This window comes from Mercurialis annua, linkage group LG4, assembly GCF_937616625.2.
Source record: "Mercurialis annua linkage group LG4, ddMerAnnu1.2, whole genome shotgun sequence".
Classification (NCBI taxonomy): Eukaryota; Viridiplantae; Streptophyta; class Magnoliopsida; order Malpighiales; family Euphorbiaceae; genus Mercurialis; species Mercurialis annua.
In genome coordinates, this window is record NC_065573.1 from 27181132 (window position 1) to 27302975 (window position 121844).

A 121844-nucleotide genomic window follows, 5' to 3' on the forward strand; every position below is an offset into this window, starting at 1 on the left:
AGATATGAATTTTATATTTTTTTTTCATGGGGACCTTTGTGAGGTAACTTTTGATTTCGTTATGAAATTTTAAATTTTATAATATACTAATATTTTGCGCTTTTTGAAATATTTGATAGTTCTTTATTTTGAAACTGATAAGAATATGTGTATCGTTAAAGTTTGAATTTTGTGGCATCTTTATTTGAAAGGTTAGTTTACTGAGTAAAATTGTACAACTCGAAAATTGTTTTTTTTTTTAAATGAGAGAATTAGAGAAATACCTAAAATAGAAAAAAATTAGCAATTACCTACCATAATTTTTAGACTTGACTTACCTACCTAACCGTGTCAGCCAATTATTTTTATACCCTACTCTATTTGTTTTTATACCTAAAAACTACTCCACTTGTTTACGGTGTCTTTTTTTTCTTCTTTTTCCTCTTCTACTTTTCTTCATCTTTTTCAGTTAATTTTTTTTTTAAATAACAAATCAAATCTAATCTACAGCTCATAATATTTTAGAAAATTAATTTCTTTAATTTTATTACTATTTTTAAAAATTTTATTGCTAGTTTCAAATCTATTTTCCGATCCGCTCGAATTTTTAATTCGTAATTAAATCGCTTCAAATTTCACTTGGAATTCAAATCCAACGATCGTAACTTTCTCCAAAAACAAAGAAAACTTATAATTTTTTATTTATTTGTTCTATTAAAAATGGTTTCGAACTGTTTCAAACACAGTTTCAAATGCAGTTTCAAACAGTTTGCAATGTTTTCAAACAGTTTATAAAGGTTTCAAACAGTTTCATAAAACACAATTTGCAACCTTTATCTAAAAACAATTTCAAACAATTTAAAAATGTTTAAAACAGTTTGCAAAGGTTTCAAACAACAGTTTCTAAAAACACTTTAAAACAGTCTCAAAAATAACAGTTTCAAACCGTTTACAAAAGTTTCAAACAGTCTAAAACAGTTTTTAAAAAAAAAAACACTTTCAAACAGTTTAAAAAATAACAGTTTCAAACAGTTTCAAACAGTATAAAACAGTTTCGAAAAAAACAGTTTCCAACAATTTCTAAAATTAATTTAAAAACGTTTGAAAACCATGTCAAAACATCATTAATGAAGAAAAAACAATTTTTTCAAAAAAAAAATGAAAAAAACACCAAAAAACGATATTATAATTAAAACAACATAGAAAGAAGAAGAAGAAGAAGAAGATTCTAAAAAAAGATCAATGATGGCGATGGCAATGACGGAAAACTTCGTTATTTCTTGAGACGGATTAGGTCAATTTTTTTTTAATGAAGTCTTCTTTATCTTGAATTTTTGGATAGAATTTGTTAAGAAATTTTATTAAAATGAAAAAAAAACGTAGAAAAAAAGTTGCAGAGAAAGGAAAAAAGAAGAAGAAGAAAAAAGAGAGAGAAGAGAAGAAAGAGAAAAGAAGAGAGAAAAAGATAAAAAAATAAGAGTGCACATGTGTCTTACATGAGTGGAGTAATAATACTAATAAGTTAAAACACTAATTGGGGTAGAGATAGAAACATTATAAAAAAAGAGAGAAAATATAAATTTTCAAAATTGAGGTATTTAAAACAAATAAATCTAAAAAGAGAGTATTTTGTGTAAATTCCTCTTTTTAAATTTGTTAATAGATTTATGATTTTTCTCATTATAATGTTTAGACAGCCCAGTCCATCTTTAGACCCTAATATTTTTTGATTTTTGTTTATCTTGTCTTTTTCAGACTCGTGTCTTCATCTAGTCATTTTATTTAACCTGTTTTGAATTTTTCTTTTTCTGGATAAAAAAAAGAGAGCATTACACTCGTTGTGAAATGCGCATAAAATTGAAGAGGAGGGTTATATACTAGTATTTTTTTTAATTTTTTCCGAAGAGGAGGGTGGCCAACCCTAATTTTGACTCCATTAACCAACTGGATCATCCAAATAAACCAATTTGAATCTATCAAAAATGTAAAAAAAATTGAATGCAGATCGAATCAAATAATGAATGATCTAATGGATCATATATTTAACTTTAAATTTTTATATGTAAAATAGATTTAATCAAAATTAATAAAATAATATTTTCAATTCAAACTTGATTCAAAAATATAAATTTAATTAAAATTCTACAATAGGTTTAATTTCATAATTAAAAGGTTGATGTTTATTATATGCTATTATTTTTCACTATTACTTTTTTATAATGGTTGACTCAATCCAATCCAACCCATAAATAAATCAAATTTAAATGACCCGAACTCAAAAAAAAGCCAACCCAAATCAACCCAATCCGGCCTTATTGCCACCTCTAGCATGAGATAATAACCGGCCTCTCCCAGTTCAACAGATCAAAGCTCCTAAGAAGCTAAAAATGTCACCCATTTTGGTATAAACATTGGCACATTATGCTATGTTTAAAGCTGAAAGCTCCAATGGACGCTCCTTTTATTATATGATAACAATCATCTATAGCCCTTCTTTTGGCTCGTAAAACTTTCTAATTGTATGAAATAACTAATAAAGAAACTTACAGCTACTTTTGTATTCAGAATATCGACAATCACCTAACTTCATCGCGACTCATTGCGGAGTGCTATTAAGGCGTGTATTCCTTATGAGACAAAAGTGAGTTGAAAATTTCAAAATAAACTCAAATGATAGAGAACAAAAAAATGGTAGATATAGGAGGACTATAAATATATTCATCGCGGTTTCAATGGTCAATATTTTGGTTCAGCGAGGAAAGAAGGTTTAATTGACATGTCAATATACATTTCAAAATCAACAGGATGACGATACTATTTCGAAAGAGCCATCGAAATGACTTGATGAGCAGCGAGTCGAACTGAAGTAAAGAGACTGTAATGAGAGTGCAAAGTTTGCTGATCATATGCATAAATTACATCAGTCCCACCTATAGAGACACAAAAGCATTCTTCTGCTGGAAATTATAGACCCCTCACCCAAGCACAGACACAAGTTACAACATCTCTAACAGTCATCACTAATATCAACATATAAAAGCTCATGATGGTAGTAAGTAGCAAATCAATTTTCCGCATTACATGAAACCTTCCACAAATCAGTATGTCACTTTTCAACGCAATAAACTACGAGACTCCTAAATTAAAATTCTTCAATTAAAGAAAACATGTAAAGACCTTATGAGAGAAAAAAAACAAGCAACAGGCCTAAGGCACTAATTCATAACTCACTTCCAAAAATGATACTTGGTCACTTGGTAAGGAAGGATCTTATACTGAGATAGTTGCAATAATTTCCAACAAAAAAAAAACAATGCTTAAATGCCTTCAAAAGGAATGAAACCTAAGGTCGAACAGTAATTTTCATATCATCAGTATTCCCCTATCTACAATTGTCATGATTGCCTTCCAGCATACAAACCGTTGCATCTGCTATATTGCTGATTGCTCCAGACACGTCGGTATAACTATAGCATCCACTGTTTATTTGAGTCGGAAAGACAGTTATTACCATAGATAGATGGCATGACTAGCCAGGAGATAAGAACTCTATAATCACTTCTAATTCTAATTTTCATAAAATAGAAATTATCCATTAATAAATTGGCAATCGAACTTCACATAAAATCAATCAAGACACATTGGCTTAATTAATAGTTCTATTGACTCAATCATAATCAAACGTATTCAGACATACGCCACAAAATAGTACACAGATACAACATTAGGGAAACCTAACCCACAGTACACACATGGAACAAGTTACAATTAACAATGATTCAAAATCTAGATACCACCAAATCCATAAGTCAATCCACAAGCAGCTGCCTAGGTTACATTTCAAGAGAAATTGATCAGACAAGATCAAAAAGAACACAAAACTCAAGCTACCAAACATCCAAAAAAAAACAAAACACCGGATTTTTTTCATTGCGATTGGGACATCTGCTCAAAATTAATTCTTAAATCAAAACTACAATCAGCAAACACCAATATCTTAAAGGACGCCAGGACAGAAGAAAAAATTAATCTATGAGATTACGATCAAGCATCAAAGTAACGACCAAATTACGCAGACAAACAAACAAATAATCGAACTCGTAATCAATAAAAGCAAACATCTAACTAATCAAACTGATCAAAACCTATAATCAAACACTGAAAATAGATCATATGGAATTAAAAACAAAGGAAACACACCCTTGTCGAAACTCATAAATTCCAACTAGAAAATTTTATCAGCATGTTGAGCTCCATAACAAATGTCGAAAACATCTTATTATTTCACTACACAATATCAACAAACCAACCAAAAAGTAACAAAAACCCATTTCACAAATGGATCCAAAGAGTGATAAATCATACCAAAGACGATCACTCGGAATCAACGGCTCCCAATTTCTCCAATTCAAGGCGCTCGAGTGCTTTCTGATGGGCCCAGGTTTCGATGGTCAGATCAGGCTTAGCATTCAATCCCACACCAAGAATGACAATAGTTAAGAAACTGGTGATGTAACAAGGTAACTCCCAGTCTTCCCATTTCCGAGATTGACCTGGGGGTAGCGGTGTACGGTTAAATATGTACCCCTTTGGTTTCTCTTCGTGTCCTGCTGATGCCCAACGACTCGGTCCTGCTGCGGCGCCGCAACGTGTCCGGAGTGCGGTGGATATGCGTTGGCGGAGCATGGTGGAGGCCGCCGTTAAGGGTTGTAAAACCGGCATGATTTAAATTGAAGAGTAAAAGAACTGAGACTCTATCGAGGTAGAAAGCGAAAAAGGTTATGTATTTGGGGTAATGGAAAACTACGTCGTTTTGGTTTTTTTACCAGATTTTCAGCTCGGTTGGAAAATGAATAAAGGATCAATCCGATGGGTTTTTGATATTTGGGTGCCTCAAAGGCACCCAAATTTCCAGATCAGTGCCTCTTTCGGAATTAACTCTGAAAGAGTGTATGGTCCCACTTGATCCGCATTCTAGAAATGCGGACCAAAATGGGTTCCGCATTCCTAGAATGCGGAACCCTTTAATCATTGGTCCGCATTCCTAGAATGCGGAACCCTTTAATCAGCTGATTACTTTTGTAATCAGCTGATTAAGAGTGTTCCGCATTCTAAGAATGTGGAACACTCTGCCCCCAATGATTGGGCATTTAGTGCCCAATCATTGCAGAATTTTAATTTAAAAAAAATATTATTTTAATTTTTTTAATATACACTATAAACTAAAAACAATTTAAAATAATTTTATCAAACAATATATTAAGAATCGATTTAAATGCTTGTTTGATTTAACTACTGATTTTAACAAACGCTTATAAAAAAATAAAAAATTTAATAGACGATTTAAATATTTGTTTTATTTAACTAATGATTTTAACAGACGTTTATAAAAAAAATAACAATTTTAACAAACGATTATAATATACAAAATATAGTAAACATACAATATATACTAAAATACAAAAATCGATAAATGAACAAAAATATGAAATCTAATCCTGATATCTACGAGTCCTCGGTCTCTGTATCCTCAAACCGTGAGTCTCCCGTCGGTGCCGCGAGCTGTCTGTAATCGAGTGAAACTGTCTGGGTACCGAAGGGCTCTCGCTGTCGTCGTCCTCGTCTTGAGCTGAAAGCTCAACGTCTGTTGGTGATGGTGCAGTACCGGTCTCCTCCTGTGTGGGCAGGAGGAGTCTAAAAGATGGAGGTGTGATATCCGGTCGTGATAAAAGCTCCTCGTACGCCTCTGAACCGATCTCCGGACCGAATAACCAGGACTCTGACAGTGTAAAATGTAGCTGTGATGGATTCTGAGCCTGGTGAGAAGAAGATGGCCGCGAATGTGACGTCGACGGCTGATTATCCGGAGGCAGCGTGGGACGGTAACACTGACCCATAGAGGACCCCCTGGGCACTTGAAGATTCTTGGGTCCTTTGGAGGTGCAATATCGCCCAAAGAACGGTATAGATGCGCCAGAATAAACTCGCCTAAGTTACACCTTCGGCCATCGGCGAGTGCTGTGGCTAGGAGAAAACAGTCTTCCGTCACTCTAAAAGATGCGGTACATAGTACATATTTGGCGATGAAAAATGCCAGGAAGGGGATGTGCTCCTTGCGGTCAGGCTTGTAAGGTTCTTCGCCCATGAATAACTTCACAAAGAAGCTATAGCATTTTTGTGTCTTGGTTAGGTTGAACTTCGGGGCATCGGCACGAAGGTTGGGATTGACACGCTCGCCATTGAGGGGAACATTGAGCATGAGCGCCAAATCAAGAAGAGTGATTGTCATCGGCCCAGATTTGAAGCAGAAGCAATTGATGACGCTGGACCAGAATAATGAGACCCCTATGATGTAGTGTTTTGCTATCGGTCGGCTCGCCTTACATAATTCAATAAGGTCGTGGATGCCGGTGTCGATCCATGATTGACGAAAGTGCGGTGATAGCCTTATCGCCCATTTGGAGAACCCAGCATGTTCAATCAACCAGTTTCTGAATGTAGTGCCGACCCAGACAGACGATTGATGTGGTAAGGAAAATCTAGGGGGAGCGGCGTCATGAAAAGGAGAAGCTAAATCGCACAAGTGGCTCGGAGAAGTAACAATGGGGCCGACGCATATTTGGTTATCACCCGCATCAGTAATTACCTTGAATTCTGTGTTCGGCGCGTTGGTTCGGACTTCGTCTATTTTTGCAGTCACTTGTTCAGCGAGATTGTTGTTGGGAGCAGCCATGATTCCTGAAACAAATCGCCCAGGTCAGGCGAGTAAATGAAGAAAGAGGCCATATTAGAAGGGCGAATGCTTACCAAGAGAGTCTTTGTAGAGTGCTTAGAGTTGCTGAAGAGAGAGAAAGCTTAACAAATGCAGAGAGAGTAGGTGAATGAGATGGTATTTTTCTTAAAAGTGAAAAATCAAAGGAAGCCGAAGGGTCGTGGAGTTAAGGCGTGACGTCGTGGACGACAGCTGGTGATGATGTGGCACGAAAGGGGTACCGAACTGTCAATAGATGCGCACCCTTCTAAATCTGAATGTGGTGATTTGGGCCGGAATATTGGGTCGGGAGGCATCAGATAAAGGCTTAAGATAAAAACAAGCCGAAAATAAATGTTCCGAGCTTGTTGGGGGCATTGTTTACACCGGCCCAAGGAATTGCTGGATAGGAGCATCATGTGGGCTTACAAGGGGTTTAAGCCCAATAGGAAGCCTTTTTATTAGTTTTATTATTATTATTCTTCTCGTTAGGAATTTGTAACTTGTTAGGAGTGTTTTCCTTTCTAGAGTTTCAGTCCTAGTTAAATTAGGAATCTCGATTGTGAGGAGCTATAAATAGCTTAGAACTTCATTATTTTTGGTATCAACAAATCAATCAATTAAAAACTAAGCTCAGAGCTTTTTATCTCGCAATCTCCGGATTGTTTTAACTTAGGAGTAGTTTTCGGTATTAATCTCGCCTGAGTTTGTAGCTCCCAGATTATTACTTTTAGATCACGTGGTTAAGTGTCTTTAACCAAACAAACCCTGCGAATATCTACATAGGTTCGTTAAAGTATCAAATCTCAAACCGATTCCTACTATAAATTCAAATATTAGAGTTCGGATTATTTTCAGGCGAACACTTACTAATCAGAGAAGGTATCCATTTATCATTTATGAAGTTCTTTTTTTATGAATATCATTTATGAAGTTAATATCAGCCTGTTACCTACTCTCCAAATCAATCCCTACTCAAGAATCTGTCGTCCCTTTAATATACTCTGCTATACATAGCTAGGGTTTTGCTCAGTCGTTGCTTTCAAGAAATCGCTCCTCATATGATATTTAGCTTTAGAAACCCGAGCTACTAGACACAATGGTTCTTTGATGAGTCTCCACTCTTTCTTAGCCACTAGATCTATATTAAAACTAGGTCGATGCCCGCGCGTTGCGCGGATAAATTAATTAATTTTATAATTTTTTTAAACAATCTATTTCTATTACATAAGTAGATTTGTTTTAATATTTTAGTTTCTTGACGTGGTTGTGCTAACAATATTTTGAAACAATAAAAATGGTTATAAAATATAATTTATGGATATAAAATTGATAGTAATCACATTTACTACTAGAAAAAAGCATTTTAGCAACGGATTTTTCCGTCGCTAAAAGATGAAATCCGTTGGTAAATTAAGTTTTCCATTGGTAAAAGGTTGAAATCCGTCGCTAAATAAGAATTTTTCTGTCGGTAATTCGTTATTTTCTAGTAGAGCGATTTCCCGTTCTTAGAAAGTGTAGAATATATAATCTTTTTATAGAAAGTGTAAATCAAAAAATAATGAAGAGTTACAACAGAAAGTATTAATAAATTTACTATAAATAAATGTAAATAAAACCATGAACATATATATGTCTTTATCAACTAAACGCCCCCTTCAGACGTGTATGTATTAGAAAACTTCATAAGTTCATTCTTTGCTGTATCAAATGGATATAGTCTCATAAAAGTGTGCTGGTGTTTTCTTTTCTTCTATCCCACTTTTGTTAAGGTACATGCATCGACTTATTTGCATGAAATAAAAGGAACAATAATGTATGTCTCGCTTTGCAGCTAATTGAAAATCTGAATCAACGTGAGAAACACATTTTAAAATATCATTTAGATTCAGACTAAAAATAAAAAGACAACATATAAAAAATTTCTCTAATTAAACTGATAACAAAAATTATAGAAATGAAAAGACAAACCGAATATAAAATTTATCTTTCTTCTTTCTCTGTCATCTTGAAATCAAATTTCAAGAGTTAGAATGCAAAAATAACTAACCAAAGATAAAATATACTTTCTAAAATAAGCCAAGTTATATAATTAAGAGAAACATAAAGTGGTTCATATCAGTGTTTTAAAAACCGGACCGGACCGGCCGGTCGGACCGGTTGAACCGCAAACTGGCCAGTGGTCCGGTCTGAAACTGCGAAAAATCGGATCTTTTGGTTGGACCGGTTGAACCGGATTGTACCGGTAAAAAACCGGATATTGAACCGGATCGGACCGGATTGAACCGGTAAAAAACCGGTGAATCAGAATTTTTTTAAATTTATCAAACCGGTTGAACCGGTCATTAAACCGGTTCAACCGGTTGAACCGGAAACCGGTGACCTCACCGGTTCGGCCACCGGTTCGGTTTTAAAAACACTGGTTCATATTAATACTCCTTATCTTTTCTTATGAAATAGTTATAAACTCGAAACAACCAACTCAAATCCAGTCTAGTTAAAATGAAAAATCATTCAAATTCTATTTTTTTTAATTAATGCAACATATTTATATTTTTGAAATTCATAAACAATGCAAGATAATCAATTAAAATCATCCAAAAAAGTAAGAGACATTTAACTTAACTGCACAATTTTCTTTTTCCTTGAAATAGATAGTCACAAAAGTAATTCATTAAATCAATAAATTCTTTGCTTTTTCTTGTTTAAATATAATTATCTACAATCTTTGAAAAATATAGTAAGACTGAAGAATACGTATATAAAGATTTACAAGGATAACTAAATGACTTGGTTCCACCGTTGATGATTGAATACAATTCTAACTACAAAAAACTTGGTTCCACCGTTGATGATTGAAGAATGTAAGCAAACAAAGGTCAAATAAAATAGCTATAAGATGAATTAAGCAATGAAAAAACTAATCTTATTTTTAGCTAGCAAGTAAGGTACACAGACTATCCTTCATATTGATGGCATAAATGTCATATATCAATTAAAAATTGAAAGGTTACTTATTCAATTGAGGAAAATAAACAAACAGAGAAGATGAAAGAAGTGAGTAAAGTTAATAAATTGAGGAAAATGAAAAAACCAAGATGAGAAAAAGAGTAGCCAAGTGGGTGAAAAATGAGGATACCACAAGGTCTAAACAATTTACACAACAATTGTTTAACACTTGGGCAATGCTTGACAATCTGCAATTAGAAAATTCATTGAGCTAGAATCTAAGACAAAAATGCTTGAGCTATTCCGATTGGGGAAAGAAATTCAAAAAAAAAACAACCAAAACGCATAGTTGTTGGTATAAAAACGACACGAGGATACTATTAAATAAAATTAGGACACTTGAAGCATAGCACCACATTGGAAGAATGGGTACCATTTTGGGTGAGAGCAAGCATAAAGAAACCATCCGCTAAAACAATGATTCATCATGTGCCTTTGATACCTACAACAACAGAAGAATGGCAAAGAACACTAACTATAATCAGAAGAAGCCACATGATTAATAAAATCTCAGAAGCTTAAGAACATAAAAAACAAATCCATAAGTGGTAAAAGTAAGTCAGGATAATCAAGGATAAATAACGTTTTCTCAATGGAGTGCACTTCTTTGAGCATTGTATTACCAAATGTAGTTCTTCATCGAAAAAATGAATTCACCTTGATTTCTTATTATATAAATTTTAGCGCGAAGCAAATTTTAATATATATTAGCTACTGGAATTTATTGATCATGATGCATGTATCTTTTGGACACTTATTCTATTGAGTTCATCTTCTATTAACACCTTTCTGCGTGCTAACTCCAGAGGGCCATAAACAACAACATCTGGCTTTTGCAAACATGAGAAAGTCATGTATAGTCAAACCCAAAATTAAGGGAAAACATTGCTACCTAAAAACAACAATGACAAATATTAAGTCAAAATAAGTAACTTCAAGATTTCAATATCACAAGATTAACAACAGCCGAGCGGCACACAACTAAAAAAATTCATCCCCTGAACATAAACATAAATGGAACATACAAAACTAAATCTATACTGTATAGATTAACATTCCACATAATTAACAATTTATGATATGCGAATATCAAAATAAACTAACAAAGCCAATCAAGTTAGCATGTAATTTAATAGGGAATTAAAGTTGAGTTAGAAAGAGACCTGTAGTTGTCCATTGTAACTAAAAATCAGTTCTTATGAGGATTTGGCATCTAACATTGTTTTGAATCAAAACATTCTCACTTCTCAGGCGTTAAATGTCTATAAACTGTACCTGCAAAATAGAATGAGAGACATCAGTGAAACTAAAGTATGCTGCTTAAAACTTTGTTTAGTGATTAAAATTTCATTGGTACATGTTCTTAAACCCATTTATTCGAGCACCTTATGTGCATACGAGTCAGCGTATAGTAATTTGGGGATATTGGGACTGCGACACAACATAAATTTTAAAGAGTGAAAATTAAATAGTTTTACCAAAAAGTTGTATGTATTTCTGTCGTTGATTCTGAGTTGTATGGAAGATTGAAGATGAAGATGGGTTTTTTTTGTGGGTTTTGGGATGTTGAAGCTGAATCTTGATTGATTAAGATGGGTTAAATACTGAAGATGGGTTGAATAATGCAGCTTGAGCGGCGTGTAACGTTTATTTGATAAGAGAAGATCAATTTGCTGGAAAAGCTTTAACGTCATGTAAGTTTAATTGAGAAGATTGAACGACAGTTTAATGAAGAGTTGTGAATGCCTTGTAAGTTGTAAGTATCTTGGTCTTCTGAAATCTGAAGAGTCTTTTGGTTCAGTTAAAGGAGCAGACGTTTTTAAATATATTTAGAAGTTTTAGGAGTTTCAATAGTCCACATGTTAGAATTAAGGAGCGCCACTTGTTATAATCGTGTTGGAGATTATGTGATAGCTCATAATTATATTATTGTATAGATGGCTTCGAACTAATTGAAAATTAACACAGAAAAGTACATGCAAGAGGTTTGGCCTATGGTGAAATCTTCTTTAAAAGGGCATGGTATTGCGTGCGAGCTTAACCTGGCATTTAGTTTTTACTGTTAGTTTTTATTTTTGTCTTTTAATTCTCTAAATTAGTGAAAAATACAGTCAATGTATTGATTTTGAATCTTAATTTTCCAATTATTTATGTTTTATATAATTTTGAATTATGGGTTTTTTGATTCTACTTTTGCTACTGCGATTTCCGGTCTTTCCTTTCTGCCGCGAGGCATCTTCATACTCTTCTAGCAATTCCCCGTCTTCAGTCACTACCGCCGCCGTCGAACACCATCGCCACAAGCCCATTGCTGCCGTCATCGCACACCAACGTTTTAGTCAAGTATTTTTCAGATTTAAAATCGAGTCAATGTTTTGGGTGTTGGTTAATCTATTTCTTGTTTTTCTTTTGTGAACGACGGTGGTGATGTGGTTGTGATTCGAGTTTTTGGTGTTGCACAGCCTACACTCTAGGTGTTTGAAGAAATGCTTATGAGAATTGTAATGTTTTAGATGTTGGGTAACCAATGTTTAACATTGGATAAATCGTTGGTTAACTTGATATAAATTTTATTTTGAATCATTAATAAAATTGTTAGTAAATTGTTGCTGAATTTTATTTTTGTTGCTAGTTAACCAATGGTGTGCTAAATAAACTTGTTTTTAGTACACTGTTAGTAGACGTTGGGTTAACTGTTAGTAAATGTGTAATAATTTTTATTTTGAATATATAGTTGTAAGTTGTAGTATTTTATGTAAAAAAATCTATTGCCTTTTTTTATTTTTTATAATTTTATGTTTGAAATACCGTTAGTGAACCATGAGTAAACCGTTTATCTTTTTTTGAATTATATTTGTCTATAATGTCCGTTCTCAAACCAATTTGTGTGTGATAAATTTTAAAAATGAATCAATTTTTGGTCTAATTTAGCTTATTTTTACAGTTTTTTGACAAGAAAAAATTCAAATCAAAATAAACTGGTTTTTTTTTTGCAAACTGATAGTTGGTAAACTGTTAGTAAACTAACTTAATTTTTTTAGTAAACCATTAGTAAATTTATTTTTAAGTAAATCGATAGTAAACTGTTAATAAACTGATGTTTTTAAGTAAATCATTTGCTTAGTTATTATTTATAGCTATTAATTGATCAAACATGTAATGATTTCTTTAGTTTTGGATTTAGGATAAGGATGTCCTGCATTTGGTGGCGTTTGATTGGGAAATTCTTGTTCGAATGCTCACTTGAGAGCTCTTTGTCAAAATATTGATGCGGAAGAATGGAAATTTGAGAAAGAAAACGATATGTTTGGATGGCTTTAATTGTTTCATTATTTATATTATAATAACTAATTTTGTAATTTTTTTAATTCATAGTAATTTTTTTTGTAAACTCTATTTTATATTACAATAATTTTTTTAATAGTTTATTATGTCGAAGTAAATTTATGGTAAACACATGGTAAATTTATGGTAAATTAATTTTAAAATATCAAAATTTATAAGCTGAATTCTAATTTTGTACATTTAATAATATTGATGGTAAACTGATAATTAAGTTGTTCATTGTTCTTGTTGTTCTGTGATTGTTAATTTGTCTAGATCGACAGTAAATTAGTAGTAAACTGTTAGTAAAGTGAATTACCTTTAAATAAATTGATAGTAAACCATTAGTAAATAGTTAGTAAAGTGATTTCTCTTTTAATAAACTGATAGTAAATTGTTGTTGCTCAATATAGCCGGTAGTAAACCGATACTAACCTAATATAAAATTTATTTTTTAGTAAATGAAAATAAAATTCATGGTTAACACATAGTACACTTGTGGAAATTAAATTTGAATGATTAAAATTTTTAAGTTAAAATTTAATTTCATATATTTAATAATATTGTTTCTAAATTAATAGTAAACTAAGCAATATAGTGTACTTTTACTTTATAATTACGAAAGTAGACTAATAGTAATTGGAAGTAAACCGAGAGTAAACTGAAATTAAAGATTTTTTTTTTTAAAACTGATAGTAAACTAATAGTAAACCGGAAGTAAATTAATAATGACGTGTATTTTAATAAACTAAAAGTGTACTGATAGTAAATTAATAGTAAAATTGTTTTATAGTAGACTAAAAATAAACAAACTGAAACTAATTTTATATATGTTTATAATACTGGTAGTAAACTAAGTAAAATAGTTTATTATAGTTTTATATTTCAGAAAGTTGGCTTTTTTATTTAAACAAATAAATAGTAAACTTACATTAAAACTTGTTTAATAAATAGATAGTAATCGAAAGTAAAACTATTTTTTCTACATATTTATAAGATTAATAGTAAATCGAAAGTAAAACTATTATTTCTACATATTTAAAAGACTAATAGTAAACCGATAGTAAAATTATCTTTTTAAATAAACCTATAGTAGCCCATCAGTAAATTGTTAGCAAATTTATAGTAATACTTATGTTGAGTAAACCGATGGTAATACCGTGAGTAAATTGTTAGTAAATTTATCGTAATACTTATATTTAGTAAACCGATATCAACCTAATAGTAAACTTGTCTTTTAGTAAACTAAAATGAAACAAATTGAAACTAATTTTGTTCCTGTTCTACAATATTGATAATAAACTGATAGTAAAGTAAACAATAATTTACTTTAGCTTTATAATTTAAAAAATAGACTAATAATTAACTTGTTTTTTAAGTAAACCGATAGAAAAAAATTGAAACTAATAAATTGTACATACTGTTAGTAAACTCATAGCAAATTATGAAAAATTGTTTATTTTAACTTTATAATTTATAAAGTAAATTATTAGTATAATTATTTTTTAAGATGAAGTGGTATAATAAACTAATTATTTGGTGCTGAATTGAATGGCGGGTTCTACTAATGAAAGTAACAGTGGTAGTTCATCAAGCTTAAGTGAGCCAATGGCAGAGACCCCTCAGACTCAGGTGAACTCTTTTAGAATGCCTAACATGGACAAAATTCGTGCACAGGAGCTGATGACATCATTGTAATTGTAATTCACTCCCTTCAATTATAAGATCCTGAAAATTACATAAATTTCCATGAACAATGAATACACCCACACAAATTACAAACCAAAAAAGCAAAGATCACAACTTTACCACCCATTTTACCACCCAATATCATACTGCAATCAATGAATTCATGAAATCAATACCTAAATTGGATCCAAACTTTAATCAAAACCCCACAACTTAAACCATAAGGGTTTCTTCAACCCCATTATAACAAGACTCAAGTTTTCAAACCCCAAAAATTAGTTAATACAAATTTAAAATAGAAATACTTCTGCGCAAATTCTTCCTGCAATTCCACATCACCATCCAAATCCAAAATTTTGTTTGCAGACCTTACCACATCGCCATATTCATTACTGATTACAAAACCCAGGCTCCAATTTATTAAATTTGAAAGAATCGCTGTTAAAATCGGTTGAATGAATCTCTAATATCGGCTTTGCGATTTTGGAAGAGCTCTATTACCTTTTGGAGAAATCGTATTTCTCAAAATATAAAGTTTATTTTTACAACAAATATTAGTCAAACAGTAAATTTTAATTAACTTTAGTCAATAGGTGTTCTTGAAAATATTTGAGTGTTTGATGGGTATTTATCTAAAATCCCTAATTAAAATTTTCAAAGCCCCGTAGGCACAAATCCGTCAAAAATTCATTTTTCTTTGCATCATTAGGAGCATGAATCACTACAAATACCACAATTATAATATTTTTTAGAGTTAATGTCATAAAAATTCACCAACTTTACACGTTTTCTCATTTTAATCACGTAGTTTAAAATTTCTCATTTTCATGCACGAACTACCACTTTTTCTCAAATTCATGCACGGTGCTGAGGTGTCACGACTCCATTGGTGTAATTCACTGAGGTGGAGATCATTTTATACCAATAAATGAGTGCCACGTCAGCACCGTGCATGAATTTGGGAAAAAGTGGTAGTTCGTGCATTAAAATGAGAAAATTTAAACTACGTGATTAAAATGAGAAAACGTGTAACGTTCGTGATTTTTTTTGACATTAGCCCTATTTTTTATTGTGGAAATGATGTATTTCAAAATTTTGAATACTTCACTAGATATTAGTGTTTGTTTTTCCTGATGAAAATTTTGTAGTCTATTTTTATTTTTACCTTTCTATCCTTTATGGTCGTCCTAATCTACCGATCATTTTATTAAAAAAAAACAATTTAATTATAATTTTAATTGTGGGTTGAACACGTAAAGTTGCCATCTAGTAATTGCTATATTTTTTCTTAAAAAATTAATATCCCCTTCTAATTTAGCTAATATATGCTTCTTTTTATCATTAATACGAATCCAATTAGCTTTACTATTGGTACATATTCACATTCCTTATTGAAATTGAACTTTTAGTAGACGTGGACTTCTACTTAATTACTTCCTCAATCAAATTAAAATGTTTATACATTTAAGAGTTAATTACAAAAAACAAATCACGAAATTTCATTTTAATCACGATTTTTAAAAGTTAGTATTTATATACACGATCTTTCATTTTGTTTTAAATCTATCACCAAAGTAAAATTCGGTGTATTTTTTATGACTAAAAATTCATAATCCTACATACTCTAACCGAAAGATAATAAGATTTGGTGTCGATTTATAATTTGGGTCTTTAATTAATGGTTTAGTGAAGAATTTAGTTGAAATGATGAGTTTGAAAAAATAATAATGAAAGATTGTGCCTTTAAATGCCACCTTTTAAAAGTCATGATTAAAATGAAATTAAATGTTAAGATCGTGATTTTTTATATAATTAGCTCTATATTTAATTATTTTATTTAAGCTGAAATTATTTTTAAAATTTTAAAATTTTAAAATTTTCGAATTTACATTTTTATTTTTAGATATATTTTCATATATTAAAAATATTTTACTTATAGTAGTTCCACATTAATTTTAAAATAATATATATATATAATAAAAATTAATCAAATTATTAAAAAAAAAATTTATTTATATGACCCGTTAGATATAGTAATTATAATAGTTTAGTTTTGGCCAAATGTTGTAAAAAGACCAAACCTTTTATAAAAGTTTCACAAAAATTCTGACCTTTCAATTTCGTCGATTTTGGCCAAAAACGGATTATTTTGTCTCAATTTTGTCCAACCCTCAATTGGCAATCAATTTTGCTGATGTGGCGTCTACGTGGCGTGCCACACAATGTGACACCATGGCAATTATTAGATTAAATAGCAAATAAACTCTCAAATTTTTTTAAAATTATATTTACACCCTCAAATTTTAAATAATTTCAACGTAACTATTAAAATTTAATTAAAAAATAACTTAATCAAATTTAAGTAATTTTAATTCAATAGTTTCTTAATATTTTTATCGTACTCCTCCGACTTCCACTATCAACACCCTTTAACTACAAACTTAATTAATTTTATTTATAAAAAAAATTAAACCCAGTTCCGGGAACTGGGTTCATCATATTCTTCCCAAATGGGAAGAACAGATGTGTTCTTCCCATTTGGAAAGAACACAATGATGTGTCTTCCCAAATGGGAAGAACCGTGGTGGTTCTTCCTATTTGATGACAGGTGAACTGGGTTTAATTGTTTTTTTTTTATCTTTTTCTTAAATTAAATTTTTAAATAAATTTATTTTGTTTTATTATATTTAGATAGGTTTTATTAATTGACAAAATAAATTTAACGACTTTAATTTTTTAATGAATTTAATTAGTTCGATTGATTTAATTGGAATTCAAAATATTTAATTAGTTCAATTGAGTTTTGATTTATAAAATGTACTAAAAAAATTTATAAGTATAAAATAGATAAATGTTTTAAACATTAAAAATTTATTTGTATTTTAACCTAATAATTGCCATGATGGCACATTGTGTGGCACGCCACGTAGGTGCCACATCAGCAAAATTGATTACCAATTGAAGGTTGGACAAAATTGAGACAAAATAGTCAGTTTTTGGCCAAAATCGACGAAATTGAAAGGTCATGACTTTTATGGAATTTTTGTGAAAGATTTTGCCTTTTTACAACATTTGACCTTTAGTTTTTAATAAATTATTAAATTTATAAATTAATTTTTAGTTAAATTGTAATTATTTTTTAAAGAAAAGTGTCGAACATGGTTAAAAGAATACGATGGGTTAATATTTTATCGATCAAGTGCACAAAACTATGCATCGGTTTGGGAACCTCGTGTAAATTTATATGGTTTTCTAGCAGTGTAATTGGATTGTGTTATTTCCACGATAACTACCATATTTGTTCCACATTTGGTTTAGTACCATAATAATAAATTAATGAGTTCTATTGATATTAATTTTTTAAAAATTACTAGAATAATTAAATAATTAAGCCCTTTTAACATATTGTCTTTTATTTTTATTAAAGTTTAAATAATTTAAATAAATAATTGATTGAGCAGTTTTCATAAATTAGCTTTTATTTTAATTTTATGTCATTTATCTTGAAATTTTTGTTTACTACTCCTCCTATATAAACCTCAATTCTAGGGTTGCTTCTTTCTTAAGATAATGTAACTTGTGGACTTATTCAGTATCGCATGGAAGCCAGCAAGATATGGTTCTGAAGAATTTCAATGTCTCGAAGCCTTAAATCGCCTTCTGCATTTTCCAGTGAATTCTGATGTTCTTGCATCCATCTAAACTGATGTGGTTAAAAGTATTCAGAGAGACACCCAAACCTCAAAATTAAGCATCTTTCTCTTTTGTTACCGCCACTGGGAATAGTACAATTCTCAAAGAAACTCTTAGAGAAGATGTCATGCATGATCCACTTCAAATTATAAACCCACATAGCTAGGTACATTAACGTTAACGGCAAGCGAATTAAGTTGATTTTATATTAAAACAAATTTATAATGAATCTACCACTTTCTTTCTATTTCTTTGACGTGCGAAAATAAGAGAATTCTAAAACAAAAAATAAAAAAGAATTTTGATATTGGCCGGAATGATAGACTATCTTCAAAATTATTAGTTTTAGAATTCTGATCAGTATTAAGATCTTTCATCCCAACATTTGAGATATTTATATAAAACTCATGTTTTATTCAGTTACCACAATTAATTACATTTTCGTTTACTCCAATATCTTATAAGAATGAATGTATATGAAATTAGTATAATTGCTTTATATAAATGAGCATACTATGATTATGCATGTGATAATTAGAGATTACTTTTCATTATTATAATTGATGTAAATGAACATAGAATGAATCATAGGATAAAGTATAAACTAGTTACAATGCAATGTTTGTGACACCTATTTTAAGCAATTATTGCAAAACTATTTTCATGAGAATTTCATTGTAATCTGAGAAAACTGTGACAACAGGTAATTAATTGAAGGCATAGAGTCATAAACTTACCTCTAATTAAAGCCAAAATCATTTTAAGTCCATGTACTTTTACCGTTAAATCTATCTGATTTTTTTCAAACTTTTGTATTCATTGCCTTGTATTTTACGGATTTAATTTAATAGGTCGTTTTTGGATAGAGTTTGTACGCGTGTGTTCAGTTATCCTTACCATTACTACGTGTAAAGTGAAAAAGTAAACGCATTAATGGTTTAAGTTTTTTTTATTCACTAGGTCTCTGTATTTTTGAATTTTTATGTATCTAGTCCTTATATTTTTAAATTTTTATTAATCCGGTTTTTATATTTCCAAATTTTTATTTATCTGGTCTATTTTTAAGTTAAATTTCACGCGCATTTCACAGAGCATATAATGCATTCTCATTCTTCATCCAAAAAGACTTAAAATTTTAGAATAAATTAAATATAGAAATTAGATAAAGACAATATTAAAAAAAATTAGATAAACAAAATAGTAAAATTATAAATACCTCAATATCAATTGCGGACCATCGTTGAGACTAGAGGGGGGCTATAGCCCCCTAAAAATGTTTAGAGCTGAATTATATAATTCTTTAAGAAATCTTAAACGCACGTACCACTGTTGAGACGAGAGGGGGCTATAGCCCCCCTTAAAGACGAATGTTTAGAGTTCAATTATAATCTATTCTATATATATATAAAAGCACGGATGGGGGGGGAACATGCACATTTACGTTAATATCCTTTTCACTTATAAAATTTAATTATTAATTAAAAATTATTAAGATAATCATTAAAATTAGAGTACTAACTAAAATAAGCTACTATATAAAGATAAGTCACTACTAGAAATCAGCAAACTGGCGACCGAATTTAGCGACGAATGATGTTTCCGTCGCTAATTTGATGCATTACCGACGGAATTGGCGACGGATAGTGAATCCGTCGCCAATTCTACAAAACAGCGTGGCGGGAACCTACCCACCAATTTTTCCCACTGAAATTAGCAACGGATTTTAGAATCCGTCGCTAATTTACACAAAAACATTGGCGGGAGCTGGTGAACTTTTAAGGATTCGTCTGTGCCGACACATGGCGCCTGTTTACTTCCGGGCGGATCCTGAGGTAGGCTTCATTTGGCTGAACCCTCTTAGGACACGGCCCGTCCTTGGTTGACATAAAATGTGTTTCCACCATTATCCCCCGCAGGTAAAATAATATTTGGAGTATTCATGCTTATTGTCATCTTGACTTTATTCGGAGTATTTATGCTCATTGTCATCTTGACTTTCTTGTTTTCAAAAGGCGAGTCGTTTTAGATCTTGGGAAAATCGTTTCGGATACTCCATCTTTATGTTTGTTAGACATGTGTTGGCAAGAAGTCTTTTGATTACCGACATCTGTCACTATGGATGGCACATGTTGCTTTTCTTGTGGTAAAGTTTTATAAACGTAATCATTTCTTCTTTGTTGGGTTTTGTGCTCAAGTATATATTTTTGTCTCCCTTCTTTTCTTCTTCACTTCTAAAATTTCTGTCATTTTTAAAGCTTTCATCAATTTCTCTATTTCTTTGTTTCTTCAAGATTTCTCGCTTCCCTCGCTTTCGAGTCACTTCTTACCTTTCCTTTGACCCAATCTACTTAACTTCCAAATAATTTTGTTTTCCCACCTTTTTTAATTTCATTTTCTGGGTTTCTTCTTCGTTTGCTCTTGGTTTGTTCTTATGTTCTTTAGATTTTCTTCAGTTTTTGTGAATTAACTGTCTCTCTTTCTTGTTTTATTCTCTCCCCCCCCCCTTCCCCAAAAAAAAATTCAAAAATATCTAGTGAGGGGAAAGCAAAAAATTATAGGGGGAGTATCGAGCATACCGTCAGTGCTCTTTCACAGGAGGACATTGTGGATATCGCCGAAGTCTATGATATTCCAGAAGGCTTCTCCTAAAGGAAGCCTTCTTCTATTTTTAGGGCTCATCAGATTCCAAAAAGTTCTAATAAAATGATTTCTTTAAAAAGCATTTTATTCTTGGTCTTAGGCTACCTTTAGAGTCTTTTGTTAAACAAGTTTGTCTTGCTTTGGGGATCCCGCCTGGAAAGTTTCACCCGAATGTTATCCGAGTCCTCGTTTCCTTCACAGAATCTTGTAGGGCTCAGAGGCGACCCTAATAATATGATGCACTTGGTTAATAATATGACTCGTTAATGTAATTTATTTATAGTAATAAAAAGGCTTAAAATGTCCCAAAACTTCTCGACCTTTTAACCTCTTTTCTATTTCACCTTGTCACCTCGTCAGAAATTGATACCCGAGAGACAAGAGAAGATTCTAAACATTGAAACCTTCAAGCAATTGATACCCAAACCAGTGATTCCAAAACCACCGCCATAACGCAAGAGACAAAAGAATCTTGGCATTGCCCCTCACGTTAAAAAATTGATTACCAAACGACGGATTCAAAAACCTAGAAGACAAGGGATGGTCATGCATGATCACCTTCAATAGTATTTATTTGAGTTTTAAAAAACTCCTTCTTGCTCAAAGTTTTCGCTTTTACCCACAGACGGCGCCAATTGATGGAGTATGGACTCTTGATCAACGATTGAACCTGTAAAACAGAGTAGAAGGCTAATCGAACGATGGTTGTCTGATTAACGCTCCAATTAGGCTCAAGCAGCGTGTATTTTAAGAAATTTCTTATTGAATTAATTGGTGTTTGTAGGGATACCTCATGTCCTTCTACAGTGCATGATCAATACCCTATATGAATTTGATTAGGAATGTAATTCCTGTTTGGTAGGATTTTGAATAGAAAAGTGATTCCTTATTCCACTAGAATCTTATTTAGGAGTGTTTCCTAAATAGAACGATCTTTCTAGACATGAGTTTACTTCCGTTAAGGAAGGTAATCCTGAATATCCAGTCTTCTCGGTACTATTCCAATTCCCTGTGATCAATCTGGCAACGCACTTTGAACTTGATCTCGGATTTTACTGAATTCTGAGTGCTTCGGCATAGCTAGGGATTCAGGCGAATCCTCTCTTTAATCTTTCGGCCTAGCGAGACCTCTAGGACTCGGATGCCGTTATCGTTGGGCTTTCGCCTTGGGCGAGTCTTTGGATTCACTCGAGTGAGTGGATCCTGTACGACTTGATTCTATTATAGTTATGTTGGAATTCGGTTTCCATCACTTACCATTGTAAAGCCACTATGTCATTGCCAACAACAATAAAAAATGACTTAAATATCAATTGGCCCTCAACTTGTAAGTAATGGGAAATTACCACATTAATTAACTTTATAGGCAAATCAGTGCACGAATTTAGTGATTATAGGCAACTAGCCTCATTTTGGCAAATCAGCTTACAAGTTAAGGGGCAAATTATCAATTCATGGGACAATTAGCTTACAAGCTGAGGAAAAAATGAGATTAATTGCCTATAATTACCAAGTTTGTGTGCTGATTTGCCTATAAAATTAATTTATGTGTTAATTGTCTATTACTTATAAGTTGAAGGGGTATATTGCTACTTAAGTCATAAAATCCCCGTTTATGAAAACATGAAATTATGAAATATAAAAATTATAATACGTTGGCTCATGTGCGTAGCCTAATAAGGAATTTTTGTAAATATCACTTACAACCATTTTAATTTTAATTAAACAATATATAATATTATTACAAAATAAAAGTATTATATTTATTGATTTCATCAATGTAATATATAATATAATGGATCGTATAGATATAGATATATATATATATATATATATATATATATATATATATATATATATTCAAACATAATTTTCTAATTAATTTAACATATATATATATATATATATACTAGTTTCGCATTACGTGCTACGCACGTGGTGGCGGTAGCTTGACTCGTCAATTTATATATTAATTAATTTTATAATAATTATATCAAGTTATTTTATTTAAATTTCAATATTAAATTGGTCCAAGTTTTGTTATAAACAAATACTAATACTTTAATTTATCAATTTTAAAAATTAATTGGCGTAATAATATTAATTTATAATTTATTATAACTATGTTAGTTATGTATTATACTTAATATTATTAGTTAGAAATTTTGTTGGATTAGAAAATATATTTTATGAGTTGGATTAAAATTAATAAATTTAATATTGTTATTTATTGGCTAAAGTGCCAACCAATAAAAAAAGAGTAGAGTAAGTTCTCGTTGTATCATATTCAACACAAACTAAAATAGTTTAGGAGATAAATTATTAATGAATTAATATGAAAGTTTAGACAAACTAAAAGAAAATGGACTGATTTTGCCTCTATGAAATCAACTAATCAAAAACAATTATACGGAAGTTTAGTTTAGACAAAACAAAATTGTTTCTTTATTAAACTAACATATAGACGTTTGAACCCTCAAAAACAATTATACGGAAGTTTAGTTTTATAGTCAAAGAATTTTATCTTAATTAGTATTATTGGTCAATTATCTTAATATATAGTCCTAACTAGCAATTGGCTATTTTTTTGGCTAGGAAAATAGTCAAATTGTAATATAACTTTCTATTTCATCTTAGCAATATTATATATTACGGATTAGAGCATGATGAAGAACTAAATAGGTATTTACAAAAAAAAAAAACTAAATAGGTAAATTATATATGATACAATTCTATTCTAAGATGAAATAATTAAATTTTTAACATAATATATTCGGTTATTAAATTTTTTTTCATATTAAATTTATTTTTCTTTTAGTTTTATAATAACCATAATTAAATAATTAACTTAATTTTATTAATAATATCTTTAAAAATAATAAGATAGAAATTTAAATAATAATATTTTGACCAAATACAGTATTTTAATTTTGTAGTTCAATCAAACTAAAAGATAGGTATTCCTACTAATTTGGAGACAAATTTTGTTATTTTTTACATACTAAAAACTAAATTGGAGATAATTTAGCTACCTATTCTAATTAGGACTTTAATTACAATAGTGATTAATTAAATAATTAATTAGTTAATGACTATAAAACCTTTATTTAATAGTAAACTGAAAAGGATTATTCAGTAAATTTGTATGTCCCCCTCCATCCGTGCTTTTATATATAGTATAGATAAAAGACATGATTTTGTATCCCTTCTTGTATTAAAATGAGTTGAAAGTAGTGTTTTTACCGCGTCAATAAAAATTTAATGTAACTGCCAATCAACTTGAGTGAGTTGTAAGTTAATTAATTGTTCCCACAGGTGTTGGGTTTACTATTCGGATTGGTATTAGGATTGTTTCACGACAGATTATTAGGTAGACTCGGTCTAACACGTCATCCATGAACTAGCCTATCATATTATGACACGTCATTAAAATAGTGGTACTATCGTAATTTGTTTATTACTTATTTACACTTTTAAATAGTAATATTACGATAGTGCCATTATTTTAATGACGTGTCATAATATAATAGGTTTAGTTAGGAACAAAATGGACTAAATCTACGCAATAATTTCTCATTATGAATAGCTGAGGTTTATCTAGTAGTAGTAATCCTGACGCAATTACTAATAAAATATAAAATATTTTAGCTTTAATAAATTATTTTATATGATTTATTATTTAAATAAAAATTATTATTGTTTTATTTTTATTTTACATAAGTTTTCAAAATTTAGAAATATTTTATTTTTAATCATTATTAAAATATTTTTTTTATTATTATACATGATGTCAATAAAAATATACTCATAGTATTCTCAAATCAATTTAAAGGTAATGTGGTTTAATTGACTTCCTTATGTATAATTTTAAAGAAAAATATAGTTATTTACTGTTGCAGTAAATTTTACAGTAAGTGGCAATTAAGTTGAGTGAGCTCTAAGTTAGTAATTAACTAAAGAGGAAGGAGTAATTAATTGTTCCCAAAGGTATCGGGTTTACTATTCGGATTGGTATTAGGATTGTTTGAGAATCAGGACTCCTAACTCCTAATGACCTCATATATATCTGGAGATTTCCTGTTTAATGTCATCCTCCTAGCTAGTCCTATATATACACTTCACTTGTAAACCTAGAAAGAAACCTCAGTTCTTGCACTCTTACACTTCAAAACTACCCACTATGGAGCTTGCAGAATTGTTCAACGTCGCATGGAAATCAGCACAGCGCAGCTCCCAGGAATCTGAATGTCTGCAGGCGTTGAATGATCTTCTGCATTTTCCGGTCAGTTCCCATCTTCTTGCACTCGCTTCCACCCAAACCGACACCGATTTGCTTAGACGTCTTCAGAGTCTCACCGGACACCCCAGGCTCCAAATCAAGAATCTTTCTTCTTCTGTTGCTGCCGCTTGGAATGACAGAATTCTCAAAGAATTTGTCACAGAACAACCCATGCCTGATGATCCACCTCCAATTATAAACCCATTCAGATATATTGACGTTAACGGCAAGCGCGTTAAGTTGATCGTCAAGAAACGTCACTGTTCTGAAATTGCTATGCCCAACATTCTTGACGATGAAGCCTCCAACAAACCAGAGATTCCGACACCACCGCCAAAACTCAGGAGACAAGAGAATCTTGCCATGCCTCATCAGAAACCTGACGCGGTTGAAACCTCCAAGCAATTGATACCCAAACCAGAGATTCAGAAACCACCCATGAAGAGACAACAGAATCTTGGCATGCCTCACCAGAAACCCGACCAGGTTGAAACCTCCAACAAACGACAGATTCAGACACCACCCAAGAAGACACAAGAGAATCTTGGCGTTCAAAAATTGATGCCCAAACGACAGATTCAGAAGCCCAGGAGACGAGAGATTGCCATGCCTGATCACCTTCAAGACAATCAGCTGCACTTGAGGGACAACATAAAGGAACAGATTCTTCAAGGTTTATCCATGGTGTTTCAGGAAGTTCAGGAGGAGAATCTCAGGACTGAACTAAACAGGCGAGATCCAGCCCAGATTGCCTCTTCTATTGAATCCCTACTGTTTGCTAAGTGGGGATTCTCCAACACAGGCTGCCGCCCCAAGTACCGATCGCTTCTGTTCAACATTAAGGATCCTAAAAACCCTGACTTTAGAAGAAAGCTTCTTCTCGGAACAATCAAACCAGAGGATGTGGCAGATATGAGCCCACAAGAGATGGCCAGTGATGACAGGAAGCGTGAGAACCAAGTCATCCTTGCAAGGAAATCCACCAACTGCAATAAATCCTGAGGCAACTTTCTGTGATGAAAAATTCAATTAGGAGCAGATTAGTTTCTAATTTTCAATTAATGCAATGCATGGATTGTTATTAGTTGTAGTTTTATGTAATAACTATGGATGATGTTTTATTATATGTAGATTCTGATTTCTGAGAAATAGTATTATATATTGAGTATATTTCATTTGAGTAATTTCTTAAGTTTCCAAACCTGTTCAGAATTTCATGCTTCTGAAATAATTTTTCTATTTAAATCGTATACTTTAAAATGTTACGATCTCATCCGTATTTCAACGTTTCCGTGCAATTTTGCTACTATATAGACAAGTATGTTGGTATATTTATCTTATGAACATCAAATTTTGGTACTGATATTCTGTTTTCAAGAATAATGGACAGAGTAGGACTATATTTATCTTATGAGCACTATCAAATTTTGGTACTGATATTGATTATCTCTTTTAAGTGGCAACATTTATATCTTGGTAATTATGTTTTGATAAATTAGGTAGAAAACTATAAATCTTGAGAATTATACAATTCATTAATAACATTAGGATACCGAATGATTTACCAAAAAAAACACATTACAACTGTGTCATTTAACATTCATAATCCAATTAGTTTCCACTTCTCAAGCACTCATTGGGCTTATCAGTTCTAATAACAATAGAAACACATTGCTATTGCTCTTTATTACAGACACTGCTTTGTATATTTAGTCTTTACTGCATACAGGCTGCAGCTATAAACTTTTAAATTCAAATATCAATAACCCTTTCTTTCCCTTTGTTCTGATTGTTGCTGTCATAAGCCTCGAAACAACTCGAGCTTTCATGTCGGAATCCCAATCCCTGAGCTCTCAGGGAGGCTTCTGTGGCTGAGCTAGTCTGGTAGGGACCAAACCACCTGTATGGAACAACCCGTGTCGCATAAGAAGACCGATCATGCCTGCCGTCATTGTGTCCCTGCTCTTCTTTTGACTGTAACACTTGATGGTAGGGGCTGAATGGGCTCAAAACTCCGTGCTCGAAACGAGAGGTTGATGCTTTTGCAGCAAGCTCTCTTCTTGCAGCTGCAAGTGTCCAAACCATATACTGCTTTCTGTCCACTTTTGTCACCACGCTTTTCGGTACCACATTAAGGTGAAAAGCTGCAGGCTTTCCGGGAGATTGCTGCTGCTGCTGACAACGCCTTATTGTTTGCAAATCCAACTTCGCTTGTTGCTGCTGTAGGAAAGCTAGCTGGCTCTTGATGATAGATTCAACATCATAACACCTCAAGCTATAGTTGGTGATGGCTCGGTATCCCTTTTCTTTTATACATTGTACATCAAATGCAATTGCTGCTCCCTCTTCAGTATCTTTATTCATAGTTACAACATGCGAAAAAAATAAGAGAAAGATGAACTTATTTACAAAGAGCACGTAAATAATGTAATCTTGAAATGATGCTCGTAGATTGACCATACAATCCCAAGAAACAATCTTTCCTAGTTCCTTTCCTTGCTAGCCATTTCCCCGTGACTTCATTCCTGTTTCGGATAATTAATACATGAAACACAGAGAATTAAGGATCAGGGAAGTTAGACTAACAATTCAAAGTACCTTACAACTCCGCGAAACTTAGATTTAGATTTGCCTCTTGCTAAGCTATTGCTTGACCTACATAATAATAAACCACATAAGGAACTATGTACATTGTCTTTCCATATCAGTTTTACATTACTGCTGCATATTTTTTTAAGAATTTATTCAGCATTTACCTTCTAACATAGGCTGCTAGATCTTGGCCAGTCATTTGTGACATCTTTTCCAATGCCCTGAAATGATAATTAATCAGCTATAATTAAGACTAAAGTTTGATCCACCAGTAATCCAGAATGACTCAGACGTCGCACAAATAAATGATTTCATTAAACAATGTATCATAAAGCATTTTTGGACTTAAAGATCTATGAAAAACTTCATCAATACCTTTGTTTTTAGCATGGAGCTAGATGGTTTAAAATAGCATTCGCTACTTATCTCGCTATAGTTAGCAATCTCAGTGTCCTTAATTGGTAAAGACTAATCCGTTTGAACAAATAAAACTCGACATATTACGAAAAAGATAAAAAATCAAGAATGGAACAAATTTAAATATGATTTAAGAAAAGAAAAATAAATGTCCATTTTGGTATTAACGCATTTCATACTAACAATAATAACAACTCAACCAATTATAGATTATAGTTGAAAATATATTCATATTCCATCTTCTCGTTACTTCGCACCCTTCAATATATTTTTTAAAGAAGCATATCCCTTAATATCAATATAGATTCTAATGCCTATATAAAACACAATCCAGTAATAAACACAGGGTAGAATGTGCCTACACACAAAGTGTCGTCGTGCATGTTCTCAACATATAGCTTGCTAAATAGAAGAATCCTTTAACCTAAAGTTGAAAACCATAAATCATAAAGCACAATGAGAGTTAAAACAAAATACTAATTTCATCAATACGTTTATTTTCAGTATCCATTGTTATCACAGCACAGATAAGCATATCGATATTCACCTAGATCGGTGTATAATTATATGTTTCCATCACCTATGGTTTTTTGTCGAGAAATATATTATTACTTGTCCCATTAGATATCTCAACATCCTTAATCTTAGAAACAAATTCATTCATAAAAATGATATTCAACATATAACAAAAGTATCGGAAAAAGAATGAGATAAATATAAAAGTAATTCTCGGATGTAAAATAAAAGCTATTTCCATCCTGCTACTTGGTATTACTATTTAATATTTTCCATCAGTTAACAATCTTATAGCATAACCGACCATGTGCTGTGTTTTTTATTACTAGATCCTCCCAAATATTTAATATAAACATAATCCATTATGAACCATTTGATAGCTACTTAATCGGCCACGTGTGATAACTAATTATCTTTTTCTTAAATATTCACGTTGCATTGTCTCGTGTGTATGCCAAATTAGCATATCATATATGCATTCCAATCACCATAAAATCATTTTTGAAGATAACTAACGAAATTGTGTAATTAATGATATGGTTTTTGTAACAAATATAAATATCTAAAATTAATTGTCATAATATATTTACGAATGAAGTTGAAGAAAACATTTTCGCAATTTTATGACAAAAGATAGATCAAAAAGGTTAGAAAATGTACTCAAACATAATGGCACAATCTATTAAAAATTTAAGTAATGTTCAGTTAGTTTCAGGAAACACTAGACCAAGAAAATTCATGAGACTAAAATTTCAATCACGCGTGACTGAAAATGGTTAAGATAAATAGGCTTGATCATTCTTATCAATCAATAAGCAATTTTAATTTCTTCAAAAGAAAAAAGCTGATCACAACGACAAAATTATACCCTTTGTACAAAGTTAGCAATTATCTTTGTTATTTCCCTAAAAATCTCACATGCAAAACTGAAAACAAAATGTTTACACAAACATCTTAAACAAAAAACCTTCTTCCAGTAAATTGAAATTCATTTTAACATAGCCTTGATGTTTTGCCTTATGAACATTAGTTTGAAGCAGACATGACTCTTACCTATTATTGATGAGTAAGTTTCTTGCCAGATCCTTTTGATGTTGCACCTAATTCAACAAGTAATAGCCCTCAAATTCCAACTATTCCAAATCTCTAAAACGAAGTTTTAAATGATCGAGATATGAAATAAACGAAGAATAAATACCTATTCAATGAGAGAAATGAAAAAAAATGAAGTTGGTGATAATGAAAGAAATAATAATAGGCACAAAATAAAAAATAAAAAATAAAACCCAATTTGAAGAAGGAATTTAGTATATCAGTTTGTCATGTTTATCTACTAGACATGAAACTTGCTCAAAATTCTGTCTCATAGTAGTGCTTGTGCTACCTTGCTTTTTCTTCTGTAAAATTTAGTGAATTTGTTGACAAATAAAACTAACTAATAGTTGTAATTTTAAATTTGTGCCAGGCACCAGAGGCATCTTTGGACATTTTGCATTAGCAAAATCGTTACTTACCATATATCAATAAAAGTTACTGTTAATGGATTACGATTATAAAGGTAGTTGGACTGTACTGCCATATTTGTTCTATTAGCATTAAATTCTTCATGCTACTTTTTCCATGTGAAGGATTTCAGGGTAAGCCTAGCTTAGATTTTGTATTAAACTCACATTTTTCTTCAACCCTTACAGCCAACTCTCTCCAACACACATACTATATATAAACATCATTACATGCAAGCTCATGCAGCAGTTGATAAAGTTGCATAAAATGGTATCAACGGTTGCATGCATATGTTAGGTTGTTACGCAATATTAAGGGACTTCATTTAAAGTTTTAAATATTAATGTTTGTATGAATGCATAACATTGTCGCTTTAACGTGTAATTAACCTTTTGAGGGGATATTGGAAGCAATTTTAAATTATAAGAGGAATAAATATTTCTCAAATTCAAATCTTATATCCGTCAATAATATTGCAATGTAATTATCCTAAAGCTAATGTTACCCCATTTTAGACCTTGTCATCGATTCAGATCCTGCCTATAAAAAGATTTTTCAGGCTTAGTAACAGGAGAACGAGAAAAGTTGCAATACCTTGTTTTATTGCAAGGGCAAAGAGGAAACACAATTTCTGCAACTGAACCACTGGCATTTAATGGAAGTGTCAAAATGTGCCAATTACACATTAGATCACCTGCAAAGAAAATTAGTCAAAAAACAAAGAAAAAGATAAGCCGGGACATGGTAAGATGAGTGCATTTATATGGGATGGGTTTTATCAATTTTTTATGATAGTAAGTTTAAAAGAAACGACTAAAATACATTTAAGCTTACAGTAACAGACATCAGATTCTGTTCCAGAAAAAGACTTCGCTAACGTGATATATTAATGATAGAAGGCAATTTGGGTCGATAATTTATCTAGGACAAAAGCTTGTCCAAACCTTGAGATCAATATAATGCTTAACATTCAATATGAACAAAAAGATGCAATGCCTCATAAACGACCTTTGTTGAATCCTTTAAAATTCACAAGAATATAAGATGTTGTGTTTGAATAAATGTATTGATGTAGATACAAGGGAAGGTGGACATCGCTGCTTGACATTTACCTTGCTAAAGTTAGCTGGAAACATTTTTCTTCTTAATTTCTTCAATAAACTAAATTAAATGCGAGTTCACCGTTAATTTCTCCAACTAATTCATGTCATGAATGATCTTATCACCCTCATTTCAGATGCAACTTTGTTCTCCAACTTGTACTTAAATTGTCATAGCCCTCTCACATTCTTTACAAGCATATGAAAATATAATCTGAGTAAAAAGTTCAAAGAACTACCAGTAGTCACCACAAGAACAGATTCCCTCGACATAATGATGGAACCGGTTCTTAACCTTCAAAGACACTTCTCTTCCATAGACCTTTGATACAAATTTGGCAGAACTGTGATAATCAACACAGATTCAGAGGTTTTTTATCACCCTAATCAGGACTTTACCAGAAGCAGCAATGAATCTGAAAGGCAAGCTAGTTTTTCACTGTGGCCTAGAAGTATTTTCTCTTTTTGCTCCGCATCCACATCATATAAAACACAACTCAGGGCAGGGACATACAAAGATTCCTTGAACTTGATTGATTATTCCCTCACCCTCCCAAATACTTCTTCTCTTCTTGGACGGGAGTGATCTCTTTCACCTTATTTTCATCTCTCATCAGTTCAAAGAGTTCAGCAGCATGTCTTCCAATTCCGAGCTTACCACACCCCACAAGCATTACAATCCATGAAATAACAGTTAGCTCAGAGTGCTATAAAACTCCAAGTTGCACATATAAGCTATCCAGACTTTAAGTACATTTCAATCGTAGAATTTGAAGAGCTACATAAAAAGGTAGTTCACATCGAAGAATGGCTATGAACTTGTTTTCCATGATCTAATGCAGCAAGCCCACACACTAGCATAGTAGCATAAGTAACATAACTTGAACTCATTCCTTCTCTTTGCAACCTCCGGAATAGTTCTAATGCTTCTTCATCAAAACCTAATTGAGCATAGCCTGGAACTATTGCAGTAAAAGAAAGAACGTCCCTTTCTGGTAAGCCCTATAAAACAGGGCTAGCTTCAAGGATTCTGCCAGCTTTAGAATACATGTCAAGAAGTGAGTGAATGTAGAGGTTAGTAGAGTAGCAAAAGTGAACTCATTTGGTTCCACACCTGCACAGATTGCTCATCAGAATAAGTATTATATTGCATGAAACAGCAATTGTTGTCGAAATTACTCATTAAACTACCATTAATTAGTTTTAAAACTTATCAAATAAAAATGGATATTTTGTGGTTTACCATTTAAACACGAATACAAACACAATAACTAAATAAAATACCTGATCTCACCATCTGTTTAAAAAGATGCAATGCTTCAAAAGAAAAGGAAAGTCCTCTATAAGAATACCCAGAAATCATGGGAGTCCAAAGAAACCGCATTTCTTTGAGACATTTCATCAAACACGTGTCTTGCGTTCGTAAACAAGTCACACTTTGTACACAAAACGATAAACCTCAAGTCCTAAGATAAACAGGTGGTTGATAACAAGCTTTGGTGATGTGGGCATGGATCCTTTCGCCTTCTCAGGTAGCATTTGAAGAGCTTGACATGCCATTTCCATGAAGCTCTGTATACTGAGTTTGAAGGTTGTTGCTTTGGCGGGAAGGAGGATAGTTGGTGAGGTCATGGGTAATGACTAATAATGGATGAGAGGTATGGCAGTTTCCGAAGTTGCAGAAAATAACATTAGCAAATTCATGTCACGGTTTCAAGTTAGTGAATTTTAATCAAAAAAATTTATTAAAATAAAATTAAATAAATAGTTTGTATAAATTAATTTAATACTAAATACTTTCAAAATAATTATTCAATAATTAAAAAATAAAAAAAATTAAATTAAATAAAAGTTTATACAAACATCAGACTAAGTAATGTCTAGTCCAAGTAACCAAAATTCTCATGTGCGTCCATCAAATTTCGGCTCCGGACCACAATGGAGTCACTGGTTTAAGGTCGATTTAAAAGTCGAAAATTTAACTACTATTAACTCCTTTAATTCTAAAAAAAAACACTAACCACTAATGTAATTAGATTCTATTTCTGTCAAAAAAAAACTCATGATAATTTAAATAAATTATAAAAATTAAATATTTTAACGAGTTTTGAACCCTAAGTTATCCGTTTAAATATAATTTTAATCTAAATTTAGATTAATTTATAATAAATTGAGTTAATTGTAAATTAAATCAAAGAATGTTAGCGTGATTTGTAATTATAATATGAATTTTAAAACTTGACAATGTCAATCACCAACTTTTATATTTTTTGCAAATTAGAATACCGAGCTAAAAACCACTAGCGTGGACTATAATATACAGTCACATAAATATTTTGTTGTTGCATGATTGATCCGTGTTCAAATTTACCAAAAAAATAAAAGTTATCAAGTTTCAAAGTTATTGTTGTTATTGTATATCCCGCTAAACTTCGTGATTTAATTTACAATTAATTTTAATAATTTATTAAATGTTAATTTTAGTGATCAGCCTTTGACATGTTTTATTTTGAGTGAACATAAATTTTATTATAAATAATTTTTTTTTCCGGCCAATATACATAAATTACAACCAGATTTTGACACGTGACAATTTTTTAAAAAAAAAATTACCTTAAAAATGTATCATGTACGCATAATTTATATTTGAAGAGGGAGTTTTTAGATCAAATTATATATATATGAGACAAGTTTTTAAATAAATAAAATAAAATTTGATAACACGTATGTAAAAATCTTGTGCTAAAGTAAAATAAAAGTTTATTTATAAAAATAAAACCAAGTAAAATTTGTTCACCAGATTGCAAAAATTTAATAATTTGAATATAACTGCCAATCAATTTGATTGAGTAGTAAGTTAATTAATTATTCCCAAAGGTAAAAGGTTTAGGATTCGGATTGATATTAATTAGACAGGCTGGAATAATTACCATTGTTGAGTTACCAGGGTTTAGGATTCGGTTGATATTACAGGATTCTTAAATCATACTATCTTGAGATTTCATGTTTCAGTAGTAAACCTACAAAGAAATTCCGGATATTAAACTTTTTTCAAATTACAAAAGGTTATTAAATAAATTTTTCTTACAAAATATTCACTGAACTATACTTTTTATTATAAAAATATTTTTGTTGTTATAAAAAGTATACTAAATTTTTTGTGAATTATAAAAAAGTCATTGGATTATACCTTTTACTACAAAAATGTCATTAATCTATGTTTTTTTTTTGTAATTTTGACTTGCCACCTATACAAAAATGTTGTATTTTTGCGTGAAAACGGTACGTTTTATATGGATGAACTCCTTTGTAACAAAAGTCATAGTTCAGTGATCATTTTGTAAGAAAAATTTGTTTAATGATCTTTCTATAACTTGAGAAAAGTCCAATGATCTATAGAGTTTAATATTCAAAAATTCTACGATAAGATGAAGTAAAGCAGAATAGGAAAATATGTATTAGAAAGTTTTTTTTTGTTTTAAAAATAGGAAGTTTTTTCGATAAGATGTATTAGGAAGTTTTTTTTTTATGAAATATGTATTAGGAAGTTTGTTTTCAATAAAAGTGTATAAAACTAATTATGTGACTTGTAATTAAAATTGTATTAGAAATTTTTGTTTTCAAAAATTAGAAATATTTAAAAAAGATAAATTGACCTTCTTCGATGTTGGAAAAATGTCGGCTACTGTAGAGGTAAGAGGGGAATTAAGATCTTAGGTTAAGAGAGATGATGGAAATATAATAATTTTGTCATTAAAATTATTGTACATAACACTTTTTTATTTAAATTAGGATTATATATCACATAAATCCTTCGTCAAGTTTATTGACGGATGCAATAACGGAGTTAACGTGCAAGTGTTATTTGCACCATCTTTGACAATTTCAAAAGGGCTTAAAAATTCATTGGCTTCGACCACAGAGTCAATTAGTACTTTTTTTTTACATAAAAAAACTATCTTTGCTCTCAATTTTAACACTAAATAAGTTTTTCATGTTATCCTTGCAGTCTCAAAATAATTGTTCATTTTGTTATTTTTAAACAACTGGAAAAATATAATTAATATTTTAAATTTTTAAAAATATATTTTTATTTCTTGTAATATATCCTTATTAAATACTATAACTAATTTATTTTTGAAAAAATAAATAAATAGTTGAGTATATAAAAACAATTAGGGTTGTTCTAAAACCGAACCAGAAATAAAAATTGAACCGAACCAAAATTGCCACTATAGCTTGGTTTCTTTTATTAATACGGTGCGGTTTGATTTGTAATTAGATAAAATTTTGTTGTTCAATTTTTATTTGATTTGTGCATTTTGATAACTGGAAAGTTTAAAAACCAAAATATTTTTACGTTAAACATTAATCAGAAATATAATGAGTATCTAATAAAAGGAATAAATATTTAGGAATACTCAAAATAGAATAGGTAATATGATTTAGATGGATTAATAATTATTACTACGAGAGAAAATTACTTAACACGATAACATGATTGAAATCAACTTTCTTAGCTTAATATAATATTAAATTAAAATTTATTTTAGTCGATTCGATTTCATGCTTAAAATGAAGATCAAACTATATTATATTTGAAATAGCCAATCAGAATTATTTTAGTTTGGTCCAATCAGCCAATTTGATTTTAACCAAATGTTGTACTTCAATTAGTATTTTTATGTGCTAAATATGTGACTTGTAATTTAAATTGTCACTATGTCTATTAATATTTAAAAAATAGACATAAGTTACTCTATATTTATTCTTTATCATTCTAGGCGCTTGGTTAATATTATAACTCGACCAATGTAATTTATTTAAATTGATAAAAGGAAAAAGGAAAATAAATAATTTATTTTTCATATTTGCTGTAAATGAATTGAAAGAAGTGTTTTCTAAATTATTTACCGCTACAGTGAATTTTAGTGTGAGTGTGAGTTAATTAGTAATTAAAGAGGAAGTTTCCGAAAGGTATTGGATTTCCTAATCGGAATGGAAGTAGGAGTGTTTTAAAACTTCCTAAATAATTAATTTCAATTTACTATATAAACCCACTTGCTTTCTTGCCACTAGTAGTAGGGTTTATCATTCTTTCGATATAAACCTCAGTTAATCTCACTTCTTAACTCTCTTTGCTTTCTTCTTCACATAATTAATATGGAGCTTGCCGATTTGTTCAACGTCGCATGGAAGTCGGCACACTACGGCTCTCAAGAATCTGAATGTCTGGAGGCGCTGAATGATCTTCTTCATTTTCCGGTGAGCTCCCAGGTTCTTGCACTTGCTTCCGCCCAAACTGATGTGCTTAAACGTCTTCACAGTCTCACCGGACACCCACGCCTCACCATTAAGAATCTCTCTTCTTCTGTTTATGCCGCTTGGAACCAAAGAATGCTCAATGAATTTGTCAGAGAAGAAGAACCCATGCCTGATGATCCACCTCCCATTATAAACCCCTTCAGATATATCAACGTCAACGGAAAGCGCGTTAAGTTGATCATCAAGAAACGACATTATTCTGAAATTGCCATGACCAACATTCTTGACAGTCAACCCTCCATCAAACCAGAGACTCCGCCGCCACCGCCAGAACTCAAGAGACAAAAGAATCTTGCCATGCCTCATCACAAACCTGACACCATTGAAACCTCCAAGCAATTAGAGATTCAGAAACCACCCATGAAGAGACAGGAGAATATTGAAACCTCCAAGCAACTGATACCCAAACAACAGATTCAGAAACCACCCATGAAGAGACAACAGAATCTTCGCATGCCTCTCCAGAAACCCGACAAGATTGAAACCTCCTACAAACCACAGATTCAGACACCGCCCAAGAAGAAACAAGAGAATCTTGGCGTTCAAAAATTGATGCCCAAGCGGCAGATTACGAAACCCAAGAGACAAGGGATTCCCATGCCTGATCGCCAGCTTCAAGACAATCAGCCGCACTTGAGGGACAACGTAAAGGAACAGATTCTTCAAGGTTTATCGATGGTGTTTCAGGAAGTTCAGGATGACAGTGACAGGCGCAATGCAGCCCAGGTTGCCTCCTCTATCGAATCCCTTCTGTTTGCTAAATGGGGATTCTCCAACACAGGCTGCCGCCCCAAGTACCGATCGCTTCTGTTCAACATCAAGGATCCTAAAAACCCTGACTTTAGAAGAAAGCTTCTTCTCGGAACAATCAAACCAGAGGAAGTGGCAGATATGAGCCCGCAAGAGATGGCCAGTGATGACAGGAAGCGTGAGAACCAAGTCATCCTTGCAAGGAAATCCACCAAAAATGCAGTAAATTAGAAGTAGATTAGTTTCTGATTTCCAATGCTTGGATTGTAATTTCTTCTTCCTAACTCTGATGTAGAAACAGTTAGTGGATGAATATATTTAGAATCCGATTTCTTAGATTATTATAATCTCTACTGATTGTTTATTGTTGTTAAGTAGCTAAATGAATGAAAAATACATTTTTCACATATAATTATTCAGCATTTAATTTACGTGCAACGTATTATTCAGCATTTAATGCATATGGTGCTAACTAATGTTGTTTCAGCCAAACCATTAGCACAAAAAATAAGACAATTGGTTAATTGTTGAGTTTAGAATTTTGATGATGAATATATAGTGATTATGATGTAATTGAAGTGATTATGATGTAATTGAAGTGAATTTTGATGATGAATATATGGGATTTTGAGTCTGGTGACGCTCTTTCAAATGTTAAGAAGCACTTTCTTAAGCAGATGTGGAAGGCAGAAATGAAAACTTGAGCAGCAAGAAAGGGGAAATTCTGAGCTTTTATAGTTTTTTTTTTTGTCGAAAAGCTTTTATATTTTACATCTGATGTTTCAAATGTTAGTATGCAAATATTTGCAGGTGGCCTTATTTTGTTTGCAAACTGAATGATTCATTTTTTGCAGCAATTCTTTTCAAACAGATTGCTCAAATTTGACCATGAAAAGGAGGCTACTGCAAAGTAGTTGTATCTTCGACCAAAATCTGAAAATCACCCAGTTGGGAAGATGCGGTCGGATCGAAGATGCCATCAAAATTTTCTTAAGAATGTCCAAAAAGAACACTGTCACGTACAATTCAATGATATCTGCCTATGCAAAAAATGGCAGGGTTGTAGATGCACGCAATCTGTTTGATAAAATGCCTACCAGAAATTTAGTGTCTTGGAATACTATGATTGCTGCTTATTTGCACAGTAATAAGGTTGATCACGCCTATGGTATATTTGTTAAAATGCCTCACAGGGATATTTTCTCGTGGACTTTGATGATCACTTGCTATACCCGTAACGGGAAGCTCAAGAATGCCAGGCAACTTTTGGATTCACTTCCTTGTTGCTATAAGAGAGATACGGCTTGTTGGAATGCAGTGATTGCTGGCTACTCCAAGGAAGGGAGATATGATGAAGCCAAGAGGCTGTTTGATTCTATGCCTGTTAAAAATTTAGTTTCTTGGAACTCGATGCTAGCGGGGTACACGAAAAATGGACACATGTGTTCGGCTTTGAAGTTTTTTCAAGAAATGGTCCATCGCGATGTTGTTTCGTGGAATTTGATGGTGGACGGATTCGTTCAACTTGATGATTTGGATTCTGCTTGGGATTTTTTCGTGAAAATTCCGGAGCCAAACATCATTTCTTGGGTTACAATATTATGTGGGTTTGCAAGAAAAAGAAATGTTTTGGAGGCTAGGAGGATTTTTGACCAAATGCCTAGTAGAAATGTGGCATCCTGGAATGCAATGATTTCAGCATATGTTCAGAACCACAAAATTGACGAGGCTGCTAAGCTATTTGAAAAGATGCCGAGGAGAGATCCTCTTTCATGGACCACGATGATTAATGGATATGTTCGTGCTGGCAAGCTTGATAAGGCAAGGAAAACAATAAATGAAATGCCTTACAGCGACATTGCTGCCCAAACAGCAATGATATCTGGTTATATTCAATGTAATAAAATAGATGAAGCTTGTCAAATCTTCAGGGAGATAAGTAACCCTGATTTGATTTGCATGAACACTATGATTGTAGGCTATACACAATGTGGAAGAGTCGATGAAGCTATCCGTCTATTCGAAAAAATGGTCAAAAAGGACATAGTTACATGGAATAATATGATTATTGCGTATGCTCAAGTAGGACAAATTGATAGAGCTCTGAGCATCTTTGAAGAGATGGAAGAGAGGAATTTAGTTTCCTGGAATTCCTTAATTTCGGGTTTCATGACAAATGGGTCATATTTGGATGCTCTATGGTGTTTTGTTTTAATGCAATCTGAAGAAGAGAAACCTGATCAATTTACTTTTGCTTGTGGACTAAGTACTTGCGCTACTGTTGCAGCTCTGCAAGTTGGCCAGCAGCTACACCATCTCCTGGTTAAGCAAGGTTATGTGAATGACTTATGCATCTGCAATGCTTTAATCACCATGTATGCTAAATGTGGAAGAATCTTGGAAGCTGAGCTCGTATTCAAGGGCATTGAGCATGCTGATGTGGTGTCTTGGAACTCCTTGATTGGTGGGTATGCATTAAATGGTTACGGAGAAGAGGCAGTTAAGCTGTTTCAGGAGATGAAGTTAGCAGGAGTGGCGCCTGACCAAGTCACTTTCATTGGAGTCTTGTCTGCATGTAGTCACGCTGGCCTTGTTAATCAGGGTTTGGAATTGTTTCAATGTATGACTCAGTTTTATGCAATTGAATCACTGGCCGAGCACTATGCTTGCGTTGTTGACATGCTTGGGCGGGTAGGAAGGTTGGATGAGGCCTTTGAATTGGTGAAGAGAATGAAAATTAAGGGCAATGCTGGTGTGTGGGGTGCGCTGCTCGGGGCTTGCAGAACTCATGGAAATTTGGAACTTGGAAAAATAGCAGCTCACAAGCTTTTAGAAATCGAGCCTGACAGGACATCGCGTTTTGTACTGTTGTCAAACATGCATGCTCAGGCAGCAAGATGGAGTGAAGTTCAGGAAGTAAGGACGTTAATGAAAGAGAGCAGCTCGAGAAACCAACCTGGTTGCAGCTGGATTGAATTGAGAAACCAGCTACATACTTTTCTCTCTGCTGATTCAACTCTGCCCATTGCAGCAGACCCTCGTAAGGTTTTGCAAACTTTAATGGCTCACATTACAAATGAGACAGTTTCTTGCAGCGTATGAGCGCACAAGAGATGGCCAGTGATGACAGGAAACGTAAGAACCAACTACCAAGTCATCCTTGCAAGGAAATCCACCAAAAATGCAGTACATTAGAAGTAGATTAGTTTCTGATGTCCAATGCAATGCTTGGATTACTATAATTACTTGTAATTTTTTCTTCCTAACTCTGATGTAGAAACAGTGCATGTATATATTTAGATCTGATTTTTTGGATTGTATTGTTGTTAAGTATCTATATGAATGAAATATGCATTTTTCACATAGAGCCGTGTTTCAGCATTTTAGTTTCGTGCAACTTATGATGTGGCTTCAGGCTATGTTGAAATATGATGTAATGCATATGGTACTAACTAATGTTGTTCCAGCCAAAACATTAGCAGGAAAATATAAGACTATTGGTTAATTGTTGTGATTAGGATGTAAACTAGCAGGGACTTGAATGTTAAGATGTGAATTTATATGGGGGTTTGAGTCTGGTGACTCTCTTTCAAATATGCATATGATTAATGAATAGGCTTGTGGTTCATAGACAAGAACTCAGTTTCAAATGTTGTATTGTGCTATATGGTTTTATGCAACTATTTGTCAAAACATTTTTTTAGCAAACTGAATGATTCATTTTTTTGGTGGATTAACGTGTGGAATATGAGTTTTTAGATTTTGTCATTAGCTAAATGGACCATGTACCCATATATAGCAGTCACATATGATGTTTGGTGCACTGAGTTCTGATTGTGTTCTATGCTTGCATGAAAATATCTGCAGGTGGCCGGCGTTTTGATTGTATTTCTATGCTTGTAAGCAAATATTTGCAGGTGGCCTGAGTGTTGTTTGTGTTATTGATGAAGCTCACAAGCTGGTAAGTTCAAACTGAATGATTTTCATTTTTGCAGAAATTCTTTTGAAACTTGACAAACGTATAGCAGAAGTGCCTATTGCGTATTGCTCGGTGATCTTAATATAACACATGAAACTGCTTCTAAGCTCATCAATAGGCCTAAACCCCCAAACCAGCAGAGAATATCATACAGACATTCTTTCTTTCCCACTCAAGTGATATGAACATGACATATATGAAATCAAGCTGCATTCTTTTACATACAATGAGATGAAACCATAAAAAAATAATGGGATAATCCCTCGCTCCACATTTAAACTGGACATGATGAACTCTCATCCAACGTAGATGAGTATGAATGTGGAAGCTGAGTTCGCGAGGTTATGGAAAGAAGTTCTCGTGCAACTTCAGCCATCGATGGTCGTTTCTCCGGCATTACGGACGTGCATCGAATAGCAATGTTTAGAGCTCCCAGCATCTCTTGATGGAAAGTGTTTGATATTTTGCAATCTAGAACTTGGACTGCTCCGTTACTTATGTTGATTTTCCTTCGAACCCATTTCACAATGTCAAGAGAATCTGTTGGTTCTGCAAGCTCAGCTTGTCGGCCAGTTATGAGCTCCAGTAGCACAACACCAAAGCTGTAAACGTCCATTTGCTCTGTTGCTTTTTTACTATACCCAATTTCTGCAATTAATCAAGTAGGCACGCAATCGCTTTAGATATTTAAGATTTAAATAAGCAAATCCATTTGAAAAGAACGGATAAGATTAATGTGTTCTTTAATCTTAAATGAACAAGACCATGTGTTCAAGTAGTCCATGTAAATCAATATCTGTGAGCATCAGAGGACATAAAGTACTTCTGATAATATAATTGTAACTTTTTTTGAGTTAAAAGTAGTTCATGTAAATCAAAATCTCAAATTCTCAAGTGAGCCATGTGATGTGATTAGGACTTTTAATTGAAAGAAGACACTACACAGTGCACACACGCTAATTTTCTCACATAATTATTAATTACGAAGAAAGAAGTATACCAGGGGCATTATAACATGAGTCTGCAGATTCTGAAGCAATGGTTGAGCTAAATGCAGCTTCTCCCACAATCCGGTCAAGAGCAAAATCTGTGAGCTTTGGTTCAAAATCAGCATCCAGAAGAATATTTTTTGACTTGACATTTCTGTGAAGTAAATGTGGAGCATAATCCTTGTGAAGATATGCCAATCCTTGAGCAACTCCTATGGCAATCTTCAGTCTAACACTCCATTGCAACTGACAGTCTGGTTTGCCAATAACATCTCCTAAGCTTCCCCTTTGCAGGTATTCATAAATTAGAAATATTGATTCATCGGAATGGCAAAAGCCAAGAACTTTAACTATGCTCTTGTGCCTAATCTTGGCCAACGTCTTGACCTCAGCCTTCAGGGTTTTCGAAGATTGGCTACCTATATTGACTAGCCTCTTCACAGCAACCAGTTCTCCACTAGGTAAACTTACAATATACACTCTGCCAAAAGCTCCACTACTTCCTACAGCACTTTTTTCATCCATCGCCATAACCAAATCATGCTCGCTTACTCTAAGAGGATAGAAAAATACTGATCGCCAGCCACCCATTTGAGATTTCCACTTAGAGGATCGATGGAATGCAAAAAATCCAGCAGCAATAAGCAAAATACCAATGCCAAATGCTATAGAGATCAGAGCACATGCCATTGCACTAAGACCAAAAGAGCCATGGTGTCTTGGTAGCTCATCAGAACAAGAATTAGGCAATCCCGGACCACAAAGGCCAGGATTTCCTTCCATGAAGGACGCAGGGAGACCTGAAATTAAAGCAGGAGGGACTCTACCAGAAAGTTTGTTGAAAGACACATTGAAGAGAGCAAGCTTCAAATTTTGCAGCCCTTGAGGGATTGAGCCAGTGAGATTGTTATCCGACAAATCAAGATACGTTAGCACAGGCAAATCAGCAAGGCTTGATGGGATTTCTCCGGTGAGACTATTGTCTGCCAAAGACAACGAGACAAGTTTCCTGCATTTCTTGAGTTCAGGAATATGACCAGAAAGAGAGTTATGAGAAAGATTTATAATGCTCATAACTGGAGAATCACAAAAATTAGGAGGCAATTCACCATAGAATCCATTAAGAGATGCGGAAAATCTATATAGACTCTTAACCGAGCCAAGACCCTGAGGAATTTTACTAGAGAAGCTGTTATTATCTATCTGAACTTGCTCCAATTGACCGGCCATTGATATAGAATCCGGTATCTTACCAGAAAATCTATTGTTTTCTGCTCTTATGAGCTTCAATTTGCTTAATGACCACAACTCATCAGGGAAATCGCCAGAAAACTCATTGTTTTGAACTTGAAACCTCTCAAGATTCAAGCATTCATGAACTGAAGTAGGTATAGAACCACTGAACAAATTAGTATGTAAAGCAAGGTTTTTGAGTCCTTGTGCTCTACAAACACCAATAGGAAACGACCCTGAAATCTTATTTTGAGAGACATCAAAAGAAGCAAGGCTCTTGAGAGAAGAACCCAATGCTGGACTAATTACACCACTAAGATTGTTCTGTGACAAGTCCAAAATGGCTAAACTTTGCAACCCCACAAAAGAACCCGGAATTCGACCATGAAAACCAGAACTATGCAAGAAAAGTTGCTCAAGCTTCTTCAAATTACCAATATCACTAGGAATCTCACTCACTAAGTAAACATTTTGAGACAAATCAAGAACAACAAGCTCACTAAAATTCCCAAAAACAAAAGGAACACTACCTGATAACAAATTACTTCCCAAGTTGAGCACTTGCAAATTCACCAATAAACCAATGCTATCAGGGATTTTCCCCTCAATATGATTCCTACCAAAATCAAGAACTTCCAAAGACTTAAACTCAGAAATCTGATCTGGGATTGTACCCCAAATCAGATTATTACTAAGATTCAACTTCACCAGGGAATTACATTCAGACAGATGTAAAGGTATAGGCTGGTTAAAAAAGTTATCAGCAAGATTAAGAACACTCAAATTAGACAACCCACAAAGAGTAGAAGAAATTTCACCAGAAAGATTCAGACTCTGAAGGTTAAGAGAGGTTACAGTGAGTGAGCTAGAAGAACATGAAACCCCAGTCCAGTTACAGTAATGAAGATTTGAGGTAGTAGCAGACCAGCTTGAAAGTGAGTTCTTGGGGTCTTCAATGGAAGCTTTGAAAGAAAGAAGAATGTCAGCTTCAGTTGAAGCTGAACTGGTAATAGAGAGAACTGAGAATAAGAGGGTGATTAGAGAGTAGTGTTTGATGGTAACAGCAGCCATTGATGGAGCTTAAGATAGAGAGATGAAGAGGTTGTTTATGTTGTTTTCAATGTTTTTATTTTTGTTTATATGAGTGAACTGTGAAGTGAGACTTGTGAGAGTGTGACTATGTGAGTGGGAAATGGGGTGTGCAAAAATCGAACCGGATCATAAATCAAACCGGATTGAAGCGGAATTTTAGTAGTAGTTCGGTTATTTAGTTAATATGGGTTGGTTCGGTTTGTGTTTAGACATAAGGTTTTTAATTTGGTTTCGGTATTTCAAAGATCGAAATAACAAAAAAAATGAACAAATAATTAAAAATTTAATACAAATAAAATATCTATAAAATTTTAGTCTTTATTTCCTAATTATTAGTACCTAACAAATAATAAGTTAATAAATTTTATGTAATAGATAAAATATACTATAATAAATATATATAAACAATTATTGGACAATAAATTTTAAGGCTAATATTAATTTTAAAATTAAAATAATTCGATTTAATTTGGTATATCTGAATCTGAAATTCGGTTGGTTTGTTTTGACCGATTTTAAAATCGAACAGACAGATGCTCTGGCCTAAGTGTAAGAGAGAACAAAGGGTAGAGAGATGTTGATGGGTAAAGAAGGTAAAAGAGATTGTGAGCTATGCAAAAAAATAGTCATTAGTGACTTTTTGTCTTTGTTCATAAAGTGATAATAGTTGACAAAAAAAAGTGATAATAGAGTATAGAAAACTATTTAGTTTTTAATGTTACCAACCCAATTGAAAAGTTTTTCTTTTTGTTTAATCAGAGTCTAGGTTTTGGTTTTGGCTTCTTTAAAGAGGAAAAAAATTTAGATGGACGCGGTTCAGCATGTCATTCATGGATTAAGCCAATTATATCATAACATTTTATTAAAATGAGGGTATTTTTATAATATCATCATTTAAAAGTATATACAAATAACAAACAAAATTATAAGAATACTCTCATTTTAATGAGGTGTTAAAATACAATTAGTTTAGTTTACAAATGATGTAGTAGACCGAATTTATATAAAAATTTCTTTTTACGAAGAGTGTAATGCAAATTGCAAAACCACCAACAAAATATTGTAAAAGGGATTTTACTTTTTTATTGTAAGAGGAGAAACTCCCCATAACTTTTTTTAGCATCAAATAAAAAAGAGACGGGGCAATCAGTAAGAGCAATCTCTATTAAGATGTAGAAAGTAATTTAATTTTCCTGATTAGCTTGATATTCTAATTCCATATAGAAGTGTATTATTAGGCATACAAAATATTATTATCGTTGTTATTAATATGACGTCTAATTTAAATAAGAAAACTGAGTCATTTATCTTTTGATAGACTGATGGTTAAAAAAACAGTTCAATCACTTGTTTAGTAATACTTTAAAAAAGTTGAAATGTAAAATAGAAGCTCATACATCAAAGTGAAAAAAGTTAAAAAAGTCCAAACACCAAAATAAAAGATTTTAAAAAATTCAAACAATATTAAAAGATTTTGCTAGTAATATTTTTAAATTTAAAGGTTATATATAAATTTTCCAAAATGTTATTTATTTTTCCCATATATATTTGTAAAATACATAAAGGGGCTTTTTTTATTAAAAAATATTACATAGAGGAGTATTGTATGCATTTAATATGCAGATAATTTTTTCAGGACTCATCATTGAGTTTTATGTCAACATGTATGAATTTTAATACTACGGCCAACAGTATCAGTTTTTTTTAACCATGTAGTAACAAATTGACATTCGCTTATTTTCATATAGAAAAATATTAGTAACACTTTTTATCAAAAAAAAAGAGAAAAAAACAACTGTATTTATACTAGCCTAAATTTAAATATTGAAAAATTAACTCGAATGTAAATTATATCAATAACGACTCTTTTAAAAAAAATCTCTGAATAATACTGTCAAACGTATTCTAATAATTCATGAGAAAATATTCAATTATAATTTAAAATATCTCTTACATAAAATTTATTTAACCAGTTTATATATATATCCATTTTAAAAATTTATTTGATTCTATGTAAAAGAAGACATTTTTTATTTAATCTTAGCAATAATAGGAGAGTTTTTTTGTAAAACTAATTTAAATTTAAAAAGATCATTAAAAGATAAATTTAATGAAAAAAATACTTGGAAATAAAACTCTAACTTTTAAAATAGAACATTTTAAAATGGAAAATAAAACTTTTAAATTTTTATGGAAGAAATACTTTTTTGGTGTAGTAAAATTAATAATTATTGAAAATAGTTTTTTTTTTCATTTATCACCTGAATTATATTAACTCTATATATTAAGTCAAACACAGTCGTCTATAAAAATATATTGAAATTTATTGAAAAACTAAAATGAAACGGACAAAAGTCATAAAACAATTCACCAAGAAAGGCTTCTCGTGAGAGAGAGAAATGTCTGAATATAGACAAAAGTCCACCTTGCACGTGCCATTCATAAAACTGTTTTTTTTTTCTCATTACGGTTAAATACTCTGAAATAACAAGTTCAAACATTTACTCCCTCAATAAAAAAATGATGAAAAGTTTAATACTACAATATAAATGACAATAATTTATTAAATAGAATGAGTTAAATAGTTCGATTGTCATTTTTTTAGCTAATATTAGTTACCTTTTTAATTTTATATTTTGTATTAATAATTAAACATATTTTATAAAATAATTAATAATATGTATAATGTAAAAGCGAGAAGTGTATGGCATAATCTTTTATCCTCTATTATTCTATATTAATAAAAAAATCATGTCATTGATTAGCATTAGCTAGATTAAAAATAATAGAAAATATTATTTATCTAATTCATGGATACCGAATCCTATTTTAAATACAATGGAGCCGAGTCGCAGGAAATCTATTCTCAGACGATACCGAATTACGCCCAAAGGATCAAACCAAACAGGCGGCCGAATCCACAAGATCCCCCTGGACTGGAATACCACATCATCCGACAAGAAGAATACTGTATCCCTGAAGACTCGGATAAAGCGCGTCGACCCTGGAATTCGGATAGATTACCATATCTACTATATAATCTCCAGTATCTTTCCTATCTAGATACAAACTCCAACTTAGGAAGATAACCTCCAATTTAGAAAGACGAGACTATTTAGGAAAACATTCTTAAACATGACTCATGTCTGAATAAGGAATATCACTCCTTATCAAGATCACACCATACAAAATAGGATTCACCTTCCTATTACAACTCTACAAGGTTTACTAATCATGTACTATAAAAGGAGTTTGAGTTATGCCTAAACACACAACTTACGAAGTTACGATATACACAGCTCAATACTGACTTTAAAATCTGAGAGTTAATCAGACAACCACCGTCCGGTTAGCTTCTAACCAGTTTTGCAGGTCATACAATCAGATCAGAAGGCAGACTCCATCACTAATTACTGAGGATATAAATAATAATTAATTATTAAAGTGATAATTGGTTGTTTATAATTTGGGTTACATACTTTGTAGAACATTAAAAAGTTAAAAAAAATAGAATGAGACATAGGGTACTAATGAAAAGAAGTATATATAAAAAGGAGAAAATTATCACTACATACAATAAAAATACATATGATATTTATTTATATATTAATTCATTTTATTTATAAAAATTATTTTTCTATTTATTATAAACTATTAATTTGAGATGAAAGAAATATTAACTACTCTCTATGTGTCAAACTGATAACTTAGCTTACTACTTTTGCGTCCTCAATTATATCAAGCTTTCTATTAAACAATTTTTAATTAATTTTTAATTTCTAATAAATTTATATAATTGGCCCTGGATCAATTAATTATATCATATTACAATGTAAAATGAAGGGGCATTGGCGAAACAAATCTCAGCGTTTCACTTTTTTAGCGATTTAAGCTTAACGTTTAAAACTTTACGAAACAAATTCTAACCTTTTCAATTTTTGCAAATTGTAGTCCAAGTTCTAATTCCAACTATTTTATCATGTTTTTTAGGCTACAAGTTACAAAACTCGAGACATTGGGATTTTATTTGTAATTTTTTTAAAACGTTGAAATTTAATATATCAATGATATGGCTGTTATATAAGCAAATGATGGCCGGAAAACGGCTTACGCTATAATTTGCAAAAATTGAAAAGGTTAAGATTTGTTTCGTAAAATTTTAAACGTTGAGTTTAAATCGCAAAAAAAGTGAAACGTTAGGATTTGTTTCACTAATACCCTTAAAAAATCCCTTTTATATATCAAAAGTGAACAAAATAAAATGAACTAGTCAACTCATTTTATGTAATATACATCAATAACGAGACTAGTCATTAGTATGCTATTTAAATATTTTAAAAAGTAATATAAAAAGTATGAAGATGAGTTATAGATAAAATTATTGATTTTAACTGTTTTAATTATATTTTTAAATTTCTCCGTGTTTGTCTCGACAACCATTATTTCAGAAAAGATGAAGTATTAAATGATTATGCGTTTTTCTTTAAAATGTTAATCTCATATTTGATAAAACTGTAAATTAATTGTAGCTTCATAAATTTTCGTGAGTTTGTGTTTTGTTACAAATTTATCACATATTATGCTTCTCTTTAATGATAAAAATATTTATTAAAAGGGTAAAAATTTAAATTTTAAAAACAAAAGTACATTTTATAAATAAAATTAATAAATTGATTTTCTAATAAAATTCATAATTAATTTTTTTTTGAGATCTTGAATTCAGATTTCCTTATTCAATATTTTAGTAATTTTTATTTCAAAGCTTTATGTATTTGTTATATATAAAATTGAATAGAACTTATTAAAAAAATGGTAGACATAAGAGTGAATATTATGAATAATTATACAAAATAAAGATTATACCACATCATTCATACAACAAAACAAATGCGATATAGTTAAATATTTCAATATCATAAACAATACTTGTTTCGTTTTTTTAGTTGTCGCTTTAGGGAAATATTTTTATCTATCAATAGTTGTTGTTTTAGAATTTGCATGTACTTTTATAATAATATTATAAAATTAACCTTCTTATTAAATAATTTTATTAAATGGTATTTTAATTTTTAAAAATAAATCATACAATAGTGGAATTAATTATTATATTTTTAAAATTAAATTTAATAGTAAAATTTATAAATAGGTTTATATTAGTATTTATATTTGTAGTTTAAAATATATTTTTTTGAATATTATTAATTTAGTCAAAGTGATAATTAAATAATACTAACCATTTTTTCTAAACATAAACACTCGAATATTATTAATGTGGGGTCATTGTCAAGTAACAGCAATAGATTTGGGAAATCTTGCTAACCCTCTGATTATACCATAAAGATCACCCGCTTTCATCGCTGAGCCTCTTTCCATGATGTAATCAAATCCAACGGTGGAAACCTCATATGGACCACGTTTGACTGTCAGTAAGAATCTTATTTTGGGCCAGCCATTGGCAAATGAGGACCAATAGGAAATTTACCAAGAAGTATTAATAATTACTATTTCCCTACCGTAATAAAAAAAAATTATTTTCATAAAAATTAAAAAATTAGCTAGTTATAGTTTATTTATGTCCAAATTTTTAAATTATTTTTTTATTATTTTAAAATAAATCAATTTAAATTAATGTTTTATAAAAACTAAAACAAGTGTACAAATATTGTCCAATTAAATTCCATCTAAGCTTATTTCATTCATTGTTGTTTAGTTTTAAACCTTCTATTACCATAATTCTAAAATTTCAACCCTCTTGAGCTTCACATTTTTGGCTAATAAAGTCTTTTTGTCCAAAAAAATTATCAAAATATTCCTAAAATGTGTAATTAATTAAAAAAATCTAATCAAACCAAATTTAACTCAAACAAATCTAAAAACACCCAATAAATCTAAAACTCACTCAATCTAATTCCAACTACCCACCGCTGCTCCACCCATCGTCATTACCTCACCCACCGCCGATCCATCCACCCGACGGGAGCCATCCGTTGGCTCGTGATGGAGACATCCGATAAAATTATAGTATACTTAGCAAACGGATCATAGTTGTGGGTGTGTAATAATGTTTCCCAATAAAAAATGCAATGACAATGGTAATTTTATGTTGTCTGCTTGTTAACTAACACTATTATAAACAAGATCTTCAACTCTATTTACTTATCTCTCTAAAAATTGTACTCTCTCCTTTCTCTTTAGAAACTAATTTTTTTTTTCATTTTCTTGAGGATGAGAGAAGATGATTTTTTCGATTAACCGGAAAATCATCCTCTCTCCACTCATAATACCATTATTTGTGAATTTATTTTTCTTTTTTTAATAAGTCTATTTTAAAGTGTTTGTTTGGATTTTACTTTGATTGAATAAACTTTTAAGGTCTTTCCACACCTATTTGATCCGATGTTTTAGATCGCTCAAGAATCTTTAGTATTTATTCAGGCTTTAGATCTAAACTCTTGTATAAAAAATTGGAATGTTTGTAGATATATATCTCTCTCTAGAATCTTATTGAAGATGAAAATCAGTAATATTAAACGTCACCGGATAGAGTGAATTGCTTGTAAAATTGAAAGAAGAATTATACAAGTATCCCGTCCAATGGGATCATAATTCATCGTTGTATTAATTTGTTGAGATCCATATTATAAATTTTTCTTACCTTCAATTATTTGTATTGCTTATTTTGAATTGTTGTTTAGTATTTAGTATTTTAATCTTAAAAGATCATTATTTTTTTTGTGATATGACTTCCATTAGTTGTAATATCATCTTCTCAAATGAATTATAGTTTTGGCCAAAAAAACACTACTATAATATTTATATATAGATATCATACGAGGTATAAATTCATGGGTTTAGAATGTCAAATATGTCTTCCAATTGTTCTCATACTTTTCCTTCTTCATAATTCTTATATTTTTTATATTTTACATTTATAGGATTATTTAAATATATAATCTTATATTTTGCATCAGTTTAATTAATATGTAAAGACATTCACAAGAACTACGAGTTACATTTTTTGATTAGTTTATTATATTTAAATGTTTTTATTTAAAAGAAAATGTTTTGGAAGGTAAATCATTTTTTAATAAATTAGTAATATCTAATGATCTGTGAATAAGTTACTAATTAATTACCAATTTATTACTATGAACAATAATTAAACTACATGACAAATTAGTTAAGTATTATTTTTAAAAAATTTGTTGAATTTTCCTTTAAAATAAATTTGAGGATTAAACTATAATTTTCTAGTAATTAAATAACTAATAGAGTGAGGTAACTATAAAGAGAATAATTGACTTATTAGTTATTACCTCAGACTTTGAGTAATTCACCCTAAACAGAATCATGTTGTCTCATGCATGCATTTTAGTATCAACTTTGTTTATTATCTCAAAAAACTCTTTTGTTTGGATATGCTCATCATCAAATGGTCAACTTATCAAGATTAAAGCATCCAAAGATATCTAATACTAGTAAAACATATGTGAAAAGGGACAATATTTTAAGTGTTGATTGATATTGTTATGGGTGTTTGTGATATAAGAAGAGCTCCTTTATTAGTCAATAAAAGGATTTTGGAGGGTCAATGGGTTGGGTGGTGAGGTGAGGCTTTTTGTCTTTGATGAGTGTATTATAGAGGTGAGTGTATGAAAGTTGGCATTATCAAATGTTCACTTATTACATTCAAGAAAGCTATTACAAATAATTATACTGCCTCTCAATTACTCACATTGCTTTCAACATATGGTGGCCATTGTATTAGTAGGGACACTTTTGCACTTCTTTTTGTTTTTTCTTTTATTTTTGCTACTTATGCTAGCTCCTACATTTTGTTAATTTTTGTCAATAATAGTAATGATTGTAACTAAAGATGGATACAGACCTTCTAACAATAAAAACATACCTTCGCCTGGAAAGACAAGCCCATATGAGATCTTCTTCTCAGGCGAGCAATTTGCCGCTTACGGCGACTGATAGCAGCAGCTGACGATAGTCGATGGGACTGTTGCAGCGGGGAGACTTTGATTTTTTTAATTTTAGGAATATTTTAGGAATTTTAGAATTTTAGGATGTTTGCAGACGTGTCAGATAACGTGAAACGTGTTTAATTATTTTAAATCTCACGTCAGCTAATATTAACGATGTTAGGCGAAAACTGACGATGTGGAGTTTTATGATTTTAAAATCGAAACTTAGTGGATTATTGGACCAAAATTAATTTTTAAGGACAGTGGTAGTGAAAGGCCACGAAGTCAAAGACGATGGGTGATTATAAGCCATGTATGATATCCCTTCACATTTTATTATTAGAATCTAATCTAATTGAATTTAAAATTATTTTTTATAATAATTTTAATTGAATTGAACCAAATGTTTTAATTCGGTTTGTTTTAGATTTTATAGTCATCTATAATTTACATAATTTATCAAATTTGTATTTGGGAAAACAGTTTTAGTGGCAAGCTGCCATGACCATGAAATGAGATTTGCTTTGATTATCACACATACATTAGATAAAGAGTCATCCTAAAAATTGCTCATTTTTGGAGATTCAGATTCATGTTTTTGACTTTTCATGCATTAATTTGCCATTTTTATGATATTTTGAACTTTAAATTAAAATATGTACAGTATAATAAACTTTTTTCTTTAAAGGAAACAATTGCACTAAAATTTGGGCTTCATCGATATACTGGCCTCTAGCAAAACTTTTACATCTAAAACCAACGACATGCCGTCCATGGAGATTATATACACTAAAACCCCACATCGCTATTGTACAAGGCTTGTTTTGTGTTTATAGCTGACAGTCTTGAATGAGCTAATTGTCCCTTCGGGGACATCCGATAAAATTGGAACGATACAGAGAAGATTAGCATGGCCCCTGCGCAAGGATGACACGCATAAATCGAGAAATGGTCCAAATTTTTTTCTTTCTGATTTTTTTTTCTGTTTTTCTCACTCAAGCAAATCATCAAACACATAGCCTGCAATTCGTTTGAGGTGATTTCCAGCTGTTTTACTTGTTTATTTAGCTTTGCATGATGATTTTGGCAGTGAAGAATTCTTCTCGTTTTGCCTTCCTGCCGATCAACTTTAACTTGGTGCTGCTGGATCTACTAGTTATCGACAAACTAGAATTAGCTTTGATTTTTTTGGTGCAACCTTCTGTTTTTATCGGTCAGGCATTACATCAAACAGATATTGTGCGTTTCATTTGAGGTGATCACTGTTCAATAAACCTTACATTGATAATGTAACGTTATGAGCACTTATGTTTTTAAATTAATGTGATTTAGTGCACTTTATGATTGTTAGTAGGGACTTATTGCATACTGTTGCTGTTCATAGTTGTCTAAACTTAATCCTGTGCTACAAATTTATGTCCTTTTTATAGCCTGATGCATTATATATATAATCCTTGATATGATAACCTCAGTCTTAGCTTAGTGATACTTGATTGACCCGCTCACTAACTTTTATTTCGCCATTATTAATTACTTCAGTTGGAAATAAGACGCATCGAGCGAAGAGCTCCAATGCGTGTATTTCCGAGCTACGTAGGTGCCATAGTTGTAGAAGCCGGACCGACTAGCGACATGAAAAACTCTCTTCACTTACGAGGACGAGCACCATGGAAATACATGCCTCAGCCAAAGGAAGATGATTGAGAGTCTCAGAGTTGGGGAAGGGTAAGAAGAAGGAACAAGAAAAGAGGATGTTCCTTGATTGTTTTCCCTTGTACAGCAGTGCGTTCTCGTGCATGACTGTCCGCGGAATATTTTCTTAACAAGTTCGCAATTATCATGACTGCTAGGAGGGAGCATACTGCAGCTTGGTGATGATGACATGTTTGTTCCCAAAACAGAGTCTTCTCCATGCTTGTTAGAGACAGTCTCTAGTTGGTTGCTTATAACTTGTATTCTGGTGCGTTTTCTTTCACTATGGTGATGAAATAAATAGGTTATATACTTATTATCTATTTTGTTTTAGTTTTGATGAAAATGTTTTTACTCCACAGTTGTATGCATTCTTAGAGGGACTGAGCAATCTTGGCCATAGTTCATACAAATTTGTACCTGCTGTAACATAGGTTTTGTTGATCATAGTTCTGAGCTTCTTTAAATTTGTGCTACATCTTGTTTATGGATGCTATGCTGTTCCGAGAGATAAAAGGAAAATTTGATAAAAGTGTTCTTCTGGAGAGCAAATCTCTTCAAGGAACTATTGATATCTTTCCCATGAACATGAAATCAGTTTTATTTTGTTACCACATTCATATTAGGCAAAGAGTCTCCATAAAATTTTATCATCTGTGAACATTCTTATTTTTCCACTTTTTTTTCTTCAGAAAACGTATATCTGTATCAATCAAAACTCAAAAGAAAAAGAAATACGTAGAGTTTATAATAATTAACACTCTGGCTAATGCGTGAGTAATGAAATTCACTAAACACTTCAACAAATTTAACAAAACTATATATAAAAAAAAAGTTAAAATAAGTACCCAAATATCCAATTTTCCCGATGCTATAATGAATTTGTAAATTAAGATGTGATGATCTTTTTTTCACTTGAAAGAAAAAATTGCACTGAAATGTGGGCTTCAGAGATGGGCTACAGTTATTTTGGCCTCTAGCAAACTTTTCCACTTAACTAACGACATGCCGTTCATGTAGATGATATGATATACACTAAAACCCACATCGCTATGTTACATGGCTTGTTTGTTCTTTATATTAGAAAGCGTTACAGAAGCTAATTGTCCCTTCGGGGACATCCGATAAAATTGGAACGATACAGAGAAGATTAGCATGGCCCCTGCGCAAGGATGACACGCATAAATCGAGAAGTGGTCCAAATTTTTTTCTTCCTGATTTCTCTGTTTTTCTCGCTCAAGCATAACATCAAACAGATAGTGTGCATTCAATTTGAGGCGATTTACTGCTGTTTTACTTTTTTATTTAGCTCTGCATTATGATTTAGCAATGAAAAAATTCTTCCTGATTTCCCTTCCTGCCAGTCAAGTTGAACTTGATGCTGCTGGATCTACTGGGTAATCACAATCGAGAGCTACAAACTGCTTTAATTATTTTGTGCAACCTTCTGTTTTTATAGGTTCAGCATTACATCAAACACAGAGTGTGCATAACGTTTGAGATGGTCTCCAGCCGTTTTAATTCTTTATTTAGCTGAGCATGATGATTTGATAATGAAGAATTAAACAGATTTGACTGGCACTTGATTGAATGTTGGTTTAAATTGTTAGGAGTATATTGACCATGACTGTTAATTACAATTGATTTTGATTTATAGTTTTATCGAAAACAGTACAGTCTTGGTGGCTGATGCTAATGCATGCATGTCAAACTATTGTTGTTCAATTAATTTGTTTACCTTTTTTTTAGGTCCAATATGTTTTCTTGATCAGCCACATATGACAATGTAACGTCTTTGTCTTTGGATCCTACTGAAATCTGCATTGTATTTTTTTTCCCTCTTTTAGACGTATGCTGAGCAATAGGCTATATTTATAAGGAAACTAGACATGAAGAGTTGTATCAGTTATTTCTGGCATGCAGTTTGTGATATGATAAGCACGAAATTGTGGTTTTTTGGTACAAATTTCGATTGTGTCAGTATTAATTACTACAGCTGGAATGTAGGGACATCGAGCGAAAAGCTCTAACGGGTGTATTTGGGTGCTACACAGTAGTTGCAGTAAGTCGGACTGACCGCTGACCAGAAGAACTCCCATCGGTTCCGGGACGAGCACCATGAAACTACATGCCACTCAGCCAAAGAAAAATGATTAAGAGTCTCTGATTTGAGGACGGGTAAGAAGAAGGAGCAAGAAAAGAGGATGTTCCTGCAATGCGTTGTCATACAGAAGATTTTCATGACAAGCTCGCAGTTAACTTTAATGCAGGGATTGCAATGGTGACATATATGTTCTTGAAACAGAATCGAGTTCTGATCATTAACTCATTTTTATGTGCATTACAAAATTTATTATTTCAATCAAGGATTTCTATGAAATTAGTCACTCTGATTTTAAATAATGAATTTACTTCAGATCATTAAGTAATTAAATGAAATGAAACTGTTTAGCAGGATTTTTTTTGAAATCATGTGGAATAAATGATTAGAACTATTAATCTTTGATAAGATTTTTATTATTTTAGAATATTTTATTTTATCAATTGTTGTATGTATGAATAACTATCTTCTAACTTCTCATTCCCTTTCCCTCCAAGAAAATAGAAATGATTTTTCTTTGGGCCTAGAAATAGAATGATACAAATGTTGGTAAGATCCAATCCACAACACTAATTCATCATCTGAAACTGAAAGTTGATCCAAACCTCAACATCAAAACGGCGGGAAAATTGGGGAAAGAGGCGGGAACTCAAAAAGAATTTCAGAGTTCAGATGATATATATATAAAAGCAAACAAATTTACTCATATTCACAACACTCAACACTAATTCCAATTCAATTTCTCATATTCTCTAGCAAAACAGAACTCTAGAAATGGGTAAAAAGAAGAACAAATCTAGGGTTTCTCGTCATCAAAAAGAAGATGATGGAGTCGAATCAGAAGAAGAAGAAGTAGAATTTGAACAACAAGAAGAAGACGAACAGCAAGAGAATTTCAATCAGTCTTCAATTAATAACAAGAGTCTCTACGAGGTATTCCAAATCATCATCCTATCAAACCCTAATTTTTTTAATTATTTTACTTTAAAATTTTGAAATGAGAAACTATTATTATTATTTTCTTCTTCTAAGCTTGGTTTGTTATTAGGTTTATTCAGTTAGGTTTCAATTGATTAACTGATTAAACCTGATTATTTAATTGAATTGTTGTTGGCTCAATTTGTCTAGTTTGGGATTAGGTTTGCGAATTGGACCGAATCTATGTTAAGTTTATGTTTGTTGTATAATATTTTTTTTCTTATTTATATGATGCTAAGCATTGATTAGAGTCTATAGAAAATTATTTAATATTCTTAAACCTTCGGATATGTGTTAAGGCAAATTCAAAAAAAGAAAAAGATACAGTTTTAGCTCTTGTGTACTTATATTCGTATTAATCATGGCGCATATATAATCACGCATGTATAATTACTCTGCAAATTATGGCGGAGATAACTATCGACTTCATATAGGTTCTTGGTGTTGAGAGAACAGCATCTCAGCAGGAAATAAAGAAAGCGTACTATAAGTTGGCTTTGCGGCTGCATCCTGATAAAAATCCTGGCGATGAGGTAATTTCACTTAATGTTAAATTCTGTACTCATGTATGCAATTATCTCATGTTATATGCTCATGACCTGTTGTTTTGGCCTTTCAATAGGATGCTAAAGAAAAGTTTCAGCAATTGCAAAAGGTTATTTCAATTCTCGGCGATGAGGAGAAACGAGCTGTCTATGATCAAACTGGTTGTGTTGATGACGCTGTAAGTACAGTCATACAAAGCCATTCTACGCAATTTTACTTCCTCTTAATACATTTGAAGTGCTAGATTTATTATGAGAATTCTTGTGTGAAATTTATAACATATGATTTATGTTTTGTTCATTGCATTTTGAAGAAATGTCAATGCATCTAAGTTTTCTTTGAGAGTTGAGCTTTCCTTTTTCGTTAGTCGTTCTGTTTCTTATGTAACCCTTATTGTTGAGCAGGATCTAGCTGGTGATGTTGTTGAGAATTTGAGGCAATTTTTCAGAACCATGTACAAAAAGGTTATAATATCTGGCCATGCGTCTTTTATTGATTGCATTTATTACAAATGCATTATGTTGATATGTTCCCTTAAGGTGACAATCTTCATTCTATTTTTTAGGTCACTGAAGCTGATATTGAAGAGTTTGAAGCTAATTATAGGGGATCTGATTCTGAGAAAAAGGATTTGATTGATCTCTATGAGAAGTACGAGGGGAACATGAATAGGTATACATGTAACATGTCTACCTTGTAGTTTTTTTTCTTCTCTGGACTTGGCAATTTGATTTCTAAAACTTTCTCTCAGGCTCTTCTGCTCAATGATCTGTTCTGATCCTAAAATTGATTCGCATCGCTTTAAAGATATCCTGGATGAGGCAATTTCTGCTGGTAAGTTTATGTTAGCTTATTTGTGATTAAAGCCACTAAAGTTAGGAGATAGGATGAAGCCATTGTTGTGTTGAAGGTTTTGCCACCTGATGCCACTGTAATGAATAACTGCATTATTTTTATTATGCTAACTTCTCGGTTGCTCTCTCATATAGGTGACTTAACAGAATCCAGAGCTTACAAGAAATGGGCAAAGAAAATATCTATGACAAAACAACCCAGCAGCCCTTTAAAAAGGAAGGCAAAGTGAGTCTATAGCGTGCCCTTTATTTATTTAACTAATGTTTTTGCCAAGTATTGTATGGATAACTTAGCATGTATATTCTATGGACAGGTCAAATAAACAACCGGAAGCAGATTTACTTGCTATCATATCTCAGCGCCAAAGTGAGAGGAAAGACCGCCTTGATTCCATGTTTTCAACTCTGATTTCTAAATATGGTGGCAGTAGTGCAAATCCTGAACCATCGGAAGAAGAATTTGAAGCCATACAGAAGAAAATCAAGAGACGATCCTCTTCGAAAAAATCAAAGGTAAAGTAGTTTGACATTCGGATGATACTGGCTTTAGGGTGACTCGGATTGTGTACAAGCTTCAGTTCCATGTGCACTTTGTTATCAAACTGTTATTGCTAATTATGTGTAATTGTCTCTTTGGTCTCAATGTTCTGGATATGTTTCCCTTTTTGAATCTAAAACAAGCTCCAGTTGGAGGCTTCGAATGTTACTTCTCCAATTTCAGTTAGATTCACTTTCCTGGCCTCAATTTGGGATGCATAATGTGACAAACTTTAACTCTAGCAATAGGATATGCCTGAGGAGAAAATTCATTATTAAAAATTGAATTAAATTGGAACGAAATGACAAATTTGGGTTGATTCAGCTTGAGATTAAAAAATCAATTTTTTGGTTTGCTTTTGAAAGCAAACAAAACTCTGGTTTAACTGTGGGGCAAACCAGATTAAATGAAACAAGTTAACTTTTTTTTTTGGAACCGAATGGTTTGATTGCTTTAGGTTTAAAATATTAATTTTTTATGAACATGTATAGATTTGATTTAAGATATTAAATTTTTTAATCGATGTTCAAACTGAATATACACCCATAATTGTATATAGACCGATCAACCATTTTTGTTGAACACACATCATTCATTCATTTTGTAATAAATGGTGTAAATTTGTTGAACATGAACCGTTAAGTTCATTTGAAATTGAGGAAATTTCATTCCGTTGAACATTAGACGGGGACAAAGTTGGCCAACAATAAATAATTTGCCTGCGTAGTATATATGGAATGATATAGATATAAGGCTTCATCCATCAAAAGACCTTTGTATTTTTAATTTTTTATTTGATTTTTTAAATTGTCATCGTACAATTTGTGTTATTTGTTTAATAGGTCCTTTTATGGATATAAATTATGAGTGTGCCAACCATTGTTAAGTGATTAGCAACTTTCACGTTGAAAATGGCAAAATGACCTATATTTTTAAAATTTATATTTATCTTATCCTTTATAATTTTTATTCAATAGATCCATGTATTTATAAATTTTTATTTATTTGATCCCTCTTAAAATTTAATAATGTGGCACATTTCATGTCAAGTTTGGTGGATGTTTTAATTTGATTTCATGCATATTTCACGGCGAGTGTAATGCGCACTCCTTTAAAAAAAACAAAAAATTTTTACAAATGTACACATTTTTAAACAAATTAAATACATACACCATATAAACAAAATTTTGAAAGCATGGATTTAAAGATGGGTTTGGCCTACACATAATTAGACGTATCACACAGTCTACAGCCAGGATGCTACCAAACGATCCTTTTTTCTTTGCTTGAAATGTTGAGCAAAGACATAGGGTACCACTTGGTGCAGCTCAAGTTGTAGGGTCCAATTTCAACCTCAAAGATATAATATATAGTATTTTGCTTTTATATATTTAGATTTAGATGGTGATTTTGATTGATTTAGTTGGTATCAAATTTTATTTTCTCTTGTGCACGGGGGGCAATTTAATAGTTGTATCATACGTGGAACAAAATCACCATACACACTATCATGACATTATACCTCTTGCTTTCTCACTAGAGGGTCATCTTTAAATCTTAATTATGTACAATTTGTAGGGGTCCATTTATATTTCTTTTATTGAGACTTCACAACTATTGTGCTATGCAATGCAACCTACCCACCACTAGGGTCAACAAAGGAGTCGGTTAGTTTAATTAATTTGATTAATTAATTAATTTTAATATTCGATTAGGGTCAAGAGTTTTAATTATTTGGTTAAATTTATGTCCAAGAATTTATAGTTCTATTCGGTTTTTATTTTTACCCTCCATATTTTGGTCGGTTTATATAAATTAACTTACTAGTTTAATCGGTTTAATTTTGTATTTTTAATTATTTAATTAAAATTGATTTTAGTTAAAATTAATAATTCGGTCATTATGATTTATAAAATAAAATAATTTAATTAATTTATTTTTAGTCATATTGATTAGTTTTTGTTCGAATAGCTGAGCCCAAACCACTACTAGAGCTGTACATTCGCTTCAAATCGAACCGAGCTGATGTTTTTATTTTTTTATAAAATCGAGCCGAACTGAAATTTTAAAAAAGTTTATTTTTTTTAAAATCGGACTGGTTGGATCACTCGGTTTTTTTATTCGATTATTTTTGTTTCGTTTATGTTAAAATTTAATGGATTTTTTTTGTCAAAATTGAATTGAATCAGGTTTTCAAAATTTTATTATAATTTTAAATTAAATTGAACTGAATATTTAGCATTTGACAAAAAAAAACTGAATCAAATTTATTAGTTCTGATTCGGTATTTTTAATTTCGTCGGTTCTTGAGCACCCCCAACCACTACCATAGTATAGTACTTTCAGATGGGTCCATCGACGATCAAAGCCCAACCACAGCACCCAAGAGTCAGAGACGAGAGTCTGGCCACAACTTAGGATTAAATACTAATCATATCTGCCGACCATTAACACACTTTAATTGAAAAATCTTCATATATAATATTTTAATTGAAGATAATTATAGTTTTTTTGGCTGAATGTTGTAATCTACAGTATAACATTTTCAGCTGGTAATTACTGAAATGTTGATTTAATTGTTTGAAATAGAAACCGAAAAAGGTTTATTTTATTTTTAATTTGGCATAAAAAATCAAGTCGGTTAATTTCATGGATTAAAAAAAACTTTGATTTTGACATTTGATTCGTTTTAACCCTTTAGTTTTAAATTATCTATTAATATATCTAAATTCACTCTAATTTGTATATAAAATTTTAATTATTGTTTTAGTAATTCATTTGAAGGGGTAAAATGAGTCTGAAAGTCAAATTCATGGTATTTTTTTAAATCATAAGATTATCTTTAATTAATTATTTTTACCAAGTTTAGAGGAAAAACAAACCTTTGTTAAAATAAACACATATTCTAATTTAATTATTAACTGGAATTTAATTGTGGCCCCAATTGAAAAGCATTTTAGAACTTCATGATTATACCCAAAGATGCAAAATATGATAATTTATTATTCCATCATTTTTCTCATAAACAAAAGTTGAAGACATTGGTGATATCATTAAAGCCAAAAATACACCAACTTGATTATTTTACAAATCCCTTCTGGCAGCTTTTTATTTATTAATTTGTAACCTTTTTCAACTTGTTTTTCATGATTAATTTTCTGAAAATGTTACAAATTACATCTTTGAGAAATTATTTTCAAAATTGCTACTTTGAAAACGAAATTACCAAAAAATTAATACTTCAAAAATTATTTCAATTTTCTTTTGTTTTACCAATTTAATGTATGGATCAATAATGTTATTTGTGACATCACAACAAGATGGTATGAAACATTCTCCTTGACTATGAGTGTGTCATCTATCATTTCCACTCTCAATAAAACTGTAGATGCAAGCAATCTTTTTTAAAAATTTAAATAAATAGCAAATTATCAAATTCTGAAATGGTTGATACTTACAAAATTTAATTTTAACATCTTACACTTTGATTGACACTTATGAAAACTAACTCCTCTAAGTAGTAAACTCTTGATTTTCCACTACATACTACACATTGAATGCTCTAAAATTAATTGTTCTTCTGTTTTCATTGATTTTCCACATTGAATATTATTTCAATAAATCTTAATAAACTGATAATTGACTACACATTGAATGCTCTAAAATCTTATTGTTCTAAAACGATGATAACATTTTAAAAAATGAGATTGAATCACTAAAAAGGTGAAACGTTATGTTTTAATATGCAATTAATATTTTAAAGTCTTTTAAGGGATTAAACAGAGACATTCATTCAATCCGAATTTGAAAAAACTGTTTGAGAATAGTAAATATAAATTAGGCAAAACACATATTTAAATTTCTATATGATCTCATTTTTTTGAATTGGGTTCCTCCGTTATATATATTTGATTCCTCTATTATAAAAAGTGTTAACATTGTCAAGTCAGGAAAAAAACCGATTGATAAATTTATTTTCAACAAAAATAAAATTGCAGAGATTCACTCTTAATATAGAAAAACAAATAAAAAAGTTATTCTAGTAGCACTAACGACACATGGAGTACACGTACTTTATTTCTGAGCTAGAGAGACCTAAATTTCCACAAAATTAGGAAATACAGGAGTCAATTTGAATAAATAAAAGTAGAGAGATTCAATTCAAAAAAATATAATAATACAGGGATTGAAATACATGTTTTGCCTATATATTACCCCAATGTGTGTCTGTAAGGTTTTGGTAAGTGAGAAAGGGTTTGATTAGTGATGTAAAATGAGTGTCAATTTTACTTGACTCAGTCCTTTCACCTCTCTCTCTACAAAGTTGTGCTCATAATTGTGGAATGTAGCTTTACTCTAACTTTTTTCTCCACTCTTCTTTCTTTATACTCCAACCCAACCAATTCATTCCTCTCATCATCACCATCACACACCCTTTCAATTACTCACTCAATTAAACCCAAAACCCATTAATCATGGAGTCTGATAATGGTGAAGCAAAGTCCAAGATGGAAGATTATGAAGTTCTTGAACAGATTGGCAGAGGAGCTTTTGGTTCTGCTTTTCTTGTTCTTCATAAAACCGAGAATAAAAAGTAACACAAATCTTCATTTCTTGAATTCTTCTTCTTTTCTTTATGGATCTTCTTGGAATGTTTCAGTTGTTCAATTGATTCTTTTGGGTATTGAGATAGACTCAAGAAAGCTGAATTGATTTTGCTAATCATGCTTTAATTACAAGAATGTTTGTGTTATTACAGTAATTAAGTTTAATTGTGAGTTTTAGATTTCACAGTCTTGTGGTAGGTGTAAGGTGATGGCTGTGTTGTCGGCACGATGATTTGTCAGTTCGTAATAGGCTAATACCTATCATTTTCTTCAACTGCCTAACTAATTGAAATTTTGTGTTGTTTCTGATTTTGTGTTAGGTATGTATTGAAGAAGATTCGGCTTGCCAAGCAGACTGAGAAGTTCAAACGTACAGCTCATCAAGAGGTCATTTTCAATGTTTTCTTCTTAATTACTATATTTTAATCAAGGGAAATTCCTTGTTGATTTAATTAATGATTTTAGTCTGTAGATACTTCCATGGCCTTATTATAATCATTCTTTCTATATTAATCTTATCTACATTTAATTTTTTAATCCAAGTTTCTGAACATGACAGCTCATGCTAAATAGATTAGATTGCAGAAATGAATACTCTATTTTTCTGCTCTAATATTCATGTCAACTAACTCTGCATCACTGCCTTTTCTGTGGCTTCTTGCTGCTGTCGAAAAATTTGTCGCGATTATTGTTGAAATTCTTTCCTTCATGCAAAATGATGAAGTTGATTACTAGTTATAAGCTATGCATGAAACGCAAAATTAGACACTAATGGCTATAAATTTAGAGTTCCGAAATTTAGAAGCATTTCTGGATATGGAAATAAAACGTTGAAATATAATATTTTATAAGTTTCCGTGCGACGTAGATTACAAGTGCCACATTTAGGCTTGAATTACTGCAGTATGATTATGGATATCCTTGTCTTAGACTCTAGTTTTAAGTATCTTCGAGGTTAATCTTCAGACATGTCTATTTAGAAGGGAAAACTAACTTCAATTAGTGTTCCTTTTGCATGTCTAGCCGATAGTTACTTTTACGTTCTTTATTCAATTAGAGATGATCATGACCTGCTTAAGAAAATATGGTTACTCTGATGCAGATGGAGTTAATAGCAAAATTGAATAATCCATATATTGTGGAGTATAAGGATTCTTGGGTGGACAAGGTAAAGACCATTTCTTAAGAAAAGATTTACAATTTAATTTGAATAATCAATGGTATTAAGATCGTTGTTAATGCTAAACTATTGTTATTTTTGTGCTTGCAAAACCATTTTTATGCGCCTCTTTCATATGCAGGCAAATTGTGTACGCATAGTAATGGCTTACTGTGAAGGTGGAGATATGTAAGTAAAGATCATGCCTTTGAAATGGATTGCAATGCACTATATATTTTATCATTCATTAGCTTGAATTTTTTACATGCTTTCAAATTACAATAGAATGAAGTTATTTAAGATGTCCATACTATTGACGTGATGTTGCACGGAAACATAAATGTTGAAAACTTAAAATAGAAAACACTGAAATGGAAAATGGCAAAAGACGATCTTTTATAAAATATATTATAAATATACGTTTTTGGAGTTTTGGCAGCATTTCCAAAAACAGAAATCAAATGCCAAAATATAAAATTCGACAAGTTTCCGAGCAACATAGCTATTGATTGATGACACAAACATTAAGGGAATGGAATGGAGCTTTCTTTTGACATGTGCATCTTAATAAAAAAAAATGACATCTAAAGTAAAAGTTTCTAGTCACGAGTATTTTAGATATACATTTCTAAGAAAAAAAGGCTCATCATATAAGGTAAGATTTTAAAATATAATGTAAAAGCATTTCTTTTAAAATATAATGTAAAAGCATTTCTTTTAAAATATTTTCACTCCTTTTCTCCGATCAGGGCTGCAATTATAAAGAAGGCTAGGGGCATTTATATTCCAGAGGAGGTAAGCTGTAGGATTTTGATGTAGTTGAAGGCTTGAAGTTAATTTAAATTTTCTGCCATCTTATCAACACGGTTGCCGTGTTACTCCACAGAAGCTCTGCAAATGGTTGACTCAGTTACTGCTAGCTGTGGACTATCTGCATTCAAATCGCGTCCTTCACCGAGATCTAAAGGTACAGAATATGTTCATTTTTATGATAAAGGGAAGCTTGTGAGTGCCATTATTTCTGACATAATCTCATTCATGTCCAGTGCTCCAATATATTTCTTACAAAGGACGATGATGTCCGCCTTGGTACGAAGGAAAAAGAACTGCTAACTAAAAAAAATCATCAGGTTTGGCTTCCTTGTCTTTATGTGTTCTAAAGAGTGTACATCTTCGCATGCCTGACAGGTGACTTTGGACTTGCAAAGCTTCTCAAAACAGAAGACCTTGCTTCTTCGGTACGAACAAGTGCATTTTCTTCATAATTTTCGTTATTTTACTATGTCAACTTAAATTATATCCCTGACCTGATTTGAAACTGTCTCGTCTCTCTTTTTATAACCTATGTTGCACGGAAACTTTTTGAGTTCTACGTTTCAGAGTTTAGTTTTCATTTTCGGAAACGCTTATGAAACTACAAAACTCAATATTTATATCATGTTATTGTAAAAAATGACTTCTCGCTGTTTTCCATTGCAACATCTATGTTTCCGTGCTACGTAGCCTATTATTTCTACTAGATTTAACTCCTGCTATCAATCATCTGCTGTAACACTTTATGTTCAAGATTCTTAAAAGCTCCGTTCACATCTTTCTCTTGTCTAATGCTTCATTTGTCATCTAGGTGGTTGGCACTCCTAATTACATGTGTCCCGAGCTCCTAGCAGATATACCTTATGGGTATAAATCTGATATATGGTCTCTTGGTAAGAAATCTGGAATCTTAGTCATTTTATAATTCTTCTTTATTTGGAGGAGTAACATCAATCTGCTGTTTCAGGTTGCTGTATGTTTGAAATTGCTGCACATCACCCTGCATTTAGGGCTCCTGTGAGTATAAGCCCGTCTTTTATATGTAGGGTTACCGTTTAGATACCAGTAAAGAAATTATTTCATTCAGTTTGATTTTCAAGCGTGATGATTAAATAAATCACTTTTATAGGACATGGCTGGACTAATCAACAAAATAAACAGATCCTCCATTTCTCCTCTCCCAATAGTGTATTCTGCTTCACTGTAAGTGCTTTTTCCCAAATTGCAGATGCTGTGAGATCTTAATTCCCATTCAATTAAGCCCGATAGATTTACGTTACGTCACAGGAAACAAATTATCAAGAGTATGCTAAGGAAGAACCCGGAGCACAGACCTACAGTTGAGTTTTGACTGACGTCGTAGTTTATAGTTATTGATTTCAACACCATGTTTTAATCTTATACATTTATACCTTCACTTGTAGGCTGCAGAACTGTTAAGGCATCCTCATTTGCAGATATATCTACTTCGTTGCCGTAATACTTCTTCTGTGTATCTTCCCGTAAAGCCCACTGACAATTCAAAGGAGAAAACAAGGAGAAAATCCTTGTCTGGAAAACCTAGAGGTAGCAATGACAACACAGACAGGGAAGTCTGGCCACAAAACCAGCTGGAAAACGATCGACCATATGAGGGAAACGTCGTATCTCATGTTGACATTCGCGCATCAACGTCCAGTGCGGAAGACAACCTTGAGACGAAAAGGGTTGATCCGACGAGCTATACTGTGGAAACTTCGGATTCTATGACTGGTCCGAAAGACAGTTCCACTGATTCTGAAACTAGCATTTGTAATGGAGACAAGCAACCTGATTCTACCCCTCCAGCTCAGAAGGATGGCGCTGAACTTGAGTTTATTCTGGAAAGCATACCGGCTCATCAGCCCGAAACAGAGCCGACATCTGAGCAATATCAAGAGGTAGACGCAAAAATTGTTACCACAATGGATCAACAAGCTCTGTGCAACCAGAAAGTCATTGAAGAAGCTCAAATAGAGGGCGACGGTTCTACAACAGAGAATAGCAGGATGCTGGAAGTGCCTACATCCTTTGATAAAGGCTTGCCCGAAGCTATAAATGAACCATTTGTTGAGCCAGAATGTAGTTCACAAAAACCAGAAAGCCCCGATATCTATACAGAAGAGGTACCTTTGGACTACTTATCGAATGAAAGTAATGATATACTACCATCAGTTTCATGTAAAGACGAAGGTGGAGCGAAACCAGATACGAATAACTCCGCCATGGAAACCGAGAAAGATGACTCTTATAGAACGATACAGGCAGGAAGTCACATTGCGTTGCTTAATACACTCGCGGCACTGAATGGAGGTGAAACCAAGAGTGAATGGGAGAACCCTGGTCAGCAACGAGCTGATGCTCTCGAGTCTCTGCTTGAGTTATGCGCACGGCTACTCAGACAAGACAAAATCGATGAGCTCGCCGGCGTGCTGAAACCATTCGGAGAAGAAGTCGTCTCGTCCAGAGAAACAGCAATTTGGTTAACAAAAAGTCTGATGACACAACATAAATTTAATGGAGGGACCTAAATTTGAGGTGATTATTTTATTTAATAGCAATACTATATATTTTACTAAATTGAAAATATGTATTTACTAAATTGTGTTGACATAAAATTAATTTTTTCTGAGTGTTGTTTGATTGAAGAGTATAACTTATCAATGTAATTTACAGATTGTTCCATCCACTGATAGTTTTGATGATGCTCTCATCTTTGTCATGTTTAATATTTACATTAATAATATTATTCAATCATATTTTCTAATTTGGTCAGTTCATGGTTATTGGTTCAAATTTAATATTTAAACAATCAATATATAGTTCATAACGGAAATATATTGTGTATCACTTTATTGGGAAGTATAATCTACCAATACATATTATAATCAAACAAAAAAAGAGAAATCAAAATACAAGAGAAAAAAATCCAAGAAATCAAACAAACAGGTACACAATCATAATCTGTTTTTTTTTTTAATTCCCCTCCTTCAAGAAAAAATATAATTCTATTCCACAATATTAATCTATCTTGTTCTGCTCCTTTTCCATTTGTCAAAGATAAGCTTACTGCAAATAATAAGCAAAGAAGGACACAAGGGAAGCCCCCACAAGGGAACCAACAACCGGGGCGGTCATGGCAGCCCCGCTCGGAGCTGGGGCGGCAGCACCTGGAGCCTCGGCGGTACCGACGGCCAAGGCTGCGCTCATGGAGGCGGCGACAACCAGGACGACGGAGTACATCTTCTTCATGTCCATGATGTTAAATTATAATAGCTGCTCAGACCTGCCTTGCAGATGAAGAAAGGGTTTTTATTTCTTTTATTGTTTAGTTAAAAAAAAGAAATATTTTGAAGTTTTTATTTTCTTTATTCTTGCAGGTCTGAAGAAAATGGTTGTAGTAATTAGGGATTTATAGGAAATAATAGTGGCTAATTTTGGATAAACAAAAATGGTTAATTTTAGATGTGTGGTGAAGAATTGCACGAAAATGCATGACCTTGTTGGATTTTGTGGTGAAAATTCTTTTGGTTATTGCTTCAACATTTGCTTTTGTTCCATTGAAATTATTTTAGTACCATCAACTATTTCCAAGGATTAGTTGTATTTAGTTAGTGGAACAAAATAACTCAATTATTTCAAACTTAATATACATCCAAATTAACCGAGATAATTAATTATCACGTCAAATTAACAATTTAAAATTTAAAGTTAGAGCTTTACTTTTCAAAAAAATCTATCTCGCTTGAATAAGATAAAACATCTAAAAATGTCATTTTATAACTAGGACCCATTCAGAATCATAGTGTACTTTGTACAAAAAAAAGGGCACATGGATAGGTAATCACAGTACACCCTCTAATAATTAATACTCAATAAATTAATAAATTTAATAATTAATCAAATTTTAAGAAACCAATTTCAATATTACATCTTATAAAGTATACAATAAATTAATAATTCTAATAATTAATAAAATTTTAATCCAACATGTATATTAATTATTAGAGGGTTGTCTATAATAGTAACTGCCCTTAAAACTCTCTTCTCGCATAGAACTGTTTATAAATTTAATTTGTACTTCAATCGTCTCTAAATTTTTATTTAATACTTTAATTGTTCCTAACATAAATATCTTTTGACTGTAATATTTTTTATTTAATACTTTGATTGTATTCAATGATGTATAAACTTATTGAACTCATAAAATTTTAATTGAATCTGTGACAATGATATGAATCTTTTGAAATTGTAATGAGTTCAATAAAAAAATTGAAATTTTTTATGAGTTTAATAAGATTCAAAACTGGTTTATATGCCTCCAAATGAGCTCCCGAATGAGGTGATATATTATTAAAAATTAACGAGAAAATATAATTATTGAACATAAATTTAAAAATAAGTGAAATATAAATTAAAATTTTAAAACAATTAAATAGAGAATATAATTCAAGAATAACGAGAGCTGTCTTCATATGTGGTGAAGGCAAGGGAAAGTAGGATGAGCATTGAGCAACCGTTCTCCTAGCGCCGATCATCAATACTACCAGTCATTCATTATTTTTAGTTATTCTTTTATATCCTAAAATTATGCTTTTTAACAATCTTGTTTCGGTTTTCAGTAGTTATTTTTCTCATTTTTTTAATTCCGCCATTAATAAATATAATTCAGTGATATGGATATTGTGTTCCTATATGAATATTTTGATGCTATTGTTAAAAAGGGAAACAAAAATACTTAAATTGGGTCCTACATGAAGTGGGACATTCCAAATAAAGTTAATTAAGAAGCAAGTTAATAAGGAGTGATTATAGTTGATGCTAATTTCTTTCCGAAAAATTATTAAGTAAATTCAGTCCATCACGTCGTCCGTGAACTACACCTATCATAAAATGATACGTTATTAAAATAATGGCAATCTTGTAATATTACTATCCACATATGTAAATAAGTAAAAGGCGAATTTACAATACTACCATCATTTTATTGAAATGTCATTTTGTGATATGGATTTAGTTTACGAATGACGTGGTAAACTGAGTTTACATAAGAATTTTTCCATCCGACATCCGCGAATAGCAAGCAATTTATATGTGTCTTCTGTTCTTTAGGAGCATGACGATACCACTCACCTCACCCTTTGACATTCTACCTTGCAATGTGGAAACTATAGATACTATTAGCATGTAATTAATCATTACCAATATAAATTAAACATATCCTTATTATTGCTATTATCATTTTTGTCAAATGATTTTTGGAGAAATCTATTAAACCAGAATCTCTGTACCTCCTTTTAATAAGTAAGTTTTGCATATTCATTACAATTATTTTCATAATTTATGATCAAATTACCCTTAAACCTAATTAGGGATTTAGACTCAAAATTTGGAACATATTGTGGAATAGGTTGAAATTTAATTACCACTAATTATTTTTGATGTTGGCTGGTAGCATGAAACTATGATGAGTCCGGGTTATGTTGCATAACAGTTGTTGAATTGTTCGCTGCTTTCTAAATAACAATCTTCTCTTCTCTCTTCTTAATAATAAGAACATCAAAAAACCAATAATTAAAATTATTTTCAAATAATTACCAATTTTTTAAGAGATTTAGATACCACATTTGAAAGTTGGCATTCCACTGATTCAGTTAAAGATAATTCCATATTATTAAAAAATATAAATATAAATGAGTTTATAAGTGTAAAACCTCCCCTATTAACTAATAATTAGTACTATTAGCTATTGGATAATGATTAAATTTACACATTTCATATGCATGCGGATACTTGTATATAATAAACTACTTTAACCATTAGATCAACATGTTTAATAGTTGGCATTTTACAGTCTAACGTTATTGTCGGATGTCATAGTAAGTATTAAAAACTTTCAAAAACGGCATGTGACAAAGAAAAAAAACTTTTAGGCCATAAGTATCAAAAAGTAAAATATGAGATCGTGGAGTGCCAACTATAAAATAACGTGTTTAAATCGCTAAAAATATAAAAAGTTTATTTTATGAATCTCATACGCTGAAAAAGCAAGAAAAATTATATTCATGAAGAAAGACTTGCTGAGTAATGTAAGAAAGTAATTGGTTTATTCTCTTCTTCTATATTGCTTTTTAATTTAGGAGTTGCTTTGATTGTTAATTTTTGACTAATCCATTGTCAGGGCCGGCCTTAGATGAAATGAGGCCCTAGGCGGGTTGTTTTAACATTTTTAAATATACGCTTGCTTTATCTTTTTTTATATAAAAAATGACATTTCACTATTTTTTCTTATAAAATTACGCTTTTAGTAGATCATTGGTAGACTTATTGAATCGTTAGTAGATTTTTAGTGAATTTTTGATATATTTTAAAAATCGTTATTTTTTTAAACAATTAAAAAAATATCTATTTATCAATAAAAGAATATAATATATATTTTTTAATAAGTAAATAAATAAAGAGAGATCATCTCTATACGGTTAAAAATATATAAATTATATATTACTTTTATTGGCACACTGATTATAAATGGTTCCAATTAATATTTAAAATAAAAATTACAACACCTATTTTTAAAAGAACCAATGATCATTTTATATTTTAAATAGCTTAATATTTTTAATAAGATCTTGTAGGAATATAGGGCCTTTTTAATTTAACATCCTAATTATTTAAATATATAATTAATTTTTAAATAAATTTTCTAACACTTATCACTAAAAAAAACCCAATAAACATATAAATAATTTAATATATTTTTTTTTTTAAAGAACCCCATCTAAAATGGGGCCCTTAAAAACTTGAGGCCCTAGACATAGGCCTTAGTGGCCTATGCCTAAGGCCGGGCCTGTCCATTGTATTGTGATGTTAAACTTTTTTCTGATGAATATTGTGATGTTTAACTTAATTAAGCTTCAAGTGCTAATTTTTTTTGTTGATAATAACTTCAGGTCATAATTAGTTACATTTTTCTCCTATCAATTTAAGGTAGGCTATTTCAATTCTTTGTTCGAAGGGACATTTCATCTTAGAATTAGGAATTATTAGCAAACTCTTGAATAAATAGTTTACTTATTGCAAACTTCTAATTTTAACGATTTAAAATACGATTTTTTTTTACAATTCAAAATAATGAACAACTTTTCATTGTGGGAATATCAAAACAGTGACATGGTAGAGTTAATTTTTTTATTTTTTTTACAAGTGTCGTATTTTCTATTTTAAATTGTGAAAATTAATATGAGAAGCATTTACTCCAAAAGCAACATACAAAGTTGTTCATTACATAGTGCCACATCCTCAAATGTAAGTAAACAATCAACCTTTAAAATTGTTGTGGATGATAGCCCCATTACTTATTAGAAAAATTACTATCACTTTCCAACTTATTCACGACTTGCTTCCTAATCTTTTAAGGGTAATTGTTTATTAATAAACTATTTCATATCTTAACTAGTATTTGTATCTATTTGTATTATTTAATTTAATTAGAGAGTATAATTATCAAAATTCAATTTTACCATCAAACTTAATTTTAAATAAATATATGAATTTAAAAGTTTAGTTTTTTAAATACTAACTATTATTTTTTTTACAATTCAAAATAATGAACAACTTTTTAATTTTGGAATATCGAAATGATGATATGGTAATATATAGGCTTAATCACCAAAAAAAATCCCTCACCTTTTAGCCCCTTTTCAAATCTCCGACGTTGCAATTTTGTCAGCTGCATCCTAATTAGCACCTTTGGTTTTCAATTCCACCCTCAAATACTAAATTGTTCTCTTTTCCATTTGGAAAAAATTAAAATAAATCATCCATTTTCAACTTTTTGTGTGGAAAAGAGTTCAAACGAGTACTCTATAAGGGTTTTTATGAATTTTTCCCGAGTGAAAAAGAGTCCAATTTGATTTTGAGAGTGAAATTGAAACCCAAAGGTGCGAATTAGGGTGCAGCTGACAAAATTGCAACGTCAGGGTGCAACTGAAAAGGGGCTAAAAGTGGAGATTTTTTTGGTGACTAAGCCTAATATATATTTTAGCGTTCATATTTTTTATTTTTAAAAAAATTGTTGTATCTTTTTATTTTAAATTGTTAAAATTAATATGAGAAAAATTGACTCCAAAGTAAAGACTAGACAAAATTTCTCCATTAGTCTATGAAAAGCAAAATACAGAGGCCAAAATGACTCATATTAAACATCAAATACATAGTGCCACATCCTTCAATGTAAGTAAACAATCAACCTTTAAGATTGCTTGTGGTTTCCAAGTCAACTTAAAGATGGGTTTCCTTTATAGTTGGTAGTTGTAATCACAGAAATTCTTTTCCTAGGTTATCGTTTTTTCTTTGTGCTTTGTAATTGAATTTTTCAACGCTAGTTTTATTTATCAGAGAAATTTTTAGATAGATACAATCCACCATATTATTTATGCACTAAATTTATCATATTATGATATATTATTAAAATAATAACACTATCGTAATTTTACTAATCAAAAGTATAAAAATGTAATAAACAAAATTACAATAATGCCACCATTTTAATGACGTGTTATAATATGCTAGACTAGTTCACGGATAACGTAGTAGACTGAGTATACCTAAGAATCTCTCTTATGTATTAATAGTAAAAAAAATGGTGTATACATTAAAAAAATATCAACTTAGTTGAAATGTTTGGGTGCGCTTCCTAATTTTGCAATATAAAATTTCATGGAAAAATATATTAGTATTTGTATCTTTTTAATTTAATTAGAGAATATGATTATCAAAAATAAAATTCAATTTTACCGTTAAGCTTTTTTTTAAAAAAAAATAGATATATAAATTTCAAAAGTATATCCTTTTTTAAAAATTTATAAGAAAAATATAATACCTATATTACGAATTTCAATATAATTTAAAATCACTAAAATTAATAATGTAATTAGATATTAAAATTTAAATAGAATTTAATAAAAACCATATGCAATTTTTATTCAATTTTTGAAATTTATTGTAATTGATTTTATTTAGTTTTACAATATTATACTCATTTAAGATTTTTAATTCATGTCAACAATTTGTTTTAATAGATATATAGTTCTATTCATAAATATTTCATTAATTTCACTGTTTGTGAAAAATGCTTTCATAATTTTATAAAGGTTTTATCAGATTTGACATTTTTTGTATATTTTATTGAGTTTTATTTATTACTATATAATAATTTTAATCGTCTCTATCAAAACTATTGAGTTAATTATAATAAATTTTAAATGTTTTTTGATAAAAATGTTATTTAATATTATTACTCTTATATAATACCTTTTATAGTAATTACTAACAAATAGTATGATATAATTTTGACATTTTTTTGTAAGTATTAATTTTTTATTCATTTTATAATTTTGTTTATATAAAAATTAAATAACAATGAAATAATAATACATGAAACTTGTCATGATTGATTTTTATTTTTTTTATAAAGTTAAGAAGCAACTCATTTATTTGGAAAATGCTTATTATTTTGGAGATTAATATTAACTTTTTCCTTATTCTACAAAAGAAAGTTAAATTACAAACAATTTTTCTTTTTATTTAGCTTAAATCTTCACAAATCACATCAATATGAGATTTATTATTATTAAATTGAACTAAATTCATACATATGTAGATAAAAAAAGCCGCGGATTAAATAAAAATTAATTATCAAAAAACAAATTCCTACATCTATCTATCTAATACATTAAAGTTGAACCCAAATCACTGTAGCAGGAACAGTGTTTTATCTGTTTTACCCTTTACCAATCAAAATATGACTTATGTGTCTTTTGGTTCATTTCTTCTCCAATTCTCTTTTTTTTGGTCTTATCTTTTACTTCTCATTTATCTTTTTCTTTCGATATTTTTTGATATTACTTATCTTCTTCACTATCAATTCCCATTTTCGGACTTCTCTTCTTCGTTCTCACTTTCCGTCACCGGATGAGTTTGGATTCGGATGTTCTGTGATGAATTTAAAACCCTATTTTGCTTAATTTTCATGAAGATGGCGATGCTTAATTCTTTTACAGGTGAGTTTTAGTTCTTTACCGCTCGGGTCTATTTAGTGTAAAATTCAACTCTAATTGCTGAGATTCTGACGATGTGCTCGGCCGGGATGGTTCTTCTCTTCGATTGTCATTCGATCGTGAATGTAAATCGACCAAAATCGACCTACTCGAAGTTCTTCCGCTGTAAACCCAGTTTTGTTTTCAAATTGTATATTTGTTAATTCTTCTATAATTATATTTTTGAATATGAAAATGAATTTTGTTATTGATTGATTAATTGATTGAGTAGTTTTGTAGAAGTCCCGTCGTTGTGCTGACTCCGGCGTTATTTATGGCGCCCGACATAAGAATTGGTACAAGAAATTTTGGAGTTTTAGTTCTTAGGAATCTGTTCTAAACCCAGTCGTGAAAATACTTCATGTTTTTCTCTTTTTCTTATTGATATTCACCATTAAATATTGTTTTATTTTTTCAGGTGAGGCGGCGGTCCACGAGTACCACGGCATAGGGAAGCCTGTGTGCATATCTTTAGCAAATAATGGCATATGCAGTGCTCATAAAAACCCTCCTTTGTGAAAGATTATTACCACTAGAGAGAAAGCTAATACTTGATTTGTTGTTATCTAGCGGGATGTACGAGTAGAACCAAGCATTGCAGGAGCTATCGACTAAGGTATCAGATTTTTTAATATGATTTAATGTGCTTTGTTGTTCAGTTGGAATTGAGTTATTTTTTTTTTTTCATTAATCGATGATTTTGATATTTTGATTTGAACTGAGTGGTTTAAATATTTACCCTGCATAATCTTTGATTTTATGCTATTTGATTGCTTAGTAATGTTATAGATTCATTGAATTGTATCTTTTTTGTCTGAATAATTTTAGAAATATCCCATTATCAGCTAGCTAGGAGACCTACAGCTGCATTATCTCTCTACAGCTGCATTATCTCTTATGGTCTCACTAATACATAATGGTATAACTTGGTTTTGTATGTGCTTTGTCTTAAACATTGGCCAAAGTCATAGAAATCATTCAAAAAGAGAGAAATAAAGTGACATGATATTATATAAATGAATTCAATTGAAGTTCTGTATGTATGGTTAATTGATTTCATAAATGAATACTAAAATTTTGAATTTTTATTGTTATTTGTTTTAGGACTTAGGAGCATTGGCCTCATTCTCTTAAAGAATTTGTAATGAATTTGATGTCTCTCGCATTTCATTTTGGGATTGCCAATCATTTTTATTATTGCTTTTCAAATTTACTCTCGCCCAGTTTGTTTTGTAGTTTAGAGGAGAGTTAAGAAAATTTATTTGAGGTTCAAATTTTTTCTTGCTGTATGGTATTGCCTCTAAATTTGAAATATCATGGACATGTACGTATTTCAACTCAGGAAGGTAGTTCAGGTTTCAGAAAAAAAAGTAGATTATAATATGGTGGTATTGTGTTCTGTTTTATCAGTGATTTTTCAGAGTGATCACTGAGTTGTGATTGAAATTTAATGTCAATGTAATATCTTTCAAGGTGTTTCAACCCATATGGAGGAATGCAAAAACAGTCTTGAAGATCCTCAACATTCTAGAGATTCTGGAAATCATCAGTTTTGTCCATTCGTTGGTATGAATGTATGACGGAAGCACCTGTAACTATAGGGGTTTTGAGGCCATGAAATTAAGTCACTGAATTAGCAAGCGGTCATATAATTCCAAGGGTTGGATTTTAAACTCATTCGTAGTGGTAATTATTATTATTTATTTATTTATTATTCTTTATCTTAGCTGAAATCAGTTAACCTTTAAATAGTGATTTGATGCATTGTGGATGATACATAAAAAGTCAGTTTATATGAAAATAAATTTATAATTTTAAATTGTATTTAAGTCATACAAGTGAAATTAATTTTATTAAATATTCATTTCTTGGTATATTTTAAATGTTTATTAAATATTTGTTTTTATTTAATATTTAATGTCGTGATTTTCATAAAAAAAATGATATCCCGAAGCAACGCGAGGGTTTTGTACTAGTATATAATAAAATTGATAATAACCATAGACAAAATCTAACTCACTCATTTCCTATAAATTCAGAGTCTCATACTCTCACCTACAAAACAAAATTATTACTCAACCCTTCACCAATATCTTGTCTCTCAATTTCTTTATTTCCAAAAAGTTTTGGTGAATAAGCAATGGCAAAATTTGGATCTTCAATGGTTCACATTATTGTAACACTATTTTTGTTGTGCAGTACTATTGGAGTAATGGCGCAGGACATCTCTCCTACTCCGTCAATGGACACCGGAGCCGGGCTTGCATTGCCGGTTTCCGTTCATTTTATATGTTTTCCGATGATCACATCTCTTTTTGCAATTTTCTGGACCTAAATAGTAGAGCTTATGGGTTGAAAGGTACAAATTGTTATATTTCATTTTTGGGGTGTATTAAAAGGGCTTTTAATATAAAAAAAATGGTATTTTTGTGATTGGTGAGTTTTTGGTTTGTATATGTATAATATTTGAATTTGTTTTCTCTATGGATTTTATTATTTATGAGTATAATTTTTGTGGTTGATTATTATTATTATTATTATTATTAATAATAAAGTGAAATTTTTTGTATGTTTTACTATATATTAAACAAAATGAGAATAGTTTTCTTTTCTAATTTGTTTGTCAATTCAACTTAATTAAGTTTCATGAATGTAAAGATGTTTGTTGTTGAAGTTTCATCAATTAAGAAATCAGTGTTTGGCAAGACAAATTTATTTCAACTTTCTTATCATTAAATAGCAATTTTTTTTGTATGAATATTAAATAGCAATTAACATCCAAGATTTTCCTTTTCCTTAATTTAATTAATTATAGCCTAGTTTGAATTTTTTTTTAATTATCGTCAAATCGCTCTAATTAAAAATTATGTATGATATTACTCATGTGATAATTAATCATGTAATGATTGTTTATTAAAATAAATTCATCCAAATAAAAATAAATAAAAAAAAATCATTTAATAGTTACTACACGAGAAAATTAAATTAAATTGATTCAATTAAGTAGACCTGACTAAATTGAAACAAAATCATTCACATCAGATTATAATTAATAAAATTAAAGAGTTTAATTTAAAATTGATAAAAGCGGGATGAATATTTTATGTCATTACGGCTAATATAAATAAATTTTCAATATATTTTATAAATAAGAATAAATAAGTATTTACACATTTATTTATTTATATATAAGAGTATATCTATATATTTTAAAAAAACAATCAACTCTTTTATTTAAAGCATTTAGAAACAAATCAAAAGTAATATGAACTCAATTATAAATAAACATTGGATTTTACTCTACATATATAAAGAGCCAATTTATATTTCATATCTAATAATTAATAATATTTTATTATAAAGTAAAGAGTTTTTATGAAGTACAAGGAAACAATTTATTTTACATAAGCTCTTCATTTTGTAAAGAAATCTTTTTTTTTTAAATCATTGGATATATTTATTTTAATTTTTGTAAAATTATATATACTACTCTCAATTGTATAATTCAAACAGACTTTTAAATTTTAACATAAATATATATATTGCATGTGAAGACTTGACTTGAGGGTCAGGTTACTTCCATTGCATTTCGGGGTAAATTCGACCCGAGTGTCAACAACCAGTTGTTTCGACTGTTTAGAAAAAGAGAAAATTAGGATAAATACTCCATTTTTTAAAATAATTTGATTTCCTACCTCAATAAGGAAAAGATAGAGAAAATATATCACAATTTTGATGTTTTTATTTTTTTACTCCAAAATATGTTTATATTATAATTATACCTACTATTTATTAAATTTTTACTCTAAATATATTTTTCTTACTTCTATCATATTTACAGCTGGTATTTTTTTATATTTTCCTATTTTTTTTCTTTCTCCTCTCTCCTCCTCCTTTTTTTTTTCTTCTTCTTCTTCTTCTTCTCTGATTTTTTTTTCTTCTTTTTTTTTCTTCTTTCCTTCTTTATTTTTTTCTTTGCTCTGCTGCCGTCCTTCATCGCTCCGCCGCCGTTCCTTCGTCGTTTCGCCGCCGTTATTTCATCGCTCCGTCGTTTTTTATATTTAATTTTAGCAATTCTTTTTCAACTCGTGGTGATTAATACGATTTGTTTTAATTTTCAGATCTAAATAAATTACTCTTGAATTTTCTCATATTTAAATCTAAAAATTAGCATTAAAAACGATTTTATACACAAAAATTGGTTTTCTGCAAAAGAAAACAGCTTCTGATTATCATATGAGTATCATCACTGCATTATCATGTAAGTATCATAACACTGCAGAGAAAATTGATTTTTTTATTAAAAACAGCCTCTGATTATCATGTTATTATCACTACATTATCATTTCGTTATCATAAGACTGCGAAAAAAAACAACCTCTGATTATCATGTTATTATCATAATATTATCATATAACATTGCAGTATGATAACTAGATGATAATGAAATATGATAAGATTATGATAATTGGATGATAATGCACGTGAAAATATAATTATAAAAAAAATTATAATACCAGTGATAATCAGATGATAATTAAATAATAAAGTTATGATAATAGTATAATAATATGATACCTATATGAAAAACAATGCATAAAAATTATGATAACGTGATGATAATGTGAAGATAGAGTAGTATGATAAGTTTCTTATTGATAATAAAATGATAATGGTATGATAATATGATACCTACATGAAAACAAATTATAAAAAAATTATTGATAACGAGATGATAATAATCTGTTACATATGATACTAATAATGGCATGATAATAAAATGACAACGCAATATAATATATTGATAATTATATGATAAGGTGAAACTGTGATAATCATATGATAATGTAATATTATGATAATCAAATGATAATATGATTTTGTCTAATATTATCCAGCAGTATCATCACATTATCATATAATAATTTGTTACGTACGATACTGATAATGACATGATAATAAGATGAGACTGATAATTACATGCTAAGATGAAGCTGTGATAATTATATGATAAAGTGATACATTGATAATCATATGATAACGTGATACTGCGATTTTTTATTTAATCCATACAATTTTTAAATATGCTATTAATATAATAAAATATTAAAATAGTAGTATATATTTTTAAATTATAAAATATTTGTTAATACTGAAATGAATAAAAAAATGTTTTATTTATTGGTGATTTATAATAGCAAATTTGTTAATTTAAAGTATGAAGAAATAAAAAATATCTAATTCAAAAAAGTTTGAAACAAGTTTGAAACAAGTAAACAAAATAAAAGTTTGAAAAAAAAAAGAAAGGGACGTCAAGTATGGAGAAAGAGTGAGAGAAAGAGAGAGAGAAGGAAAGAGAAAAATGTGTCAGAGAAAGCCTATTATATAAGTAGAGTAAAAGTCTAATAAGTTAGACATAGAGAGTAAAAACATCAAAGTTGCCAAATTATGGAGTATTTTTATTAACTTTTCCGTGTGGAGGTAATTATTCAAATTATTTTCTTTTTTTAGGTAAATACATAAATCTCTCTTAAAAAAACACAAATTTAACGATATTTGTTTGTCTTATGACTTATGAGACTACTAGCCCATCTATGAGAAAACTGCCCTATTAAGAAGCTCATTGGGCTGTTTGATTGGATCCATCTAGTAATCATATTCATATACCAACAATGTCCCCAACTTACCAAGTAATTGAACAAAAATTATCTAATTTCTAGAAAGAGTTAACATAAATTTTTGGTCGTAATTGATAAAAATTAAAAAATTTATATTTTAAAATATAGAATTTAAAATTTTGGCCATAATTATAAAAAATTATTTTAAATTAGACTTAATTATAAAATTAAAAAATTTGGTCGTAATTAATAAAAAAAAGGTTTAGATTTAAAAAATAATTATGCCTTGACTGGTTTCATATAAAAGTTGAACAAAACGATTTTATATTTTTTGATTTTTTTTATTTAAATAACTGTATAAATTAAAGATAATCATTTAACAAATTAAATTATTAGATTCAGTTGGTTTGTTTTCCTTATCATTAAAATTTGATTTTTTTTTAATTTGGTTTCGAATTTTTTATTAGTTTATTTTGATTGGCGCAAAAGTTAGTTTGATTATGAATGTGCCAATGATGCACTAAACCCTAATTTGGCAGCGGTAGACAAAAAAAAACAAGAATAACTGTTTTTAAATATTTAACCCATTCTTTTTAAAGAAGATGAAAATAAAAATAAAAATTGTATTTTCTTAAAAAAAGTTGGATAGGGTTCATCAAAATCGTGAGTTTAATTAATCTTTCATGAGCATTCTTTTTTTCCAAATAATAAAAATAATGAGTGCAAGTTTTTAATTTTCGTTAACAAAAAATTTGACGTAAAATAAAATTATTTGTAAAATCTTGCTATTATACTTTCTACATCAAGAAATGAGGACCCAATAAAATTTGATCCTGATAAATATACTAAATAATTTTTTTAATCTCTTTTAAATCAAAAATATATCAAAAATAAAATGTAGAAACATTAATAAAAAAATAAATTAAATAAAATTTTTCTTACATAATGAATTCAAAATTTTATTTATAGTATAGGACTGTAAATAAACTGGATCTGAATTTTCAAAGAAGATATCATAGCCAAAATTATTGAAAAAGACAAACTAATAATAAGAAGAAAATGCCACCTATAACGTTTCAAAAACAACACACGGCGCCGTTCACCGACTACGTTTCAAAACCCTTGTAGTTTCCACCACGTGTCGCACAAACTGTCGTCTACACGTTTCCCAAGAAGAAAAAGCACAGTTGTTACCGTTAGCCGAACGTTGTAAGAAAAACCCAAACCAAATTAATTACATTTAAGTCCTTCTTCTTCAAAATTTAATTCTTTCACGTCCCTATAAATACCCTCCTCACCTCCCTCATAATTCACAACAAAACTCTCTCTCTCTACACTACCAATTAAACAGAGAAAAAAATACTTAATTCTCTCTCTTCTTCATCTTTAAATCCTTAATTTTTCTCTGTTTTCTTTGGTAAAAATCTAGCAATGGCTCAAATTAGCATCTCCAATGTATTTTCTTTTGCTGTTGTCGTTTTAATGACAGTTTTTGCCGCGGTTTCAGCTCAAGAAGCACCTGCACCGGCTCCCGGAATGGACGCCGGAGCTGGATTTTCTTTGCCGGTATCTGGCGCTGTAGTTGGTGTTTCTCTTTTGGTTTCTGTTATGGGTCAGTTCATGAAGCATTAAGAAGATTTTAAAATTCTCTGAGGGTTGGAATATTTAATTTTTGTGGGTTTGATTTATTATTTATTACTATTATTCTTATGATTATTTATTGTCACATATGTATACATTATTAATGAAATTATTTTTTATGGGTTATTTATGAGTTATTTGTTTCAATTTTTGTTTAATTTTCTTGGTGACCTGCCTTCAATTTTGATATGATTATTGAACAGTCTTATAGTTTCAGTTGATTGATGGAGTAATGGTTACTAAGAAGATTACTTAATTTAATTGACATTTTTAAATAATAAATATAGTGATACAACAATATGAAAAGCTTCAAAGCTTCAACAACATATCTCCATATATATGTCTTGAACTAAAATATTATAAGACGTCTCTATTAAACCAAGAACCAAGGGGGTTTCTACTTAAATTCCAATTTGCAAAAGAAAACCAAACTAAATCTATCAATTTTTGAATCCTCTAGTTGTTCAATTGAGTTAAGCTCGATCTTGAAACATTTGAATTAATTGCTAAATCGAGTTAGAAAAATTTAAGATTAATTCTTATACATATTTCAAATAAATAAATAAAAAGAATTTAAATCAAATTTATTAAGACGAGTGCATATTTAATAATAGCAACTCGATTTGATCACTAAATGAAGGTGTAGCAAGTGAAACAAAATATTTTCTCTGTTTTAAAATGATTCTTCACTTTGCTATTTAATTTTTTTTAAAACTATATTTTCATTTTTATTAAATATTTGATTACTTTACTTCTTTGAAATAATAACAAGAATAATATTAAAATATGAATCATTATTTTTCAAAAATGAAGAAGTATTTGAATTGTAATAAGAGTGAGAATAATGATCAGACAGTCTGAACTCAAATAGGATATGAATTGGAAAGTGTTGGTCACGAGCAATGTCCGATTTAGAAATTAAGAAAAATATGAAAGCAATGAGCATGTGGTCGGACCCATGAGCCTAGAGACACAGGTCATTGCACATGGAGTTAGGTAAGGAATCCCATATCTCTCTCTATATAAGTATTTCCAAATGACCCAATCAAACAACACAACACTGAAATGCCAACCATCAAAACTTTCTTATACGGCGCCGTCTAACTTGTAGGACCGATCAACATACACAACATGACGGCCATTTCTGGTTAGTGTTTTATAAATTCAACCGGTGAATGAAACCAGTTTGAAAAATGTTGTATGATTCAGTCAGATTGATTAAACCGGTTGGTCTGATTCATATGTTAAAAAATTACTTCTAAATTTTTAATAAAATTGGTCTTTATTTGTCGATTTAAATTTCAATTAAACCGGTTAGATTAGGTCAAGAACTAAACATATTTAGGCTGGACCAAAATTTCCAATTATTTTTTCTTTTTTATTGGATCACTCTAAGCTGTTACATATGAATATGATAAATTGATAATACATTTCTTTTTTCTTTTAAGTTTCCAAATCCTTCTACTCGTGGTACAATAATTTGTTTTTTTTCCTTTTTCAATCGATTACCATTTAGGTTCAGACACTAGGGCAACAAATGATACAAAAGAAAAAGATTAAATAAACTAACAATTTATAAACTCATCTGTTTAATTATTGTCTAACTTTTCTTATGTTAAAAAAAATTGTCTAACTTGTGCACATAAAATTTAGCCGTATTTAATTCATTTATTACAAATGAATTTACAATTCTAAATTTTTATTTTTTTAAAATTAATCAGTTGAAATGAAAATGAATAGGATTTTAGAGTGGATTTGAATGAAACATCATATTAGTCCTTAATCAGGATTTATTTCAGAAAGATGTTTAGTAAATATTTTGTTTTGGACTATTTAAATGGCGAAGACAATTTAGGTCACTGTATGCAAAGACAAAAATTTATTTTGACATTAAGAGTGTACATTTTCACATTGGTCTGATGCATCTGAAAATAGATAAATTCTGAAATGTTTTCATATTAAGAACTAACACCATTAATAAAGAAGTAAAAAAACAAATCTAATTTTACCATTTGCATCAGCCTTTTTTGTTTAATAATGAAAATTTTCCTTAAATTATATTAATTTAAAATCTTATTAACAATATAGAAAAGTATAACTTTATTATTTTTTATTGATGATGAATCATTTTAATATTTTATTATTTTAAAATTATTATTATAAATTTATTAATTTATATTCAATCTAAATCATAAAATTTAAAAAATCATGGATTTTATATTCTATAAATTTAAAATTTATAAAGTAATAAATGTATAGATTTTGAGAATTCTCAAACTCAAACGATATTATATAGTTTGATATCACCAGTTTCCTTTAAGGGTGGAGCCAATCCAACAAAGACATTATATTTTTGGTATTTTCTTGCACATACTTTCTGTTGTTAGCTAAAAGAAAAAAGAAATGATCATCTATAAGTGCAAATTAATCATTTTTTTGATAATATATTTTGATGCAATGTACATAAATCATTTTTCATAAGCAAATCAAGCATTATTATTTTTCCAAAGTTGGAATTGCAGAATGTGATTATATAAGTGACCATTTTATATTTCAGGTTTTTTATAAAATTATGGATTCTTTCATATTTCATTTATCCATTTTCAAGTTGTCCCTTTTGGCAACTTCACTTTCCTTTTCTTTCTCTTTACCCATCACAGAATCTCCAAAAGGCAATGGAATTGCTTTCCAAACACCTTTGATTCACTGGTCATCCCCTGAGTCCCCATTCTATGAACCGAACCTGACACCCGGCGAGCTTATGCAGGCCTCCGTACGTACTTCTCGCGCCAGAGGCAACCATCTTCATAATAAGATTATGCTAGAAAAATCAGGCAATGTTTCATACTCGAGGAAATATCCAATTTCACGACTTAGTATTATCGACAAGGTTTATGTGATGAAATTTCACATTGGAAGTCCTCCTGTCGAAACCTATGCAATTCCTGACACAGGCAGTGACCTTGTTTGGGTACAATGTGGGCCAATTTGCCCTCATTGCTACAAGCAAAGAATCCCCTTGTTTGATTCTGACAAGTCATCTACTTATGAAGTAAGAAATTGTACTCATCCCGACTGTTTAAAAGCGCTATGGTGGCTCGGACAGTCTCAAATTTGCACGAATCCTCGTGCGCTATGTGGGTACCAAACATCATACGAGGATGGTTCTTATTCAGAAGGAACTATTGGTTCTGATATTCTGACATTTCCTGGACACATATCAGAATTTGGTAACTACACATTGAGAACATTTTTCGGCTGCGGGTATAATAACTCAGCGGTCCCTGGCGAAGATCCCGACGAGTTTAATTCGCCAGGAGTAGTAGGGTTAGCAAATCAAATGGCTTCGCTGGTCGGACAGTTAGCCCTTGGACAATTCTCTTATTGTATATCACTACCTAGCGTGCAAAAACCGAACCAAACTATTGAAATCCGATTCGGTCCAGCAGCTAGTGTTTCAGGACATTCAACTGCTATAGTTAGCGATCTCAATGGATGGTATTTCTTCAAAAGTGTAGAAGGGATCTATCTTGATAATACACGTGTCGTCGGATATCCGGATTGGGTTTTCCAATTTTCCAATGGAGGACACGGAGGGCTAATAATCGATACTGGAACAACATATACGGAACTTTATCATCTAGCATTCAATGCTCTAGTCCAGAGCTTAACAGACTTTATTGCATTTGAGCCCGACAGATTCGACGAGAGCAATTCGAATTACTCGTTATGCTATTCAGCAGAGGGATTTGCTGATGCTTATCTGCCTACCATCGAGTTCCGATTTAAAGATAATCAAGATACATTTCTTGATTTCGGTTTCGATAATTCTTGGATTTATAATGGGTCCGATCAGTATTGCTTGGCTATGTTTAGTACCACAGGAGTTTCTATTATTGGGATTTATCAACAAAGGGGTATTAAATTTGGGTATGATTTGAAGAATAGTGTTGTTTCTTTCACTGATTCACCTGGATGTGATGTTACATCTTGATATTTGTTTATAATTCTGTTATGCGTATTTATAAGACTCAATGTTGATGGAATTATCCATAATCGGTTGATTTATATTCCATGGGTTAAGGCATTTTTTGCATGGTTGAATATTTATTTTATTATTTTGGAATTATCGAATATTAAATTTTTCAAGTTAATTTAATTTGGTCAGAAAAGTTTAATCTGTTCCAATTTTAGGTATTGAATTTTAAAATTGCTAACAGTAACAGACAATTTCTTATTTTCAAACCGAATTAGTTCATGGCAACTAGATCTTATTTTCAGCCTGTTTTTTTCGATTCTATGGACGAAACAAACTTTTTTTTTTCTGCCTCTGCCTCTTTACCTTTCCAAGAACTTGGAAAAAACAACATATTTGGATTCAAAGCACTTTCAATTCACTGTTCATCGCCTGAATCTCCATTCTATGAACCAAATCTGACCTTGGAAGAGCTCACACAGGCGTGGATACGAACTTCTCGTGCACAGGGAGACTATATGTACCAAATCAGGTCAAAAAACATCACAAAAGCAATGAAATATCTGATTTCGCGTATGCATTTCCAGGACAAGGCTTAGGTAACGAAATTTAGTATCAATAATCCTGCTTAGGACACGTATGCGATTCCTGACACAGGGATCTCACTTGGGTACAAATGTGGGACCCTTTATTGCAGAAATTGCAACAAGCAAAGGATCTCTTTCTTTACTCCAACCCAGTCTTTAACTTATATGAATTGTGCAACTCTGCTGAGTCTAGACTCGCTATGGAGGATGGATACTCAAAAGACCAAATCAGATATGTAAAAACCATCAAAATTACTTGGATGAGTCTGACGGCATAAGCTCCTCAGATATCTTCACATTCCCTCAGGACATATCAGGATTCAGCAACTTCACATTCCAAACATTGTTCGGATGCAGACATAACAACTCGGATGTTTCAGGATTCAATCTGCTAGGCATGGTAGGCTTGATAAAGCACAAAACCTCGCTTATCGGACAGCTAAACGTCAATCAATTCTCATACTGATGCCTGGAAGGTGGAATGGAAATCCGATTTGGGATAGCAGCAAGCATTTCAGGGCATTCAACAAAACTAGCACCGAATAGCGACGAATGGTATATTCTAAAAAAGACGGAATCTAAGTCAACAAATTCAAAGAACGGGACATCCCGAATGGGTTTTTCAATTTGCAGAAGGAGGTTCAAGAGGGCTAGCAATGGATACAGGAACAACGTACACAGAATATATTCTGTGCTGAATGGTCTTGCCAAGATACTAAAAGAACATTTTACAATAAAACCTGACACTCGATTGGAGCAATTCCGGTTATAGCTTTAGTCTGATGATTTTCTTGGAGCTACATTGTCTGATATTGAGCTGAGATTTACAGATAATAAAGAGACGGTTTTTCCATTTCCGATGAGAAATGCTTGGATTCCGAACGGTCGGAGCCAGTTTCGCTCAGCTATTTTCGCGATGATATGTCTGCTATAGGGATTGATTTACAGAGAGATATTAAAATTGGATTTGATTTACATAATAATATTACTTCTTTTTTTGGTAAGCCCATCCGGTTTCCAAGGCTTCACCCTGACTAATCTGGATCCGACCCGCGTCGCGCACCTGGCATGGTGGGTGAGTCTTCCAGTGGGAATTTTCTGCATTCACAAGGACTCGAACCCGAGACCTTACTTAAGCGATACCAAGCCGCTTACCACTTGGACCAACTCCCATTGGTAATAATATTACTTCTTTTACTGATGCTTATGGGTGTAAATTTTATTTTACTACTTATATAGTTGCATTAGAATATTTATGATCTTACATTAGTTATATTAGTTTTGATATTTTTTTGTTCTAGTATACAAAAATCAATATTGTATAGCAAACATCTAAGATTGTTATATCTGGTGTTATTATTTTATGAGAATTTATGTAGATTTTGAATTTAATTTTTTGCATGATAACGAGTTTATCAATTTTATAATGTATGTGAAAAAATGAACTATTGGATTTCATGGTCAAAAGGTCATTGGAGTTTCAACATATAAAAAAATGAAAAATCCTTCAAATCAAATGAGATAATTGCATATCATTTTAAATCAAAGATTAATTGACCATTAGAAATTAGGGATGAGCATAGACCTGTTAACCGGTCAATAAGCGCTATTTATAAACCGGTCTATAATATTATGGTTTTTAAAATAGAAAAATTAAATTTAAAATCTAAAACGGTTAACCATTCAGAATGATTTGAATTCTTTGTTTTATGAATTTTAACTGTATAATCACGAAAAGGTAACATTTTTAAAAAATTACATTTTGTAGAATCAATTTTTAGGTGTATTTTATACAAAACAAGACTTGAAATACCAAACCTAAACCATTAATCCTAAAATTTAAAAATATCAAATCTAATCATAAACTATTGTACCTTGTCCTTAACCATATTTTGCGGTTTGGGGTTTTGATTTTGATTCGGTTAATTGGTTTGATGGTTTTTTCCCACCCCCATTGGGAATGGCAATTCAAGGCTCACCTAACCATGACTAGTTCCAAATCATCAAATTGGTCTTTTAATTTAACAAGCTTCGTTATAGGATAGATATAAGAAAATCTTACTCCTACTATTAACATAATATAAAGTATAATACCAGAACAAAATTCTTATTTCCATTATAAAATAACCCATTAAATATTAATATTAAAAATTATTAAATAAATTAATAATACGGAGATCAGCATAGAAAAAGAAAATCATATAAATTTTTGCTTTCAAATCTATAAACGGAAATTATATATTGCCTCTTTTAAAGTACATTCAGCTCGAATATAAATTAGTCCAACTTTATGATATTTTTCTAAAAAAAAACATAAGTATTTTCATATCATAATTATTTAATTTATAAGGAAGTATAAAAAAACAAAGTGGGGGTTTTGAGCACATGGAGGCAGTGTGAATATATGATTATTGTGTCTCCCAGTTCACACACCGACCTCCATGATTGATTCAATTAGCATATGTTTGTTAAACAGCCTATAATTAGTAATTAAATGTGACCAAGTTAATTAATAAAAATAATTAACAACACTAATTAATTGTTTCTTACATAGAAAATGTCGTGATCTTGGCAATTCCTCACTGGAAATATCCCAACAAACATAACGTTGGAAAGCCAACTACCGAATGCAACGTGTCAAAATCCTATGGGCTGCCGTCCCCAAAGTCAGTCATCATACCGTCCAAGTTACGCGCTGGATGGACCAGTCAGATTACCTGTCACAGCTCAGTAACCTCTATATATACATTAACACATTCATCTTCTTAATCACTCACTACACTTTCTTGCATAACAATCTTTCTCTGAGAATTAAACATTTCACATTTTCTCATAAACCAATTTCAAATTATGGCTCAAATTAGCACCCTAACCGTTGCCTGCTTTGCAGCTTTCTTCCTGGCGGCTACCGCCGTGTCTGCGCAGATGGCACCCGCCCCATCTCCGTCGATGGCTACCGGAGCAGGATTCGATCTCCCGGTGTCTGCTACTGTCGTTGCATCTTCACTTGTTCTATCTTTTGTTGCTCTCTTGAGGCACTAATCAAGTTGAATTTCTGTTATTGTTGTTTTGGTTAATTTCTTGATGGGGTGTTATGGCTGAGGATTGTATTCTATTTTACGGTATTGTATTCATTCTTTGATGTTATTTATTTACAGAGATTATTAAAAAAAATAAAGGATAATAAAAATTATTTCGGATTTTGATGTTTTGTTGTTTTGATGTGCAATATATAAATACTACACTATGTTGCATGAAGACTTGTTAAATCCTACGTTTTATTTACTGAACCTCCGGAACTTTAAATTTATATTTTTGTAAGAATATATTCCGCTAGTTTTCCAATTTTACTTTTGTTTTCGTGCAATATATACACTAGATGATACATGTACAAAGAGGGGATCGAAATGATCACCTTTGAGACCTCGAGTTCAAATCCAATTACTAAAGAAGGAAGGGAATTGATCTGTCAATATCTTCCTTTTAATCTTTACATTATTGCAGAATCCGAGCTTCTAAGATGCAGTTCCAGTGGATTGTTGAACATCGAGTTGGTGTTCGGCTACCAAAATGCAAGAATCAGCTTCAAGGGATGAGGCAGAGCTCTTATTCTTCAACAAAGAATATTCTCTGGGTGAATTGAGCATGTCTGTTGTGCACTGCACATCAGGCATTATGCCAACCTGATCTATGTCATGACGAGCAGGTGAAACATACTTTGCAACCGTCACAAATAGAGCAGATCCATCATGCAATTCTGTCACACTCTGAACATAAACAAAATCACATAATAACCATAAAAACTTGAATAATTAAGTGTCTTCTACTGCAAACAAAACAATCAAAACTATACCTGAATTTTCCCCTTGCCGAATGTTTTGCGCCCTACAAGGATAGCTCGGCCATTATCGTGTAATGCTCCGGCTAAAATCTCACTTGCACTTGCACTTCCTTCATTGATCTGTTTAAGTATAAAAGATTTTATTAATTACCTCTATCAAAAGCATGCTAACAGAAACGCTGAAATAGAAAACATCAGAATGGAAAACATGAAAATAGGAAAACAATATCTTTTACAAGAAAAGGATTCGAGAAGTTTCCGTGCAACATCAGGCAACTTGACAAACAAAGGAAACTAGTATTGGATTCTTACAAGAACAACAAGCGGATCATGCGTTAGGGCGTGCCCATTAACCATGTTGATGGGAAGCATATTCCCTTCCCTGTCGATTGTGTTTACAAGAGTCTCATCTCCATCCAGCCACATTTGAGCAACATCAAGTCCTGCTGTTACTAAACCTCCCTGCCGGATGAATTTAAGTACAATAAGAGCTGCTATACATAAGTAGTCTAAAAATGGATGGTAGACGCTTAAACAACGGGCGTAACATACTGGGTTATTCCGCAGATCCAGAATGTATGAATGTACACCTTCAGTTTCCATTTCAAGTATTGTGTTTGCCATATCAACAGCAGCACTCTGTCAAGACAGAATGAATGTAGCTTTAACATATATAATACAGCACTCAATATAATAGTTTATGCAATCAACAATACCTGAGAAAAGGTAGATAGCTTAACATAACCGGTCTTTGTTTGGCGGCCATCTGGCGTTTTATGAGGAATGATTGTACTTGAAATTGGGGATAGCTTAATGTTCTCGCGAGGAAGATTGACCTTAACATGCACACAACACCGTTGCGTTTAATCAGAACGATCAACTTTTGCAGATAAGCAAGAAAGACTATGCTAATGCAGCAAAACAATGAAAGATTTCATTCATACCACTCTTATACTAGAATCGCTGGTCGAATTTTTTGCCTGGAAAATAAAAATAAATGAATCATTTGATAAAAGTTTTTAGGCATCTTTGGTAACAATCCATGACTAAATAAGAAGAGGAGTTGATTATCTACATTGTGGACTTTTACGGTAACAGATGTTCCCGCAGGCCCTCTCAACTTCCGCGCTGCAGCTTCACTATCAAAACCATCAAGTCTCTCCCCTGCAGGCATCACATACAAAACAGATTCAGGTACTCTATAGTAAATACTAATTTTCAGAAGAAAAACAACAGGATAGCATAATGTTTAGATCCACCAACGACCATCACTCGAACAAAACAAAAAGTCAAGTGTACAACTAGAAAATTACCATTAATCTCAATCAGTTCATCTCCTTGGTGAATGCCAGCACGAGCAGCTGGGCTACTGTCAATGCACGATAAAACGACCTGCAATATTGGTTTAATAAGGACCGTACGCAACAAAGAGCATGCAATTCAATACTATAAATATGTACTGATCATGAAATGATCAAAATTTCACTCATGCAACACATTAACTCACCAAATGACCAGTCTTTGGCTCAACATTTATAAAGATTCCAACCCCTTGCAAATTTCCATCACTACCAATCCTAAAACTCTGGTACTCCTATAATTACAAACCAAAAACACTTAATTATTAGTTAAAATGAAAACTGAGATAAATTGAAAGAAATTTGAAGAGTAAAAGAGTGTACCTTTGGACTGATAATACGAGTAAAAGGATCCCCAAGAGTAGAAAGCATTCCACTGATCTTTGTATAAGCGGCATCAGCTGAATTCAGTGGAAACATTTCCACCATTGTTTGCTGCAACTTCATATCCCAATCTGCCTTGCCATCAAATTAAATACTACTACTAATAAATAATAAATCAATCATCTCTTCTTTCAACAGATAATTAACATGCATGATCTGTAGACTTTTATATTAGGAAATTAAAGAAAAAATGGATATTATTATTACATATACATACCTTGATGATTAAATGTTGGGTCAACAAAAGTTTCTCTAATCAAACCCCAAGCTTCCACAAGTGTTCTTTGAACTGTATTTACCTAACAAACCGTCCCATAATTAATATCCATCAAATTGAATAATAATAATAATAATAATATGAATAAAACAATTAAATCAGATACTATAAATAGATAAAACAATTAAATCACCTCACGAGCGCGGGAAACGGGAAAAGCGACCGTTATTGCCTCTGCAAACGCCGGAGAATCGAAATAAGGTAGTGAAGAGAGAGCAGTAGCAGCAGCAGCAGCAAAACCGATAACACCTTTGCCGATTGATTTTATAAAATCTGGGGCGACGGATTGCGGCTTTGAATCAGTTTTAACCGTCCGATGAAAGGAAGAAGCGGAACAGACGGCCCTCCATTTTTTATGATATGGTTGAGAAGAAAATGGAGGAGAAGAGAAGAGAAGCTTTGAGGTTAACGAGAGTTCAAAAGTTGGACAGAGAGACTCCATTTCTGTTATGTTTTTTTTTTTACGTCTCAGATTTTTCCTCTGTTTATTAGTTAAACTTGTTATACAGTAAGGGTCCCACAAGAATCTTGAAATCAATTTGTGGTAATGGAATCGGTTGCGTTATGTTTTTGAAGAATCTTACCTGCCTCAAGTATTAGTACACGTGCCCCGACCTTATTTGTTATGTTCTTTATTATTTTTTCTTTGTTACATCATCCTCTTCATGGGCCGGGCTGGGGCCGGACCGGTCGGCTTTCAAATTTTGTATACAAACTCTCGGCCTTTGTATTTCTTATTCGAGTCCGGCCTGAGTCCGTTCCGAACCCGTAAAATTTATAAAAAATAAAAGTCTGATCCGCCCATAATAGCAGGCTTTTTTCGGGCTCGGACTCTAACCCGGCCCTGAAAATCAGATTTAGGTTGGCTAAGCGGATATCCAAATCTATGAACAGGTCTACATATATAAAATAAACTAACAATATTTGAAAGTTTGGCGTGATGGCTAAGTCGTTCAATATGCGTGAGGACGGGAGTTTGAGGTCCTGTTTCTCCTCAAGTCGTAGTTTGTCTGATTTAAAATATGTATTAATTTCTGCTAATTTCTACTAATAACTAACATAAAGTAGATTTATTTGTGATAAAAAAAAGACTAATCTTAGATGAAAACAAAAAGAATACTCACTTTTGATAAGCTTTTTAGTATTATTGAAATCATGACAGTTAGTGCTGTTTAAAAAATAATTATTATAAAATACTCCAGTGTTATTTTGAAAAAGGGAGTACTACAAAACTCTGTTGTTAAATTTAAAAATTATAATAGTGGAATGTATCAATTGAAATAATTGGGTTATGTCATAATTTCTACATAGAAAAATGTATTATTTTTCTAACTTTTAAATTATTTAACTATTTCTTTTTTCGTAAAAAAGATGATGTTGTCAAGAATTTAATTATTCAAAATTAAATTAAGTTTAACCCATCAACTTTATATTTAGTATAAATCAATTTAAAATTGAAAAAAAATTATATTTTACAACAATAATATTTTTATAATAATTTTTAAATAATTTAAAAAATATTCTAATTTTTTAAAGATTTTGTAGTATATATTGTAATATTTTCTCAAACAATTCATTCAAAAAGAGTTCATTGAAAGTTTGAAACTATAGCAATTACACTTATTTATGGGCCATGGAGTTCATAATCATTTGGGCATTACTTGTACTGAAATAAGGGTGTAGCTAGGATAGGCCCACAGCCCAAAACAACGGGCCTGAGCTTAGAGATTTTTTTTTTAATTTATCAAATTTTATTAAATTAAATATGGAAACACAAACTAAGTAAAAATCAGTCCGCATTCCATGTGCTAGCTATCAAAATCTTACTGAAATGAAATCTATGAATAATAGGCAACTTGCATACAAAGAAAACAAAACCTCAAACCCTAAAAAACATACCACGTTTTCTAACTAATGTTTCCCCACACAAGGAAATAAGTTACATTATTCTATCCCCCCAATTTTATTACAGTTGAAACGAGAATTAATGTTATTACATCCCACATGAAAATCTACTGCAACATTCCGAGAATCTTGTTTATTTCTTGAATGTGATTGTCAGAATTGGGTAAGCTTAAACTGTTTTATTAAACTACTACAGCACATGGATTTTACTAATTCAATAATTTTTAAAAATCTGATAATTGTATATACAAATAATGTATTGAACATCGTTTATCTAAGTTTTTGTGTACATATTGACAGAGTTGTAAATGAATCAAACTGAATCAAGCTGAATTTTGAAGTGTTTATATTAAGCTCATTATATGATTTGATTTTGAAATATTCATGTTCAACTCAAGTTCAGTTTGAACTTTGAATACGGTGCGCACTCGTGTTCATTTAAATGATAAACAAATCGAGATCGAACGTACATTTAAGTGTTATAAAACAAACAAGCTCATTCATTTAAATGTTGAACGAGTCGAAATCGAGGCAAGCTGAACTCGCCTTATTTAATTTTTTTTTTCTTTGGGCTCTGAAAAGAATCTGTTGATATTTCTGATTAAATCTTCTTGCTCCTAGCTATTCTATCTATAAGAATAAATCGCTATTTTAAACGAGCAAACACGAAACAAGCCCTTACAGTATCTAAACGAATGCACACATAACCGAACTCGATTCACTAACTAAAAACTATATCATTATACTTACATACAAGTCAGTTCACATTATTTTAATTGAAATCATATACGAGGTAGCTCATGAGCTTGCAATCGGGCTTATATACGTGCTCACTTGCGAGCTCATACTCGAGCTGTTCATGAAAATAAACAGCCTGAACACAAACAAGTTTAAGATTGATTTATTTAAATAAATGACTATAAATTATAAATTTGTTAAGATTAACGAACGAGTTCGAGCTGGACTCTTATTATGAGCGGCCTGGTCAATTTACAACATTCTATGATACTAATAGAAAAAATATATTGATAAATAAAAAATTCAGTAAAATTTTTTTGGAAATAAAAATTAATTTTTCTTTAAAATTTTCTCTATTAATAATGATTATAAGAAAATTTCAATAAAATCTACTAAGTGTTTAATGGAAAAAATGATACTGTACAACTAATTGAATTAATGAATTATTAATACACATACAAATTGTATGAATCAAATATTAAATTATTAAAACTGAAAAAAAAAAAAATTACGCGAGAATGTATATAGGAGCCGAAAAAAGAGAGGGAAACCAAATAATGGAGAAGTTCAATCAATTGATGAACTGACCAAATTGGGGTCCTCCAAATTCCAAAAAAGAGAAAATTTCGCAATGTGTCTAAACTTTCTTCTTTCTCTAGTCCAAAACTTAAACTTCAAGAATGAGAGAGAGCAACTAAGCACTTATCTTTTAATCGAATAGTTTGCTACAAAATGTATTACATATATACATAATCTATAAATTATATAAATGTAAAATATTTTTTATAAAGAAATAGTATATAGTTTGGTGAGGGTTGGTGAGGGTCTTTAATTAGTTTGTTTTTTTAAAATCTAACAATCGTGAGAAGTTGAATAATAAAAATGGACTTATTAAAAATTGATGTGAAATAGTCTCAGACTTAAAAAACAGTCTAGCGACTATATATGCTCTAATATTTATAAATTTTAAGTTAGTTATTGGAAGCCGAAAATTCTTATAAAATTTCGACCAATTGAACCAAACATCGCCATAAATTTAAATATAAATTTCTAGCACTAAGTTTATTTGTAAAGGGAACTAAAATTGACTAGACAAACAAGAGACATATCAAAATGTTAAAATGTTCATAATCATCTATTTATTTCACATGTTGGATCTAACTTAGTTCGCCTATATAGTTATAGTTATAGGGGTATTTTTATTGTGCCGTTCCACTTATGCTTGATGTTAGACAAAATTAGCTCTTGTAGGCTCTTTCCATTTTACAGTTTTTATGTCATTTCACCCTTTGATTTTTTTGCTAATTCTAGTATCTCTAAACTTTTATTTATTATGACTATACAATCTAATAATACAAATATATTATTGAAATATAGAAATATTATATTTCAATCTAACTTTCTCTGGAATTAATTCTGGAACAAACTGTCGCCTACTCTGAGACACACTTTCTGATATTTGATGGTGACTTTTTTGGTAAAAAAATTTAAAGTGGTTTTAGATATTTTTTACTTTTTAAATTAACACATAGTAATCTTAAAAAAACAATTTAATTATTTTTATTTTAAAATTTTATATATCAATATTAATTAAGAATATAGAGGACCATTTTGTATTTTTTACAAAAAAATCAACCTTTTTAGATCCGAGCAACTGCCAGACTTCTTCTCCGGCAGCTGTCCATCGTCGTCTCTGTAAGAGACAACAAACTCGTCTTTGTGAGAGACAAAGCTCATTGTTCCTGTTGGAGACGAACCCAGATGGGTTCTTCTTTTTACAGAGACCAATTCGTCTTTGTTGAAAAAGAAAGCCGTTTTTCGAAGGCGGTGGTTGGTGGATTTTGAACGGTGGTTGGTAGAGGAGGAGGACAATGGTGAAAAAGAAAAAAATCAATGGGTTTACGATTTTAGAGTTTATATTAATTAGATTACTTTAATTAGGTTTAAGTGTTTAATTAGATTAGGTTACTTGGAGTTAAGTGTAATTTAATAAAATTAATTTTTGAAATTAAAAATTCACTGTTCAATTAAGATGACACATTAGTAAAGGTTTTTTTATCTGATTTACACAAGTTCAGTGTATAAGTGACATGTTTTTATTATTTTAAACTTTTTTTAATACTTTAACACAAGTTCAGAAGAGTAAGTGATCCTTGTTTATCAATTCTAATTCAAAAATTACATTAATAAATACTTTCAATAAACATAAATTGTTTTATAATGATTTAAGCTTGATAGTTAAAGATTTTACCAGTCTGCTTTGCTATAGTATTAGTCCTTTTTGTGGATAATATGCCTCCATTTTGAGACTATACAATATATTCTAGCTGATCAATTGGCATGTTATTTAATAAAAAAAAAACAAATTATTATAAAACTTCTTTTGTTATATTTATATTAAATTTTTATTTAAAAATCAAACGATATAATTTTTCCGTTCATTTTTTATGTTAGTCAACCGAGTCAATAATATTATATGGTCCCTCTTTTATTTCTGTCAATGATTTTCTCCCTCACTTTGGTTTCTGTAAACGATTTAGTCTCTCATGTTGAAAATTAAATTACTCTTAAGTCTTTTTAACTCAATTGCCTAACATAAAAAATAAGTGAAGGGACTAAATTGTTGATAGAAATAAAAATGAAGAATTATATCTTAATTTTCAAACAAAATACATTAAATTGTGAATTCTAATAAATATGGGAAGTTTCATATTTACTTGTTTGAAAAAAAAATACTCAAAATCCAATCTTATTTGGTATTAAAATATCTATTTAAGTTTCTTCTAATTCATTTTTTTCTTAATTTAGGAGATGATAAATTGCTAGCACAGCAGAAAATAAAGAGAAAAATAACCACATAAACTTTTTACAGGGTTCGATAAATATGATCTACATCCACGGATAGAAAGAGAATTGTATTCTATATGTTCGTAGTGAGTTTACAATAGGATCATCATTAGTATTTATAATGAACACTTAAAATACAATTTAAATCCTAATCCATAAAAAAAAAAATTAAACTTCTAATCTTAAAAGGAAACCAATACTAAACCAAGGATTGAGTATCATAATTCTAATAGGAAACCAACATACAAACCGAATTTTAAAACATAATATTTTGTTGTATGTATGTTTTGTTATTCGATCATGGTCATAATGCGCATGTGTTTAGGTTTTACTGTTGCAAATTTTTGATATGAACTCGATATTTTGGTGTGGTTAATTTAGGTCGATGAAATTATATATGAATTCAAATTTGAATGTCGCAATTTTTTAAGGAATCAAAGTGTTTTTTTTAACTCTAGCATTTGTATAACTATCTTTTCTAAAAATTTGTAAGACAATAAGCTATTAAAAGATTTAAATTGTAATATAGACATTTTATTTTATATGAGGTCATTTGATTTCTTTTAAAAACATAATAATTATAACTGCTACGATTTTAAAACAAATAGATAGTCCTTTCAAAAGATTGATGGCTTGGCTTTTTCAATGACTTTTGAAAAGCCTAAATATATCTCATTCTCTTTTTAATTTGGATACATATTTGTTTAAGTAATTAGTACACTAGGTCTTTCTTCTTTATGAAGTTTTTCTTTTCTCTATATATAATTTATATTCCTTATAGCAAAGATACCCCATGCCAATATAAATACCTACAACTTGGAGAATCTACAAAGCACATTAACTTTAGCAGAAGAAATTAATAATATGGGATCATCAAGGCATAAGTCATGGATAATGATCCTCAGAATAAATGAAATACATATCTAGGTATAGTCCAAAACTAGGATTTTTGGACCATCTTTATTACAATTTTTTTAAAGTTTTTGTATTTTCATTTTTATATTTCAAAGTTATGCATATGATTAATGGGTCAATAATATTATTTTTGCCTTTTGCTCTTTTTCTTTTTTTTTCACTGGGTCCTTCCTCTAACAAAGTTGTCTCATTTACTTTGGATATGTATAATAAAAACTTGCATATATCTTTTTAGAATTCTTACACAATTTGCTAAATATTGTCCTAAGAACATTTCTTATCTAAAGCAATTCTTTTATAATTTTTTCTCATAAAAATTATATTATTCTTAAATTATAAAAAATATACTCATATATTTAAAAATAGTAATTATAAACTAACCTATATATATAAAAGAATTTTCTATGTCCAAGTTATTTATACATGCATTTAACTCATGATTTTTTAAAAAATTTAAGTAATGTATAAAATATTAAATATTGCTAGTGATTTGAGTCAAGGGAGACAAAGTTGTCCCCTATGTATAGGAATAAGAATACAAAGAGAGAATAAAAAAATGTGTACATATTCTTCTCATAGAGGATGCTTGCTCTCTTCTTGACAAGGTCAAGCCAACAATATAAGGGAATTATGGGACTCAATCTTATTAATTTAGTTGGAAAATTCATATCTATATCCGTCTATTAAATTTATAGTAAATAAATATTTTATTTTTTAAAATATACAGAATCATATACTATTTCTTTAATGCCCAAAGGAAAATTGAAGATTATAGGGATTATAAGCAAAGTTTGCAAATGAAAATGAAAAAGAAATCAATTTTGGGTAGTGTAAAATGAAAAAGATGTAAACCACTGTCTTGTAATCTCTGCTGTGTGTTGGAGCCAATCTATACCTTTTTCTTTATTAAAAAGAGATGCCAAAGATTTTTTTTCTTTTTTCTTTTGAACACCCATTCACACTCGTGCATGTACACTTGCATGCTTAATAGTTAATACATTCTTGTATATGTAAATGTAACCCAATAACTATAATTAGGTTTAAGTTAATTCGCTCCTACAGAAAAAATGGCCGATGATCGGAAAAGATAAGATAATTGAAAGAAGTAATGTTAAAAGCTAGCGGATACCCAAATGAATTGAGTATGTGTTTAAATATACCTATAAGTAGAGTTGTACGTCCGCTTTGATCGAAATTGGTCAAAAATGTAATTTTTATAAAATCTTAATTTTGAGTTTTGTTCTGATTAATATAAAAATGGTCGACCAATATTTTTTTATATATTTCATATTCTGATTAAATTTTCCGGTTAACACGACCTAAACTGGCCGGTGAGAAGATCAAAAGTGTGGTAGGGCTTGGCCGATATTTAATCCCCCATAAATCTTTATATGTTTCTTTTACTTTTTATTTTGACATAATGTATTAGGAATAGTTAAGAGGCATTCAACAAAAAAATAGACTACGGTTGATATGAGGGAAAATATTGTAAAAAATAGCAGTTATTTATTTGTTATTGATCATAAAAATTAGTAGGAGTTTTGAACTTTGATAATCATGCCGGATTATAAGGTGGTCAAATTTGAAAATTTTGGTCAAATTATAAATTGACCAATTTTAATGGATTTTGGTTGTTTTACTGATATTTTGACCAACTAAACCAAAAAAAAGTTAAGTTTAATAAAAAAAATTAAAATTAAAAAAAAAAATTGAAAATCAGCTGGACTATTATTTGAAACCTGAATCAGATCACCTGCATTTTAGCCACCAATTCATAGTTTAATTGGCTCAACCGATTAAACCACTTAAATATGTATATGTATATTAGACTCATAAAATAATGAATATTACAATTAGACCTTATTTATTGGTTACTATAATTTAAAAAAAGGAAAAAATTATAATTAATTGATTTTCAGTTCACCGGTACAAATAATTTTTATTTTTTTATTTATAGCGGTTGAACCAAAAATATCAATTCTTAGAGAAGAACTAAACTAGATTGACTTGTGATTCATGGTCAAATTAGTAAAACCGGCCGGTCCAATTAGTTTTTAATAACACTGCGATGGACAATGAATAAGCGATGAGCGATTGAATTTGAAAAGCAATGTTTTTAGCAGCATCCATATGATCATATGTGAGCAATTATGAATGATTGCATGTTGTTGAAGAAGAGTACGTAGAGAAGAGACATAAAGTTATGTAGGAGTATTAAATATGGTGGTCAAAGGGTCATTGAGATGTCGTTTCAGTCTACAGTTTATCCCTGTCTGTCTCCTTCTACTGTATCTGTATGTGTTGCCTGTTCCGCCAACCAATACAACTTCCCCTCCACTCCCTTCTTCTTTTCACCCTCATCTTTCCCCATCTCTCACAAAATTATACCATTCAACTCTCACTCAAACTTATCTAAATTGAAAATGTTCAAATTATTTTAAGGCCAAACCCATTTAGAAGTTCCTATACTTTACACTTTTTTTTCCGTAGGTCCTTATATTTCATTTTTGTATTATTTGATCCCTCTACTTACCTATTTTTATTTTTTAGGTCCTTTTTAAATTTTTTTTAGTCATTTTGTGTGACTGGAGGAAAAAAAAATTGTAAGTATAGGGACTGAAAGAAAAAACAATTATAAATAGAGCAACTGGAAAAAACTCAAAAAGGACCTGAAAATCGAAAATAGGTAAGTATAAGGACCAAATAATACAAAAATGAAGTATAAGGACTTACGGAAAAAAAAGTGTAAAGTACAGGGACCTCTAAATGGGTTAAGCCTTATTTTAATAATTAAGGTTGGTTGGATTAAATTAATTATTTCATAACCATGTATTTAAAATAATTTTGGCTATATCCAATTATAATTGTTTTAATTAAATTATTATATATTTTATACGTTTGTGAAATGTACTCTATATAAAATTAAGTGCACCGCATGAACGGAAAATTAGTTGAAAAATCAAACAAAGAAGCAAAATAGAAAAATAAATAAAAGAATATACAATTTACGTGGTTCGTTAACTAACTGTGTTCACAAGCAAAAAATGAATTTAATTCACTAATAACAAATACTATAAAAGAATAGTAATTGTTTTTAAAAATACGGTCCGTCAATTTTATAAGTCATAACAATTATATCTCAATTGAAAATAAAAAATAAATTAAAGAGTGTAATTAATAATAATTTAATATAATTAAGTATTTTAAATTATTTTTATGATAAATTAATTCATATTGAAGAATTTTGTTATTAATTTTCTATTAATATTCCATAAAATTATCAAAAAAAATACTATGAATTTTCTTCAATTACTTTCTAATTTATAATAAAGATGAATTAAAAGAATAAAAAACATTTCTTTAATTATTTTTTTATTTACTGCTTGGATATGACAAGCAGAATTTATAAAATTGAGAATATAGACTATTAATTTTTTAAGATATTTTCATCAACTTGATTGTAGTTAGGAATATATTATTTAAATGTAATTTTAACACTCCTAAATTAACTAGAGTTTTTAGAATTAATCCTAACAGTATAAGTAATAAAAAGTTTATTTGTTTCATTATTGTTGTTATGAGCTATTGAAATTTATATATGAAATTCAATAGCAGACAAAATCTCCCAATAATTTTATTTTAAATAAATACATAATTTTATATATTCATAAATTTGACCATTTTGATAGACATGTTCTTTAAAAAAAATTACAGTTTAGCTTGTTTTGCAATTTTAAAATTAATTATATTCAAATAATAATTGAAATGTGTCCAGTCCAATGTCGATTGTTATATAATTTTACTTGATTAATTTAATTAGAAAATAGAACTCTACAATGTTTATTGAATTGTAGTCTAAATATACTGTCCAAATTTATTAAATTGATGGATCCGATTATTTAATTTTTTTAATAGAAATATCTATTAGAAAGATTCAAAATTTTGGATAAATGAAGTCATTTTGACCCTATAATTTTTTTTTATTTAAAACGTTTGGTCAATTTTCAAGCTCTCCCAACCTCTAAACCATTTCAATAGAGTTACAATATATAAAATTGTTAAAAAAGAGACCCAAATTGAGAATAATGTTTGTTTAATTTGATCATAACTTTTTCCCTCACTAAAAAGCTGATGATATGATTTGAATTTTCGAAGCAAAAAATAGTGAATATGAAAGGGTATTATGTTCCATCCATCAAATAAATAAGATTGACATATCTCTCATCTCCCACTAAACATGACTAAGGGAAGAAAGCCAAAGAAAAAGGGGGCATCAAATCATATGCAAATTCTCAAAAAGCTGATGCATTTGCAGCATTTGTATGAAAAGACTATCATCAACTACATTTGGAACATAATATACCTCTCTTCTTATCCATTTATTTATTATACCTTTATTAATTACCTACCCTTTTCATCTTAATTATTCTACATTCTTCTTCACTTCCAATTAATTTTGTGTTTTTGATGATGATCATAAATCAATCAGAGCACCAAATGTCCTCATAATTCCCCTGAATTCGCATCTATGCATGCATGCATTTATAGCATATGCTTATCAATATATCTATCATCATCTTCCTTCAATTTGAGGTCTAGCTATCATTTTGTGTCATTGAAGTTGTTAGTAAAATAATATAAAAATATACTCCCTCCGTCCATTTTTAGTTGTCGCTTTAGGCTAGATTGCTAAGATTAAGAAAGTGCTTCTTTTTTCTTAAATTATAAACATAAATACTAATATAATCCTATTTATAAACTCCACTATTAAAAATTTAGTTTTGAAAATAGAGTTATTAACCCACTATTGGATGATTTAGTTTTGAAAATTGAACTATCATTTAATGAAGTGATTTAATAAGAAGGTCAAATTTAGAATACTATTGTAAAAATCACATAAAAATCCTAAAGTGACAACTATTGATGGACAAAAATATTTGTCTAAAGCGACAACTAAAAATGGACAGAGGGAGTAGTTATTAACAGAAATAATAGTGTAATACTCCCTCCGGTTCATAATATTTGTCGCATTTGTATTTTACATGAATTAAGAAAATAATAAATATACCTTAATTTGTATATAGTTTTTACTAAATTAACCATATTAATTACCACTTGTTTAATATTTGACTAGTTCTTTTAACCTTACAAAGTATTTATTGCTAAAGATAATTTTGAAAACATAACAATTAATGCTTTCTTGAAACTCTAATATGACAAATATTATGAATCAAAAAAAATTCTCAAATGCGACAAACATTATGGACCGGAAGGAGTAGATAATAGGGTACTCAAACTTTCATTATATTTCAATTTGGTTACCGAATTTTGATTTTTTTTTCATTCTAGTTATCACACGTTGATTTTTTTTTCAATTTGGTTACCGAATTTTAATTTCTTTTCAATTTGGGAATCAAACTTTAATTTTTTTCTATTTGGTTACAAAATTTGCCACATCATCTTTTTTGGCCTAAAAACTTAATCAAAGTTTTAGTAGCCAGAATAAAAAAAAAGTTTGGTAACCTAAATGAAATATAGCAAAAGTTTAAGTACCTACAATGTCTATTATCCAATTATTAAATTGAAATAGAAATATTTAAACACAAATTAAATCCAATTTTATATGCATCGCATAATATTTCTAGAACAGATATAAAGCGTGTCTGTCTATCCTAAGGTCTTAACAAATAAAATTTGAGAGCAAGAAAGAGAAGAAATTTGTAACTCACTTCAAATTTTAAAAACACTAAGAAAAACTCATACATTTAAAGATGTTTAGCAAAATTTGATTAATGTATATAAAAGTTGGAATCCTAATAAGAGAAAAAGATATAATAGTTTCTCTTGCATTTTATCTTAACATAAATGGATTTTTTTTTTATCAAAACATAAATGGATTGACAATCACATAAAGCCTCACATTAATATTTATAATACTTGATAATATTATAATGTTAACAAAAGCTCATCAAAATAAAAAAGAGGTATTAAAAAAGGCATCAATAATAATTAAAAAGAAAATAGATTTACAAGAACTTTAGTTATATCCTAACATGATGGTGTTTATAGCTAGGATCCTCCAATGTTAGAAAAAAGGAAAGAACATAAAAAAAGGAGAATTTAAAAGTGGCTTTTTCAAGTAAAATTGATGCTTACACAGTTCTTACTTCAAAACCATTATAAACAAAAATTAAGTCCATTATAATTAACTAATTAATTCAGTGCAAGAACTCATTATCTTGTTCAACTTCAGAAGCAGGTTCATCTTCTTCTTCAAATCCATGAATACCATAAGCTGCATGGCCATGACCAAAAGCTTTAATATGATCTTTAAGTGATCTCTTATGCTTAAAATCAGATCCACAAGTACAATACCAAAGCTTTCCACAATTCTTTTCATGGGTTCTCCAGTCTCCTCTTACAGCAAAAGCTTTACCACATTTTCTACACATGAATGGTTTGATTCCATGTTTTCTTTTGTAGTGTGTCTGAAGAGTTCTGAAATCTTTAAGTGGTTTAGCTCGAGGATGATCAATATTGTTTCTGCACCCAATTGCACAGCAGTAGCATGGTAATCTTAGCATTCCTGTTGGTTGTGTTCCTCTTAATGATTCTGGCCCTTTTCTGTATTGTGATCCATGCCCCCACATATGCATCTGCAATAACAACGACAAACGATGAAATAGATAACGGCGAAATCATATTTATCTTTACGAGAATTTATAGAGATTCAGAGTGTTCTCTAGAATGAAAAACACATATCGAGTTTTGGAGTTTCAGAAAAGTTCCAAGAAAATGAAACTAAACGTTGAAACATAAGATTCAATAAGTTTTCGTATAATATAGATGATGTTTGATTTGATTCTTATTTTGCAATAGATTAGAGAGAATTAATTCAATTAATTAAGGAGTAGCATATCTAATTTAAAGCAAAAATATTACTTTTCTTTTGTTAAAGAACAATGAAGTAGTATTTAGACAAACAAAAATGAAACAAAATTTGAAAATAAGAAGGTTATATTTTAGTATGGACACAAGATTATGGGTTTTCTCATTTTTAGACTATGTTATACAATCACACTAAAACTAAATGAAAGGTTTGGAAAGATTTGAACCTCATGTTTTACAAAAGCAGGATAATAATTAGTATGTAACAAAACAAAAAATCTTAATTTCTGTAATTAATATGAATGACCATGCATGTTTGATGATTTGATTCCTTTTTATTTCAATTAATTAAGTAATAGCATATACATTGATTAAAGGTTGTGATGATGTTGTAATCTAAAATTAATAATTACAAAAAAGAAGTAATTGTTCTAATATATAGAGGGCTCCAAATTAAAGCAAAATTATGGCTTTCTTTTGTCAAAGAACAAATTGCTCTAGCTAGTTGTATATATTGAAACAAACAAAAAATGGAAAATAATTGGAAAAACATAAAGTACAAGTTTAGTATATGGACACAAGATTAAGGGTTTTCTTGTTAACTCCATAAGATAAGATCAATATATAAACTAAACTGTTTAGTTTGGGAGTGGGTTATATATAAAGAACTGTTTGTTAAGTTAAAGAAGAAACATGTATCTGAAAACCTGGAAAATGTTCAGTTGAAACAAACACCTGTCACTGTTAATTATAGCACAAACTTCAAAGTTGTGAAAAGGGGCATAAGGAACATTGCTTGAGTTGTTCAATCACTTAATAGAAACTTACTGATCTTAGTTTCAGTATGAACAGCAAATTTTATTGGAACTCCAAAACCCCATCCATGCAAAAACCAAATTATCTTAAATTTCAAACCATGGAGCAAGATCAAGAATTGCAGATATTCTTGACATTAATTGATTTTTCCATTTTTAAACCAAACATATACAGGTAGTTAAAGATTCAAATCTGGAAAAAAAAGTGATGGGCAAGAAAAAGTGTTTCTAGAGAGAGAAGTGAAGTGAATTACCTGCATGTTATTGTATCTATTGAAGGATTTGCAGCAAACAGGACATGAAAACTGAGTAGGACCAATTAGAATCTGGGAAGGAGTAGGGATCCAGTATTGACCTTTGTTAATCCTATTAATTACAGGATACCCAGTTGTAGAAGAGTCTTCATGATCATCATCACCATCTTTTTCAGTAATTGCCAACTCTGATGAATTAGAAGATAACACAGATGCCATTTCTGCAGCACTAGGGCTTGGTAACCCTATATGAAGTGCAACAGTAACAGTTTCATCATCGCCATCATCTTCAACATCATCATCATCATCATTATTATGATTATTATCATTAGAATTTGTACAAAACAAGCTCATGATCTCATGATGATGATCTTCAGATTTGGTCATCTTGTCCAAATCCATAGTGCAACCTTGTTGATTATTTTCATTTCTTGTTGGACTTAGTCTTAGAAGGGGTAGGGCTTCTCTTAAAGGAGGAGAAGGAGGTCTGTTATTAATTTGATAAAGGAAATTATAAGGTTGATTCTGGTAATTATGATCATAGTTACTATGAGAATTGTGAAAATATTGTGGAGTTGGAGATGGAGATGGGGAAGAAGGGTAGTGGTTTTGAGGGTTGTTATTGAAGTTGAAAAAACCAGAAAAGAAGTTGGAGTAAGGGTCAGCCATGGTTGAATAGTTGTTGGGGTTAATGGGTTTGCTTTTATAGAGAAGAGAAAGTGTTTTAGAAGAAAAGGAGAGTAGAAGATGACTGAAGAGAGTTTGTGGAGGACAAAGATGATTGCAAGTACTCAGCAGAGAGTAAAGGCAAAACAAAAAAAAACATAATTAATTAATAAAAAAAATAAATATATAAAATCAACTAAATATATGTAGTGAAAGTATATAAGAAAATAGCATGGTTAAAATTTGTGGTAATTTTTTAAAATACATGTTTTGATATTTTATTTATAACTTTACATTGCAAGTTTTGACTTTTGTTTTCTGATTTTTTCATTTACGAAAAATACCTTTCGGTTTTCAATTTCGGTTTTCGGTTTTTCGGTTCGGTCGACCCAACCGACCGGCAGTTTTTTTTATATAGTGTAAGATTAGTGTATATATAGTGTTAATTTTTATTTTTATATATTTTTTTCCTGAAATTTTTTATTTTATTTTTTATAGTGTAACAGTAGTGTATATATAGTGTTTTTATGGTGTTTATAGTGTAAAATTAGTGTATATATAGTGTATAAGTAGTGTATTTATGACATTCTGTAGTGTTTTTTGTGGTTTAACCATGAAACACTGCAAATACACCATAAACACTGTAAATGCACCACTAAAAAACGGCAGAAATACACTGTTAATACACCAAAAATACACTAAAACATAAGATATTATAAAATTATTACAAATGCACCATAAATCAATATTTTCTTTACAAAATCAATAGCAATAAACAAATCTATGGATAAGAGAAGACAAAATAAATAATTATATGAATCATAGAACAATTTTATAAACAAAAAATTATAGATCTACAATAATTTATTTATAAAATATTTAAATCATTAAAAAAACCTAAAAAATTACACAAATCTAAAAACGAGTAGAGAAATCCATAGCGCGAACGGAAAAGACGAACAGACTAGCGCGAACGGAAAAGACGAACGGAAAAACGACCAGAAACGACGAGAAATCCATCGGAAGTAGACAAACGGAAGCGCGACCGGAAAGACGAACGAAAAAATAATCGGAGGAGACAAACTGAAAATCAAATAAAAAAGAAGAAGAAAAGAAGAAGAAAAGAAGAGAGAAGAAGAGAGCAAAGAGAGAGAAAAAAAGTGGCTATGTAAAAGTTTAATTTAAAATGAGATAAGATTTCTTTATATAGTGAGTATTTTTGGTAAATAAGTTAGCTTATTAGGTAATGTAAGATAAGAGGAAAAGATGGACAAAATGGTGTAAATACTTTACCCAAAACAAGTATTTGGAAAATAATCCCTTAACATTTTCTATGGTACTATAGGTTTTTTTATTTCTATTTTATTTGTTATATTTTAGTAATTTGATTTTTATTTACACATCAACAGAAAAGTCACTACAATAATTCAGATTAGTTTAATTATATTTCTTTTGTGGCAACAGACATGTTGGATAACTAGTTAAATTTTGTTATCAGATCATCTTCATTGCTAGCTAAATCAACGTCGGAATGAAATTTAACATTAAAAATAAATGTGTAGTTTTATTGCAATGCTATATTTTATGTTAAATTTAGCATATGTTAAATTTGAAGTTAAATTTGGCATAGATTTTAGCATATGTCCAAATTCTTTTATCCATCTAAATTAACTATAAGAATATTATTAATAATAATTTTATTTAACATAATCTTACTGAAAAAATTTATTTTAAATAAATATATTGTAGTAATAATAAAATGTGTTAACGTTTATTTCATAAAAATATTGTATAATTTTTTATTATTAAAAATAAATTAAATAATAAATGATATAAATTGTTTAATATAATATACCTTTTTATAAAAAAATTATTACTATAAAAATAATAGTTCATAATTAATAGCATATTATACAAATAATATGAAAATAATTTTTATTTTATATCATTTTTCAGTATTTTATTTTATTTTATTTTTTATTATATTATATTATAGTATATTATATTTAATAATACTATTTTATTAAAAATATATATTTTAATATTTAATAAGTAATTATCCTTTAAATTGAAACTGCTAATATATAATTTACATTTTCTTTACATATAATCAATATAAAATTAAAAAATTATCACTTAATGTAGCAATGTGCATTAAAATCAGAATTTAAAATCTTTTTTGTCTAAATAAAACAATTTTTTAAATGTGAAAGGTTTAAAGGTTCCGTCTCATAGTTAAAACCCGTGCAGAAAACTTCATGGATCATATACCGGAAAATTTAAAATGTTTGATATATTTAACATTTTGTAAAGAGAAATGTTTTTATATATTTTTATTGAATTTCCAACTTTTTGAAAAATAGAATAATTATGTCGTCATATCATTTATTTATTAATTTTGCTGAATTTTTGTTTAAAGTGTTATTTACAGTTCTTAAATATATATTTACTTTGTAAGCAATTTGTCAATCAGGTGTCTCAAGTTTTAGCGCAACATGCATGTTTCTTATCAAGTCATTAGAATTGATTTTTGTATTTTTTTGAATTTTTTACTCATCTAATTTTTTCATATTTTTTATAATAATTTGGAGAGAGGGAGTGTTTATGGAACCCACGATCTAACAGTTTGTTATTTAGCGCTTATACAATTTAAATTATAGTTCATTGGTAATTTTTTCATATTAATTTTGATGATATTTGAGGGTTCTAGAAAAAACATAAATAAAGTTTAGTGTTAATTTTGGTAGATATGGAAGCTGTTAAAAAATGAAAGGCATGTATAAATTTGGGATTATTGGAAATTTAGCCTTCAAAATAAAATAAAGTAAAATAGCTATTATTTTGTTTTCTTTCTCTAAACAATATAAAATACCATGCAGGGCAAATCGTCGGAATGGAATCTAAGAAATATAGTCGGCAGTTTCTGTGTAGTAATTTGGTGTTTTGTTAAATTGTTTTTTGGTACAAGAACATTTATAGTACATATATTTAAATGCCCCTCAATAAACATAAAATTAAATTGCATGCTTTTTCTGCTTTCCTTGTTTGAACAATTTGGTAAGTTTGTGGCCTTTTGCATTGTTTTCCACCTTATAGTCAAAGAAAGTTTACCTACTATTAACGAAAAAAACTACTTTTATTACAAAAAACTGAAAAGAAAACTATATATTTAGTTGAATAATTCTATTTCAATATTTTATATCAACCGATATGATACCATTATAATTGCTATTATGTACCTAAATTAAATAAATAATTAAAACATAATAATTCAATATTTTGAGGATTAAGTTTTTATATAAATAAGTTATTTTTATTTTAGAACCAATGGATTTTAACCTCAAGATATCATCACTGTATTTTTTTTCAAAAAGATACTCCTTCCATATCAAATTGATAGGTACTATTTTGAATTTTTTTGTTCCAAATTATAAGTAGTAATTAATTGTTTGAATGCTTAAATTACATATATATACTCTTTAGTTTATAATACTCCACTAAAAAGAGATGCATGTAAATATATAAAAATTTAACAAAACACCAAATTACTAAGATATAAAAATCCACTAAGATATAAAAATCAATAATCCATTAAATAAGGGTAAGTGTAGTATGTTTTTATAGAATTACTCATTTTGTATAGATTTATTAAATTTTTTAATATTTGTGTTTGTCTTAAACTACCTATCAATTTGAAACGGAGGGAGTATAAAATATATTCTTTAATTCCGCTTAAAATTAACTTAATTTTAATTTCTTTTAAAAAGGAATGTAGCACAACATTTATTTACATTCACAAATAAAATGTGTTTTATATATGCAGGGACAGGGGGAAGCAAATAGTAAAGAAATAAATGAAACAATTGTATCGATTTGTGTACACTGGTCGGCTTGGCCTCAACCTCTACCTTAACATATTGTCTCAATCCCCCATTATTGTTTCTTCTCACTCCTTTTCTTTAATTCCATTTAATTTTTGATTATATGTAAAAGAAATAGTTACATTATAATTAAGTTTTTAGCCTATACTATTGATCCTATATGATAGAAAGAAAAAGAAAAGATATAACTATTATTTGTCCCGTACAAAATAAGAAAAATATTTTATGCAAAAATAATAGTTCATTTATTGAATTTTTGTTATTTTTAGTTACAGTACTCTTAATTTAAATGTTTAGATATTCAAATTATCATTTTAAAGATTATAGTAAAAATCACAAAAAGCTGCGAATGCTGCACTTTTAAAGAGCTTATATATGCACACTCAAATAATTTTTAAAATAAAGTTTTTATTAAACAAGGTGATTATTAATGGTTAATTATGAGGATATAATAAAAATGACCGAACACAAATAAAAATGATATTCAAATTAAATATACAAATTAAAATAAGTAAATTTATTTATATTTTAATAATCAAAATAATAAGTTTGTCTATTTTGTGAGGAAGTTGATACATAATCAAGGTGTGAAGGCTGAAAATAAAATGCCAGTGGACACGCAAAGACCTGGATTTAGACACGACACGATTAAATGATACGACAAGACACAAAATTAAACGGGTTTAGTTTTGATGTAAATGAGTTTGGGTCATAAACGAGTCACCCGTTTATGACACGATTGATTTCGTGTCTAAACGGGTTATAGACGCCTAACCCATTTAAACACAGTTAACTAGTTTTAATTAAATATTATTTATTTTTATAATTTAAATATTTCATTTAATTTTTTATATTATATATAATTAAAATAAAATTTATCTCAAAATATAATAATAATTCTTTTAGTATTATATTAGATAAATTTAAAAAGTATTTAAATAATTAAATGGGTTAAAACGTGTCACTTTATATGGGTTGATTCATTAACACGTTTAGATAAATGTGTTTATGCGTGTCGTGTCATGTAACCCGTGTAATATTCGTGTCGTGTTTAGGTTTTGTATATCAAACCCGATTAATAATCGTGTCGTGTTCGTATTTAGACTAATCGTATTCGTGTTTAAATGGGTCTGGCCCGTTTATGACCCGCATACATAAATTTCCAGATCTAGACACGCACAAACCTAATAAGTTGATGTATGTATGATTGTAGTCCTTTTTAATAGGCCAAACACATATTTGGGTTACTATAAACTGTTAAAATATTTTCCAACACTGTCAGAAAACTTTAATATAAAACCTTTTATTACGGCGAGTTAACAAACATCAAACGGGGCTTTACTATTATTCCAATTGTATTTGGTGTCTCTCATTTGAAAATTAAACAATTTGATACTTCAGTTTTAATTTTGTAAAAACTTACAACCTTTTATTAAATGTAGATATCAAATCGATAACCGAATTAAATGTGAGTTACCGAATCTTTTGAGGTACCAAATAGTTAACATAATTGAAAGTGAGATAACAAATCGTTTGAAAGTGAATACCAAATTATTAACGAAACTAACTGAAACCCTAATTGTTGATAAAATTAAAACTAATTAAATTATTTGATTTTTAAATAAGAAATATCAAACTGTAAATTATAACAAATGTGATAACTATTAGAGTAATTTGATCTTTATAAAAAGTTTGTATGGGACATCTCACTGCACTTGTTGTCATTTCCTTACCTCAAATACTAACATATATTTGCCTTTTCCATAACTTTTTTTTCTCTTGTCAAATACATATTTATTTTCCTAAATTTTTATTAATAACTTTTCAATGAAAAATATTATTTATCTCAATATTTTTAATTATTTTGTTATCCAATTAATATATTGTCATTATGTTTAGGTTACTACGCTATGTTTCAAAACTAACATATGAATTAAATACAAAAATTGAAATACATTAGCTAATCAAGTATTATCATATTGAATAATATAGTAAATAAATTTAAAATGCCAGAGAGAATGATTCAATTTTCATTTTCTAAAGTGGAGCCAATTTTGTTACTTTGTATATGAGAAATTTTTGTAAACAAATTAAGTGGGCTAGCTAAGAGCATGTATATGAAGTGTGCACATATTGCTTGAAATTTTTGTAGTACTTCTCTCTTCAATTTGTGGCCATATCAAAGAAATGTATGGTTTCACCTTAATTTAAGGCTTTACCAAATCTTCTCATTCACTTGTACTACTCTTTGATCACACATTTTCTTTAAAGTAGAAAATAAAAATGAAAATAACAATTTCTCTCTTTTTCCTTAAAGCAAAGAAGAAAATGGCCTTTGGTAATGTGTGCATGTGCATTGTCTATTAAGTGTTTGAACTATTCTCCCTAAATTATTTGTCCCCACATATCATGTACTTAGAGAGACTCTTCTCTAAGATTAATTAACTAGCATAAACTTATTAATAAATATGGCCTATATTTTGCCATGGATTATGGGCCAAATTGTAGTCTAGCAATTGTATTATGCAAATTGTGACCTACATATATAGTTCTCAATGCTTTGGAGTTTGATGCTACGTACAATCAAGAAATGGGTTAGTATATATTTTCGTTTCTTTTAGCGTAAGCCTTTAGTGTGTCGCCTTGTGCGTACCACTTCTTTTGCGAAAGCTTTTAGTTTCGAGTTGCCACTTCTTGTGGCTTTTATAAAATTTTATATTCATAAAAAAAAATATTTGTGATTCTCATTTAGCTATATGAAGATATGTAGTTACATGAAATGATATTTATTGGGGTATTAACCTAGATATAGATGAATAATTATACAGGTTGTGCCATGTCATTATTATAATAAACCAGTGATATGTTTGCAATGTTAGAATATTTAATGATACAAAATAAATAATAATTGAATATTTCAATATCGCAAATATTTATTGATTTGTAGTAAAAAATGACGTGCTATGGCCGTTGCGTGAAATAAACACTCTAAAAAGATTAATGACTGATGATATCGGCTATCATGTCTCCTTCTTTCCACCCGGACAATAATTTCAATAAATTTATCCAACACTTGTCGATATAGGAACCAATTATAATTTTGATTATAAATTATAAATTACTATGACTAAATACTATGAATTATATATCTAACATTAATTAATGGTTAACTGGACATTAAATATTCTCATCGATATTCTAAATAAAAAATAATTATTCTACGTGGTTATGCCTTGTAGTATGTATAACAAACTAACAAAGTATGTAAATTTTAAAATCTCTTTAATGATTAATATTATTACAAAAAAATCAAAATCCCCATATCCTATTAGTTTAATGTACATTATGATGTGGCAAAGAGATACATAAAAGTGTATAAATAATGTAATAATATTATACCATCTTATTTACCTCATATTCAAACCCAATCTATGTAATCCTATATGAAATCGATAAAATACTTTTAAAATCTGCCTCAAATCCAATCCATTCCCTATATATGAACATAAATAAAATAAATAAATAAATAAAAATACCATCAGATAATGGAGAAATTAATCTTACTCGATCGATGAGTTTCTGAACACGCCCACAATAATATGGTAATACGTAGAGTTCAAATATAAACCATGCATGCCTCCTTTTCCACCAAACACAAGGCCTGCAGATTTGAAATTTACTACTGTAGTATATTTTTGTAGGGATAAGAAAACAAATTACACATCTCTAAACAAATCCAAAGTGGAACCATAAATTCAGACCAAGAAGAACATGCATATAAGCTTCTAGGTATAAGCATACTTCTCTAACTACTTTGGACTATTCTAATTCTGTAGGAGATTCTACATTTTGCAACACAAAAATAGTAAGAGATAAGGTTCATTTTGATCCACATATTTATATTTACATCTAATTCTATTCATTAAAATTAAACAAATTAGAAATTAATAATTTCATGTCATTCCATTTTGATTTAAATCTACTTAATATAATTGTACAAATTTTTAGAATTATTTAATTTTAATTGATCAAATTAAATTTATTATTTTTGTGACATAAATTTATTATGGATTTAAAATGATTCTATTTTTCGAGTTGTATATTCAGATATTAATTTATTTTATAAAGGTCCAATGGTGTTAAAAAATTTGGTTTTTTTCGATTTTTTTAAAATCTATCAAATCCTTTCAAAAGTTATACATGTATTTCAATTTGGCCAATCGCTAAATTTTTTTTCAGTTTTTCAAGATCAACTTAATTATGTCTGACTGCCATGCCAAACCGGTATAAAATATGAAATTATAGTAATTTATATGAATCGTGTGATATTTCAGTTGGCACAATTTTTCTTTTTTCTAAAATTTTAAAACAATTATAAATTTAATCGCAACGTAAATATTTGACATCGGTAAACTTTATAAGAATAATAAATATGAAAATAAATACAAATTCATACGATACATATATGATGAAATAATGTGAGTGTGAAAACTGAAAAGTAAGAATGTTTGACTAGGTGTTAATTATAATTCCAAGATGGCACGAGTGTGTGTTGCAATATACTACTAAAATGGTTTAATTCATCACAAAAACATAACTTTGAGTTTCCATGTCCATGTCTTGTTTACTGATTTCTAAACATTTCTGCCTCTTATTACAAATCCCCATAATTAATCCTCCCAAATACTATTAAAATGTTACGACTTATCACAACTTTGATTTGTTACATAATTAATTATTTTGATTTTCCTGACATTAAATCATATTTTACTAATCCCTATGACTGCAAATGTTTCTCTATGCATCTCTTTTTTTTCTCTTTAACTGGAACAATTTCTCTTTATCCATCCATCATGTGAAAATTATTGAATTTTCAAAGCATTGAATCAAATTGTGTCGGAGCTAGAACTTCTATTCAGAGAACAAATTAAATTTTATTTAAATCGAATAATAAATATCTTTTGAATTTTTCAGTTTATTGGATTAACAGACATATTATTTGGCTCAGAAATTTTAGAAAGGCTAAACAATATAATTTCAAACTAAACCAAAAAAACAAAATTATCAATTACAAGCTAGATTGTACAAAAATGGAAACGAGAATAACATTTGTGCAATAAACTAAACCAAAAAAACAAAATTATCAATTACAAGCTAGATTGTACAAAAATGGAAACGAGAATAACTTTTGTGCAATAAACTAAACCAAATAAACAAAATTATCAATTACTCCCTCCGTCCCGTTTAAGAAGTCCCATATTCCATTTTGGGATGTCCCATTTAAAAAGTCCCATTACTATTTTTAAGATGTTTTTCTATTGAATACCCTATTTTACCCTTATTTTAGTTATCTTAGAGGAGTTCTATGGAAAATTCCACTATCATTAATAGGGGCAAAACATGAAAAAACATGAAAAGACAAGAATAATTAATGTTTTCTTAATCTGTGTGTAAAGTCAAATGGGACTTCTAAAGTGGGACGGAGGGAGTACAAGCTAGATTGTACAAAAATGGAAACGAGAATAACATTTTGATATTGCACAGTTATGAATAATACAAATATTATCAAGAAACTATATTTTATTAAATAAGTTTACCATTTTTATATAATTTTTATCATTATAGTAAACCACGTACATATGCATAGAAAATTAAATATTTGATTTTTTTTCTCATTACGGTTATAGTAACAATTTCATATTCAAGTTAATAAGGGGGTGTTTGGTTCAGCTTTTTGGTGGAGTTTTTAGCTTTTACTTTTCAAAAAGCTCCACCAAAGTGTTTGGTGAGATTATTTTAGGAGCTTTTTGGAGCTTTTTGAACCTCCAACAGCTGCTGTTTGAAAAGCTCCATTTTGAAGCTTTTTGCCAACAGCTGATAGCTGTTTCAGTTTTTTTAATTATTTAGACAAAATTACCCCTACTAGAATACAACCTTTTTTTAATATATGAAATTATTTAAATTATTTTTAAATACTCTAATTGTTTATAAATTATATAAAATTATTTTATTTATATTAAAACAACTATAATTTAAATATTTTTTAAAAATAAATCAAAAATTTATCAAAAAAAGTCTCTAATTAAATCTAAACTAAATATTGTCTCTTATAGAAAAAATTATTAATATTTTTATTAAATATTATATAATATAATATATTTATAGCTTAATAAAAAAAATAAAAAAAATGCTCTTTACAGTCATTTTATATATAAACAGCAACATCTAATTAAATCTCAACAAACACATATGGTTTATCAACTATCAGCCAACAGCTAACAGTTATCAGCAACAGCTACCAGCTGCAAGAACCAGCTGAACCAAACAGGCCCTAAATACCAACGAAAACAAGTTAAGTCAATAAATATGAAAATGGTTGGTATATATTAAGCGACAAAAGGAATAAAAATAATTACTTTTGAATATTCAAAGTATGTATATAGTAAAAAATGTGTAAGAATCAGTTAAACTTAGATAACTTTGCGGATTGTTCATGTATATAAAAATATAAAAAATAAAGAAATTGTTCTTAATTGTTTTTATATTATTATGGAAAATGAACTTTGTATTATTTTTCTATAATTAGTTATCCTAAACTTTACACTCAACATATTAGTACTTACATAAATAAAATTAGGTAATTTTATTATAAAACAAATATAAAATCCGATTTGTATAAAAAAAACTAAATAAATTATTAATAATATATGATAAAAATATTATTCTCTTTTACTTTTTGATATTTATGGAAAGAATAATTGACTATCTTAGTTTTTAAAATGTATCTTATAAACTTTATTTGAGATTTATTATACTTTTAAATAAAATTATTAGATTGATTTAAAAAAAATAGAATTAATTATTTATTGCATTGTTAATTATCAAAGAAATAAATTATTATATTTCTATAAATTTAAAGTCCAAACCGGCCTTTTTCTATACTTATTTAACATTAGTATAAATTTAAGAAACAAGCGGCCCTATATTTTATAATGTATAAAATGAACAAATTTAAATTATAATGATACTAAATAACTCATCTTCACAAGGAAAACATGAAATAAAATGAACTCCTAGCCACATTACATCATTGAGGACATAAAAGAAATTCAATTCAAAATTTTCTCTTTAAAGGCTTTTGATTGAGGAACTACAAATACAAGCCAATCTGAAAACACATAAATACTATTTGTATTATAGTAAACATTAAATGAAGGACACGAACCTTATAAAATGTGCAAGAAAACAAAAAAAACAAGAGAGAATAAAAATGGCAAGAAAAGAATAATTGAAAGGCACTATTGATATAAAGAAATGACATAAGATAACATTTATATCTCAAAGAACAAAAACTAAAAACTAGTCATGAATTGATGAAGCTGATGGTCCCATTATAATGACTATCTGATACTGAACTACCTGCTGCACCTATGCTTTCAATTTTCATTATGAACTGCAAGTGCAATGTTATAGTGGTTTTGGCCAAATCAAGATGGTCCTACTAGCTCAACTCCACAAAACTCTAGTTCCTTCTCTTTGAATCGTATTCTCTTCATTTATGTAGATTTTTAGGTTAAATATATTTGCGGTTATTAAATTATAAATTTTTATAGAACGGTTATCAATGTTATACATTTTGATAGCCTAATTATTATTTTTACAATAACGGAAGGTTGCTAAATTTTTTGAACCAATATTCACTTATTGTTAAACATGATCTCACATTGTTTAAAAGAATAAATATAAATGAATTTATAAAAATGAAGGTTCAACCACCTTTTAACTAGTTCTAGTTATTAGGTTATGATTGAGAACCTAAACATATTTCATAAGTATGTGAGTTGTTACATTCTCATCAATTTATAATCAATTACTCCTATCGACTAATTAAATAATATTTCTAATACTTATGTGAAGGAAAATAGTGTGGTTACTAATTTATAGTTAAATAAAAGATATTAAATCATATAGTATGGTTAATGGCACAATTTATTGTCCCCGCGTAGGAGAAACTTGTCCTAAAATGATCAGAAACCTCATATAGCGGTAAAAGTAATATTTGGGCTACTAAAACGCAACAAATAAAATAGCTCTTTTAATAATTAACAAATAAAATGTTAGTAACCATAAACTTTTATATTATTTTTTATTGTATCTCGTAACTATTGCAGAATAGTTGAAAGTTTTTGCATTGAGAGTAGAAGTATAATCTAATCGAATCAACTCGCGAATTATACAATATTGACTCGATATTAATCGACTCCTGCTCGAATTTGAGCAACTGGCGTTAGAAGGTCAATTCAAGAAACTGTAAAAAAACACTTAAAATATCATATATAACATTGCAAAACTCAAAATGATATATGATTAAATCACAAATTCCGCTTAAGGACAAGCATAGTTTATCAATTAACTCTTTATAATTTTTCTTATATAATACTATATGATCGGTAAAAGGTACAAAAAAAGCTTCAAAGTTTTCTCATAAATACATATCAATCCTTAAACTCTTTCTATGCACAAAAAAAGCTTAGTTGATTTAAAATTGAAAAAAAAAAGTGTCGATTGGGTTCTTAGTTTTAATTGTTTATCAATAAAAAAAACTTTGAAGGATTAATTTGAATTATACTATAAATATTAAGGCTATTTTTGAACTCTTTTTCTAATAGATTTGATGCCGTTAATTGCTATATTTAATGAAAGGGTTTATTTATTCAATTTTAAAATGTTAAGGGTTTAATTGTTAGTTTGGAAACAACGAGAGTTTTTTGTGTCAAAAACACGTTTAAGATTTAATCTGTACTTTAAAAAAACTTCAAGGTTTTTTGTTATTTACCTTTTGGCTATATGATTTTACTACTTTTTTGTTTCGATGTTCCCGTTCCATTTACGTGCTATATAAGTTAATGAATGATGAAGGTACACGTATCTGTATGGCCCCAATGACATTAAGCCTCTTAAGACAGGGTACTTAAGCTTCAAGACACAGCTACAAATAGTTGATTAACAACAATATG

General features: G+C 30.1%; 11 protein-coding genes, 3 long non-coding RNA genes, 2 other non-coding genes and 1 pseudogene across 23 annotated transcripts; 11 read left to right on the forward strand and 6 right to left on the reverse strand.

Moving 5' to 3' along the window:
- Positions 1 to 4127: 4127 nt before the first annotated feature.
- LOC126676326 (uncharacterized) lies at positions 4128 to 4756 on the reverse strand. The gene has a single exon (XM_050370505.2). The coding sequence runs from the start codon at positions 4699 to 4701 to the stop codon at positions 4354 to 4356; it is 348 nt and encodes a 115-aa protein (XP_050226462.1). The 5' UTR covers positions 4702 to 4756; the 3' UTR covers positions 4128 to 4353.
- Positions 4757 to 9634: 4878 nt separating this feature from the next.
- LOC126678861 (uncharacterized) lies at positions 9635 to 11654 on the reverse strand. The gene is made up of 3 exons (XR_007640749.2): positions 11218 to 11654; positions 10903 to 11014; positions 9635 to 10181 (listed from the first exon to the last, which is right to left on the reverse strand). It is a non-coding gene; the product is annotated as an uncharacterized LOC126678861 (long non-coding RNA).
- Positions 11655 to 25137: 13483 nt separating this feature from the next.
- LOC126678743 (transcription elongation factor TFIIS-like) lies at positions 25138 to 26469 on the forward strand. Its single transcript, XM_050373640.2, has one exon. It carries the CDS (start codon positions 25266 to 25268, stop codon positions 26364 to 26366), a length of 1101 nt encoding a protein of 366 aa, XP_050229597.1. The 5' UTR covers positions 25138 to 25265; the 3' UTR covers positions 26367 to 26469.
- Positions 26470 to 26924: 455 nt separating this feature from the next.
- On the reverse strand, positions 26925 to 33236 carry LOC126676362 (AP2-like ethylene-responsive transcription factor AIL7). 3 transcript variants are annotated; one of them, XM_050370549.2, is made up of 7 exons: positions 32777 to 33236; positions 31732 to 32606; positions 30987 to 31086; positions 28121 to 28177; positions 27963 to 28019; positions 27822 to 27889; positions 26925 to 27718 (listed from the first exon to the last, which is right to left on the reverse strand). In XM_050370549.2, exons 2-7 carry the CDS (start codon positions 31763 to 31765, stop codon positions 27117 to 27119), a joined length of 918 nt encoding a protein of 305 aa, XP_050226506.1. In that variant the 5' UTR covers positions 31766 to 32606; positions 32777 to 33236; the 3' UTR covers positions 26925 to 27116. The 3 variants fall into 3 exon arrangements, with proteins under 3 accessions (XP_050226506.1, XP_050226508.1, XP_050226510.1); XM_050370551.2 differs by having other exon boundaries at positions 31505 to 32606; positions 32777 to 33235; XM_050370553.1 differs by lacking the exons at positions 31732 to 32606; positions 32777 to 33236 and adding an exon at positions 29943 to 29989.
- Positions 33237 to 36601: 3365 nt separating this feature from the next.
- LOC126678920 (transcription elongation factor TFIIS-like) lies at positions 36602 to 37941 on the forward strand. Its single transcript, XM_050373834.2, has one exon. It carries the CDS (start codon positions 36656 to 36658, stop codon positions 37796 to 37798), a length of 1143 nt encoding a protein of 380 aa, XP_050229791.1. The 5' UTR covers positions 36602 to 36655; the 3' UTR covers positions 37799 to 37941.
- A 108-nt stretch (positions 37942 to 38049) lies between these two features.
- Positions 38050 to 40910, forward strand: LOC126676598 (pentatricopeptide repeat-containing protein At4g02750-like). The gene has a single exon (XM_050370833.2). The coding sequence runs from the start codon at positions 38456 to 38458 to the stop codon at positions 40667 to 40669; it is 2214 nt and encodes a 737-aa protein (XP_050226790.1). The 5' UTR covers positions 38050 to 38455; the 3' UTR covers positions 40670 to 40910.
- A 619-nt stretch (positions 40911 to 41529) lies between these two features.
- Positions 41530 to 44925, reverse strand: LOC126678785 (probably inactive leucine-rich repeat receptor-like protein kinase At5g06940). Its single transcript, XM_050373689.2, has 2 exons — positions 42547 to 44925; positions 41530 to 42194 (listed from the first exon to the last, which is right to left on the reverse strand). The coding sequence occupies exons 1-2, from the start codon at positions 44837 to 44839 to the stop codon at positions 41821 to 41823; spliced, it is 2667 nt and encodes an 888-aa protein (XP_050229646.1). The 5' UTR covers positions 44840 to 44925; the 3' UTR covers positions 41530 to 41820.
- Positions 44926 to 53618: 8693 nt separating this feature from the next.
- On the forward strand, positions 53619 to 55136 carry LOC126676630 (uncharacterized). The gene is made up of 3 exons (XR_007640366.2): positions 53619 to 54088; positions 54373 to 54793; positions 54888 to 55136. It is a non-coding gene; the product is annotated as an uncharacterized LOC126676630 (long non-coding RNA).
- LOC126679644 (U6 spliceosomal RNA) lies at positions 53694 to 53796 on the forward strand. The gene has a single exon (XR_007640931.1). It is a non-coding gene; the product is annotated as a U6 spliceosomal RNA (small nuclear RNA).
- Positions 55137 to 55630: 494 nt separating the features above from the next.
- LOC126679647 (U6 spliceosomal RNA) lies at positions 55631 to 55733 on the forward strand. Its single transcript, XR_007640934.1, has one exon. It is a non-coding gene; the product is annotated as a U6 spliceosomal RNA (small nuclear RNA).
- Positions 55734 to 57213: 1480 nt separating this feature from the next.
- LOC126676629 (chaperone protein dnaJ 6-like) lies at positions 57214 to 59705 on the forward strand. The gene is made up of 8 exons (XM_050370863.2): positions 57214 to 57559; positions 58039 to 58137; positions 58227 to 58328; positions 58555 to 58614; positions 58716 to 58822; positions 58902 to 58984; positions 59140 to 59230; positions 59319 to 59705. Exons 1-8 carry the CDS (start codon positions 57401 to 57403, stop codon positions 59524 to 59526), a joined length of 909 nt encoding a protein of 302 aa, XP_050226820.1. The 5' UTR covers positions 57214 to 57400; the 3' UTR covers positions 59527 to 59705.
- Positions 59706 to 63775: 4070 nt separating this feature from the next.
- LOC126676627 (serine/threonine-protein kinase Nek6-like) lies at positions 63776 to 68844 on the forward strand. Its single transcript, XM_050370862.2, has 13 exons — positions 63776 to 64136; positions 64470 to 64536; positions 65252 to 65317; positions 65451 to 65497; positions 66058 to 66103; positions 66195 to 66275; positions 66355 to 66397; positions 66497 to 66546; positions 66933 to 67014; positions 67089 to 67138; positions 67251 to 67324; positions 67409 to 67460; positions 67546 to 68844. Exons 1-13 carry the CDS (start codon positions 64018 to 64020, stop codon positions 68668 to 68670), a joined length of 1902 nt encoding a protein of 633 aa, XP_050226819.1. The 5' UTR covers positions 63776 to 64017; the 3' UTR covers positions 68671 to 68844.
- Positions 68845 to 75893: 7049 nt separating this feature from the next.
- Positions 75894 to 78851, forward strand: LOC126676401 (uncharacterized). 5 transcript variants are annotated; one of them, XR_008790647.1, is made up of 4 exons: positions 75902 to 76387; positions 76469 to 76532; positions 76655 to 76852; positions 77710 to 78060. It is a non-coding gene; the product is annotated as an uncharacterized LOC126676401 (long non-coding RNA). The 5 variants fall into 5 exon arrangements; XR_007640280.2 differs by having other exon boundaries at positions 75894 to 76387; positions 76469 to 76852; XR_007640281.2 differs by having other exon boundaries at positions 75894 to 76387; positions 76477 to 76852.
- Positions 78852 to 85909: 7058 nt separating this feature from the next.
- On the forward strand, positions 85910 to 87574 carry LOC126679255 (aspartic proteinase CDR1-like). Its single transcript, XM_050374244.2, has one exon. The coding sequence runs from the start codon at positions 86068 to 86070 to the stop codon at positions 87487 to 87489; it is 1422 nt and encodes a 473-aa protein (XP_050230201.2). The 5' UTR covers positions 85910 to 86067; the 3' UTR covers positions 87490 to 87574.
- A 178-nt stretch (positions 87575 to 87752) lies between these two features.
- On the forward strand, positions 87753 to 89317 carry LOC126678519 (aspartic proteinase nepenthesin-1-like; annotated as a pseudogene).
- Positions 89318 to 91319: 2002 nt separating this feature from the next.
- Positions 91320 to 94384, reverse strand: LOC126678199 (carboxyl-terminal-processing peptidase 3, chloroplastic). Of its 2 annotated transcripts, XM_050373098.2 has the most exons (12): positions 94052 to 94384; positions 93859 to 93940; positions 93582 to 93712; positions 93407 to 93493; positions 93213 to 93291; positions 92975 to 93063; positions 92844 to 92879; positions 92616 to 92735; positions 92452 to 92538; positions 92212 to 92361; positions 91912 to 92019; positions 91320 to 91825 (listed from the first exon to the last, which is right to left on the reverse strand). In XM_050373098.2, the coding sequence occupies exons 1-12, from the start codon at positions 94358 to 94360 to the stop codon at positions 91574 to 91576; spliced, it is 1530 nt and encodes a 509-aa protein (XP_050229055.1). In that variant the 5' UTR covers positions 94361 to 94384; the 3' UTR covers positions 91320 to 91573. The 2 variants fall into 2 exon arrangements, with proteins under 2 accessions (XP_050229055.1, XP_050229056.1); XM_050373099.2 differs by lacking the exon at positions 94052 to 94384 and having other exon boundaries at positions 93582 to 93741; positions 93859 to 93926.
- A 12053-nt stretch (positions 94385 to 106437) lies between these two features.
- LOC126679422 (zinc finger protein WIP2) lies at positions 106438 to 110641 on the reverse strand. Its single transcript, XM_050374442.2, has 2 exons — positions 108281 to 110641; positions 106438 to 106979 (listed from the first exon to the last, which is right to left on the reverse strand). The coding sequence occupies exons 1-2, from the start codon at positions 108947 to 108949 to the stop codon at positions 106542 to 106544; spliced, it is 1107 nt and encodes a 368-aa protein (XP_050230399.2). The 5' UTR covers positions 108950 to 110641; the 3' UTR covers positions 106438 to 106541.
- Between the last annotated feature and the right edge of the window lie 11203 nt (positions 110642 to 121844).

Bases quoted from the DNA above. Each gene is read 5' to 3' on its own strand.
- LOC126676326 (XM_050370505.2), bottom strand. From the start codon at position 4,701: ATGCCGGTTTTACAACCCTTAACGGCGGCCTCCACCATGCTCCGCCAA.
- LOC126678743 (XM_050373640.2), top strand. From the start codon at position 25,266: ATGGAGCTTGCAGAATTGTTCAACGTCGCATGGAAATCAGCACAGCGC.
- LOC126676362 (XM_050370549.2), bottom strand. From the start codon at position 31,765: ATGTCGAGGGAATCTGTTCTTGTGGTGACTACTG. The intron at 28,020-28,120 runs GTAAATGCTGAA...ATTATTATGTAG, and splicing joins CTAGCAGCCTATGTTAGAAG to GTCAAGCAATAGCTTAGCAA. The intron at 27,719-27,821 runs GTCAATCTACGA...CTATGAATAAAG, and splicing joins TTGTTTCTTGGGATTGTATG to ATACTGAAGAGGGAGCAGCA.
- LOC126678920 (XM_050373834.2), top strand. From the start codon at position 36,656: ATGGAGCTTGCCGATTTGTTCAACGTCGCATGGAAGTCGGCACACTAC.
- LOC126676598 (XM_050370833.2), top strand. From the start codon at position 38,456: ATGAAAAGGAGGCTACTGCAAAGTAGTTGTATCTTCGACCAAAATCTG.
- LOC126678785 (XM_050373689.2), bottom strand. From the start codon at position 44,839: ATGGCTGCTGTTACCATCAAACACTACTCTCTAATCACCCTCTTATTC. The intron at 42,195-42,546 runs GTATACTTCTTT...GATTAATTGCAG, and splicing joins CTCATGTTATAATGCCCCTG to AAATTGGGTATAGTAAAAAA.
- LOC126676629 (XM_050370863.2), top strand. From the start codon at position 57,401: ATGGGTAAAAAGAAGAACAAATCTAGGGTTTCTCGTCATCAAAAAGAA. The intron at 58,615-58,715 runs GTTATAATATCT...TCTATTTTTTAG, and splicing joins TCAGAACCATGTACAAAAAG to GTCACTGAAGCTGATATTGA. The intron at 59,231-59,318 runs GTGAGTCTATAG...TTCTATGGACAG, and splicing joins CCTTTAAAAAGGAAGGCAAA to GTCAAATAAACAACCGGAAG.
- LOC126676627 (XM_050370862.2), top strand. From the start codon at position 64,018: ATGGAGTCTGATAATGGTGAAGCAAAGTCCAAGATGGAAGATTATGAA. The intron at 66,276-66,354 runs GTACAGAATATG...ATTCATGTCCAG, and splicing joins TCCTTCACCGAGATCTAAAG to TGCTCCAATATATTTCTTAC. The intron at 67,015-67,088 runs GTAAGAAATCTG...CTGCTGTTTCAG, and splicing joins ATCTGATATATGGTCTCTTG to GTTGCTGTATGTTTGAAATT.
- LOC126679255 (XM_050374244.2), top strand. From the start codon at position 86,068: ATGGATTCTTTCATATTTCATTTATCCATTTTCAAGTTGTCCCTTTTG.
- LOC126678199 (XM_050373098.2), bottom strand. From the start codon at position 94,360: ATGGAGTCTCTCTGTCCAACTTTTGAACTCTCGTTAACCTCAAAGCTT. The intron at 93,941-94,051 runs GTGATTTAATTG...ACGGTTTGTTAG, and splicing joins CCGTTTCCCGCGCTCGTGAG to GTAAATACAGTTCAAAGAAC. The intron at 92,020-92,211 runs GTAAGAATCCAA...ATACTTAAACAG, and splicing joins ATGATCCGCTTGTTGTTCTT to ATCAATGAAGGAAGTGCAAG.
- LOC126679422 (XM_050374442.2), bottom strand. From the start codon at position 108,949: ATGGCTGACCCTTACTCCAACTTCTTTTCTGGTTTTTTCAACTTCAAT. The intron at 106,980-108,280 runs GTAATTCACTTC...TTGTTATTGCAG, and splicing joins ATAGATACAATAACATGCAG to ATGCATATGTGGGGGCATGG.